The 144,179-nt window shown below is 37.1% G+C and overlaps 1 protein-coding gene across 1 annotated transcript; it reads left to right on the top strand.

Annotated features, from left to right (window-relative positions):
• Nucleotides 1–93,632: 93,632 nt before the first annotated feature.
• Nucleotides 93,633–143,698, top strand: RRP15 (ribosomal RNA processing 15 homolog). The gene is made up of 5 exons (XM_058533693.1): nucleotides 93,633–93,792; nucleotides 106,226–106,500; nucleotides 109,241–109,338; nucleotides 111,747–111,948; nucleotides 141,474–143,698. Exons 1-5 carry the CDS (start codon nucleotides 93,648–93,650, stop codon nucleotides 141,612–141,614), a joined length of 861 nt encoding a protein of 286 aa, XP_058389676.1. The 5' UTR covers nucleotides 93,633–93,647; the 3' UTR covers nucleotides 141,615–143,698.
• The last annotated feature ends 481 nt before the right edge of the window (nucleotides 143,699–144,179 follow it).

Raw genomic sequence — 144,179 nt, 5'->3', positions numbered from 1 at the left:
TTATGGACAAAGCCCTCAATATTGCCCACTTTTGTCTCTGTGTCACCTTGTAACCTACAGACAATGTAAATGAACACAAGCTATTGTTTGAAAAAATTGGTAGGTAATTCTACAACTATAAAAAAAGGATTGGAGCAGGGTGTTGCCTTTGGTTTTCCTGAGACCAATCCCTGAGACAAGGGCTTGGGTGCAGGTAGTTTATCTAGAAAGTGATCCTAGGAATCTTGAGTGAGTGGGCAAGGAGACCGAGTCAGGGAAAGTGGAAAAGCCACTCCAGAACACATTATTAACAATCACTGTGGGCAGTTGGGGCTCCATCCCACTGGGGACCCTCTGAAACACCATACAGAATGAACCTCAGAATTGTCCCCCCAAAATTGGAAAGCTGGGGAATTTATCCACAGACTCTCATCCAGCAAAAGTTGTGAATTTCCCTGGGGTTGATAACTCTTCTGCACTTCTAAGCTGTGTTTGCACATACTCTAAGCAGATTTTGAGGAAAGCTTTCAGGCAGAAAAGTGGAGAGAGCCTGCAGCAGAGACACTATCCCGGTACATGGAGCAGTCACCTGAGCAGCTGTGAAGTCAGAGGTGGGCTGAGTGATGTGCAGGCAGGCACAGGTGTGCTCTTTGAATTATTTTTCTAATCTATCCATAGCCTCACCTCTTCTTCCTGGGACTAGTGATCTTCATTTAAGAGAAGGTAGATTTGCCCAAAGACAAAGAGTAGAGAACCCTGAAGTCATCCGGGCTATGCGAGAGTTTAAACTAGAATTGTGACGTTATTGTTCCTGCTATCAAACCAACTGATGTAACTAATGTGTAACTATAGGGTTTTTTTTAACAGCTCTATTGGAGTACAATTGACATACAATAAATTGTGCATAAAGTACATAACTTGATATGTTTTTGCATATATATACACACCCTGAAATTATCACCATGATCAAGATAACGAACATATCCATCACTTATAGTTTGCTTATTCTTTCTAGATGTCATAAGGAATTACTTTCCATTATTTCTTTTATAATAACAATCACTATTATTGTTATTATTGTAAGGGGTGACTAGGAAGATGAAATGGCTGTTAACTTCCTTTGCCGGTAGCACTTGATTTCCGACTACTTATAAATGGAAAAGATCACGTGAACTTTGGCATTAGGTAGACCTGGTTCTGAACACCGGTTCTTTCTCCCAGTTACTAGTTGTGGAGCCTTGGGCCAGCCACTTCAACCTGTCTCCTTTCTACATCCGTAAAACCTGATGGTTGAGCCTGTCTCCCAGTGCTGTGAGGATTAGTTAGAGATGAATATCAAGCACCTAGAGCTGCATCGAGCACAGAGTAGATGCTCAATTAATGGTTCTATTTTTCTACCTAGCTGTTACCACAAGATTTGAATGGTTTGCTATTGGGAAGTTATTCAATTTAAAATCTAACTATGTAATGCTTTGAGCTCTTTAAGGAAAGAAAAATACTTTCAGATTCCAGTAACAGAATATTTAATCCCATGGTAATGCTCCCTTTTCCTCTCTTCTCTGTTAGCATGTGCCCAGCCAGTAACTTATTCCACCAAGTGGTAAACTGTTCTAACAATGCTATTGAGAGGGGCCAGGAACACTGATATACAGACCTTCCTTGTGAGAGTGAGAGGGTCCCAGCTTACACTAACATGAGCTCTGAGGACGTGATCTGACTGATTATAGTTATATTTGTCATTAGACAAGGTTCTTTACAGAGGCATTTTTGTACATAATACATAGCAATGGTTACCGAATTTGGCACCACATTCATCCGGGATGCTTTTTTTAAAAACATAGATTACTGGACTCCATTCCAGGCCAATTGAATAGAATCTCTCAAGTTGCGATCTCTCAACAGCACTCGAGGACATCACACTGGTTGTTTCACAACCACAGAGAAAGCTCATGGAATACTAGAAAGTGTACAAAGCCTGTCTTTTTTTTTTTTTTTTAAACTATGAATGAGTTACAAACCTTTCTTCAACATAGAAAATGGAGAAAGGATGTCTAACCAACCTGCTTGTGTAACCTCAGTAATCAGTCTCATCTGCCCTAATGCTAGCAGAGTCAACACCCACGGACTTGGGTGACATTACTGGGAAAGCACAAACTGTCAACAAAGAGTTCATTTCCTTTCTTGTATTTTGGACTCCTGTTCAGGCCAATATAATTGTGAGACCAAGCTTTGTTTAATGTTAGTGGACGAACTTTCTAAGGTTTTCGGTTTGATCTTAGTTTAAGTATTCAAGGATTTAGTGGTTATCTGTAGAATATTCAATCCATTTGCACACCCACCTAACCCACATCTTGTACAGTCTAATGGGATGTGTACAACATAACCTGATTGTTTCCACCATGAGCATGTATTGGGTAAAGATGGAAAAGAGCTGCTTGGCATTGAAATCCATTAAGCCCAGACACCTAGAGGAGAAGATATTGATGGGTAACTAACCCCTTCCAGATTGCAGAACTAAGTTCTTTCAGACTCAACTGTCTTGGATGAAGACATTTGTGTTAGCTAGATTTTTAGGTTAATTTGGTTAATAGAGAAGCCATTTGTCTTTCAAGTCAGCCTTTCCATGGAAACAAACAGAGAGATCTCAAGGGCTTATTCATCTTTGTAGCCCAAACACCTAGCATACTTGACACATACTATGTGCTCGTTAAGTATTTCTTGATTATATGTACTAATCAATCAATTCGTTATTGAACATTTAATGAAGCAAATCTTAATCTTACAAACAAACTCATATATGTACTACATACTTTCAAATAGGTCTCATAAATATGCAACGTTACCTTACCTCTGGTGATTGTCAGTTTTGGTCTCATCCCCTAGAAACAATCTTCGATATTTTCAGCAGAGTAATCTTTATAAAACTCAAACCTAATCAGTGATCCTGCTTAAACTTCTTCAAAACTATTGCTCCCAGGATAAAATAAAAAATAATAATAATTAAAAAACAAAACAAAACAAAAAACCTCCTTGGCCTGAAATACTAGGCCAACATCATTTGGCGCTTTGCCACATCTCCAATCACACGCTTCACCTCTAACTTCCTAGAGTCCTAGCTGGAGTGTTAGAGAGCTATTCACCTTCTCATGCTCTCCCAGGCCTCCTTGCCTTGCGCATTCTGCTTTCTCTCTTCCCAAATCACCTGTATATGCTTCCTGGTCCCTCGAGGCTCAGCACAGTTATCTCTGTTGCCCTGAGGACGTCCCCGACTGCCTTAGCCTGAGTCCAAGCCACCCAGTGTCCCCCCGGGGCACCCTGACCACAGTTATCTCACTGTGCAATCCGCTGTGCATGTCGGTTTCGTTACTCTCTCCAGCAGACAATGTGCTAGCGAAGGGCAGAAATGGTGTCATTTCTGTGTCTCCGGTGACTACTATAGAGTCGGGCACTGAGTAGAGGTTCACAAAACCCTTAATATTTATTGAGGGTTGACTACGTGGCAGGCAATGTGTCAAATGCTTCACCTGGATTATCTCATTTATTCCTTACAGCATCCCCAAGAATGGGTTTTATCATTATCCCCACTTTAGAGATGAGGAAACAAAGGCACAGATAGGCTAAGCAGTGTGCACAAAGACACCCAGCTAGTAATGGACAGAACATGATTTTTTTTCTCTAAAACATCACTGAAGTACAAGGGAGAAGCAAATCTAGAGCTTGGTAAGAAACGATAGGCATTTAAAAATAATTATGATTTCAAACGAAGACTTCAGTGAGACCACAAGGTATAGAATTGTGGCTCTGATTTGTACCAGCTAGTGGATTCTCCTCAAACCATTTAACCTCTCTTGGTCTCAGTTTCCTTGTATGTAAAGTGATGGGAAAAAGTACTAACAGTTCTTGAATGTCTGTCATGTGCCAGGCCACATACTGTGCTTGACACTTTGCATGAATTATAGCTTACTCCTCAGAAGAACTCAGTGACGGATAAGAGCATCCCCATTTTAGAGATGGAAAAACTAAGCCTCAGACACATGCAAGAGGAGATACATGTTTTCTAAGCACACTCTCATATTTTAAGATCCTGGAGTTAGGTCTGAAAAAAAATGTGATAATTGGAAAGCTTTTGCTGAATAAATCAAACTTGTCCAGGTGGTTAAAAAAAAGTAAGTCAGAAGTACCTCTGAATTTAACTTGTTGGAAAAATTGATAGAAAACACAGAATAATATTCATACTCAAATCAAGAGTTTATATAAAGGCACTGTCTTAGTTCAGGCTTCTATAAGGGAATTCCACAGACTGGGGGGCTTAAGCAACAAACATTTATTTCTCACAGTTCTGGAAGCTGGGAAGTACAAGGTGTGGTGTCTGGTTAGTGTCCTCTTCCTGGTTTGCAGGTAGCCATCTTCTCATTGTATCTGCACAAGGTAGAGAGGAGAGAGAGAGAGAAATAGAGAGAAACCTCTCTCCTGTCTCTTCTTATAAGGCACTAATCTCATTCATGAGGCCTCCACCCTCACGACCTCCCAAAGACCCCCCCCTCCTAATACCATCACATTAGGGATTAGAATTTCAACACATGAATTTTGGAGGGATGCAAACATTCAGTCCATATCAGACATCAAAAGAATATCATCTTAATAATAATTCCTGTTGTTCATTCTTTATTTGTCATATGCCTTTGTTCTGAGTTAAATTTCTGCTCTCCCTTTAACAGTCTAATGTTCAGGTTTGTGGATTTATCCATGCCTTTGTAAAAATATTACCAATTCCACATAGTAACCTATACATCATATGTAATTCCCTCCTGAGTATGACTAATAATTAACCTAACTTGTAGGTACCAGATAACATACTATAGTTGTTTACTTGCCTAAGACTATACCAGAACTTTAGTCAGTGATCAACATATATAAAATCTCTCAGTATAATTTCTAAATCTTTTTTTAAAATGTGCTTGTGTACAGCAGAAAGACAGCTTGGGAGTACAGATATCTGGGTATCTTGAATAGAGTGATCTATTCTCCACTTATTTCTTGAGACTGCTGGATTCAGTGGTATGCTGACTCACTGATGAATGGTTTGGACTGCTCTTACTACAGGATAGTGACGGTATTACCGTCATATCATTTACTTCCAGGCAACAGACATTTTTAACAAGGTCCATTTTGGGGGCCTCAGTAAAAGTTTGTGAATAAATGGGAAAATATTGTAGCTCGCACACCCTGCAGGTAACAGCATACCTAGTTGGAGGAGTGTACTCAAAGATCTGGCATCTCTCTTAGAACCTTGAAAAACTACAGGAGGTACAGACTATAGCAGGTTCTAGGTGTGCGTGTTCTTATACACTCCAAACCCTGCATTTCAGACCACTCCAACTTATTGTGGCTCACGAAGACAAAAGTGTAGACCTGAGAGCCTGGTAAGTCCTTTCCATGTTAGGAGGATGGATTGCTGGGACTGTGGAGCCAGCATCCTGGTTTGGGGCAGAGAAATGAACATTAATATTCAAGTCCCTTAATGTCTTTCCTAAATTTCCACGTCACAGCATCAGAATAACCAGTCACAGGCTTTGCATTTAAAACTTGAATACTAAGTGGTATCTTGCCTTTTCCTTAGTATTCCCTCCTCATTCGTTGCATTAGCAGCCCTTGGTAAGCAGCAGCTGGCCCATCACCCTCACCTCCCTCCTCCCCCCAAAATTCCTTTTCTGTGTTCAGCATTTGTGATTAGAGTCAAATCAAGTAACAGAAGCAAAGCATTCGCCCTAAAGGATGGAGTTACCCATTTGAATGATCTGTCTCCAGATAGAACAGGCAATGGAAAGAAAAAAACTCTCCATTTTGAGGGCAGTTTTAATAAATATTTTACATGCTTCTATTGACATATAGTGGTGTTTCACAGAGACATATACGCTCACGTTTATCCACTTTGTCTTGAAAAAGAAATTTTCATCTTTACACAAATTGAATCAGTAGACAGAAGAAAGTAGAAACGTAAGAGCAATCATTATAAATGTTTATAGACGTAAGTAAAGCTTTATCTAAAGTTCATCCTGTTTAAGGACATGTTTTATGTTGTACAATTCCTCTTAGAATATCAATCTAATAAGCACCAAATGAGGCTGAAGACAATGCTGTTATAAAAAATGGAGAAAAATGATTAAAATATGATAATTATACTGACAGCTTATATGCTCAATCTAATCAACCAAGCTTCCAATTTGTCATAATGTACACTCACTCATACATTATTACTTAATTACAGCAACACTTCTATTTGGAAAGGTTGTCAATCATGTGAATACCCATCATTTTTCTTTTTTTTTCCCTAAGAAGGGGTATATTTTAAGCAAGGATTTGAAGCCATTATGCTATTGATTTAACCCTTGGAATACTTTTTATGCTGAAACTATAGTTTCTATTGAACATTTTTTATACATGTATTAGTGTGAATTTATATTATGTAATATTATTCTTTTAACTCAGAATTGATATACCATATTCTAAAATTAAATTAAATATTGGTGGAATTTGGTGATTTTATAGTTAAGATACCTACATGCTTACACTAAAAGACAGATGATGTAGCTTTTATTTTAAGAAAGACAAAATTTAACCAGAGTGTTTCCCAATTTGCTATGACCTATATTGATCAAGAAATGGCAATGAATGTGAAATTTAGATGGCTCTTTAGAAAAGATTTGAGTGCTTATGGAAACAGACTTTACCCATAGCAAATCAAAGACTTCTCTTATCTTTTACTTCATCTCCTCTGACCTTATTAGTTTTTTTTGCAATTGGTAAAAATGTTTAACACGTTGCTAAAACAATCGTATAAAGTGCATCTGCCAGGGTTGCCTACCGAGAGTTTAGTAACTTGACAATATAACCAAGTGTACCCTAGCAAAATGAAGCAATAAATTTGAAACAACTATTCATATTATTGAAAAGACTGAAACTTTGTCACAGTCAATTATTTTGAATGTATTATTGACTTTATAAGATATATATATGTGTATATATGTATACAGATCTGATGGATAAAATCTAGTCTATGTACATGTATATACGACTTGTATATGTATAGTGTATTCTCAATTTTTTTGTTGTTGTTGAGGAAGATTGTCACTGAGCTAACATCTGTGTCAATCTTCTTCTATTTTGTGTGTGGGACACTACCACAGCGTGGCTTGATGAGCGGTGTGTAGGTCTGCACCTGGGATCTGAACCCGCAAACCCCAGGCTGCTGAAGCAGAGTACATGAACTTAACCACTAGGACACTGGGCCAGCCCCATCAGTTTTTTAATCTAGATTATTCAGTAGACCGTTTTGTCAAGATGGTCAGATTATTAGCTAAGAAATAAGAAAAATATTCCTACTGAGCGTGGGCATTTTAGGTCCTTAGGTATCTGGATAATTGTTTCTATGACTCCGTTCAACCACTATGGTAGACAAGCCCATGAGACCTACTTCTTGTAATTAGAAAGAGTGAGAGAAAGAAGAAAGACTTTATTTCTCCCTTGTTTCTCTAAAAAACTCTTTTGTAAGGGTAAAATGAAAAAGCAGATGTTTACATTTGCAAGCCTCCATTATTTCTTAAAAGCTAGTTTCGTGATGATCAGATATCCTGATATACACAGTCGCAAATGTGGAATTTGAGGCCATATGTCAGTAATTCCTCATTTCTATCACTTTCACGAATTACTAACTCTTAGACAATTGTGTCAAATGTTTTATTCTTTGAGGCCTTAGATATAATACAGGCTGCAACCAAGACAAGGACGTTTGGTGCACAAATTACTATTTTCAAGGAATTTATTTAAAATTTTGTTGCAAGTCATTAAAATATTAAAATATGAAAGCACAGTTAAAATTGAATACTAATAGTTTCATATCAGTTGGAACTATAATATTGTTTGCAATCTGCGACCAAGTTCTCTACACTGGGATGCAACAGAGGCTTGCACCATAGGTCAGGTTTTACATCCAGTTGGTTTCATTTCTTAATTTTTAAAAATTTTTTGCTATTTTCCTTTCTAAACTAGAAGTTCTTAACTAATAATTATAGATCATTGGAAATTGAAACAAGTGACCCAGCAGATAGATGTGGATTTTACCATTAAACTTGAACTAAAAAATTATGGAGTGAATTCTCAATGTAAACTACTTCTGATGCTCTGATATTAAGTGCACATGTATATTGTATTCAAAAACTAGAAGGGTAATGTTTCAACTTGAGATATATCAGCCAGTAAAATCTTAAGCCTCCTTTTGGTTGCATTCAGTTCTGGAAAGAATGTTTCCATAGTTTGTCCCAGCACCAAGATATGCTTTTAAAATAAGCCCAATATGGCGACACGTATGAATGTCTACAACTTTGAAATGCATTCAAAGAAGAGAATGAAAGTATAGTAAAATGTTAATTGTGGAATCTAGGTGATAGATATATGATTTTTTCACTACATAATTCTTTAAGCTTATCTGTATGTTTGAATACATACAGATTGTTTTTGTAATAAAATATTGAAAAATAAATTCAATAATATATCAATAATTTCTTTCTCTCCTAAATAACAAAAATCAATGTTGGAAAAGAGCTAAAATTTTGGCATTTGACCTGTTTTCATCATTGTTTGTGTTCCCTATAAAAACTATAATAATTCAGCCTGAAAGTATTAACTTCAGGCAATTCAAGATCCTGAATGTATCATGAGAATAGGCATTTGAAATCACAGGAAAGACTTTCATGATATCCGTGGTGTCATGAAGAAAATTTTTTCTATCATACTATATTTCAAAATCTCACGTAAGCACCTTTCCCTTCAGAGCCCACATATATTTGTATGGAAAAGGTGAGTTTTTTTTTTTCTTCTACTCATTTAATGACTACAGTCCAATTGTAGTCTCAGTTTTCACTATTTCTTTCATTTTTAAATCAAGTTCAGAGGGGGAATTGTTTATTTCTATCTGTTCTCTATAAATTAAGTAGTACGTGGATTTGCATGCAGTTACAACCTTTCTTATATTTTATGGCAACGTCCTTCCATGCTTACAGAAGTTATAAAAAATGGCCACAGATTCTTTCTCAGCTTTCTCATTGAGAGATGGCATCTAATTCCCCTCTCCTGGGATCTGGGCTGAATCTAGAACTTGCTTGTAACCAACGCAATGGGTGGATGTGAAACTGCCTGACTTCCGAGGCCAGATCAGAAAGACCATGCAGTTTCTCCTGGTTCTCTTGAGGCACTCGCTCTGAGAGAAGCCGGCAGCCTTGTCTAACTACCTGGAGATTGTCATGCTACAGAGGCCACCTGGGGTGCTGTGCTTGACAGTCCCAGCCATGCCCGGTCTCCCAGCCACCCCGCCAAGTCTCCAGACATGTGAATAAAGCTGTTGGGCACCGTCCAGGTGAGCCTATCCACCAGTTCTACTAAATGACCTTCATCAATGAGATGTGGACCAGAAGAATTGCCCACCTGAGACCTGCATGAATTCCTGACCTATGAAATCCATGCAGTATAATTAAATGGCTATTGTTTTAAGCCACTAAGTTTGGGGATAGTTTATTATACAGCAATAGAAACTGAAACACTACAGAGTGGATGTTGTGTCAGTTCTGATGCCAACTCATCTTTTCTAGAAAACATCATGGCTCACAAAATAACTAAAAACAAAAATCTCCAACATGAGTTTTCACTGATAATCAGAGAAAAAAAATCATCTCTTTTCAGTCATTCTGAACATTATGTGTGCCCATAGCTGACTCACATTCTGCTCAAGAATAGTTTTATTCAACCAGAAACTGAAATATCTGATAGCATAAATAAATAATAGCAAAGTATGGCATTGAGATTACGTGATGTTCAACAGTTGCATTTGATGAAGGAATTTTCACCCAAAGCTTTCGTTCAGCTTTCTCCCTGAATGTATTTATCACTAATACTGTGACTGGTTTTACAGAATTATTGGCTACAATGTAACATGTGCTGATTTTGTTGCAAGGATGGATGCCTTTGTAGTTTGGTCTTCTTATCCAATTTTTGCTGCAAATTTCAAGAATTTTGTGCTGGAGAACATTACTTTGAAGTTGGTCTGGAGAAGCTCAATTTGTTTACCAGAGACCACTGGGCTTTTTCAGTGAGGGGAGGCATGGGAGAGAAGAAGAAAACTGTGACAGTTTCATGCTGTTATTGGCCAACATTTAAATATATTTTCCATTGATCATTCCTGCAATAAAATCTAATTTTATAAAACTCATCACTATACATTTTTGTCAGGGAAACTACTTGAGTGAAATCACTATGATCATAGGTTCCCTTGATCCAGCAAATAAATATCCAGAGTCAATATCCATACTGGTGTCTGATAACTATGCTTTACAATATTATTCTTAGTTTTAGTGTTTATGTAGTATTTTTTTTACTACCCCTTAGCATCCAAAAATCTCTTTTAAGTCATTCATCTATTTTTGTAAACTGTGGATAAAAGACATCACCATCCTTATAACTACCATTATCATTAGTTAACATTTATTGAGAGAATAATATGTGCCAGGAACTATTCTTAGTTCTTTGTATGTATTACTTCATTTATTCTTCATAACAACTCTGTGATTGGTATTATTACTATTATTTGTTATTTTTAATTGAGGAAATAGAGGCATTGAAAAAGGAAGTAGCTTGCCAGAAGTATTTATTAAATATTAGAAAATATTAGAATTGGAATTCACACCTGAGTTTTCTGACTGCACCAACAATAATAACAATGAGAAATTTAGGGGGAAAGTCAAGGCCTATGCTCCTTGCCTTGACAGCAGCCTTGCCACCTCTGCTGCTTTTTTCATCAGTGTGGTGTGGCCTGCTCTGCAGTCTCCCTTTCTCCTGGATCTGAGGAAGTGCTTCACTGGGCTTAGTTCCCCCACTTCCTGATGACTCTGTCTTGGTACTTGGCTGACTGCTCCAGGGGAAGGTTCCAGGTCCATCCCAGAACACTAGCTTGAACTCTGCATCTCCATCATTAATCTGGTTGCTTTCTGCTGATATCATATGTTCATGCAAAAACTGGATCCAAATATCTTAAGGAGAATTTGTAAATTGTATAAATATCTCAACCAAGTAACATACCTGAACTTGTAAGGAGGGAAGATGAGTTTGGGGTGCGGAAACTATCCAAAGAATTGTTTTAAGTTTTCATTTCGTTCATATAACAACACAGCTGAAAGCGATCTTTGTTTACCATGAAAGAAGGCAGGAAAGATTCAGGAGAGTCCTACACTATTAAATTCGCAGGAGTATAAGAATGAAGGGTGACTAAATTCTACAGAGTTAGGTTGGCAGCTCTTGGCCAAACCACTCGGGATCCATTGAGCCTTGTTCCTGGGCTTGTGCTCAACAGAGACCAGAAAAAACAAGGATCTTTTGATATTCGAGAAGAACATCACAAAGAATTTAGGTTAGCTGTAAGGAAGAACAACCTGACATGAAGAGTATTTCAACATGACACCAAAATCTCTAACAAATTCAGATCAAATTTTAGCCAATTGCATTAAGAAGAAAAAATTCAATCAGGCCGTATATGTGGCAATATTAGATCTATAAAGCCTATTAATGATTTACTGAATTCTTTATTGACTTGATTAAATTTACCACACAGTTTGCTATCAATATGAGTGTCAGTAGGTACTAAAGATAATCTGTAATCTCATTCCATGAAGATGTTGAAAAACATAACAACTGCCTTCTTGTCTCAAAGAAAGAGCTAACTCTAAAGAGAAAAGAATAAATAACTTCATTCATTCAAATTTTCTTCAAGTTCTTCTAATCAGTGACCAAATATATATACGTAAAAATCATAACCATATAATGTATATGTATATTTCAGGTCAAGAGAAGCAGATATATTGAACTTTTTTTTCTCCTTAACTAGTATAAGAATGAAAAAATTCAACACACATTTATTGCAAGCCTGCTACGTGCCCGGTATTGTAAATAGGGACTTCCATGTCCTCTATCTTATTTAACATTGTTATTAAATAGTCATTTTCATTTTCCTTGTAAAAAATAAAATCTAATCCCTCTGTAGCCTGAGGGAAACCACTTAACCTTTATTCTTCAGTTTTATATAAAATTGAGGCGATAATATTTACCTCTCAAGGTACTATGAATACTAATTAATTAATGTTGGTAAAAGATCTTGAAGACTGAAAAATATGGAAGGTCTAAACCTGATATTATGATGTTTTTATTCTTCACAGTACCCTCAATATTATTTTCCTTTTACATTCCATTCCCTATCGGTGAATTAACATTTAACTTGAAACAATTCAACATTGGCTATACCTACCAGCTGTTATCAAGATCTCTTGGCTAGAGATGGTATTTATGCTAATGTTTGTATACACATGCCAAAATATATGTACTTGTTCACTAAATATAGGCAAATTTAAGGGAAAATAATATGACGAAATTCTTTTAATATTGGCATGAGATTTCAAACAGATATGAATACATAGGATAGAAACTGATGCTCTGTTTTTTATATTAGTGGTGATATGAGATATGTTGAGATAGCTTCCATGTTAAGTAAACAAATGAAAAGGACAGTCACGTGTCCTTCCACTTTTCTAGTGGGGATCAGTTTCATTTGGGGCGGGGCCCCGTATCATTGACTATGTTTTGGAAATACTCAGATAGTATTCTTGTTACTCTTCTGAAGCTTACTTTCCAATAATTAAGCAACAATTTCATATTCTTAACCCAAGAGCAAAGCTCTTTAAAAACTACAGTTGAATTGTGTTCTTATTAAACTTCTCTGAAAATAAAATTAAAGTCTCCAAATATGGCACATTTTATATGGAATTCATTTCAGGCACACTACTGTTTGATTCCTGATACCTGTAGCAATGAAAGGAACTCAGAAGTCCTGAAATAAAAAGGAAGGAGTTTGCAAGAAAAGAGAATGGGCATATCCAGGAACATTTAGTGTGCTTTTCTTTAGGCACTGCTATATGTTATATTTTAACAGAAAGAAAAGAAAAAACTCTCTTTCTCTTAATTTCAATGTCAGTGTCAGTCTCTCCTCTTCCCTTTCTTTTCCATTTCCAGCCCAAATATCTAAGAATTGTGATGTGATTCTGAAAAAGCATTATCTTCCAATCTAAGGCAACATATGTGCCTTAATTTCTTCCATATTCTGCAATTTAAAGAATTAATTTGGAAAACATTTCATAATCAGTAAGTGATTAAGTGCCTGCCTCATCAAACTCAAAGCAATTCTGTCACCAGTGTTAATATAACACAATATTTTATGTATAAATCCTTATAACTGTCCAAGATACAATATAAAACTAACACAGTAGACAAAATCTGTGAGGAGCTTGCAATCTATATTAAAGTTATATAGAAAATAAAATACTATTAGAATCAAAATAGGTTGATGTATTGTAGCATAAGATCAAAATTAGGGCAAAAGAGGGAAGTTTATACAACCTTGGACAATTGATTAAGCCATCTTAAATTGAGGCAATATTAGTACATTAGGAATAAAAAATGATGATGAAAACAACATGAAACACTAGAAATGAAATTGTTTTAAATTTCTATACAAATGGCAGATATTGTAACTATATAGATCGACACGAACACAGGGAAAAACACATACGTTAAACTACCTCATGTTTCAAAAGAATGGGATGTAAAGAAACGACACAACTTCATTCCAGATGGAAAAGTGTTCATAGAGTGACATAGTGCTTGAGACCCAGCAAACTGTATCCTTAATGTGCATGCTTAGGAATATTTCATGCTTTCAGGGCAAAGTCTTCTGAATGGGAATAGAAGGACCGACCCTGGAGGAGGCTCTGGGGATCTTGGGACCGAGGGAAGCCACGTTTATGAATGAGAGGTGGTGGTTCATAACCCAAGTGTTTGCTGCCTTATTCCTCCAGTTTCTGGGGTCACGCTTGCCTATGACTTTAAAACAAACAAACAAAAACTTGGGCGGTGATATTTAGTCAATTAATAAATGTGGAATCTAAAACAATCAAACTCACAGAAGCAGAGAGTAAAATGGTGGTTGCCAAAGTATAAGGGGAGAGAGAAATAGGGAGGTGATGGTTGAAGGGTACAAAGTTTCAATTATGCAAGAAAAATAAGTTCTAGAGATCTATATACAGCGTATTGCCTATAGCTAACAATACTGTATTGTATGTTTAAAATTTGCTAAAAGAGTAGATCTTATGTTAACTGATTTTTTAATCACACACACACGTAAATAATAATAATCAAGAGGGCAGGAGGAAACTTTGGGTGGTGATGGATAAGTCTATGGCCCTGATGGTGGTGATGGTTTCACAAGTATGATCATTGAGTTGTATACATTGAATATGCAGTTTTTTAAATGTCAGTCGTACTTCTATAAAGTGGTTTTAAAAAAATATGTACTTGTGTGGGGTTGTCTGGCATGATGATCGCTAAATATAACATGATTACTATATCTGAGTGGTGAGAAATTTTTTAGCAATAATTACTTTCATCTTTGTAACTGGATTTCTTATAACAGGTATGTATATTTTTATGAAAAATCATTATTCTGCAAGATAATTTGGGAAACTAAGCACATGGTAAAAGAAAGCTTCACTAGTAATAAAATGAGTGAAATTTTTTTTGTGTGTGAGGAAGATCAGCCCTGAGCTAACATCTGCCAACCGTCCTCTTTTTGCTGAGGAAGATTGGCCCAGGGCTAACATCTGTGCCCATCTTCCTCCACTTTATATGGGGCATCGCCACAGCATGGCCTGACAAGCATGTCGGTGCACGCCCGGGATCCGAACCTCGGCTGCCAGCAGCAGAGCATGCGTACTTAACCGCTAGGCCAAGGGGCAGGCCCCATGAAGTGAAAAATTTTAAAATGAGCTATCATTCTTCACTTCTATAATTAAAAATAGTAAAATCTGGTACTATGAGGGTTCAGAGACACAGGGGTCTTCATATACAGACAGGAAGAATGTTCTTTGATATGACTCATCTGGAAAATAGATGGGCAATATGAATTTCTAAAAGGGCGCACAGCCTTTGACCCAGTAATATGACTTTTGGAACCCTAGCCTAAAAAAGTAAATCAAAGATACATACAAAGATACATTACTTATAATAGCAAAATTTTGGAAACAGCCTAAAATTCAACAATTAAGAAATGATTAATGAATAATGGTATATCTATTAAGAACTCTCTTTTGGAAACTAATGACCTGAGAAAATGCTTATTACTCAATGTGAAATTTAAAAAAGCAGAACTTGAATCTCTATACACAATAAGGTTTCAATTTTATAAATCAGATATATTGTGTGTGTGTATGTGTAGAAAAAAATGGAATAAACATACAAAAATGCTATTAGTGATTATTTTTCCACTTTGTAGGGCTGTGTATAATTGTTATTTTTATCTTCATATCTTTCTGTATTTTCAAAGTTTCCTACAACAGGAATGGATTAAAAATCTCTTTCTTAAAAAGTAAGATTTTTTTTTTATCATTTAGGCAAGTAACACCCTTCCTCAAAATTTACTCCAAGAAATAATACTCAATTTGTGGGAAAAATTATGTACCAAGAAATTTATCTCAGAATTATCCATGATCTTAAAAACTGAAAAAAAAAAAACTGTAATGTCCAAAAATAGAAAGGATAATTAAGTCGTACAACATCTCTATGAGGGAATGTACCACATTAACTTACCCCAACAACTATGATGCTTATGTAAAAACACAGAACGCTTAAATGGAAAAATAAGGTCATCAAATGGCATGCAAAGTTTGATTAAAATTGTTAAATAAATACAAATGTATGTGCACATAAAATATTAGAAGAAAACTTGCAAACATTGATAGTTGTTATGTTTCTGTGTTCGATAATGAGTGAACTTTTTACTTAATTATCTTTTTTTTTAAACTTTTCTGTAATATGCCTACTTCCTCCTTTGTGATAAAACCTGTTTAGAAGACAAACCATAACATCTGAATCAGAGACGAAAACCTATCCCAATCATTCATTGCAATTCTATCTATGCTTATCTCTTAATTACTAACCATTTGTGTGAACTCACATCCTCAGCCTCATTTTAAGCATTAGTGTTTGTCAGTGACATGTTACAGCCTTCAATATTGAGTTTATAAGGTATTAAGTTAACGTGACTCATTTACTCACATTTCAGGATGTATGCATAAGTAGCATCCTTCCAACGTTCAATAAAGGACGCTGGGTCAAGGATGCTGATGTTGCAAACATCTGTGGAGCTTGCCTTTGGTAGGTACCCTCAGAGTCAGAGACCATTTTTAAGGATGACACACATTTGGTTATACAGGATCAAATAAACTTGCTTTAAAAATCTCAATCTTTTATAACAACACCTCATATATATTAACATGATGAGACAGAGATTCAATATTTTATGAGAGTTTTATTCTATGGATAGGTTCTCATTCAAGTTATCAAATGATCAGCCTTCACAATACAGGTATATGTATGCCCTAACCATCTTTCTGTGCTATAGAATTCAGGCTCTATGGAATAAGCAAAGCTACCACCTTTTTGAAAGGAAATTTTGTCTGATATAGTTTTATTTCTTCACTTAAGATAATAAAATTGTTTTGAAATGGTTTGTTCCATTGGTGGGGGTGAGGGTGGGGAGACAAAGAAAGTAACACATACCATGGGAGTTTTCCTCAATGAACTGAACAAGGGATCACAGGATGGGTCAGTGTCTCTAGGTTGGTCTTTGGACTGTGCCCTTTCTTTGCTAGTATCGATACCCATTCTCCATTTCACTTCACCCATTGCCCAAAACATGGGGGAAGGAAATAAGAGACCACAAAGAGTGACAAAGGGAATACGAAATACACACACATATATATATAATCTCATTGGATGAAATATATATCTAAATAGTTGGAAACGTCATTTTAATTACTACCTTGTGAATACAAAAGTATGTGACTCAACACTAATGATCTTGATACTGGCACTGAGCCATAACTAATGTCAAAAATTTGCAAAATTTCAAAGAAGAACATCACCTGTAATATCAATGTATCCTAACATCAAGGTCATTCTCTAATGACGAAGATTTTATCCACTTACATCATTTATGTATAAATGAAGAATGTGAAAGGTTTATGTTTCTGAAGGAAAAAGAATTCTACCAATTCCAAGTTCCTGATCCCAGCCAGTGCTCTTATTAATATAATTCCAAATGATATCACATTTCCAAAAGAACTTCTTGAGAGGGGACTGAGAGCTGCACCACTCTCTCTAAGAATTACCAATTACTGTCTTTCGTGCTTCCTCCTGAGCTGGATAAAAATTATCCATCTCCAATTTATCAGCAAATACATTATGGTTCTGGGGCCAAGAGTAAAAGAAGCTTTTCCTTAAACTGCCAGCTCTCGGGAGACTGGCCTCTTCTAAAGGTTAGAAGACCAAGTCTCCATTAGGGTGGCTTTTATCAGTTGGAAGACTTTATCTGAGGAAGCAGTCCATCTGCTGTCCTCTTCACCTTGGGTTACAGGGTCAGTTTTCTGTTTTTAATCCAGGGGAAATACGTATCTTTCAAACCAGCGTCAAGATGCTCAAACTGGATCATAGTCTTGAGAGAGTTAAGTGGAGTTGCCTAGATCGGTACTGCAGAGCTTCATACACCTTTTCGCTGAAGATGGCTGTGAACGTGAGACTAGACGTGTGAATCAAGCAAGCAAGCCTCCTCAGCAGTAGGAGTTCCACGTGCTGAGTGAGGTGCCTGCTGTATGGTAGATGCAACTGAAGCTCGGAGAGGCTGAATAACTTACCCCAGGTCACAAGACTTCTAAGTGGCAGAGACAGGATTAAAACTTTGGTTGGTTTGTTACCAGGATCCCTGCCTTTTTACCACCTACCTAAGAAAGAATGATATTCCAGCATGTGAAATTGTGTGTTTTCTCTGGGAGGTCAGAGAATCAAGAAATCATTGAACCCTTGAATTCAAAAGCTCAAATGGGGTCATTATTGTGAAGAACGGAGGAAGTTATATCCTGCAATGAATAGTTCTGTGCATTGTGGTTTTCTAATGGGAGGCACACAGGCAGAGCAGAGGTGAAATACAGGATGGGGAGTTGGGAATAAAGATCAGAATCCAAAAGAAGCAAAAGATGAGTAATACAGTGGAGGGAGAGCAGCTTAGAATGTACTAGAAACAGATAAATGCAGCCCAGCTCAGAATCATGTTTTCAGCCCTTGTTTAAAGCAGCTGGTTTCAGGCTGCAGGTAGTAATGGCCAAACTTTCACCTTCACATTTACAACCAGCTCTTCCCCCAGAAGATCATTCTTTGAGCCCCAAGAAATAGGAGTCAGGAGTTGTGCAGTGGTGCATGCCTGCTCAGCTTATTAAAACGTGGGAAGAAGGCAATATTTCACCCCCCAGAAATAAAAAAAGATAGACAAGTGAGAGCAGCTAATCCATCGGAAGAAATTAGCAGGCAGAATATGTAGCTGTTTGAAATGATGAACGAGGCTGAAATAGCTACACAGGCTAACATCCAGTGGGATAATTACTCCAAGCTCTCAGGCTAAAATCTGTCTTGGAGGAACTGGGAGGCTTTGATGACTCAATTTCAATGGGCATGCTTATGTAAAACCTATTAAAATTGAAATTGTTGGTAGGTATTCTGTGACTAGGCTGCTAACCCTGTCAGGTGGCTTTTAATAAGGTACACACTATTTTTATTCTAAAAAGTGGCGTGTACTTTAGCTGCCCACACACTCAATTTTAACCCTATAGTAACTTGCCCTATGATTTTTCCATATACGAGTGATGTGTGTACTTCTATTCTTCTTATATAAAATGATGAGTTTCCAAATGAATGTAGACATTGTAGGGTTTTGCTATAACAAAGCTGCTTCTTTTATTCTGTCAACCGGTTTTCCAGCTTCAGAGACAAGGATATGTTGACAAGACTGATCATACTTAACGTCCATGGAGCCAATGTTTCCATAATACATACTTGCTGAACAAAACAACTTTGTTCTCCCATTGGTGTTTATTGGGTTATGTCGTGATCATCATTAGCCTATTCATGTGGAATATATCCAAGTATAACCCAAAATAATCCCCATATTTTAAAATGAATTAAAATTAAGTAGATCCCACAATCTACAGGCCTGGGCATAAGAGTTTTAAGAAAATCCTCAAAAGTGAGAAAGAAGCTAGAGAATTACTAGTACTTTGAGTTCACACCACTCAAAGGGTGATCTTAGAGCAGCAACATAGGCATCTGGGAGCTTGTTAGGAATGCAGAATCTCAGGCTCCACCCTAGACCTACTGAAGGAGAATCTGTATTTTAACAAGATTCCCCAGGTAATATCTATGCACATTAAAGTTTGAGAAGCACTGTTCTCATGCACACCTGCTTTTAGATATCTATTATCATTCGTCATCTAAGTGACTTTGTACTCAGCCAGATCTTTCTCAAATAAAACATATATGGAGGTGAAACAACTACAAAGAATCAGAGGAAATGCACTCGAACTTCCTCTATTTATAAAACCATTTCTTCATTCAAAGATATTGAGAGTCAAAACAACTTGAAGATGTGAGGAAATCAAATAGCATAAATAGATGCTACAGAAAACACGTAGTTCAGGGAATAGAAGAGAAAACTTACAAATTTCCAATTATTATCTTCAGAGAGAGCTGAGACAATATATTCTGCAATTTATAAAAGAACATGCTTCTTTGAGAAAAGACCAATGAAAGAAAATGAATGAACTCTTGCAAATTAAAAAATGATTACTGAGGGGCTGGCCCGGTGGCGCAAGCGGTTAAGTGCGCGCGCTCCGCTGCGGCGGCCCGGGGTTCGCTGGTTCGGATCCCGGGCGCGTACCGAAGTACTGCTTGGTAAGCCATGCTGTGGCGGCGTCCCATATAAAGTGGAGGAAGATAGGCACCGATGTTAGCCCAGGGCCGTCTTCCTCAGCAAAAAAAAAAAAAGAGGAGAATTGGCGGATGTTAGCTCAGGGCTGATCTCCTCACAAAAAAAAAAAAAAAAAAAAAAAAAATGATTACTGAAATCAAAATACAATTAAGAAACTAAACTGGAAGTTGAGCCTAAAAGAATTCCAGAATGTAGAGCATAAAGACAAGAGATGAAAAATTCATTCATTCACTTATGCATTGAACAAGCATTTATTGCATACCTGCTCTGAGTCAGGCAAGGACCAGGAGTGTTGCAGTGAAAACAACATAGTATCTGTGCTTTTGGAGCTGATAAGGTGAAAATGATGTAAATAAAAATTAAGAGCTATGGAGAAGCAACTAAGGAATTCTGATGCTCATTCAAAAGAAGGCTCAAAAAAGAAAATAAAGAAAATAGAACATATAGAATAAACTAAATAACAAACAAATGAATAATTAAAATTTTTCAGGAGCTGAAGAAAAACATGATTTTCCCATGGAAAGAGCTCATCAGACGAACAGGAGATATATACATATAGTTACACACATATGAAATTTTGTACCTACCAAAAAGTGAATTATCTACAAAGAAACAAGAATTAAATTAGCAACAGTATTTTTATTCACAATATTGTATTTAGATAGAAAACACTGAAAAAATACTTCATATTCTAAGGGAAAGTGATTTTGAATCAAGAGTTCTATTCCCAGCCAAAGTTGATCAAAGGTAAGAACCACATGGGAGACCTAAAACAGATTTCCCAGTCACTCTTCTGTAAAATTAAACTTTGACAATATAAAAGTCAGGGTAGAGCTGAGAGAAGCTGGGAGGAGAGGATGGAAAAGTGAAGTGAAGCATAGTACAGGAGGAGGGTTTTCAGCACTGTCTATCACGGAAAGTCAAAAGATACTGTCTAAAGCTGACAGAATAAAAAATAGAAGTTTAAATATATTATTTAAAGTGGAAAGAATAACCAATAGAAGTATGAAAAAGAATAAGTCAGGGTCTGAAATCTGAAGAAGGGAGGAAATTTGAAAGTTATAAGGGAATTAAATTCCTTACGTCATGATGGGGCATCAGAAGATGCTGTTACCGGTTGCTAAATCAAGAATCAAGGCTCACACAGTGAAAAGTGGTTGCCTTTGAAGAATCAGGATGGGATAAGGCAAGGAAGACAATTTATATTCAAAAGATTCTTATAGAGTTACAACTGAAGATGACTGGAATCCTATCAAAGACAAATGTTCCAGCCATCTCCCAATACTCTCCTTCCTCCTCATACCCATTCACCGGCCCCATCCTCTTTCCAGAGTCCCTGCCTCCTTTCACTGTTCTCCAACAGTGACATTTCAGCCCCCATTTTAACAAGTTCTTATTTGCTCTTTTTTCTATTATCTAGCTTGTAGTTTATATTCTGAATGATAAGCTCACTGAGGACACTGACTTCTTCTTACTCATTGGTGTATCCAGAAAACGGGGTCGTCTTAGTCTACTTAAAAGTAAAGGCAAAGTCATTAGATTTAAAATCCTGAATTGTTGCTGTTGCTACCTAAGAAATGTCCATACATCTGAGTAGTGAGAGATGGACTCGCATCAGGTGACACACAACAGGAAGCTGCTTTATCTCAATTAAAAGAGAGTTATACTGAGGCCGGCCCAGTGGCACAAGTGGTTAAGTGCGCGCGCTCTGCTGCAGCGGCCCCGGGTTCGCTGGTTCGGATCCTGGGCACGCACTGATGCACCACTTGGCAGGCCATGCTGTGGCGGCGTCCCATATAAAGTAGAGGAAGATAGGCATGGATGTAAGCCCAGGGCCAGTCTTCCTCAGCAAAAAGAGGAGGATTGGCAGATGTTAGCTCAGGGTTGATCTTCCTCACAAAAAATAAAAAAAAGAGAGTTATACAGAGCCCTCCCCTGAAGTGCAGCTTGGGCCAGGATGTGAGTGTTCTAGGTCATTTTGGTTTGCACTGACCCTCATGAGAGGCTGAGGAAACTTAGGGGCCTTCCACCTGGAAAAATGAACATATATAACATTGCATGTAACTTCATGGATTCCCATAGCTCTTTTAGGAACCCCAGGTTAAGAAGCCCTAGAGTAGAGAGTAGAGAATTACAGAGAGAAGTATTCTACTGATAGAAATGCCAGTCCTGATCTAATAAAAAACTGCAGCCAGCATTTCGCAGAAGTCATCCCCTCATGCTCTGTGCCATTAAAAACCCAAGAGATAAATTATTGAAAAAGACTCTAGTCACAGTCTTTGTTCAAACAACGTTACACAAAGAGAACAAGAATTTCCTATACCATTAGTAAAATTCCTGATATAGGAAAACAGATGTCCCAATACTGGTTACAGAGGAGAAAAATCAATGGAAAATACAGAATCAAGATGGTAAGGGAAAAAAAGGATAATTGATATAAGATCAGACCAGACACATTTTCTCTCATCCACTTCTAGGTTGGGGTTACCCCAGTTTGGTAATGTGAAGGCAAAAGGAGTTATTAGTGGTGTTTGTAGATTTGGGGGGTGGAGTGGAGGAGATTTTCTATGTAGAGCACAGATCCAGTCATTCTTAGTGAATGTTTATTATTGTTTTTATGAAGCCCACAGTAATAGAGTCCCCTCAAGTATCCTTAAGGACATACGTCTGAGCACATTCTACTTTGAGCTTCTTCCGTCTTGTATACTCCACCAGTACTCATCATCCTTGCCTCAGCCTACCTCCAAGTCACTCCCCCTCATTCTACAGGCCGATTCATCCCCCACGACATCTAAATGTCAATGACCTTTACCTTACCTCGTCTTTAACTACACATTACTATGGCCACACCATGGAGTTGTTTTTTTTGTTTTGTTTTGTTTTTTCCACAATCCTGGAAGTCTTAAATCTCCTGACCATAACCACACAGCACTCCAGCCCTCTCTGTACTCTACTCTACCCTATAGAGACCTCCAATGCCGTGAATTCTTCCTGGTTTCTCTCTCTTCTGAACCCAACTTGGACTCAAGTATTTTTCTAGGCATTGAACATACAAAGATCATAAATATAGGCCAGTGAGTTAGAAATAGATAATTTCCATAAAATTAACTAGAGCTAACAAAGGGTTATAGGTTATGAAAGAAGAGGAGGGTCCATCAGCCAAGCAGGGATGTTCAGAAAAGTCTGTGTGGTGGAAAAGACCACTTAGCTAGAACTGGAAACTCTTCTTACTCAACCCAGTTCCCTTGATACAAGTAATTCATCTGTTACATTTGTTTATTCTTATATTCTAAGTGATAAGAATTACTCATGCATTTTTTTAAAGTTATAAATAATATTTTAAATTCTTTATTAATATGTTGAAACCAGACGAATCTGAAAGCTTTCATTACCACACAACTGCATGCATACCAATATCTTCACCAGTTTAATGGTCACTGACATTTGAGCCTACAATCATAATGAACATGGAAAATAACATAAATCTGATGGATGGTGCATAATGCAAATATTTTACACTTGTTAGCTGTGTATGTGTGTCAGATAATTGTACATTTACTACTCTTGGATCTCAATTAATTCATTCAGGGTGATTGGATATTAGTGAAAATATAAAAACGCAAACACCATAATAATGTTACCTGAAAGGGTATTTCATTACTTGTAGAATGTAGGAGACATTTCTCTCATTAGCGTCTTCTACTAAATTAGAGTTTTATGCTGTTGGAGTATTTGTGGCTTAGTCAAAGCTCATAAAATAGACAGTAGCCAATAATGGAGAGAAATGACTTATTGGCAAAGAGCCAAGTCTCTAAGTCTTGTTTTATAGTCATGTAGTAAGTAATTACTTAGACACATCTTTTCATATTTCCTTCAGGAAAATGGAGGGAATAGACTTTTTTTTAAAGTTACTGATTTAAAAAAAATAGATGGAAATTTAAAGACCTTCAGCCTTTTATACTGGCCACCAAAATTCCATTTGTACTGGTCAAAGTACCAACTGAAGATATATATGTAACAGGATCTTTTAAAAATCATATTTCATTTATTTCTTCTGTTATATTTGCCAATTCTACCATCAAGATAAGGAAATAGTGTAAGTTGGGCTGAATTATTGACTTGAGTGTGTCTTAGCAAGCAAGATCAGAACTGGGAGTTAGCTTGAATAAATTATCCAAGATGTTGTGCTCTTATCCATCTACCATAGTGGGCAACAGTGGCAGCTGGGTCTGAGAATACTGAGCATTTCTAGAAGTTTCATTGACTTCCTCCAGCCCCATCAACCTCCAACACTGAATCTCTGCCCAAACAATACAGATATGTTGGCCAAATGGACAGAGTGACTCACCTAGAAATCAACATAATTTGATTTTGGAATATTGTAGATATAAAGGTTGAGGAGAAATGAGTGACCAAGAATGACTGCGAAAGCCTGGCAGATCATTTTAACTCAGTAAACATTTGTTTTACAACTTATACTATAGTTTCAAGGATTTGTCTAAAGACAAAATATTTAATGGATCTTAAAGTGACATAGCCCTTTTTCCTAGGGCTTTCTATATTCTTACAGACTAGTATATTTAAATTTCATTATAAAAAGATACTCATTTTAAATATAATGTAGAATATAATGAGGTGTAAAAGTATTATATTCTCATTCAAAAACACATTTTTAAAACACTTTTACACCTAGGAAGTAATATTACATAGTATCTGCCTTAGAAATAATAGCAGCTAGCATATGTATCATTTAGTAAAGAACCTCATAGAACACTATAACATTTATAACAATTTTTTTTTTTTTGGTGAGGAAGATTGGCCCTGAGGTAACATCCATGCCAATCTTCCTCTACTTTTTATATGTGGGTCACTGCCACAGCATGGCTGATGAGTGGTGTAGGTCTGCGCCTGGGATCCGAACTCGCTAACCCAAGCGCCTGAAGCAAAACGCACTGAACTCAACCACCACACCACTGGGCTGGCCCCTATGTGTTTCCTTAAAATTTAATTTCTTATGCAGTACATTATCAAATATATTTATAACCTAAAAATATCCATTCACTTCATATAAGAATGTTCTATGTTGATATTCTCTGATTATGATTTTGAAGGTTTAAGGAAATATAAAAACTGAGAAAGTACCTTTCTAAATAAAATTCAGTTACTACAGCTGATTTAAATCTGAAGTGTCTTATATGTTTTAGTGACAAAATGACTTTCTGATGGCATCAATATCAGAAATCCTTTCTGACACCTCCTTTGGCTTTTTCTATATATTCCTTTAGCCTGCCTTTCATTGCTTTACAGCAGCTTTGGCATTCAAAATCTTTTCTTTTTTCACATAATGAAAATTTACTCAGGTCTTTGGAATCTGCCAGCAGAAATAAAATAGCCCCTCTCCTTATATGTGTATAAATAAAATATTGCATGGCTCATCCACTTGTGTACACAATCCCAAATCTTAAAATTTTGAGACCTAGATATTCAGTGGACTTTCATAACTTTATAGTCAATGCCTATAAGAATAAACATTATTTGCATTTTCCTAATGTTCAGTCACAATTTAGCTTAATAAAATCCCAAAAGAGGGAACAGTTTTCCAAAGAGAACTATGTCAGAAAGTCCAATTTAATTTGCTAGCAAAGTAATGTTTAGATCAAATATATCAATAATATAGAAATATGATGTTCAACGTTTTCTCTTAGCTAATGAAAATGTTATATTTTCAGTTTAAATGAATTTTCCCCTCTCCCTATAGATTTTGTGTTGCAGACTGCTTCCTGCCATTAACCTGTTTCAAAAAAACAAAATTGTTTCCTAGGTCAATATTATTTCTTTGTACAAATAAGTAAGCGCCATTAAAAGAATTCTGTGTTCAGATTTCAAAGCAATCAAACTTGACCAGTACTACATTGCCGGTAGCTAACCCAATAGCAGTAGGTGTTAATGCACGCCATTTAATGGGCTTTTAATTTCCCTATAATTTAGGGAGTTATAAGGAGCAAAACATGGCAGATAAAAAATTATAGTATTCTAGAATTTAGAAAAAATGCATTGTTAAGTGTGAAACATTTAATTATAAGAAAGAGTAAAAGTACATTTTCTACTGAAAATATTAACTAAAAATAGTTTCATTTCAATACTTGAATATAACTTCCTGGAGCTTTTGTGGAGTAGACCATTCCTTTGTTTTTATTTTTTAAACCTATATACATTGAAGGAATTTAACTACATTTTTTAAGCAATAATCCATAAACATAATTTCAGTTCTTTCTTAAGAAGTTATAGTGCCAAGTCCAGTTAATAGATATGCTCCACTAAAAGACTGTTAGATATAACAAGGTAATTCAGAAAAGTGACTAGCTGCAAAATAAATAGTAATATTTCGGGGCCAGCCCGGTGGCGCAGCGATTAAGTGCACACGCTCCACTTTGGCAGCCTGGGTTTGGATCCCAGGCGTGGACCTATGCACCGCTTATCAAACCATGCTGTGGCCACGTCCCATATAAAGTAGAGGAAGATGGGCACAGGGCAGATCTTCCTCAGCAAAAAGAGGAGGATTGGCCTCGGATGTTAGCTCAGGGCTAATATTCTTCACACACACATACAAAAAATCAGTAATATTTCCCACTAATCAGAAAAATAATGGAAAAATTATTATTCCATTCACATTAACAACAAAGACGTATAAGAGAGTAAGAAATGAGTACAATAAGCAAGATACAGGCTTTTATGAAGAAAACCACAAAACTTTCTTATGTGATATGAAAGTAGACTTGAAAGCAATTGACTTATTTCTAGCTGGTAAGATCTAATAGTCAATTTCTCTTGGATTAGTTTGTGAGTTAATATTTTCTATTGAAATTCAATGGGATTTTATTTTGTGCCTTTACAAAATGATTCTAAATTCACCACAAAGAACAAGCTGGGAAAATCTGTGTGTGTGTGCACGTGTGTGTGTGTGTACAGAGAGAGAGAGAATGATGAGGGGAGAATTGAATTTTTATATATTTAAGGTTATGTTTTATAAAGCTAAAACAATTAACAAAATATCATTCTGAATCGATGATAGAACAATGAATACATTAGAAAGCCCCCAAATCCACCCACTTTATGGAAGATTTTAATATATGATAAAGGCAGTATTTTGAATCAGTGAGGAAATGACAAACTATTCATTAAATTGTACTGGCATAATTGAGGCAGGTCATCATTTTCCTCATTTGTAAACTGAAGCACAGAGAAGTTAGGTAACTTGCCCCCAGTCACACAGCTAGTATGCAATAGATCTAGGACTCAAACTCAGGCAGGCTTACTCCAGACTCTGAGCCTTTACCATTGCACCATCTCTTTCTAATACTTTATTTTTACAACTGTATTTTACAAATCAGAAACGGAACAACAGAAAAGTTAAATAACTCCCTAAGATCACATATCAAGTAATTCAGGCCATTTTGGTAGTTATTTGATTTTTCAAAATATTTTGTACTCATTAAATCTGAATTTATAAAAATCTAGATGTTTTAAAGTGGTCAGATTATTTTTCTAAAATCATCACATCAATTACTATAAGCTACCAAATATACTCTTGTGTCTAGTGTTTGGATAAGAAACTGTGAGAAAGAGGAGATGGCTGACAAAAGCAACTATGGCCTTCCCAACTTAATAAAGATATGGATCAAAAGTTATTTTCATATTGCATAAAATTCTCCAAAATAGGCCCAGTTCAGATTTTACCTCCTTTAAAAATTTGGAGGAGACTTTATTTCACTTTCATCCCCAAACTTATGACAAAATAAATTGTTCCCTCCTCACTGTGCTGTTTTCCTTTTTTTCTTCCCCTACCTCTAGTTGAGCAGACCCCACTGCATTACAGTTATCTGCAAAAATGTTTGTTGGGCCAAGATATGAAGGGCAAAGCAAGAATTATTGTATTCTCAGTGCACACTACAGTGCCTGGTATATAACAGAGGCTCAGTAAATATTCTGCGTTGTCCTGAATCTGTTCACCTGTATTTACGGAGCATCCTTCTCTACAGCACAAAACTGAAGACAATTTGGAAATGAACAACAACACTTGATCTATAATCGCCAGAAGCCATAAGGGAGCAAATAAAATACCAGAAATAAGAATTTAAAAATCTGGCTTCAAATTATAACTCTACAACTTTTTAGCTATTGACCACTGAGCTTCATTTATCTTTCTATAAAATGGAAATTATAATATTTACCTCCTGGGGTTTTTGTGACAATAAATGAAAAAAATTTAGCAGAAGGACCAATTATAATGTCTACTATGTACTACTGGTCAACAATATTTATCCTATTCACGTTAATATAGCCATTTTTAAGCTATTGCAAGAGGTCATTTCTTCCCCCAACCATTTTTTTCTAATCCTCATGACAATGCTTTAATTGAGCAATGGTATAATCACTTTACAGGAAGGAAACTGAGATGCAGAGAGGTTAAATGAGTGGCCCCATGGACACACAGCTACAAAGTGTCGACCGAGGAAAAATCCACTAAAATTCAAACAGCAGATATTTATTTGAGGAATTAGAATTGCAATTCAGGAGACACAGATTTAGATAGAAACCCCAATAGTGTCCCAATTACAGGAGAGGGGCTTAAGGTTATTATGGGAAAAAGGGAGGAAGATGAGGTAAGTTGTGCTAAGGAAGAGTTCATTGGTCCCAGATGAGGTAAGGCTAGACCTGAACTTCATTGATTGGTTAATGATTTGGTCATCAGCAATGTCCAGTTTCATCAGTTCGTACAGACAAGGTATTCTTGTCCTTACTGACTTCTTGGAATGTGGGTGGTTTGGTCCAGTTTGGAGGATAAAGAAAATAAGACGTGCAAGGCAATTCCTCTGAAATGGCTGCTCCGGCTCTATTCTAATATGGCTCCACTCATGTCATCTTTCACACAAGTAAGAAAGCTGGAATTCCAATTCAGAAGTGCCTATTACAATCCCTACTCTTAGCCACTACAATTTGTTTCTGTAAAGCAAAATCTAAAAAAATTACAAACTGCTATACTCTTAAGAAAGTTATATTCTAAAAAATAGGCACTAAATGGATATAGATTTGGGGGGCACAATAAAAAAATAAAGAATTCCTAGATGACTTGAGTTTCACAGAGCATTTTGGAGCTGAAAAAGAGCATGTTCTAGTGGAGTCAGGATTTAGAGAAGGCCAAGTGATTTCCGATTGCTCTGTTTACTCCAGATTTTGTTTCTAACCTACAAACTACTGATTCTTTTTATTTGAATGTCTCAGAGACTCCTTAAACTCAACAGATTCAGAATTAAATTAATCTATCTTTTTTTTTCCTACTACCACTTGTGCACTACCCTCCTTCCTACCAAAAAATTTCTTTTCCTGTGTTACTAACACCTGTAGACTACAACTCCATCCCCTCCTAATTGCCAACTCAGAAATCTGGAAGTCCTGCTTGAACGTTTTAGAACTTTTTTCTCAAATCCCTCCACTCTCCTCTTTCTCACCTTTATTACCATATAATGGACATATCTGTGTCCAGGTATCTGTTCTCCACACTGCAGCCAAGGGATCTTTCCAAAATGCTCTTCAGATCAAGCTGCTCCTTCAGGCAAATTTTTGAGAAGTTCCTCTTTGCCTTGAGGCGGGGAATTGGGGGAGCAAATCTTTTAGCAGGTTTTATAGTCCTCACCAAAGCTTTCTCCTCCCCACCCTACCTGAAACTGGCTGACAGAGCCACTGTCTTCCAGCCACAATGAACGTCTAATGATTTGGGTTTTTTGTCTTCGCAATTCTTTCTGATGGATTGTGCCACCATCCCTTCCCCCTCACTCCTCCCTCATCTTCTCGATCTGAATTAAAATATGTTAACTGTCTGTTTCCAGACTAAGAAGATTGTGAATGCTCTGATGGCAGAAAATTTGTCTTCTTCAAATTCTATGCTACGCTTAGCAGTACCCAGCCTAGCACTTGGCTTCTAGTAAAAAATATAATTTCTATCTGTCTATCTATGTATGCATGTATGTATCTACCCACCTACCTATCTACGTAGATTGTGTACAAAACTAACATCTAACCAATTTAAAGAGAGTTAATTCTTTGACTATGGGTCAAGTGTTCTGTGTTTCATTCTCTAATTTTAGTTAATATATAGCTTACCTCAAAGAAATATCCCAAACCTCCTGCCTAACTACTGCTTAATTTTTATACTAAATAACATTTTAAATATAAATATCATGTTTGGCAAAACATGTTCCTCTCATTTCAGTCCCTTCTTAATTTAAAAGTAATATTTACTCAAGGCTGGTCCAGTGGTATAGTGGTTAAGTTCACACGCTCCGCTTCAGCGCCCTGGGGTCCACGGGTTCGGATTCCAGCATGGGCCTACTCACCACTCATCAAGCCATGCTGTGGCGGCATCCCACATGCAAAATAGAGGAAGATTGGCACAGATATTAGCTGAGGAACAATTTTCCTCACCAAAACAAGAAAAAAGTAACACTTACTTGAAAAACACTGTAGAATTTTGGCGCGACCACATAGAAAAAAAATTCCGTAGTTTATCCCTTTGTTTTTGCCATCCCCAAAGGATTAAATATCGTGAATTCAAATTCTCAGCTCAGAAGTTAATTTTTTTAAAAGCTAACTACATATTTTTATATTTATCTATCAGAAAGATTTTGAGGACCTGTTATATGCCCGACACTTTGATAGGTCCTAAAGATAACCAAAGATTTATGAAACAAGATCCCTGATCTCTAGAAGCCCATGGCATATGAATGCTGATAATACTCATATTCAATGAGAAAACATGTGAGAGTGTCTAGTCAGTGTTTGCTACATAGGAGGCACTCAATTAATGCGTTAAAAGAAATAATGAGAATACGATATGGTAATTACTACCGTACTGGTTTATACAGAAACCACATTCAGCATCCTCTTTGCAGCTGAAATTATTTACAGAACACAAAATACCAAGAGATTAACTAAAGATGTTTTGATTTCAAAAAATGGTATTTCCATGTCTTCATGCATCTGAGACATTAATTTTAATAAACCATAATAGATTTGGGGGGAAAATAATTAATGCCATATTAAATAAAAGGCAATTGATGGATAGAAGGAAATTTACAACCTGAGTAACTGCAATTATTTTAGCTATTTCATTTTTATCCTATTGCTAATGTCACTAAATTGTTTTAAATGGCTTTAAAATAGCGAGATGATTGTTTTGCCACAGATTAGGGAAATCATGGTTTACTGGCCAAGCCACTGACCTTCCAAGATCCTGAGCTAAAATCCTCTTAGCACAAGTTGTTTTCATGTGAACTTGATACAGAAACTCAGAGCCTGAGAAAGGAGATCTGAAAGGCACCTTTCTAAAAAACAATTGATTTGCTTCATTTCATTGAAATGGCTAATGCTTTGATGGTTCATATTTACAATGGCTTGTCCCGCTCTTCAGTGGAGTTGATATGTTGGAGTCTTTAACACCATAAACTGATCAGAACTTCCTCAGTAATAAACAGACTGGAGTTGAGGGGTGTGCCCCTCCTCCTCAGGCCTCTGGAGCCCATTTGCTTACCAATTTGCAGCTAAAGACATAGAGAATGGTGTTCTTCATGCTCAACTGCTCCAGGTAGTTGAAAATAGTTCTGGAAGCTCAATATGCAAACTAGTTTGGGAGCCTGAAAGACTTCAAAGAGGAGAAAATTTGACCTTCCTTAGAAAAAGGCTGTTGCTCAGTGAAATTCACTTGTAATTATGGAATTTCCATAGCATTCATAAAACACATGAAGAATGTTTATTTTCCTTTAAGTGACTTCCTAAACAACTCAGAAAACCAACAACGTGGGATTCTAGTTTGTAAATTTTTTCAAAATGCCAAAGATGTTTCAAATTTCACATGTTGAATCCTACGGTTGAAACGTGTGCCTATTACAGAGCAAAGGACACACACCTCTCCTCCACATTAATGTGTTTAGCGCTGAGGCTGAATCTTAGCTGGGCCTGGGGCCCCAGGGTTGGTTGGTTGGTTTTTCCTTTTCAAATCCACTCTTTTGGAAGTGTTCTGGGTGAGTGTATTTTCTTTCTTTACTTTTCAACAGCAGATCCGATTTAATCGTGATCATGTTGAAATCAAGCCGTTAAATTAGTCCAAAATCTCGAATCATTCTGCCCCTCATCTTTTTCCTTTTTTTTACTATCGGAAGGTTTTCTTTAACCAGCTGTGTCCTATGACCAGCGGCAGAATCTCACCCAGGTTACTTTCCTATAAATTTGCAAAACAATTTTGCCATAGCTGCACTTGGATCTGTAATGGTGAGTTCAGGGTTAACCTAACAGTCACTAACAAAAATTCCTACCAAAACTCTAAAAGATAAAAAGTCCATTGGGGTCATACCTCGGTACCCAGAGAGAGAAAAATTATCCTGTGCAGGTCTGTAGAAAATCCTTGACAGCTAACCCCATCCCAACCCCTCCACACTCCTGCCTACGAAAAGAATTACCTGAATTCTTGACGGAAAATCTCAGGCCAAAAATTAAAGGACATTTTTCTACCTTATAGCGGACTCCTACTCAACTTCTCGCCTAGATTTCAACAAAATCCCTCCAGGATTCCCAGCCCTGTTTTTAATGTACGTCTCCTGCATTTAGCCTATTTCTTTTCATGATGAAAAATAACTGACATAGGTTCTTCATAAAAATGACAGCAATCATGGTAACAGCATGCTTGGTAGTAAAAGTCCTTTGTGCAGGAGACGAAAGACCAGATGAAATAATTTTGTTTGATTTCTTAACTATTTTTAATGTGAATAAAAATCAGCGGCTCGGGAATTGTTTAAATCATCTTTGAAAACAAACCCAAACCTGTAAGCTGGATCAGAAAGCTTTTGTGTGAAGCTGTTCATTACCAAGGTGACATCACCAAAGGAGGAGTGTACCTATGAAAAAGCAAAATCACACTTTAAAGCAAAGTAAACCGTAAAATTGTAAATTTGTTTTACTGTTTTTACTATGTATTATGTGTGCATACGTGTGTGGATGTACATATGAGAATAGCGTATGTTGCTTTCCTATGTTTCAGCTACCCAAAGTGTCCAGAAATTATTAAAAGCAAAAAGTTAAAAATCTCCTTATTTCTAGATATTTTAATATTTGTTGTTATAAGAACAAAATGTGCAAAGAATTTTTCCTTCAATTTTCTTCCTTGGGGGTTTAACTGCCAATTAAATAAGAGAATGTCTACCTAACAGAAAATTAAGAGGATAATTAATGAAAGCTAAAGTATCTATATTGATTTCATAATCCGAGTATTTCAGATTATGTAGATACAAACAAGTAATATCAATAAAGATGAAAATTTATCTATCTCCAAATGTTTATTTATGTGTATATATGTATACATGTTTTTATCTACTTGTATAATCTCTCAACTCAATAAAAATGATCTGGCAGAAAAATCATGGGAATTCTTTTTCATTTCAACAATGATTCCCAATCTCAGCAAAAATACTCAAGAAAATTCTAAATCCACTCCCGTCATGCTGGATTGCTAGGTCACACTTCAGAAGTCACTTATCTTTCTTGTGTCTGTCTCAACTAGAAAATTGGACTAAAATCCTTTTTTCTCCATAGATAATTTATATAAAACTCTCAAATTAAAAATCATACAAGTACAAAATAACATCAATCCTCATATTCCTTTGAAGAAGAATTAATGTGAATCACAACATGCAGTTACAAACAAAAGGTGGAAATTTAAAGAGACTAATAATTGATAGCTGTGAAATCCCAAAAGCTATGAAATCCAATCAGACAAGGGAAGAGTTAAAATATAAGAACTCCCAAAAGCTTAGATGACTTTGGAAACACAGATCAAAAACAAAGAGACAGAAAGTATAATTAACTCCATTACTGCTCAGTCAAATGAAAACAGCCATGACATCCTTTCTTATTTATGACACCGGCAAATAGCTCAATTCCACTCCTGGATATTGCTGTAGGACAGCTCTGGTTCCCCAGCAGGTGCAACAGAAACAAGCTGCTAAAATTTATGTCACTAGATCAGGTTATAGATATGAGATTTATGCAGAAGTCCCATAAAAAATAAGTAGCTTTGATATCTTCTTATAACAATTCTTGTTCTCTGGCAAACAAAAATCCATACGTAGAAAGCTGGAATTTTCTAAAGTGCATTCAGAATAGTGAAAAGTATATTTACTTAAATATATATTTTGTCTCAGATACTGGAATTGACAAATAACAATAAAAAAATCTTTGAGTAGTCAAGCCATTTATTAACATTTATGAAATATTTTCATTTTTGAGTTGTCCTCCTTAGTAATTGGAAAATTCATCAATGTGGTATATATTCACCATTGGACAGAAGGTACAAAAGGAGAAATAGCAAAGGGAATATTTAGGACACTCACAGCATTTCTTCCTGGGATGTCCTCCAATTACTCTCTACCTCTGTTCTTACCTTTCTGGTCAAATCTTGCCTTCTTTATCACTTTGGTATTCCTACTGCCTAGGACAGTACATGACATATAGCAGTTATATAAATGTATTTGTCTGTAAAGAATTTCACTGTGCATATATATTTTATTGCCCCAACTCAGATGGCAAGGGCTCCCTTATATTTCTTTGTACCTATCATCAATGCCTAGGACAGGCACCTTATTTACAAAAGATGCCCAACAAATATTAGTTGGTTGCCTGATTTCCTGAGTTAAATAAATAGATTTACAATGATATAAAATCTTTTATTCATTGATGGTGGGAGTAGAAATTGGTACAACCATTTGAATGACAATCTATGTTTTACACTTATGGTCGAGACTGTTCAGGGGCCGTCCCAGTGGCGTAGTGGTTAAGTTTGTGCACTCTGCTTCAGCTGCCCCGGGCTCACAGGTTCGGATCCCAGGCGTGGATCTACATACCACTCATCAAGCCATGCTGCGGCAGCATCCCATATACAAAGTAGAGGAATACTGGCACAGATGTTAGCTCAGGGACCATCTTTTTCACCAAAAAACATGACGTTAAAGAAAAATCGTACAAAAAAAAAAAAGAATGTTCAATGACAAATTGCAGAGCACAGTTTGTAAGAACAAAAAAGAGTAGAATGGATAAATAGTGGTGTATTCATACAAGGCAATGTCATAGAATAGTGAAGAAGTATCAAGTATCCCTACCCAGGTCATCATGGAGGACTCTCCCAAATAGGATGTTGAGAAAAAAAAATCAAATTGCACATAATTTATACAAAGTCTTAAAGCATGAAAACAATACTATCTTATTGTATTATATACTACATATATTAATTATTTTTTTTAAATGCATGGAAATGAACAGCACTACATTCAGCAGAGTGGCTGCCTTGGGGTAAGGAAAGGAAATCGCAGTCATTGAGAGTATATAGGAAGCTAGAACACTGGGTACCCAATGTATTGGTTATGTTTTACTTTTGCAGCTAGAGGATGAGAACATGAGAGCTGACCATCTCAAAATTGTTAGGTAAAATATCGCCTTGAATAGAATGGTGTCCTGGTATGTGGGGTACCCTTTAGATCAAGCATGATGAAGGGACATGAACCCCAGATATGGGAGCCTGCAAGAAGAGATATGAAACCTTAAAAAACAAAGGAAACATACTCTCTCTAGTTGTTCAGGAAAATATGAATAGTGACATAGAGACATAATGGCCAAGAGGCCACCAGATGTCTCCTCTGCCAGTAACCTCAATCTTGAGAAAGGCCCCTCTCTGTTAACATTCTTTCTATAAATTAGGTGAACACATAAGTCATCATCCAAATAACATAATTCTGAAAGCAAACAGGGGTGTTATAAAAACTAAATTGGGATAAAAAAACATAAACCAGGACTGTCCCAGTAAACTAGTCTGAAGGGGCCCACTGTGACCATAGACTGCAATTGCTAGATGGCCCATTGCAGTAACAGGTTTATCTAAGTTCATGGATTTTATGGAGGTAAATATGAAAAGGGAAGTATAAATGTTGATAGACTAGGTTTCTAACGACATAGACACTACAAATCTTATTTGTAGATAAACATGAAAATAAACTGACAGAGACCAGGTAGACATAGAGAGGAGGAGAGTGAAATTCCTCTTCTTTCATAGTGGTCTATCTAGAGATTTTGTCTAAAATTGACATTTGTGAATGGCAGGTGTAGGCATTTAATTTAGAGGTATAGTGGCAATTTAAAAAGTTTTGTTCTTTTTTTTTCTTCATTTTTTCCCCGAAAGCCCCAGTAGATAGTTGTATGTCATAGTTGCACATCCTTCTAGTTGCTTAAAAGTTTTGTTCTTAATATTTTTTTTTTCCTGAGGAAGATTAGCCCTGAGCTAACATCCGCTGCCAATCTTCAATTTTTTGCTCTTTGTGTGTGTGTGTGTGTGAGCTGCCTCCATAGCATGACCACTGACACACGAGTGGTGTAGGTCTTTGCCCGGGAACTGAACGTGGGCCACTGAAGCGGACTGCGCCAAACTTAACCACTAGGCCACAGGGGCCAGCCCCAAAAAGCTTTAAGTGCTTCTCTCTGGGGAACGGAATAGCAGATGAAGAAGGAGTAATTATGTCAATATCCTTCATCGCAGTTGGAGATATTCTTTACCATAAGCACACATTATTTTTATAATTAAAATATGGTAAAAATTTAAAAGAATGATAATATCCAGTATTCACAAGTGTATGGGGTAAATAATAGTAATACTTAATATTTATTGAGCATTTAATATATGCCATATACTTTGTTAAACGCTCATTGTGGGTCATCTCATTTAATCTTCACAACAATCTCATAAATTATTATGCCCATATTCCTAGATGAGGAAACTGAGACATTGGGATGTAACACAACCTGTCCAAAGTCACACAGGAGTGCTGAACTTGAGACTTGTACCCAAGCAACCTAACTCCGATGCCTGCCCTGTGGAATCATTCTTTCATTCTGCCTCCCACTTAAACTTGATGTTGCACAGAGTATCAACTGGTACAAGTTTTCATATGGCATTTTGACAACATGTATTTAAACTTTTAGTGTGTATACTCTTTGATTCAGAAATTCCATTTCTATATCTCTATGCTAAGAAATAATGTTAAATACTCCCTGAAGGATATTTCGAAGGAAGTCCATCTCCGCAATGTATATGAAAGCAAAAAAAAAAAAAAAAAACAATAGCCAGCAATACAGGATTGATTTTTTTAAATCATGATATAATCATACAACATAATACTCTCAATCTATACTCATTTACATGGAAGATTAACATTAACATTGCTATATTGAAAAGATAAGTTGCAAAACAATATGCATATTTGATACTGTTTTTGTAAAAAAATAAGAATTTATAAACATATACATAGAAAACAGCTTGGAAGGGTCTCCCCTACAATGTCACTTCCTGGGAAAGACCATCCCTACCAGCTTGACGTTAAGTAGTACCTCGCCTGTTGATATGCCATGGTGATTCTCTGCTCTCAGCCTTCATAACAATGTAATAGATATTCATTTGTTTGCTTTCTTGTTTCTTATTTGTGTCTTTCACCAATTTTTTGCTAACTAAAGGCAGGAACTATATCTGTATTATTTACCACTCTTTACGGAGGCCCAAGTGATACAAAATAAATGCCCCAGAAACACTTGCTGAACTAATGTCCAACAAATTCATTGCCAGGTGATTTTCACTTTCCACCTTATGCCTTCATCTATTATGTCAGCTTTTACAAGGATAATGGTGGGTATTGCTTTTATAATTAGGAGAAAAAAAAACAGTAAAGCTATTTGTATTGTGGTAAAACCAATCAATCAATTAATCAATCTAGCAATGCAGAGGCAGTGCTGATGAAGTTAAAAACCCCACTAGATTTGCATCCACGGGACTTGAGCCTGCAGCCTGCCTTCCAGCTGAGGCACTTTCTGGCTAGCGGCATCATTCCCTTAAATCTCACTCACGTGCTCTTTTCTCTTTTCATTTTTAAGTTTTAAAATATAGATCTGTTACTCTCATTGGGAAATTTATTTCAATATTCATTTGCAGAGCAAAGAACTGGGTTCCCTGCCTCCAGGAGGCTAGAGAATCTTCCAGTCCTCACAGCTCTAGGTAGACCAGGAAGAGCCAAGCTGCAGAGGCTACAGAGGCAGGGTGCTGAGTATATGTTTTGGGGGTTTTTTGTTTGTTTTGTTTTTGGAATGCCATCAGGACATGGATGCCATCACGCAAAGGACTGCAAAGCCTGCTTTTCCTCTCATTCTTCTCAAAGAGAATAGGCTGACCTAGCCCCAGCCTCCCACTGTCAAAGCAATAGTCGTTCCATAAATATTTGTTGCAAAGAAGAATGAATAAGTGAACATGTAAAACATTCTTTTCATTGGTCTTGCTATGGCAGTTAAAGCCATAAAAACCATAACTGAAAAATGTAAGATTTGATAAATATTGAGTTTAGGGACAAAAAAAAATGTATTTGTAAAGTTAATTTGTTTTCAGTATAAGACCTTGTATGTAAGGTTCCAACACAGTGAATTTTTACAGTGAAGCTATAAACTCTAAAATGGGGATTATGAACGTGGACAATATAATTTATAATACTTGCATAGCTTTCAATTATTCAGGTGCTCAAAACCCAACAAATTGAATAATGAACAGGGGTAATGAATTGAACACTGAGAAGATGATAACAGAAAACACCGGGCAGTCACCACCGAGGAATTCACATACAGAAGTAGCCCTGAACGAAATAAACTTGTTTGAAGGACACATTTTCTCTTTCAAGCCAAAACATTTACGGAACAGTAATGCAAGTAGGAATTGCTTTTAAGAAATACCTGTGAAAGGCATAAAGCTGCTAAAATAGTATATTTCAGATGACCAAACAGAGAATTAGAATCATAAATTGGCCTGTTACATTCTCGGAGAGTGTGGGTTCTCTATTTCATTATTTTTAACAACATGGAGGGGGGGAAATCTGGTCATATAAATTATTAAGCACCATCGCTTTAGATTTAGACTTGGAAATGTGTTGATATTCCACAGATGCTAAAGCACAGAGTTCTTAACAGTATTTCATACAACCCTGCGGATCAGAAATTTAAATAATGAAATGGCTTCTGAACCCGCTGTTCAGACCTGGATTGAGTGATACATGGTTGTGTCTGCAAGTGAAGTTTCTGAAGGAAGAGTGCAGACCAAGCCTTTCACCCTCAGCTCTACTTCCAGAGATCCTGCAAACCAGCATAATGTGAACTTGCCAAAAATCACAGCAAGACTCAAATTAAATACAATTAGCTGAAGTCAATAAAAATGAATGATTCCCCTCACGCCAAACATCCACCATCATCACACACAATACACAGTCTGTATTCTCAGCCTCCTCTTCCATAAAGTATATTTATCAAAGCAACTTAAAAATAATCTGCCTTCCAGAAGATTGCAGGCTGGAAGGCAATACTGTATAGTGATTAGTGTATTGTCCATGAGGTCAAACTAACTGGTTTCAAATCTCAGCTTTATTGTTTTCTAGATGTGTGTTAGGCTAACTATTTAACTTGCTCATCTTCAGTTTCTTTATCTGAATAATGGGGATAATAATAGTAGCTGCCTCATAATATTATTGGGAGTATTAAATGAGATAATAAATGCAAAACATTTAGCACAGTTCCTGGTCCGCAGTTAGCACTCAGCAAGTATTAGCTATTATTACTGGCTATAGCTGCGCTTGCAAAAGTTGTTTAAATGTAGCTGAGATGTTTAATATCTGGCACCTGTAAATACATTCACAAGAACTATTTAAATGGCTGTTGTTGGCTTGGGGCTTTCAGTGGTGGCTAGTGCCACTGTGCCCTTAGAAACAATTTTGTAGCAGCAAACATGTAAATGTTCACACGGACAATGCAAGCTTACTTACCTCCGACAATTATTTTGATGGGTAGACAAAAGGGGCTCGTCAGTTTGGTGAAAATTATCAGATCTGTGTCACATCGGTTGAACTGCTGTGCCTGTATACCTGGAGTTTGATTGTTCTGATCCTAAAATATTGTTCTACGCAGTGAAATTCATGATAATTAACCCAAATCTGTCCTGGAAATACAAGGTCAACAGTACACCACTCTGAAACCAGTTATTCTGGTGGGAGAATTTCGGATAAAATTCTCAGTGGTATTTCACCACTCAAGAAATAATTTAAAACTCTTGATGTGCATCAGAACTTTTCTCAGACCCAAATGGAAATCTACCAGAACATCTGGAGTGTTCTGCATTTCGTTTTTGGTCACTCATTGATCAAGGAAACGTCGAAGGTGAACATTTGTAGAGACTTTCAAGATCATCTATCTGACCACTTTATATCAGAGATGAGGAAACCAGGATCAAGGGAGGAAGCTGGGCTTCAAAGAGCCAAGATTTGGAGCCAGCCAGGTGGCATAGCAGTTAAGTGTGTGCGCTCTGCTTCGGCGGCTGAAGCCTGGGGTTCGCGGGTTCGGATCCCAGGTGCAGACCAACGCACAACTTGTTGAGCCATGCTATGGCGGAGTCCCATATAAAGTAGAGGAAGATGGGCATGGATGTTAGCCCAGGTCCAGTCTTCCTCAGCAAAAAGAGGAGGATTGGCAGATGTTAGCTCAGGGTTAATCTTCCTCACCAAAATAAAAAAAGAGCCAAGATTCAAATGGATTTTTTCATAGTAATAAGCATGATGTGATGTGGATGGCTGCTGAAATGCCCAGTAAACTGGTGGCATATGAGGAGGGTATAGATCACAAGGCATAAAGTCTATTTAGCACTTTACTTTACAATTCCTAATAAATTAATGGCCCTCCATATATTAACACAAATCTATGGCCATCAGTTTCTTTAAGATAAAGCTTAAGACACCTGCTCAATAGAATAATTTTTACACACATACATCAAGCATTTCATTTTTCCTCTTGCTATTTATATTTCTTAAATCTCAAATTAAATTGTAAGATATTAAGCATGAGATAATTAAATTGTAAGACATCTAAAGGGAAGCATTCCAAACTATTATAGCTGATGGACTATGAACTCTGAATTCTTAGAAACTGTGAAAAAAAATTTTTGTTTAAGTATGACCTGAACAACAAAGGACAATAATTCACAACATGACCTTGGTTAAGTCAATTAACCTCTTTGCACCTGGGTTTATTCACCTGTAAAGTGACAGGGCTGGCCAGGATGACATCTAAGGAAACTTCCAGGTCTAGCATTCTACGATTCTGTGTTACTTCATTCCCATGGTTTCTCTGTACAGTGTTAGGTTATACCCGTCACCCCTTCTAATAGCCATTCAATCTTACTTCTAAAAGCCAGATCCTGCAGGTGGCCGAGGGTGTGCTGCTAGTTTCTAATGCATGGTGGTGAATTCAGTGGTGGGGAACAGATGAGGATCGATGCCCTGTTATGGTCACAGCTGGGAAGCAATTTCAGCCCTTGTGCAGAGGGGCACTTTGCTTCAGGGCTAGAAGTATTTGAGACTACTAGAAGGAAGATGACTACTGGTAATACAATCCCAATATGAGAGCTGTGTGTATTAGGATGTATTTTGCCAGGATGTCACTCTCCTCTAGTGAGTATTTGGTCTGGAAAAAAAAATGTGTATCTGTTGATCTGCTAGCATTTGGGGGCTTTCTTCCTGTCCAGCAAAGTACAGAAATGGGTCTTGTGAAATCACAGAGAAGTAGAAAACCTCCCCTTTGTTCTCCATCCTGAGCTCATCACTCAAACTGAGACATATGGCCAACACCAAGAGTCTTTGTTCTACCCTCTGGAGACCCTCAGAGTGTACAGAGGTTTAAAAAGAACCAAAGCTCCTCCCCCAAATCACAAAACTGACGTGAAGAGAATACCTCTACAGCAGGGAAGCAAAAAGGAGGAAAGAGAGTTGGTTTAGGTAAGAGTGGTGTAAATATTCTACCCAAATAAATCGTATTAGGTAAGGATATAGCAAAAGAAACAACCAGAGGCAAGAAAAATAGGGTGACTCTAAAGCAATATTAAAGAAGTAAAATGCTGCACACTTTTTCACTTGAATATAAATTTGCAGGTTTTAATACAACAGGTTTCATAGACAAAGTAGGGTTGAAATAGATTAGAAATCTCATTGTTAATGCCCTAAACATTTTCTATTCCATTATCTTTATTATTCATTCATTCGTTGATTCATTTACTCTCTCATTGTTTCAAAAAACCTTGAGGAGATAATAATGATAATTAATGTAGGATTTCTATCTTGAAACTAGATTCTCAAGTCTATATCTGACTCAGACAGCAGAAGGCTGGAATACTGGCTCTTTTTATAAGCAGACTATCCGCAAGTAACTTAAACTCTCAAAGTCTCAGTTTCCTCATCTGTAAAATTAAAATAATAGCATATTTCTAATAGAATTGTGGGACTGAAGTCAGAAAATATACACAAATAACTGGAACAGTGCTTGGAATATAGTGGGATCTCAGTAAATGATAATGAGAATTATTATTATCGTTACCATCATTGTTTCCTTGGCATATCCCCGTACACTGTTAGCTACCTTCCAATCGTGTACAGAGAGTTCTACTTTGATGCAGTTTTCAAGCACAAGGGAATATATTATGTTACCTCAATAACAAATGATCTTTTTCTAAAATCAATTTCAAAACTGCAAAATCATAGGAACAGGGACTGTCATCCTTAGCCATGACTATGGCCCATCACCATTCAAGTAGTCTGTCACCAACATGGACACTGAAGACTAACTTGTCAGTAACAATTATAATCATTACCATTTATTGAGCTCTTACTGTATACAAGGCCCGAGCTAAGGAATTTATTAGGATTGTTACATTTAATCCTTACCAAACTCCTATGAAGTCGGTATTTTTATCCCTATTTTCCAGATGAGGGATGGGAATGAAGCGGTGAGTTGCTTGGGAAGAATGCACTACTTTGCCCAAAGTTTACACAGCTAGTAGGCAAATAAACCAAGATGTGAATCCAGGTCCCTCTTATGACAAAGGTTTATGTTTTTAAACAGGACCAAGGATCTAGTTTTCCTCTGAAAAATTATAGCATTTTAGAAATTTAGAGGAGGAGGGGATTTGGGAGTTTTTAGTACAGGACCATCTTTTGGGAAAATTGGGACCTGAAGTATTCTCTTTCCTTAAACAGAACAATCCCTGGGCATGTAGCCAAGACATAGCATACGCTTCAGAGTTCCACAAAGTGATGTTGATGATTTTTTGGAAACCACTGCGTATCCTAAATCCCATTTATAGTTCTAACAGACATAAATTTGTTTGTATTCTTTCTTGATTAATTTTTATTTCATGCCAGTGCTTCCTCGTAGAATACTGAATCCCCCCAATTTTTATTATTAGATGATTGAAGTTGTAAATCCTAATTTTTAAAAATTTTCTTGAAATTTATTTAGATTTAATTTCAAATAGTGGCTTCTTTTTACAGGATTTCTGGCTTTTGTAAAAATTCTGAGATTTATTTATTCATATTACAGTCATGTCCCACATAATGACATTTCGGTCAATGATGGACTGCATATATGATGCTGTCCCATGAGATTGGTACCATAGAGCCTAGGTGTGTAGTAGGCTACACCATCTAGCTTTGTGTAAGTATCTGTGATGTTCGCACAATGATGAAATCACCTAATGATGCATTTCTTGGAACATATCCTTGTTAAGTGATGCATGACGGTATTGTCTTCATGTTCCGTTTCAGAGGTGAAATTTTGACAATCTTTTTATAACAAATAATTTTCCCCCCTCTCATTTCCTCAACCATTTTAGTTGCTTTTCTCTGAAACTTCTTTAGTTCTGCAGGCTGTAATTAATGGCCCCCCCAGGAATCACACCTCCCCAAATCCAGACCCATGTGTAGCCCCCTCCTATGCTGCCTGTGGGCTTGGCCATGGCTTACTTTGACCAATAGGACATCAGCAGAGGTGAAGACAGAGGAGTGTAGTAGAGAAAGCTTGGGTTTTGGAGTCAGCGAGGCCCAGGTTCAAATCAGAGACCGGCAATGGGTTAGCTGAGACGGGGAAAAATGATTTGATTCTTCTGGTCTTCATTATGAGAGGCAGGTTGCACTGGTAGCGTGAGACTCGGTTTGAATCCTTGCTCTGTTATTTACCAGCTACATGGACTTGTGCAAGTTATTTAATTTCTCTGAGTTCAGGCTCCTCATCAATAAAACGGATATCATAATATTTACACTAAAAATGTTAATATTATACAATTACCTCACAAGTAGTAGGCACTCAAGAAATTGCAATACTTGTTGAGTAATTAATTCATACTATTTTTTTGTTCTACTTTTTAAATAGAATGAAATGTTCACAAATAGATATATCAACTAAGTATTGATAAATATATCAACTAAAATTGTCAGGGGCTAGCTACAGTATTTGTTGTATTTGTGTATTACAATGTGATTCAATATGTCTTTTATAAATTATATGTTTTCATTGCATAAAAATGAGAACATGTTAAAAAAAAACAAAAATAAAAATTTCCCATTTCCTACTACCTTAAATTAATACTCATTAATATTTTTGTGCCTGGAGATTTAGATATTTTTCTGAAACCCTGGAACCATACTGTAAACACTGTTTTGTAATTTGCCTTTTTTTCACTTAAGAACATACTGTGAACATCTTTACATGTCTATAAATATATTCCCAAGACTGCTTTATTAATGACAGTAGCATACTCCATTGTATGGATGTACTATAATTTATTTAACCAATCGTGATGTTCACATTAAGTAGTAGCTTCAATTTTGTTTATTTGGAACTCTAAACCATATACAAATCAAATCGATCACCAGACTTGAGTAGAAAAAGATTTCATATTAAATTTAATAAACATCTTCAATTTATAGATGTCACACTGGAAACTAAAAATATGGACCTAGTCATTAAATATACATTTGGTTTGTATCTTACTGGTACCCTAGTCCCTGGCTGGGAATGTTTGTTGACTAGAGAAATATATTAATACAATTGCACTAATGGCACTCTTGTTGCTCCAGAAAACAAATCAACTCAGCTTTGTCCCAGAGAGAGGCACTGCAGGTGCCATGAGGAAACAAGTCTATTTTTTTCCTTCCTGTGGACTTTCAGAAAAATATGTTTTCCAAAACTGATTTATAGCTTGCAGGCAAGTAGAGTTGGAGATGTTGAACTGAAGGTGAGAGATGTTGGGATACGGAAGCAACTTGATCCAAGCCAAAAAAAGTTGGAGAACATGATGCTTGAGCTTCTGGACAATACCTGTACTGAGAAAGAAATAAGTGACCTACAGAGCCAGCCTGATAATGAGCATCTGTTTTTTATAATAAACCTCATCTTCAAGCTTAACTAAATCATGAGGGCTCCCTAACAATTCTCCAGAGAGAAAACCACCGATAAAAGGCCAATACAGCTCAACAGAAAGCTTTCAGGAGGTTACAGAAATGAGATGTAGAGCAGCAGAAGTAACAGCACACCAGACACTTACCGAGGACTTGCCATGGACCGTGCACTATATTTACTGATTTACACTCATCTAACTCATTTAGTTCTCACAACCACTTCAGGAGGGAGGGATTAATATTATCCCCATTTTTCAGAGAAAGAAACTGAAGCTCAAAAAGATTAGGTGACTTACCTCAGGTCTCATATGGGTAAGAGGTACCTGGGAGTCTGGTGCCAGAACTGATGTGCATAGCCCCTACCATCCCAACTGTCAAGAGCATAAGTGATTCTTCTCCAAGATAAAGCTCCCATATCACTGCATCTTGGCCCCTGGATTGCATTACTATGTATTTCAACCTCACCCTTTCCTGGAGACATGGTAACAGTTGTTCAAAATTGCCTACATGTGTTGAAACAACACTTTAGGCATATTTTTTCCATCATATCCCAGTATAAGATAATAATAGTATATACCCAATGGAATTTTGAGGATTAAATAGCTAATATATGTAGAGTGTTTAGAACAGCATCTGGTACATACTAAATGCTCAACAAATGTTAGCTATTGTCTTAGTTTGGGCTGCTATAACAAAATATCATAGACTGGGAGGCTTAAACAACAAACATTGTTTTCTTACAGTTCTGGAGGCTGGGGAGTGCAATGTCTAGGTGCTGGCAGATTTGGTGTCTGGTGAGTGCTCTCTTCCTGGGTTGCAGATGGCTGCCTTCTTGCTGTATCCTCACAAGGTGGAGACAGGACTCTGTCCTCTTCTTCTTCTTATAAGGGCACTAATCCTATCATGAGGTTTCCACCCACATGACTTCATTTAAACCTAATTACCTCCCAAGGGTCCCATCTCCAAACACCATCACATTGCTGATTAGGGCTTCAACATATGAATTTTGAGAGACAGAAACATTCAGTCCATAGTAACTATGAATATGATGATGATTATTTATTGAGTATCTCAACTCTGTGCCACAAATTGTGCTATAAGCTTAGGTTGCAGAAACGGACACAAGTGGATGGCTAACTTGCACAATTCTTTACAAAGTGATCCCATGTAAAGAAAAATGTGTAGTTGTAAGGTAGAACAGGGTCCTTTGACTCTAGGTCTCTGTTTCAAAATCATTTCCCACCAAGAAGAGCTAGAATTCATCTTGAGCAGTTTCTGGAAAAATTGTAGGAAAGTAGCTCTTTTTTTTCTCCAACTGTTGCAAGTATATCCTCCACAAATCCATTTTTAGAGGTTGCCAATGAGGCACATGCCTCAAATACTCTCAAAGTAGATGGTAATTTTCCTAGAAGTCAGAGAACGTTCCTTGCCCTTCTCACAAAACATACATTATATTTCCACTATCCCATACAGTCGGCCTTTTGGCAGTGTCTACACCCACACGGGGAAATTATATGAATGCCTCAAACCAAATGCCTAATTTGGATCATTCATTCAATTGTTTGTCTATAAATTTTGTTTGTTTGCTCTTTTTTGGGAAGGATAAATGCCTTAATGCTCCACTGTATTCTAAAGCTAGAGACAGTACAGGAACAAAAATTCACAGGGAGGTCTACCTTCAAATTTTAAGACTCTGGTTGACTCAGGGTAGGTTAGTTCTTCACTTGAGTTCATCCTTGTCTTTTGTGTTGAGATTACATGAGGATCAATGCAAATTATGCATACATGAAATGACGATCATCAAGATTTGAAATGAGAAAAGAGAATCTAGAATGGAATGCCACTCACTTTATCCAATCCTCAATTCATCCTCGTGAAAACTGGTATAACCAAGCTTTTCAACAATTCAGAACATCAGCATGAAGAGGGTCTATAATGCTGCTGAGAAGAATTGGTCTTTTGCCATCTATAGAGCTCAGGTGCTTTAAGCAAGCTTAAGATTTCTCCTCTAAGTCAGTCATCCTCTCCCTCATCAGAGGTCGATTTCAGGGGACCATTGTGGATCAGTTAGCTATTGGAACTACTTTCAGTTCATAACTATGAAAACATATCATTATACTTGCTTCATATTTTCTATAGCAGGGGTATAGACATCTAGATGAACTCTCTCCAATAGAAATAAAATGGGAGCCACATAAGTAATTTAAAATTTTCCAATAGCTATGTTGAAAAGAAGTAAAAAGAAAGAGGCAGGATTCATTTTAATATTATATGTTATTTAGTCCCCTGTATCCCAAATATTATTATTTCAATATGTAATGAATATAAAAATTATTAATGGGGTATTTTACATTTTTTTATACTAAGTCTTTTTTGTACCAAGAACCAAGACTAGCCACATTTCAAGAGATCATTAGCCACATGTGACCAGTGGCTACCTTGTTGGGCAGCATTAGACCATCAAATCGTTAAGAGAGGAATTAAAATAAAGTGGCTCCAAAGGACAGACCAATTTTATTTGACTCAAAATTGTTTAGTATCTACTGAGAGACCTTAACTATAGACTTACCCTAGAGATAAAAGTTCTATGTAAACAGGAATCTACTCTCAGCTGATGGAGACAAATTATAATGAATTTCTTTTCACGAGGTCAAAAGTCAAGGATATTCCTATCAATCACAAATGTTCTCCAGATTTGTGTACTACAATTAACAAAATGCTCCATAAAAAGTTAAAAATGAGTAACAAAGATTAATAGTAGAATAGCTATATTCATTTCTGCTTGCTCCTCATATAAATATAATTTGCCAAGCAAAAATTTTTATTATGGACATCTATTAATTGTACAATTCTGTTTATAGAAAGTTATCCTAAGAAAAAAATTAAAACGTGTAAAATTATTTGTCTACAAGGAAGTTTATTTCATCGCTGTATATGAAAATAAAATTGTAAACAGTATAAATGTTCCAACTATATGAGATTGGTTACATAAACTATGATACAATAGAGTATTATTCAAATATTCAAAATTATTTTGCAGGTAATATGTATTGACTATAAAGATATTTTTATACTTTGCTTAGTGAATAAAATAAGTTGCTGTTTTTAAAAAGTATATATATGTGTAAAAACTGAAAGAATATTCACTATGACATTAACAATGGCTGTGTGGTAAAATTATAGCTACTTTTTCTTTTTTGCATATTTGCATTTCCAGATTTTTCTCCAATAAATACCAATTCTTTGATAAAATAAAATCAGTAATTTTTATTTTTGGTGAGGATGATTGCCCCTGAGATAACACTTGTTGCCAATCTTCCTCTTTTTGCTTGAGGAAGAGTGGCCCTGAGCTAGCATCTGTGCCCATCTTCGTCTATTTTGTATGTGGGTCGCCACCACAGCATGGCTTGATGAGTGGTGTTTAGGTCCACGCCCGGGATCCAAACCTGTGAACCCAGGCCACTGAAGCACAGAGTGCTGAACTTCACTATGCCATAGGGCCAGCCCCCAAATCAGTAATTTTTAATATAAACATGTACATTAACCTATTGATTATCTTTTCAAAAACTCTATCTTTCTTGGCCTGAGAAACCCAAATGTGCAATTTATCAAGGAGGAAACTAGCACAAAATTTAGATGGAATGACTAAAATGCTAATAAGTTGATTGTTTGGGGAACGTACTCTCTCTAGACTCAAGGATGTCAGGAATCCAAGCCCACAAGTCAGGGGAGGTTTACAATAACAAGTCTAGTAGGGAAAAAATCTTCTCCTGGGACCTCAATTAATTTCAATCAACTGCACTGAAGAAGTTCAAGAGAGATCTGTGATTGTCAGAATTTGGGCCAGCTATGTTGGATTCTAAAGCAGAGAGAAGATTGTCTTATGTTGTTTGGTAACTTGTTGTTGACTATAGATCCTAATGACCAAAGTTACTGCCATCTGCAAAATTTGATTACATATAAGTTTCCTTAATGTACAATGGGTATACATTTTATAAACTAACAGGTGGCCTCTTGTATGATATTCATCTTAATTTGATTAACAATTTGTGTGCTTAAGGTTTTTTCCTGTACTTTCTCTAACAACCCAAATCCCAAAGAACAAGATCTGCATTTACCTAAACCTGAAATAAAAGCAGTATTCTGTTGATGTGGAATGAGGGGGGGACCTCTCTGTCAAATCACCAAAGAGAAAATTTCTACATATACAGACAGAAGAAAATCACCATTAGAATTCTAAACACACTTACACCATTCGTTGCATTGAATATTATTCATTGAATCCTTTTATTTTTCCAAGCTAAGAGGGGTAGATGTAGGCTCATTGAGAACTACATCAAAAGTGAATATATTGTCAGTTTCTCCTCAAGTTAAACATACAGGTATTATAATGACCCAGTGATGCCACTCTTAGATATCTACTCAATAGTAATGAAAACATATATTCAAAAAATTATAAAAGAATGTTCATAGCTTTATTAATAATAGTAAACAACCAGAAACAACCCAAATATCCATCAACAGGTGAATGGACAAGGAATTGTGATGTATTCACACAATGGAATACTGCACAGCAATAAAAAGAAACAAACTACTGATATACACAAAAACTTGAATAAATCTCAAAAATAATGTGTTAAGCAAAAGAAGTATGCCCACTATATGATTACATCTACATGATGTTCTAAAGCAAGCAAAACTAAGTTATGATGACAGAATTCAAAATGGTTGGGCAGCAGTGGGAAGTGCTCATTGGAAAGGGGCATGAGGAAATTTTAGGGATAATGAATTGTTCCATAGCTTGATTGTGGTGGTGGTTATATGGGTGTATAGTTTTGTCAAATTTCATTGAACTGAGCACTTAAAATCTGTGCTTATATAAAAAATGAAATAAATTCAAAATTAAATAAAAGCTTTTTAAAAGAGTTTGTAAAAGTAAAATGGTCACTTTTATTCAGACTATAGTTACTCCATGGTCTTGTATGACAGCATTCTGTCTCTTCAACCTATTTTACAGATATTTTAGCTCCCCCCTCTGTCCCCAATTCATGCTAAGGATGAACAGTGAATGGTCTCTTGATGACCATTTTCACTGAACAGCTAATATTAACTGAAAATATGCATGGAGATCTGCAGTCCACTCACACTTCTCCATCATTCCTACAATAGTTTTATTATTTTTTTGCAGGTCTTCAATGGTGACAAATGATTTTTCAAAGCGTAAACAATTAGTATATAAGATTCAGCACATTAAGCAGACTTCACCCTCTCTTTATTAATCTTGAAGTTGATAATTCCTGGAAATTTTGAATCAATGGGTTTCTGGTTACTTTCCAATGACATTTAACACTTAGACTTAAAAATACAGAAGAAAGCATTATAAGTTTTATCCAAAATGATTATGGCCATCATTTGAATAAAATACAGATTTTGCAAGCTGTAAAGCATATCATTACTACATACTGGCCTAAGTAAGGTTTGGTTCACAAACTACAGAGCTCTAACCAAGTCATTAAATCTACCTACAAGGGCCTCATTTGAGAAGCAATAAAATTTTTAATCATTTTATTATTAAAAGAGTGTTTAATATGTAGCTAATTAAATGCCAAAGGCAGGTTATCTGAGTTTAACCTTCAAAAAGAAAATGATGTATCAAAGTCTGCCTCTGGCATCATGGGATAGAAATGTCATCCTCATAATCATTGCGTGACAACTAGCTGGTGGCCTTTTCTAGAGCTATAGTTAAATTACCTGATTAAATTAATAGCCATTTAGATGTTTTAGGAACTGCACAGACCTATACTAAATGAAAATTAGGTCCATTACATTTTCTGAGTGGGCTAGATAGACCCTAAAATAAAACACGTATGCCATTGCCCACATTACTTAGATTAAGCAATTAAAAGCTCTTTCTAAAAAGCGACTAATTCCCCATAATGTACGGACAACTGGATTTACACTAATGACCAGAAATAAGTTTTTTTCCTGACCAGAAATAAGTTTTTTTCCTGCTTATTTTGCCCTGTCCTCAGATAAATTTCTGTGTGTTTATTTTAAAATAAAAGATTAAAACTTGAATATATCACCTAAATATATAGCCAGATAAACTATTTGTTATTATACTTCTATAAGACAATCAACAGTGATTATATGTAAATAAAACAGTAAATCAGAAAGTAGAGCACAAAATCATCCTAGATGGGGATTCACCAAACCATCATTGAAACACTTTAGGAAACAGCTTTCAAACTCTTCAGTCTCGACTATTTGGAAAGAATATAAAAAGAACTCATGCATTCTTTCCTTACTAAGTTAATTCTTTCATATGAAATCCAGATCATCAAATAATTAAATATATCAGAAAAGTGCCAACAGTATATATCTTATTTAGGAAGCAAACTGCTATTGCTTCTGCATTCCTCCTGTTGCAAATGAATATATTGAATGTAAGTTTTATGGACAGGAGGTTTGGTCACTGCTATATCCCAAGTACCTAGAATGGTGTCTAACACACAGTAGGTATTCAATAAATATTTGTTGGGTTGAAGGCAAGCCTAAAATTTTTCTCACTTTTAATGAATAACATCTATTTAAAAGTTATATTAAAATATCAAAATCTCTTATTTTGACAGCATATTATAAAATTAAATATTTGGCAAGGAATTTTTAGGCCATGCCATTTGGTATGCAACTATGTAATAAATGAACTGCATCAGTGTGGAGGTTTCCTTTATTATAATTAAGATTTTGCTTAACTTCATTTCATACTTATCAAGGATACAACGTTGTATCCTATTCATGGACTTTAAGGGGTTCAAGATAGTTACAAACTCTTAATAATATTTATTTTCAGAATCATTTCTGTGGCTACAAAACTTAGATCTGAAACAAGAGTTGGTGCTATTTATAGATAAATTCCACCTGTGACATGTTCATGAAGTTTCTAACATTGAACAGAAAGAACCAGGGCAACATTGACAAGAATGTGTAAACAAACTACTCTTTTGGGAGTCAATAATTACATCATAACTTGGTTGACTGTGTCAGTATTCATTGAATCAACATTTATTGGGGGCTTACAGTGTGTCTGTGTTGTTCTAGGCTCTTTGTGGAAATACAAAGATTAATAAAATAACCACTGTCTTAACTCTAGTGTAAATAAATAACCAACATTGAGTATGAAAGAATAACAAGAAAAGAATGTACATGAGCTAATATATATATTTGTGTGTATGTGTGAGGAAGATCAGCCCTGAGCTAACATCCATGCCAATCCTCCTCTTTTTGCTGAGGAAGACCGGCCCTGAGCTAACATCTATTGCCAATCTTCCTCCTTTTTTTCCCTTTTTCTCCCCAAAGCCCCAGTAGATAGTTGTATGTCATAGTTGCACATCATTCTAGTTGCTGTATGTGGGACGCCACTTCAGCATGGCCGGACAAGCCGTTCGTCCGAACCGGGCCGCCAGTAGCGGAGCGCGCACTCAATCACTAAGCCATGGGGCCGGCCCCACATGAGCTGTATTAGAAATGTGTACAAAGTATAATAGCTATAGTGAGGCAGAAATGATGAACTGTCTTGTGGATGGTTGAGGCAAGTTGGGAAAGGAGTTATAAAGAGAAGATGTCCAAAATTGTGATACGATGAAATGAAGAAGGAAACTTGTATGTGAGGATGTCAAATCTAAATAAAACCATAAAAATGACGTGTGAGAAACTAAATCTAATTTAATACAGATCCTTCTTAGAAAATGTCAGAATCTAATTTAATGGATTGAGTTTTCAAAAAAGTTGTTTTATTGATATGTCAAAAAATATTCCATTTATAATGCATTCTAAATATTCTGTGATATTTTTCGGTTACTATGGAAAAAAATCCTACAGGGGAATATCATGGGACAATTCCATAATAGAGAAGACAGAGCAATGTCGTTACGTTTATAGGAAAGCACAGAAATAAAAATGTAAGACTTTCATGAGTCTGTGGGCTTCAGAATGTGTTTTATAGATAGTGTGCAATGTCTCACTGACCCCAAAGCCTAGTTGTCCTAGGAAGGGAGCTGTGAAGGAGAAGGCCCAAAGCTTGTGTGGATTTCAGTTCATGGTAATGTTGTGAGGAACGAGGAGGAAGAAATAACCAGGTAATCATAGTAGAGATGCAAGACAGAACATACTGGAACATCAACCATAACAAACTATTTTAAAGTTTATTTTCAGTCTATGTCTTAAGTTTTAGTCGTCTTGCATATCAAGAGGTTTGCTATTTGACATACGATAATATTGACAGAAAAATTCCTTCATACATTCATAGAAGTCTGTCTTAGCCTAGATTCATTTTGAATGTTACTGGAACTATTGAGAATAGTAGTCAAGCTGTGTAATTGATTATGTACATGTCCAAAGAAATCTTGGAGTTCATTCATTATAAGGGCTAGAGAAGTATTTAGTCTATTCACCCCACACACATAATATTTCTGTTTTACGTAAGATCTAGTATTGAAATATTGTAGGTAATAGTAATAATCATGATTTCCTCCCCACCTGCTATGTATCCTGTACATCCTATGGTTTCTCAACCTCCACACTATTGACACTTGGGCCAGGTAATTCTTTGTTGTAGAGCCTGTCTTGTGCATTATAGTGGGTTCAGCAGCATCCTTGGCCTCTATAACACTTCTTCTCTAGTTGTGATAACCAAAAATGTCACCAGACTTGGCCAAATGTCCCCTGGGAGAGGGGGCAGAAAGGGGACACAAAAGCATCTTCAGTAGAGAACTACTGCTATATACGACAATTTACTTGGTTACCTATTTATTTTCATAACAATCTTGCAGGGTAGGAATTATTATGTTTATTTTAAAAAAGAGAAAACTAAGGTTTATAGAAGGACTTAAACCTGGGTCTTTTAACCACAATCTTTATTCTGATCACTATACTATATTATCTCCGCCTTTAAAGATTTTGTACTCCGAATTTTCTAAAAGATTTAACACTAATTCCAGAAGCATCCTTATGACACAAGTCGAGAATTGCGGTAAACCATACAACCACATTGAGTATGTGGAGGACAGTGGGTTCTCCTTTGGGGTTGGTTGTTCTGCCCCATGAGGCTGCTCCTAACCTACTGTTCTGTCCTGTTACAGCCTCATGATCATTTTCGGATGGCAAGCAAAGAAATCAAAACCTGTGGGTGACTTTGACTATTTGTTGATTTTCAGGGGTGTTTTGTGTGTGTTATACGGAGGAAAGAGGAGAAACTCTTAAATTAATGTCTGCATTTCCCGAAAGCATTGTTTTATGTTCAGATTGAACAGTAAAACTTTCATTAATGTTATAATTGTGAATCAGTTTGCATATTTGTAAATCTATCAAAAGATTTAGGGATTCCTAATGATTTTATGAATTGAATTGACAAGGGAAATGATGAAGGAATTGTGTTATCTCCTTTCCCTTTTGTGGCCTACTTCCATAATTACTTCATATCTTGCTCTAAGTTGCCTTTGAGACATTCTGGCTGCTTGCCTGATATAAGAGTTTCTTCACCAAAGGCAACTGTAGTGTTATGTCATAATTTTTTTTACCTGAATTGCCTACCACAGAAGTCGAGGCTCAAAAATGTCTGTTGAATGAATAAGCAAACGAAATAATGTTAGATGACTAAATAACTGGCATATGCTTGAATTCTGGCTACAAATAAAAGCTGTTTGATTGATATTAGTTGCAATGACTCATCTATAGAAGTGGAAGAGAATATTAAAGAGGGTCATTACTTTAATTTCTAAAACATACTACCTTCCTCCCCACCACCAATTCATGTGTTGGGGGGCAAGGGAAAAGGCAGTATTGATTCTTTTTAAAGGGACAATTAGGTGCTTAGGAAGTTTGGGCTTTCACACTTAAAACATTCATTAATCTGAAGAAAAAAAAGCATAGAGTATAAAGAAAGAAGAAACTGTTTCTTTGTACCTGATCTTCTAAAATAAAAATAGTCTGAAGCTGTCTTTTGAATGTTATAGTATGGCTCTTTAGACTGTAGAAATCACCCAATTCTATAATAATTTAATTTTTAAAAAGAGTTGTATATACAGATTATCAGAATGAATAGTAAATTAAATAGAAAAAATCCATTATTTGGTATGATTTGGCAAAATAGAACAAAGCAAGCAAAAACTTCACTTTACAACTGATTGTGTTGACCAAGAATTTTGAATCTTTTCATAATCATAAAATGTTATCAATAGTGTCAGTATTTAATTTACTGCCATTCCCATCTTTCCTTATACAAGTATATTAATATTTTTAAAAATTATAGAAGCCATATTTTTGAGCTAAAAGTAACCTAATATTATCTATTCCAAACCACATCCCCCTCTGTTTAAAAAAACAGTTGAAGAAAAAAATAATAACAATGAAACCAAGTCAGGCAGTTAGCTTATATCTGACCCTGCCTTCCTTTTAAATCAATTAAGTAAAAATGTAATTGAAATGTTGAAGTTTTAATCTGAGATTGTGAAATGGGTCTTTATTTTGACCCTTTGGCTGCAGGGAGCATTCTCAGCACTGTTAGAACTTCTAGTAAAGATTCTTCTCTAAACTGGTCATTCAGGTCACATGGGTTGAAGTTTCTGCCAATATAAGCAGGAGACTGTGCATTAATTTCTTAACCTTTTTTTGCTCAGTTTCCTCTTGTAGCAAATAAATGCTTCAACAATGATCCCTGAGGTTCCTTCTAGCATTTCTTCCCTGATTGCAGCTTCTATTGTATTTTCCTTCTACAACAAGGAGTCTTCTTTTCTTAGCGTCGAGATAGGTGAGGGTTAAAATCTATTTTAAGTATTTATTGTGGAAGTTTTCCATCCACTGAGCTGCCATTTGATTATCTGACAGTTTCTAGGAATACCTCACTTTAAAATAACGTTTGAAATGGAGAGTTAGAATCCATAATGAACACCAGGAATGAAAGAGTTTCCCAACCTAAAAGGATCAGGTCATGACCATCATAACAAACATACTAGTAATAAATTTCCCAGTAAAAACACCACAAACAGCAAATATTTATTGGGTACCCACTCTATGCTCAGTTCTCATTTCCTTTTGCTTTGATCTCTTTAGTGATCTCATCAACATCTGGACTTGAAACTACCACATGTATTCTTATTTCATCACACAAAATCTCCCTTTGGAGCCCTAAAACTCTATGGATAATTGCATGTTGAAAACAATTTCCACGTTTGTCCCACTGGCACCTCAAATACAGTAAGTCCCCAACTATCCTTTCTACCTACCTTCTAATCATAGGCTCTTCTGATATTTCCTACCTATGTGAAGAATGCTACTTCTCCCTCAGTCTTCTAATGCAATAAGCCTGAAAGAATCTAAGGGCAGATAAGAACAATGAGATTAGAAAAGAAGTGGTGAGCACTGAAGATGGAGAAACAGATGGTGGGAAAACAGGCAAAAGATTGTTATACATAATTGACCAGGCATAACAGGATAATAGTTTGGAATGGGGAATAGGTATGACCACTTTACAAGTGAATGAATGAATAGATGAATGGTTGTGTGCATGTAATTTTTGTGGGTAGTTTATTAAGAAAAATAGTAGGCCAAAGAAAGGACATTGAAGGGAACACCATTGATGCATTAACTCATTTTTTTTTATTGTGGTAACACTGGTTTATAAAATTGTATAAATTTCAAGTGTACATCATTATACTTCTATTTCTGCATAGATTACATCATGTTCACCACCCAAATACTAATTACAGTCCATCACCACACACTTGTGCCTGATCATCCCTTTCACCCTCCTCCCTCCTCCCTTCCCCTTTGATAACCAGCAATCCAATCTCTGTTGATGCACTAACTCTTAAGTCACCTAAAACACATAGTATCATTGGTTCTTATTTTTTGTTAACAAGTTTCTAGAAAGGGCATGCTCACTTTTATTAAAAAGGTGGAGGCAATGCAATATCTGAAAATTGTGACCATTTTCAGACTAAATTGCGGCTTGGCTCAATGTGGTTTGAAACAAGGAGTGACAATGAAACATTCACTCTCAGTGTGGACTCTTCACTTTTGAGGCATTTTTTGGAAAAGGTTGGCAACTGATTGTTCACTTGTAGAGTTTGTGATAACTTAATCAAAATGCTTGGCATATCATATCCAGTTTTTTTTTCTGTATCAAAACACGTGGTGTGGGCCAGCCCCGTAGCTTAGCGGTTAAGTGCGCGCGCTCCGCTGCTGGCGACCCGGGTTCGGATCCCAGGCGCGCATCGACGCACCGCTTCTCCGGCCATGCTGAGGCCGCGTCCCATGTACAGCAACTGGAAGGATGTGCAGCTATGACATACAACTATCTACTGGGGCTTTGGGGGAAAATAAATAAATAAATAAAATCTTTAAAAAAAAAAAAACCACGTGGTGACATGTCCAAGAAGGTGACGTCAACACGTTGATAATTTTCTAGAGAATCAAACACATTTTTGTGCTAGTTCATCAGTAGACATAAATTTTACATTGCATTTTGTACTTAGTTACGAAAAATTACTGCTCATGATTCTTAATTTACAAAGATATAGTAAAGCTTGTCAGGCAAAAATGAGAAGCTCACTGGCGTCTGTGTGGGTATTGCCAGTTATGGATGGAGAGAAGCAAGGCATCAAAGTTGTGTCTGCCAACTCACACACTCATGACACTCAGAAGGATGGATAGCATGGATCCTATCTCTTTGATATAGTGAGAGTTGCTAGTTTTATGTTTCTTACTTGATTATAACTTCCAGGAAGCAAAGACCACACCTCACTCATCATCTATGCACTAAAGATAGAGAAAAACAAGTACAGTTCCTGCTCCAAGAAGCTCATCATAAAACACATGGAGAAACATATGTATAAATGAACCATAACGCAAGGTATAATGTCAGTGGGTCTCAGACTTGGGCATGCACCAGAATCACCTGGAAGGTGTGTTAATCCGCAGATTACTGGGCCCCATCATCAGAGTTTCTGATACTTGCCCTGGTGTGGGGTGAGTCTAAGCCTTTGCATTTTTAACAAGTGATGCTGATGCTGCTGGTCTGGGGACCACATTTTGAGAAGATTGTAATATGGTATTGATGGTGGGTAGGTGAGCTTATATTTACCTCCATATAATCATAAGAGGGTGGAGCTGACTTACAATCTTGGAATGGAGAGGAAATTCTGAGATCTTCTAATCTAATCTTTCAAATATTCTGTCACCCAGCAAGTCAACAGTGGTGGGACTGGAACTCAGTACTTCTGACCCAACTCTCCCTACCATCTTTTCTGCTTCCTGAATAAGATTTCCCAGACCTAGTAAAATCCCCTAAAGCTGTCTCCCATATAAAATAGCTATTAAAATCAGTGAGAGTTCTGCGTCTACAGCAATATCAGGGGTGGCTTATAGCTTTATTCCTTCAATAGAAACAACAGAAGAAATATACATGAATTAGTCTGCTTTTGTGTCCTTTGCTCTACTTTTAGAGGAAAAAAGAAGTATGAAAATATGTGTTCTTTCTACAATTTTTCTCCCAGGCATTTCTCTTTTTATGTCTCAAAGTTGGCTGCCCTCTGAATGGGAATAGAAGGCTCCATGGCCTTTGTCATCCACCCGTTATGTGGAGTCAGTTTTCCACCATTTAGAATTTAGTGCTTCTTTGCTGAAGCCTGACAGGTACACGGAGGGTTGGTGGAGGGAGGTTGGAGGAAGGTAAGAAGGCTAAGACAGCAGCCATATAATTTACAATCCTCACGCCCATAAAAGCACAGCAAGCAGGTAAGGTTGAGTGCGCTGTCAAGGGGGCACTAGCCAGGCCTCCACAAGCTACAGGACCTTATTTCATTATCCCCTGACCTGCATCGCAGGGCACAAACGTCCCACTCTAGGACCATCGCTAATCTACTATGACGGAAGAGGAAAACAACCACAGAACTCTGCAGCTTCACTTCCCAATAACAGGAGGCCAAAGGCAAACAGCAGAACTAACATTGCCTGCTGGTCAGCACTGTTTTGGAGAACCACAGGGACAAGTTAGAATATCTAGAATTGATGATCAGGCTTTGACTCTGACTTCATAGCTGTTGCTACAATCCTGCATAGCTGTTAAGTGCATGGGTTCAAATTCTGATTCTGCCATTTGTGAGCTAGATAATCTTAACTTCTACTTCTCCAAGTTGCAGCTTCCTTAACTGGTGATCAGAATAGAGCCAAACACTTAGGGTTGTTAAGAAAAATAAGAAAACGAATCCATGTGAAATGCATAGTACAGGGCATGACCCGTAGGAAGCACACACTGAATATTAGCGTTTATGATTATGTTAGATCCTTCCTAGTGTATCTGTGATATGTCAGGATAATTTCTTTAGGTCTGCCTCTATATTTTTTGGCCCTTTGTCTTTTAGCTACTAAAGAGATTTCTCAATTACTATAGCTTAGGCTGATCAACTTAGCAAGTCACAACAATTAACAGCTCACCCCTTCACTATATCTTTGCAATTATCTGAATAACTGAGAAAATAGTTACAAATGTGTTCTACAAAAGAGAGAGTAACAAAATGTTCCTACTGTGCACCACACAACTTGCATTCGTTTCTCATAATCAGTTCTTATCCTTCCCTTGACACAGCTCACCTCAGAATAGTGTAAAAATCACAACGAGATCCAACTACAGAAAAATAATTGATCTTATGTGCTATTTTGCCATTTATAAAGCATGTTACCACTTACAGCAGTTCACTAACAATATCTTACAATAAAGAGTTCCACTAACATTAGAGAAATGCTGCTCATAGATTCTGAGAACTGAACTCCTTATTCAGAATGGCCTTTGTATCAGTGATTCCTTTTGTTAGTGGACAGAGAAATAAAGGAGATAGCTGTCAGCATTCACTCTTTACATTTTAGATTTGAAAAGAAAATGATCTATAGGGATGTTTTTGATCTACGGGGAAACATAATATTCTGTTCAGGAGTTGACATAAGTATCACTATATTGAGGGGGGACAGGTGGGGACAGAGGGGACCCTGCATATTTTTTGCTTGTTTCCTTTCTCATCAACTGGAAATGTGACAGTGTTAGTAGTGAACCTTCTATACAGTGTATAAAAACCGAGCACTTAGGCATTTTTGAGTGATAATTCAATAGGATTAAATTACACTCATGTGACAGCTCAACCTCACTAATGAGGTACATTTCAGTAAACTGTTGACAGAACTGTCTGGAAGGCTTCTTTAATTTACCAACATGTAACAACATGGGAAAAGCATTAGTCAACTAGATGAAGATGAATACGCAGTGAGGTCTAGGGGTATTTTACATCAATACCTGACAACCTGAAAGGGTTTTTGTCACCTGCTCTATTTAGCCCAAGGCAGGCACAGAATAACTGGTACCTGTTAGCGTGATTGACTTTCCAAAGCAATGAAAGGAATTATCTTGAAGAGGGCTGAGTGGAAAATATGTCAGAGAAATTTCTTTTCCTTCCTTAACAGGAAGCATGCATGGTCCTTAAAAAGTGGGTGATGGTTGCAATAAAGTTGAAAGGATGTTTCAAATCTTTTCAGATGGCTACACCGACACTTTCATTTTTCAAATTCTTTGAGTGTGTCCTTATAGATGAAAAAAATCTGTCTGTATATATTTCTAGCCAGGTGTTGATTGGGAATAATGTAAGGTTATCCTTGCCCAACTAAATAATTTATTCCAACGCAAGAAAAGAAAGAAAATATAGGGAACATGGAGGAGCAGTAAATAAGAGACAAGGGGATCTGCTTAAAAAGGTATCAGATGCTTGTTGAAAAGCAGCTCTACTAAGATTATACTCTCCAGTAAGAGGAGGGCTGGAAAATCATTTGCATCCTTTGAAAAACATCCTGAAACTAACGTTCCTCTAGTGACTGGCAAGCAATACGGCTAAAGAGAAAAAGCATCTATCTAAATAGATGAACAGCCAGCCCTGCTGGTCTAGTGGTTAAGATTTGGCGCTCTCACTGCTGCTGCCCGGGTTCATTTCCTGGTCAGGGAACCACACCACCTGGCTGTCAGTTGTCCTACTGTGGTGGCTGCATGCTGCTGTGATGCTGAAAGCTGTGCCACCAGTATTTCAAATACCAGCAGGGTCACCCATGATGGACAAGTTCTAGACAAAGAAGGACTTGGCCACCCATTTCTGAAAAACTGGCTGTGAAAACCCTATGAATAGCAGTAGAGCATTGTCTGATACAGTGCATGAGAAGATGGCGTCAAAAGACCAGGCAGGGTTCCACTCTGTTGTACATAGGGTCACTAAGAGTTGGCCACTCGATGGCACTAACAACAGCAAATAGATGAACATGGTAACTGTTGGGGGTGCTACAGATGCCGAAATATATATTTGGGTACCAAGATCTACCTGTTTCAATAGTTATTCTCCATACCTAATCTTTCCAAAAATTTTAATTTACAGATGCATTCTCAAGAGAACATGTTCCACAAAGGAAAGGTGGGAGCAAGGATGAAAATACTATCTTACCAAATCTGTTGGCCAGAAATTACCCTAAGCAACTAAGCATTTTATAAGAATTAGGAGAAAAAAGAATCAAGCCAGTAGTGACACCTTTAACTCTTGAGTCTCAAACATACAGAGGAGATGGTCAGTTTAGCTAATGCATAAATCTCATCTATTTAGCTTTGAAAGCAGAATAAATTTTAGAGAGTTTCTTTGCAGCAAGTTACCTTTCTCGTTTCACCTTGATAGGGCTGTTGTTCTAGTGGTTTTGCATTTCTGAATACATAGTGATTTGTTGAAGACCTTTAGGAGATAGGATCAGAGGTAGATAAAGGGAAGAGTTAAAGAGATAGAAAATGGACTTTTACTGTTTCAGCTGAAGCAACACCTAACAAGGGTGAGAAAATCATTCAGCCATACTATCAATTCATATATCTGTAAAGTTTCATGCTGGACCCTGGAGTAAGAGAGAAGTTCTGCCAGTAGAAATGCTCTAGGAGGTCTGAAAACACTGACAATGTGTTTGCCTAACAGAACGGCAAGTATCACAAAAGGACCAGCTAATTCTGGAGATGAAAGATGCTCCTATGCCAGCAAGGTAAGACTTCTTTTGCTGGTCTCAGATACTGTCTCTGACTCTCTTAATGGTAATTCCAGTTGCGATAATAATCATAATGACAATAGTCACTAAAATTTGCCCCATGCTCTATTATTCACAAAAAACTCTCATCACCTCATTTGCTCCTGTGAGGTAAGTAGGGCTGGTATTTTTTTTTCTGAGGAAGATTTGCCCTGAGCTAACATCTGTTGCAAACTCTTTTTGGTTAAGGAAGATTCGCCTTGAGCTAACATCTATGCCAATCTTCCTCTATTTTGTATATAGGAGGCCACCACAGCATGGCCACCAACGAGTGGTGTGGGTCCGCGCCCAGGAACCAAACCCGGGGCCGCTGAAGCAGAGTGCGCCAAACTTAACCACTAGGCCACGGGGCTGGCCCTTTTATAACACTTGACAGATGAAGAAGCTGACCTCAGCAACCGCCCACTCAGGGTACGAAAACCAACAGAAGAAGATACAAACTCAGGTCCTGGGACTCTAGACCCAAGTATCTTTTTCACTGTGCTAAACAATCCCAAAATGTCAATTGCTGGAATATCTAGAGGAAAAGTCACAGAGTCTGAGGAGGGCTAGTACAATCCAAGTGAGAATCAAATATTCTAGAGAGCATTTAATCTGAGTGGCCCTGCTAGAGAATTCTAGAGGAAGGATTCCAGCTTTCCACAGTCAGGCTAGGCATCAGGAAGACAAGCAACTGGATTCTATTTTTCCTTTACTTTTCCCCAACTATGTAAAAAATGGGGACAGAGGGAGTTTCCAAAGTAGTGAAAGCCAAACATCCTTTTTGCATTATTTCACATTACAGAACAGCACAAAATTAATAATAAAAGCAAACTAGCAACAAAGGAAAAAAACAAGAATTCACACATATAAAATAGTTTACTATAAGGTCACAGTTGAAATTACTCACTTGAACAATAATATTTTTCTCGCCCAATAATGTGTAGATAGGCCTTGCTAAACCTTGGGCTGTATCTACTTAAAAGATGGTTCTCAACAGTGGTAAGTCAGAAGGATTTTCTGGCTGTTACTCTGACCAATTAACACTCAATTGTCAAGTGATAGCTTGATGTAAATAGTTTTAAAAGTATAAATAACCAACCAAATTTTGTCTAAGATTGACTCAGCTATCTAATCAATTATTTTGGGAGTTTCAATAATATTAACAGGTGATAATAGCTAAGATTTTTCGACTGCTTACCGTGAGCCGGAAACTGTGCATTTACAAGCATTATGTAATTGCATCCCTCCCCAATTCTGTGGATGCCAGTGCTGTTATTAACCATATAGAGAAGATGCAAAAAGCAGACTGAGATCCTAGGTAAATTGCCCACATTGCACAGCTAGTAATCAGTAGAGCCACCACTTAAATCTAGGTCTGTATTATTCCAGAATTCAGACTCTTCTCCAAGCTGACTTGACTGTCCCTTGGCTAGATCCTATTTCTCAATTAACCTCCTAATGTTCTTCTATAATTCTAATCCTGGTTATCTAACCCAAGGATAGCTTAGTTTGAAAAGATGGAATACAGTTGAATCAACTGGGAGAAAAATGGAATATATATTAATAAGAAAGTCTATTTTCTTATCAATGGGGAAGGCTAGCACCAAGCCAAGTCACCAGTGCATGGCAAGGAATAATACTAGAAGTGGTTTTTTTCAAATAAGAAATTAATCTTCGAGATATACTTGAATTCATATACAATGATGTATTACAAAGATTTTAATATTTTTTAATAGGAAAAGAAAAAAATTTAGATAGAACCAAAGGAATAAATTATGACAAATACATACAATAGAGTATGGTGCAACCATTAAATGAAATTAAATAGATTAATATGTGCTAAGATGAATCAATCACCAAGACATATTATTAAGTAAAAAATCAAGGTGCTAACTAGTATGTCTGGTATGTTACCATACATTTTTTAAAAGCTAGACACACAAACTTAGATAAGATAGAATATCACTGGAAAACCGGTTGTGAAATACAAGATCTGGGTATTGTCTCTAAAGACGGTAACTGTAATTCAGAGAAAAATTTCTTTTTACTGTATAATTATTTGTATTGCTCTAATTATTTTTTATCGTGTGTCATTAAAAAAAGAGACAACAGTCTCAAAATAGAGTCAACTGTGCTAAGCCAATGTCTTAAAACTAAGACTTAATACCCAACTTAATTGCAGTTTCAACCTCTCCCAGGAATGTAAAATCATAACCAGTCAGTCTGGAGTTCCCTGGTCAGCACTAGTGAGGTAATCTGCCTGATAGTCCCCTGCCATCCCCAAAGGAAGGTGACCTTGCCACCAACAATCCACTCTCTGTTAATAACTTTCTTGTCCCACTTTTTCTGCCTTTAAAAACCTTTGCTTTTCTACAGCTCTTCAGAGCTCCTTTCTATCTACTAGCTGGGATGCTGCTCAATTCATGAATCATCGAATAAAACCAATAAGATCTTTCAAATTTACTCAGTCGAATTTTGTTTTTTAACAGTATGAATTTCTTTAAAGTATTTTAACATTAATAAAATATAATAGGTGCTCAATCAACGTTTCTTGACCTGAACAATGACTAGAACATATGGGCCATGTTAATCCAGAAACACTGGACTTGGAAACAAACGTGAATTTTACATTTGGCTCTGCCACAAACTAGCAGGGCAGGGTTTTTTTTGTATAAGGTACTTAATCTTTTAGTCACAATTTCATTCATGAGAAATTGGTATAACAGTATTTACTGTACGTCTCACAGGTTCACGAGGATCAGATGTGATAATATACAGTAGAGCATTCTTTAAAGTGTAAAAATGTAAGGAATTATTATTATCGTTGCTGTTGTTGTTATTTATTGGTGAGGCAAGTTCTGGTTCAGATTAGGAAGGCACGTGGTCAGAAAGGGAAGACTTAACATGTCTAGTTTGACTTGTTACCTCAAGCAGATCAACCAGATATTTGCCAAATGTCCACTTTGCTTAGTACCATTTTCCTGTTGCTTTGCAAGTAGATGTGAAAATATTTATGATTTTCCTTTTAGAAAGGGGAGAATATTTATTTGGATGCATACTTGGGTGATTCTTTGGAGTAGAAGGTAAACCTAAGAGGGACCTCAGTGAGATAAAAACAGTCTTGTTCCTCGAGAAAAGCGAAGAGGAGAGAGGAAAGGATGAAGATAGAGATCAGCAAGAGCTCAGGCGCTCAGCGTGGGACCCCACCTCACCACTAGTCATTGAAACCAGAAAATGGCAGGCAGAAGTGAGCAGAGTTCAGAGGAAGCTAGTAAAAGGACTAAAGACAACATTCAGAGGGTCTCTCAGGACAAAAGAGACAGGGAGAATGAGAGTGAGATTGAGAGAGAGAAGCACAAGGAGGTAAAAACCTAGGACCTCTCAGAAATAAAATGAAGAGTTTTGGACGGTCATGGGCATGGATTGAAATCCGGACCAGATCTACCTTAGAAGTCTAAGAGGCCGGGGTCCCAGCTGACTTTAGGGTGACAACCTATTTCCCCAAATAGGTCCTTGGCCGTTCAAGTTCAAGACAACTTAATGTTAGACTGAGCTTGCAGACTGCAACTCCAGATCCTCAGCCCAGAGGATTGATTATCCACAATCAGCAGGGACATTCCTGGGTGAAGTGCAAATTGTTTTCCCTGACGCTTGACCCTTCCAAACCATAATGATAATTGCTGCTGTGCTGCTAGCCGGGCTTATGAACACCTCAGGGGTTAGTGCCCTCCTCTCAGGAAGGCTACCAAGTAGTGGGGACTGCACACATCTGATTGTGACAAATTACCAGTTTACCTGCTAATCAGCACACAGTTGTAGGTATTTCGTAATATCACCAAAGTCGACAACACCACACCTCTAGCCTCAAAAAATAGAATAAAAGAAAACCTACTGCTTCTATATATTTCCAGTAAGAAATGAAATAAGTTCAATTTTAATCAGATGAGCAGTAAATCAAATATCAAATTTAAAACAATGAACTACAAAGAGCCTCCTCGAAGTCACTTAGCATTGATAAATTAGTAATGTATTATTAAATTATTCATATCTTTTTTTTCTTCAGACTATAATGATATACTGTACACAGCACTGATAATTTACTTAGGCTGAGTCCATTCATTTAATTATGCTGCTAAACTTGGTAGGCCAATTGGTCATCATGCGAGTTTCCAGGCAAGCTAATCACAAATATATAGAACATGTTCCTTATTGTCCCCAGCGGCTAAGTGCTAAAATGCTATTTAGTGCTCGGAAGGTTAATGTCCTGCTTATGTAAATTGTCCAATTTAACATTCAGGAGCAGTATCATAAATTCTAGCTCCAGGATTTCATTAAACGTATGTTCAAACTAGTTGACCTTAAAGGTTAACAAGCACAAGTTAAACAGGACAATTATTTAACTCACTTCTTATCAAGAGACCGAAGCGTACTTGCCATTTAATAGCTCGGCATACTTCACAATTAGAATTCTTATAAGGTCTCTGATAAAACTGCAGGTCATGAATTTTCATAAGGGTGGCAGATAATAACTATTTATCTGCACTTGTTTTTCTTTCTTATAAACTTAAACTTTGATCTTAACATTCAATTAGAAATGATTCCGCAGAGAAGAACTAGGTGACTCAAGGAGCTAGTGTTCGCTTTCATTGGGGTCTACACGAGGATTTAAAACATTGTATCTGCATTGCCATTAATGGAAATTAATGTAAAAATCAGAGACTCGCTATTAATTGTGTAGAGCTCAAATGAGGCATTGGCCCAACAATGAGTTACAATATTGCTTACTGTTTTGGACATTAAACTAAACATTTGCTTCTTTTCTTAAAAGACCCCCCAAATGCCTATTAATTTACTGGAGGAAATGCATTCTCCTTTGCATTTATATTATTATGGGTTTTAATAGGATATAAAAGGAAGTTAGATTATTCGAACCATCCTTTTCCTCGCTGGTCTTGTTTGCTCTCCTCCGGCATCGTCAAATAGGACCAAAGCTTTGGGAGTGATTGCCAAAGCCGGGATGATACAGGGAGAGAAGTCTGTGGGCTGCCATTTCCATGCGCTTCTCACTGTAGCGGGATCAGGCAATGGCTTGGGGGGTACATTAAATTGGTAACCGCACACTAGCAATCTCAACAGCTGACAGCCACTGTACACTGGGAAAGGCACAGGAAACATTCTCTCCTTGCAGGTTCAACTGTTCATAATGCACGCTATTTGGAAGATAAAGCAGCAAATAAGATCACACAGGATTTTATTAATAAATCATGAGCTGAATTTCTGTTGGGAGCTGAAATGGAGCAAAATATGTCAAAATCGCCTATAGGTACATTTATTGGGAGCATAATAAGTAATTTTAAAAATTTGGTAATGTTCGTAAAAAATAATTAAATGTAATGATAGAAGAGGAATATATAGGTGGGTAGGTAGGTGATTAGATAGATAGATAAGAATTAATAGCTATCCTTGGCCCCAGTTCCTCATTCTGCACTCCTTATTCCCCCAGAGATTACTTATTGTTAGGAGCTGTTTAAAGAAATAATACAAGGAAGAAATATTTTCTAGCATGAAAAAATGTGACAGTGTTTTATACCCTCTTGTGTTGCTCTTCATCCAAACTTCATCTTTTGAATATTGGCTTCAAATCCTGCCTGAAAGGGAACATAAATAAAGTGAAATGGCTAATGGACTAAAAACACTTATGATCAGGTTTTCATAACTAACATTATTGATAGCTTCCCTCGCATATGCGCTTGTACATAGTGCAATATCCATTTCTAAAGTAAGATTTAGAGCCCTATTTGCAATAAAAAGGCTAGCACATGCAAATAAAGAATGCCAACTCGAGGCCAGTGGACGGCATTTCCCTAGAGAGAGAAAAAAGACCTCCTTCCAAAGCAGAGCTGACCACAGCGGGGACACAGAATACTTTTTCAGATTTCAGACATGGCTGTGCTTTGCACTGTGTCCTGGAATGGTCGTAAGGGACCGAGCTGTTAAGTCCTTCATTTGGAAACAACCACTCCTTTCTACTTAAGGGCATTAGTATTTGAACTTGCTCATGTAAATAGATTTGTATATCTGTTCATTAAAACAATAACAAGATTGTCATGCAGGAAACGTAACACAATACACATAAGGAGGCTGGCAAGGAGGGAATATTTTCATGAGATCTGTGCTTTCCATGTCAATTTTAACGTGGTTTTCCCGGGTTTTTTTCCTCCTTAAGATTTCTATTTTAGCACACAGTTGAAGCAAGTCTTTTCCAATGCCTATAAATTTATTTGTGTCAAAAGAATTTCTTATAAATAACTCTCTCTTTAAAAATATTTTAGCTATAGTAACAATGAGAAGATGCTAACAAAGCAGAAAGCATTTTATCTGCTTCTTGCTATTTAGATATAGTTTTAGGGGCATAATTTTCTTCTATTTAGTTGCTATTATTCCCATGTCAGCAGAAAAAATCTTTTTCTTCAAAATCTGGACTTTCTTCATTATTCTATTCAAAATTAAGTTCAAATTACATAGTAAACCGTAAATTATGGCTTTATTAAATTAAGTTAATCCAAAAGAACATAGGATTTGTGGGATTGGTATAGTTACTCATGTTTACAGCTTCTATTACAGTAAAATCCCCTCTTTCAATTATATTGAAAATATGAAAACACTGGAATCTCAGTATACTGCCCCCCTTGGAACTTTGCATTAATATTAGAGATTGTCACCTCTGTATTCTAAAGAATAGTGATAGGTTCAAAGTTATATAGCAATCAATAGAAAAACCTTTCTCCCTTCTTTCAGAAAGTCGTGGTCCTGAAAAGCATCACTGAGAGAGAAAATATTTAATACAAGGAATCACAGCAGGGACTTCAAACATGATAGTATTGGTATTTAGTTGCAAGTACTTATTTTTGTCATTTTTTTTGGTCTGAATTTGAGTGTGATAGAGAACAAAGAAAGATGTGAAAAGAGGGATGCAAAACGACTGCAAATTTTTTCATGAACGGCATAGCTATTGCTCAGAGATATGCCGAGGCCTCACAGCTGCCAATAGACACAAGCATGGATGCAATCAATAATATCTGAGAGGGAGCTGGGGATGATTAGACTAGAGTGGCACTGCTCCCCGCACTCCCTCACCCCACCCACTCCCATCTCCTGAGCAGAGAAAGGGCCAGCAGTCCAAATCAATCATAAACCTGCTGCAGGCTAGCACCGATCTAGACAGTGTCCAATATGGGAGAGATAGCTCAAATGGATATTCAAGTCATGCAAAATCCAGGTGAATCCTGGTTGACATCAGGAATGGCTGGCCAGGTGGGTGAAGAAAGGTGGAAGACACACTGGCTCAAGACAGGGAAGGGAGTTGTTGTGAGTTGACTTGTCTCCCCCAGAAAGATAAGTTGAAGTCTTAATCTCTGGCACCTATGAATGCAATATCTTCCTTGGAAATACAGTCTTTGCAGATGTAATCAAGTTAAAATGAGGGTATACTGGATCACAGTGGGCCCTAAATCCAGTAACTGGTGTCCTTATAGAGAGAGAGATTCAGAGACACAGAGAGAATGCCATGTGACAATGGAGGTAGAGACTGGAGTGATGTGTCTACAAGCCAAGGAACACCAAGGATTGCTGGCAACCACCAGAAACCAGGAGAAAGGCATGGAACAGATGTCTCCCTCAGAGCATACAGAAGGAACCAATCCTACTGAGGCCTTCATTTCAAACTTCAAGTCTCCAGTGCAGTGAAATAATAAATTTCTGTTATTTTAAGCCACTCAGTATGTGGTACTTTGTGGCAGCCCTAGAAAACTAATGCAGAGGTGAACAGAAACTCAACCTGCTTTCCTCTTCCCAGTTCCTATCAGCAGGAGGGGGTATAAGCTAGTAGAACCCGCCAGATTCATTTTCCTTCCACCAAAGGGATTCTAATCTGGTGTCTTTAATACTCTCCTGAACAGATCTCTCAGACCAACTGGCACTTATTACACAAAATGCAGAGAACGACCATGCAGAAGTCTTGATGTCTTTTCTCAAATAAGATATGCCTCTTGGTCAATGATCTCAGTAACACTCGATTTTGCCTTAGTTCCTTAGAATTGGTTTTGAACTTCTATGAACTCCTCCTTACATCCCCAAATTTGAAATGAAAAAGGTCCATGGCTCTTCTCCCACATCTTTCTCCGAAGACAGTCTTGGCTTGTGTTCAGCTCTCTCTCATCTTCTAAAAGTCTACCAAGTACCACACTACTATGGTCATGCTCTTTATGACAGGCAGGAACAGCCAAATATAACTGCTCAATTACCTTTAGAATTTTCTTTTTTAAGTTTTAGGTTTGGAGCTTAAACTCCTTTGGGGTTGAGGGAAAATGAATCTGGCAGGTCCTATTAGCCTATACCCAGACACTATGTCAACGTCTTCCTACAAGGTTGAAGCCTATGAGCTTTTCAGACAGGACTGCCCGGTAGTAGTTATCGGGTTGAGGTTAAAGAATCATAACCACGTCAATTTTGGCACAATGTACAATCCCCACCATCTGTAACATCCACAACTCACAACAGTGACTCAAAAGAACAAGAGTTTTGAATTATGAATGTCAGAGCACTTTGTATCAGGTTTCCAATGCTCATGACTTGTCCAGGGTTGGATCGATAGGATGCAAATACTAGGACTAATTTTCACTCCCAGTATACATCTATTAAAAATGAATTATTAATGACACAGCATATATGTGTGTGTATGTGTATATATTTTCTTGAAATTATTACAATTATTCACATGTTCTGTACATAACTCCCATAATGTCCCTCCCCAACAGAACTCTTACTCAACCATTTTAAGGAAAAAACCCTCTCTGAATAATTTCCACCTTGCTAACTTTCCTAACCCTGCTTTGAAAATTCGACTACAGTTAACAGCAAAGGCATATCATGGGATTTATAAAACCACCAAAAGCTTCACATAGGTTTTGTGACGCTATAGCAGGAGAGATCTCACTTAAATTTATGTCTATGGTTGTGAAAATGAAACATAGCTTTAAAGGACTCTCCTTCTGCTGTGGAAGTTTTCCTCTGTTGTAAGATGACTTCTGTGTAAAACTGAATACTCTTTGCCATTAATAGAATGGCCAAAAGGATTCATTAAAGAACCAGCCTGATATTCCAGGGGCTTCCATTAGCTGAAGGAAGAGAGAGGAATTATGAATCATGAGCATTCCTTTTGCTTGCCGACATGCCTCTTTTTCCCCTTTCTTCTTATTTGCCTCCTTCCTATATCTCACGGATTAACTACATAGTAGACAGACAGACATTAAGTAAAGGCAGGAATGGAGCCATTTCAAGGATGTGGCTTTATGATTGCCAGAAGGACCGGGATGTGGAAGAATGAGTACAGAGCTTGAAGGCAGGGAATCTTAACTCATCACTTTATAGACTATGACCTTTGGCAACGAAGATTACTCATTCATTCAACAAATATATATTGACCACCCACTATGTGCTGGGCGCTGAAGTTACAATAATGAAATAGGTCAGACATGAGACATTGACTCAAGAAATTTCATTCTATTTAACTAACTTCTCCAAAGCTAAGTTTCCTCCTCTGTTAATTTGAGGCTAATTATAACACTTAATTCATGGGGAAAGTATGAGGAATGGATGAGATAAAATACATGGGAAGGAATTGTAAAACCCAGTAAGATTAGCTATTATTTCCACCGGATTGGAAATTCCTTAAGAGTAAAAACAAATTGCTTTTTACCTTTGTATTCCCTGCACTTTGCATATTTAGTAGATACTTAATAAGTATTTATTTTATGATTATGAACACCAATACAGATCCCATTAGTCACTTCCTCCTCTGCTCTTCTTCATTCAATTGGTATAGCACTTTGAACATTATACCACACAATGTGAGTGTATCATGCTCATCTTTGTATTCTTCTCCCCCTTTCCTGACACAATTACTGGAACATAGAGGGTGCTTGGTATTTATTTGAGTAAAAAGTCTGTCAGTTAATAATCATTTCAAAAAGAAAACTTAAGGTAGGAAGGATTAGCCTTAGCACATCTGCTTCGACTCCTCCAGAACTGGTGTCCATCACAGCTCTCTCCCATGGGCCAGCTGCCAGTACTGACGATTTTAAATCTGTAGACTCAGCCCTACCCAGGTTTGGAAACAATCCTAACCATCCTTCTTAGTGTATAAGAGGCTGGGTGGACATTGGGCAAGGCTTCCCTGTAGAAGGGATTTTTAAAGTGATGTTTAGATGGTGAGTAGGAGGAGTTGTAGGGGAGGCAACATAGCCTTTAGAGAAAATAACATTACAAAGGACTAGAAATGGCAAATAAGATGGTAAATTTGTGAAACTAAAAGAAATCCAGCATTTGTGAAGCATAATAAGTCAGGGAGAGAGTGGTCCAAGATAAGGGTGAGGGGTAAGCTGGGGCTAGGATCGGGTTTCTCAACCTCAGCGCTACTGACATTTGGGGCCAGATCATTCTTTATCGTTGGGATCCATCCCGTGCCTTGTAGGGTGTTTAGCAGCATAATTGCTAGATTCCTATAGTATGCCCCACTTGATGACCAAAAATGTCTCCTCAGACTGACAAAAGGGACTTTTGGGGACAAATTCACTGGGATTGAGAACCACTGGGCCACTAGGCCATTGCAGGGCCTTGCAGGCCACGTAAGGAATTATAGAAGATCACTATGATCTGACTCGGAGTTTGAAAAAACCACTCTATCTGCTGAGTACATGGAGGGAGACTAACTGGGAGGCCATTGAAAGAAGTCCACTGGAGGGATAATGGAGGTTTTGAGCAAGATAGTGGCAGTAGGCTGGCAAGAAGCTGATAGATCCAAGAGGTATTAGGAAGAAGAATGCAAGCAGTATTAATAATCTTGCCATGCACCTTTTTAATGACCTTTTTCACTGTTTTATCTGACCCTGCTCAAGGCCTGGGGAAGAGCCAGCAGAGCAGGTCTTCCTGTTATTAGCCATCTGATTTCAATTGGTTACATCCTTTTTCAGATTCAGGAGGCTTCATTACTTATTACTTATTGCTTATCACTGTAATTTCTAACTCTGCACTTTTTATTAAGGTTGACCTTGGAACTGTCTGTGATCTGAAGGACATGGTTTGCATTTCCTCTTGAAGTGAAACTCAGGCCACACACGCCGCTTTTGATTATCTACCTGTTTTTCCTGGAGCAAGATTACCAGAAGCTTGTCAAAGCAGTTCCCATCCTTCCGTTGATCTCCATTAAATAAGGAAAACTCAGGGAGGAATCCCAAGTTTAAAGGGAAAAATATTGACGGGTCTACCACAGTCTGAGCATTTGCTGAAGTCAACAGAATGGTGTTCTGGTTATTTCACAGAAAAACCAACAGTAGTCAGAATATATTTATTACCCTATTTAGTGGATCTCAGTAACAATCTCATTATGACCACTCTCACACAGTACAAGGCCTTCTCCATTAATAAAAGAAGGAACAAAAGGTCACAGCTTCCCTGCAACTTCTATCCACTAATTAGAGATACTCTTTACTAGGTGAGGCTGAACATAATTAGGCCATTACTGAATCCCACTACAAAATAAAAAATATACAATTTCATTCTTGCTAGTTTTCCTGTGAGTGAGACACAGCTCATCAGTGGATGTTCAAAGAGTAGAAAGAATGTTACTGACAGATTTTCTAAATGTGAGATTCCAGCTCCAGAGATTCTTTAATATGAGGAATATTAAGATTGGACAGGTGGCCATTTGGGACCTGCTTCTGATCCAAAAAAAAAAAAAGCCATTCTAAATACCTAGTTTTACAGTTGTGAACCATATTTAGTGGCAAGCTCAGGAAATACTATTGACACTGACAGGAAAATTCTTTTCTGCAGTAAAGACACCAAGGTTTCCTTAAAGCCAACAATGTTGGAGAAACAATTTAATAAGGCTCCTTCAAAAAAGATCTGTAGGTAAATATACATGGTAACAAAACCAGTGATACCATTTCAACCTGCAGCTATACGTACACATCTGGATTAAGATATCCTAGTCCAGCCTCAAGTCATTGAGAGAACTGCTTGCTTTATGGAGATACGTGCTTCTTTGGAGGCAATGCTAGCTACTAAATTCTATTGCAAAGCCCAACATTCTCCACCCATTTCTCGTCTGCGATGACAAGGCCCTAGTGGAATGAATTTGATGAAGTCAAAGCCCAATGTTGTCTAGTTTCCTTCATAAGAAAATTAAATTTCATGTTTTCTACTTTCATATGAATGAGGCCATTTGAAATGACAAAATGAACAAAGCTTGAAAGAAAATCAGAAAAGCAAGTAGGCAATATGCTGTAGCTTACTTTGAAAGCATTTGTCATAATAATGGCCATTTTTCATTTGTTGTGATAATGACCAAAATTAGGCTTGATCAAACACATGACTATCCCCATTTTTTAAAAAGGAAAGTTCTCTCTTTCAATACCGCAACAACTTCCCACAATAGGGAGTCCAAGAAACTGGACATTCAATATTTCCATAGAGCCTGAAAAGGTCAGCTTTGTTAGCCATGGAGAGGCAACATGGTGCAGAAGAAAGAACAGAGCTGGAAGTCAGGCACATGAGTGCTGGACAGCTCCTCCTCCTGTGCGGCCTTGGGCATATCTGTCTCAACCCACCTGAGTCTCATATATCTAAGGCTTTCTCAGGTGTTAAAATTCTATGATTAAGAGAAATAAAATCCACAAGATTGCATGTCTTCTTTTAATCCTCCATGACTTCATTTGGCCATGAGAGGCACAGAAAAATAAATTCCCTTGCTAAGAAAGAAGAGGTTGTCTTTTGGTGATTAGTTCCCTAATCTGTTTCTCAACTTGGGATCTCCCTCACCAGACTCACTGCATGTTATGATCCCTTTCTGTCCCAGTCCAGGATCATTCTGAAAATAGAAATGTTTTTCTCACACCACTAGGCAGCAAGCATTCAGACTGGAAGGCTAGACAAATCTCTCCATTGTCTAAACTTCAAGCTTCCTGTTATTACCCATCTGTGAATCAGAGATTCAGAAAACAGAATCCCTATTTTCTTAGACAAAAGAGCCTGAGAGCTGAGGGGTGCATTGTGCCATATGCTTAGTCCACATTTTGATCCCAGCAAGCGTAACTCATACCCGTAAATTCAATAAGAAATAAACACTGAAAAATTTCTAGGGTAACAGCTTTAGTCCTTTGTGCTTAGCATCCCTTCCAGATACTGAAGGGAAAAAATACTTCAGTGCTGGCAATAGTGTAGTGAAAGGGCAGAAAATCTCATGACAAAATCCTCATGTCATAGTATTCAGTAGAAAAGTAGTATATACAACTATGATCCAAATTATATTTAAATATAAATAAACATAAATTTTAGTATGCATCTTTTTCAAAATTCTTACAGTAAAAATTTATTAATTTTGTGGTAAAAATGCAACAAATTCTATTTTTAAAACATAGAAATATTTAGCAAATCTATGTAAGTTGAGAAGTTACTCTAGTTTTAACATGTATTTTTTTCAAAATTGTATCCATATATTGATGACTTTGGCTTGATGTGCCAAAAATTTACATGCTTTTGCCAAAGCACAGGAGAGATGAATATTATATTATAGCATTCAAATGCTCTCTTATTCTTTATTGTTATTATTATTGCTATTTTTGGTGGGGAGAGGATTTTGTGACATAATAGGGCTAATTAGAGTAAGAACCACAATATCCCTGCCATCAATCTCATAGCATTTGGCATTATATGAGCATTTTCCTACAGTGCTTTATTGTGCAATTAACAAAAGTGGGAGTATTTGGGGGGGCTTTAAAATAACTAGTTTACAAATATTATATCTTTGAAGATAAAGCTGAATGTCGTTATCTTTCCTGAATCAATGGGATGGTGCTAATGAAATTACAACTACAGAGTCAATGAAAATAGACAGAACATAAATATAAAAGACTATGTACTGTACAATTCTATTTATATTACATTCTAGAAAAGACAGAACTATAGTGTCAGAAAGCAGATCAACTGTTGTTCAGGGTTGGTTATGGGTTGAGGGGATCTAATATAAAGGGACATGAGGAAACTTTAGGGTGAAGAGACTATTCTATATCTTGATTATTGTGATGGTAACATGATTCTATACAATTATAAGCATTCAACAAAATGTACATTTAAAATTGGTCAATTTTAGTGCATGTAAATAATACCTTAATAAACATAAAAGAAGGGAGAAATGGTCAAGACTTGCCCAGGCCTATTCATTGGAGATAAGATCTAAAGTTCTAGAGAGGCGGCAAATGGCAACATTTACCATACACGGTAAGAGTTCCATGAGAGGATGCATAAGAGGATTACCTGACATTTTTCTTCCTTATTTCTTGAGTGGTTGATGGGATTTTTGCCCACCCACTCCCACAAGAATGTAATCTCCATAAGACAAATGTCTTAGTCTGTCTTGTTCTTAGCTGTATCTTAAGCACCTAAAATAGTGTCTGGCATATAAAAGGTACCCCAAAATATTTTTTGACTGAATAAAATAAACACATACATAAGATAACTTTAGATTCCAATAAGTGCTATGGAGATTCCTTATAACAAGGAAGATTTTCAATTAATATTTGCCTGAACTAAATATTTCCTGTATGGTGACTCTGAATAATAATTTTGAGACATTAGTTTATGGTTTGCTCTGTAAAGCCCTCCCTCCTTTCCAGTTGTAAGCAGATAAATAGGCCTTTGTATTTCATCGAACCTGGGACTTTTACAGGGTGATGAGCAAGCTGTTTGAAATCTGTTGCTCTTCAAGTCTTTGTAAAATCATGAATTCATTCTAAGATATTATATATCCCAGGGGTGTTTGGAAGAGAGAGGAATACCTTTAAGAGTAACACAGGAAACAAGAGAAATTTCCTATGGACTAGGAATAGGGAGAGATGGGTTACTCCAAAGTGTCAACACAGGAACGCCATGACTGGGTGGAAAAGGGACACCCTCAAGCCATCAGACCACGTTTCCCAGGTGAGATCACCCCTCCCCTAGACTTCCACAGGATTTCATAGTTGCTTAGTGAGCACATATCTACCAAAGAAAAACTCTGGGCTATATCTGAATTTTGCTCACCTTCCACTAACTGCTGATCAGAGGAACTCTATCATTATTGCATCTCCCTGTTTCCTTCAATCACCACCTAAAGCCTCTAGATATCCATTTTCACCCAGACACTTGTCCCATGCTGCTTGGAAAACCTCTAATCTGATATAACCCCTCTACTCCTTGTCCTCTCAAGCCCTTCTCCTGTGCCCTAGATCAACCAAAATCTGTCATTAGCAAATTCTCTACATCTTCAAACTTCTTTCAGGATTCCTTTTACATCCTTGTTCAACTAAAACTTGACTGACCTTCAAGGTCTCTCATAGGAAGGCCGGTTTTTCTTTTTCTGCCACACCTGAAGTAGCCCAAGTGTTCTTCCTGTTCTTTTCCAACCTTGCTTCTCCTCTTTTAAAACCACATCTTCCTGAAATGTCTGCTTCCCATTCATTTTATTGTATCATCCTCCCATCTCAGCACCTTATTCAGTACCGATATTAGCAAATGTTATCATCCTTGGTGACTTCAGCCTCCATATAGACTCATGGCTCTCACCCTCACTGTGTGTCAGAATGAATTGGAATGTTTTTTTAAAAATACCACTGCCAATGCCCTATCCCCAGAGATTTGGATTTAGTTATTCTGAAATAGGACTTAACTCTCAGTAGGAAGTGGATCTTCTACTTCAATCCACTCTCATCTGCACCACACAAGAATGCAGTAGTTCTCCAATTCCCCTGCCCAGTGGTGTCCAGGGAAGAACAGGGAACTGATTTTCCATCCACTATCTGGTGGAAGTAGGCAGTGTTTTGATTCCTGCCAAGTGGTGTCGAAGGCTGAGTGGGGAGCTGTCTCCCATCTCCCTTTCTACAAAATGATGTTTTAATTTCCTCACCAGGATAGTGCCAGCAGAGTCCAGCAGACAACTGTACCTCCACCCCTATCTGGTAGCAAGGAGGCAGAACAAGGCATAATGAAATGCAGCCTAGTGTCAGCAGGGCCCCGCAACAACAAAGCTTATGTCAGAACTCCACTTCTCCCCTCCCTGGTGTCAGCAGGGTCCAACAGGGAGCTGAGCTGTCACATCCATTTGGAAACATCTAGGTAGTATGAGTCAGTGTTCTACTTTTGCTGGGGTAGTATCAGCAGATCCAGCAGAAAACAACAGACACATCTACTTGGTCCCTGTGTTACACCTTAACAGACAGTCTGTTAAATAAAGAAGATTAAACAGGATCCAGTCTCATAATATAGTATCCAAAATATTCAATAGGATCTGGAGTCTCATAATATTGTATCCTAACTGTACAAAATACAATTTTAAAAAAATCACTCATTATAGAAAAAAACGGGAAAATTTACACCTTTAATGAGAAAAGACAATCAATAGACTCCAATATCAAGATGAAGCAGATGTTAGAACTACCTGACAAAGATTTTAAGAACAATCATCATAAAATGCTTCAACAGTAATTATGAATTATCTGGAAACAAATGAAAAAATAGAAAATCTCAGGAAAGAACTCTGTTATTTTAAAAGAAGAACAGGGGCCAGCCCCACGGCCTAGTGGTTAAGTTCGATGTGCTCTGCTTTGGAGGCCCAGGTTCAGTTCCTGGGCATGGACCTACACCACTTGTTGGTGGCCATGTTTTGTTGGCAACCCACATACAAAATAGAGGAAGATTGGCACAGACATTAGCTCAAGGTGAATCTTCTTCAGCAAAAAAAAAAAAAAATTTTTTAATTAAAACAAAACAAAATGGAAATTATAAAACTGAAAAGTATAATAGCCAAAATAAAAAACTGGCTGGATGGATTCAATAGTAGAGTGGATATGACAGAAGAAGAATCAGTGAACTTGATGACAGATCAATAGAATTTACTATACCTGAACAATGGAGAGAAAACAGACTAAAAAAAAAAAATGAACAGAGTCTCAGGGACCTCAGAGAAAATAACAAAAGAGCTAACATTCATATCATCTGAGTCTTAGAAGGGAAGGAGATACAAAGAGTGGGACTGAAAAGGTATTCAAGGAAATAATGGTTGAAAACTTCCCAAATGTGGTGAAGGACATAAATCTATAGATTCAAGAAGCTGAGTAAATTTCAATTAGGATAAATCCATGGAATCCACTCCAAGAGACATCATAATTGAATTCTGAAAACTAAAGACAAAAAACTCCTGAAAGCAGCCAGGGATAAATGACTCCTCTCTTATCCAGAAACATCAATTTGGATAACAGCAAGTTTCTCGTCTGAAATCATTCAGGCCAAAAGGTAGCGGCATAACATTTTTTAAGAACCAAAAGAAAATAACTTGTCAACTGCAAATTCTATATCTGGTGAAAATGTCCTTTAGGAATGAAGGGGAAATAAAGACATTCTCAGAAGAAGAAAACCTGAAAGAAGTTGTTACTAGTAAGGCTTCCCTTAAAGAATGGCTAAAGGAAATTCTCTAAACAGAAAGGAAATAATAACAGAAGGAAGCTTGAAATTTCAGAAAGGAAAGTACATTGAAATGTGTAAAAGTAGGGATAATTATAATAAACTACCCTTCTCATGAGTTTCTTAAATCATATTTGATGGTTGAAGCAAAATTATGAGACCATCCAATGTGGTGCTCATGAAAGCAAAGGAAATTAAAAGACAATTATATTTAAAATGTAGGCTGGGAAAAGGGACCTAAATAAGGTTTCCACACTTCACTCAAAGTTGTACAACATCAATACTCATAGACTGGAATGAGTGTTGTATGTCTATTGTTATTTCTCGAACAACCACTAAGAAAACTATACAATGTGATATACTTACTATAAACAAATCAAGATGGAATCCTAAAAAATGTTCAAGTAACCCACAGGAAGGTGAGAAAAGAGAATCAGAGAAACAAGAAACAGAGGTAACAAACAGTAAATAAATAATAAAATGACAAACTTAAGCCATTACATATCAATAGTTACTTTAAATATAAATGGTCAAAATAAACCTATTGAAAGAGAGATTGGTAGAGTGGATTAAAAAAATATAATCCAACATATGCTGTCTACAAGAAAAAATACAACATAAATAGGTTGAAAATTAATAGATGGAAAAATATATACCATACAAAGACTCTAAAAAAACCAGGAGAGGCTACATTAATATCAGAGTAGACTTCAGAGCAAAGAAAATCACTAGAGATTAAAAAAAGAAAAAAAGACATTACATAATACTAAAAGAATTAATCCACCAGGAAGGTATAACAATCCTAAATGTGTACATAACAAGTAAGAGAGACTGAAAATGCATAAAGCAAAAACTGATCGAGCTTAATTATTGATTCTGGGCATCTCACTTATTCTTTCTGAGCCACAATGGCCTCATCTGTAAAATGAGGATATTAAGACACTTATTACATTGCCTGGCACATAGTAAGTACTCAGTAAATGGAGCACTGGAAATCTTAGTTTCCAATAGCCATGTGAGAAGCCTAACCAAATGGCCCAGGCCACCTGATCTACTTAACTCAAGTGAAATCTCTCCTCTTACCATTGAAGCAGCTCAAGATTCAGATTGGAGCCCGCTAGAGAACTCAGGGCTTCTCTAGGGACTCTACAAAGTTGGCTTTCAGGTTCCTGGCATGGACAAGCAAAGGGAGGGCTCTATAACTCTAAAGGAGATATAGGTGCCCAGCAGGCTGCTGGCTTGGGTGCATAGCCTCGGGTCATGAGACTGTAAACTTCAAAGACCATCATGTCTGCCAAATAGAGCCAGATCAGTAGAGGAGCCTCAGTCTGCAAACAGGAAAGAGGACAGATAACTAGTGATGGTCAGACTCAGGACAGGATGCTGGTACATCTTTCTCCACCTAGTACCCTCCAGGAGTGAGCAGGTCTTAGTAAGTGCTGGGGAATCCCAGAGAAGAGACAATGGGGTGGGGTGAGGACTGTGGTCTGTATATGGCTGAGCCTCCCTGAATCTCAGCATTGGCTCTCCTCTGTGGAAGGGCCACCATCCCTCCCTTTCAGACTGAATGAGAAAATAATAATGTTCCCCTGTGCTGTGTGCCCACCATGTAGCACTCATAACCTTCTGAGATAGAGGAGATCAAAGTGTAAATTTCCACTTTGTTGGAAAACATCTAATGGATACATCCTTGTCCTCACTTAGTTTGACCTCACAATAGTATTTAACAAAGATGATGCTTGCTTCCTCTTTGAAACACTTTCTTCTCTTGTTTCCTAATTTCCTAATTCTTTCTACTGTCTGGATATACATTTTCATGCATTGTCTCCTAACCTCTAAATACGGGAGTTCCTGCCAACTGGGTTGTGGCCTCCTTTTTCTCTTCTTCCCGGAAAACCCTCATCCATTCCTGGGTGTTAAAAACGTCCAATATGATGTCATATGCTGTCAAATTTTATACCTCATATCACGAGCCCTGGCCTCTTCCTTGAGATCCAACTACTTACTCAACATTTTTACTTAGAAGGCAAGATCTGAAACCTTACAAGTCCAAATAGAAACGATTTACTTTCCCACAAAGCTGTTCTTCCCCAGCCTTCCCCATATCAGCAAACGGCACCATCATCCACCTAGCTGTTAAGTAAAAAATCTAGGTATATTTTTAATTCCTTTCCCTTCACTTCCTATATCCAATCCATCAACAATTGTTTGTTTCCACATCTAAAATGTATCTGTACTATGTCCATTTTTATTCCTCTTCATCCTTGTCTGAGCCACCATGGTCTCTCACATAGAATTTTACAATAGTCTCCTAACTGGTCTGTGCATTTACACTCTGACCCCCACATTCTCCAACAGAACTAAAAAGGTCTTCGAGAAATGAGTTCTGATCTTGTTATTACTCTGTTTAAAATGGTGCCATGGTTCCCCATTTCTCTTGGGATAAAGTTGAATATCCCTGTCATTGCCTACAAGGACATACTTGATCTGGCCCCTTCTTATTCCTCTTATCTCAGCATGTGCTACACCTCCCCTGCTCACTATGCTTTACTCATGCTGGCTTTTCTTCCTCAAAGGAGCTTGCTGTCTTCTGAAAAATTTTTCCCCAGATTGTCAATGGCCATCTCAATCACACCATTCATATCCCAGCTCAGATGTCATCTCTTAGAGTTTCTCTGGCCCCTAACTAAAATATCCCACTTCAGTCATTGCCCTACTCCAAACCATCCTCTATTACACCACTCTGTTTTATTATCTTCCTGACACTTACCACTATCAGCAGCTATTTATTTTATTTACTTACTTATTGTTGTCTTGCTCACATAGACTGTAGCATCATAAAAACAAGAACCTTGTCTTGTTAGGAATCCTTAGTGGCTAAAACAGAACCTGGCATATAGTAAGAGCCCATTAAATATCTGATGAGTGAATAAATGAAGGAGTGAATGAATGAATGGTATGTCGGAAGGCTGCACCCTGGGACCTCATCACTGGACAAATAATCACATGTCTTGGATGATGCAGCCATTCAACTTGAGAAGGATGAAATAAAAAGGCCGAGCTCTTAAGCCCACAGAGTCTCTGGTCTGTTGGGGACACACAGATTGGGTTCAACTGTCACAATGGGAAGGAAGTGGCAGTTCCTTGTATAAAATTCAGGTTGTACTTTCTACTAGCAGAAATGAGAATCTGAAAGTCTGGATGAATCAAGGTAGCCCACTTTTTTGTTTACTTGATCATTCAGAAATGCTGGGCAAATCTTGTCATTGCTGATGAATACTGCCTAAGAGAATGTTAACTCCCATAGCGAGGTGAGTTTTTAATGGTAATATTTTATGCAAGGTGGAATATGTCTCCATGCATGATAGTACCCATCTCATTAATGCAGGCTCTGAGACCAGAAGTCCAAAAGTCATTTGTTCAAATGAAATAAAAGCCTATTAGTCTCGCCAGTATTCACCTGCTCTGTTGTTTAACACCAACCACATGATGTAATCTGTCCCTTTCTTGTTTACAGGGATGTTTCTAAAGAGGCAAATCAAACATTGCCTCAGTCTGGTTAGGAATAATGAGGCCACTGCCTGGGTCTTAATTATGTCACAAGCAGAAGTTCAGTGCTAGAGGAGAGGAAAGAGAGAGAGGAGAGCTATCCTCCTTTTAAGGATGTTCCAAACGATTCAGAAACATGTGTCCTTAAAATAAAGATTATAAGATTCAGAAACAGCCATATGAACAGAAGGAGTCTAGAATGCTTGGATGTTGGAGGTAGTTCCACTTTGCCCTTAGAGAGCAAAATTCCCTGGTCTGTGGGAAAATTGAGCTCTAGTTCCTTGTTCCTTAATGGGTTTCAAAAGCCTTAAGGTGACACACATGAAAGATTATTACTAGAAATTTCTTCTGTCCTAAGGGTCAACATTCAAAGGAGACACAGAAGCCTTACACTCACAGGCATCTAACTTCTGTGAGTCCTCATTTCCCACAGGAAAAGTTATACACTTCGCTGTGTTCAGGAGCCTTGCTACACAGGAGAATTGATGTTCATCTTTATATTCTCTCCACCATGTTACTACTCCCCAAAACTGCAGAGTTCAGAACAAACCAAGCACACTATTATTATTATTAATTTTAGATTACTGCTATAAATATCGTTTCAGAAGTTTGTATTTCAGTCTCGAATCATGGATTCGGGATGAAGGGGGAATGGTTTGGGAAAACAAAGTCTACTTGGAAATCTATTCCATGATAGCATAGAAATGTAAGCTGAAAAGATTTTTAGAGTTTATTTAGTCCAGCTCCCTCATTTTTAAATATAAGGAAACTGACACCCTTTTACCTTTTTCAAGGTAAAGCAACTTGATCAAGGTCACATAGTGTATCCAGTGCAATGATTTTTGGATGCAAAGAACAGAAAACCTAACTTATTGCAAACTGACCTAAACAATGATCTCATTTATCTTACTAACAGGAAGGACAGATATAGGGTGGGAGTATTAGTTTTCTAGGGCTGCCATAACAAAATACTATAGGTTGGGTGGCTTAACCAACATAAACTTATTTTCTCACAGTTCTGGATGCTACAACGTGCCAGCAGGGTTGGTTGCTCCTGAGTCATGGTGTCTCTTCTTCTTCTTCTTTTTTTTTTTTTCCTTTTGCTGAGGAAGATTCACCCTGAGCTAACATCCACTGCCAATCTTCCTCTTTTTTTTTTTTGTATGTGAGCCACCACCACAGCATGGCTACTGACAGACAAATGGTGTAGGTCTGCACCTGGGAACCAAACCCGGTCCACTGAAGTGGAGCACACTGAACTTAACTACTAGGCAATGGGGGCTGGCCCCTCTTCCTCTTCTTTTAAGGACACCAGTCCTATTGGATTGAGGCCCATCCATACAACCTCGTCTAACCCAATTATCTCTTTAAAGGCTCTATCTCCAAATATAGTCACTTGGCATTTAAGGTTTCAACATATGAACTTTGGGGAACCAATTCAGTCCACAACATTGGGTTTTAGCCTCTGCTGATTTAGCAGCTCAATGATACTATTAAAGCCCCAAGTTCTTTCCATGCTGCAGTGCACTCTCGGAGTTGGTTTCGACCCCAGGCGACAGGAAGATGACTGCAGCAATTTCCAGTTTCATGTTCAGACGTTGACTTTGTCCAGGGGAAGAGGAGAGATTATTTTTACTTGTGGTTCTATCCTTGGAGCCAGAGAACTGCCTGCTTGATTTCCTCTCATGTCCTATTGGGTCACATTTCTAGTCCTGAGATAGCCACTAGCAAAGTTCCTGGGTTGACCCTTAAACTAATCAGGTCAGCCCTGGATGTTGGCATGTGGGGTGGGATTAGCATCTTGTAAGGCACAGAGCTGTGAAGGGGAGGAGTTAATAATAGCAAAAAGTAGGGTTCTACTAAGGTGAATGGAGGAATGGATGCTGGGAGGCCCCATAGTGTCCACTATTCATATCTAGCTAGAATGCACATAGAACTAGAAAGCAGATTTCCTCATATTCATTCCAATCTTCTTTTCCTCTCAAACTACTTTCCTTATAGTATGAGACTGGTGGTCCATTTCTTCTGGGGACTTCCTCCTTCTCATCTGATAAAAGAATGTTGTCTTAAGTGTTGCTGATTAAGCATTTAAGACATGCTTTGAGGCTTTCTGGTAAATATCACTACATGAAGTTGAAATGTTATTGAAAATTTTAAAACCTCCATAAATCATAAAGCTGGAGATAGTTGGACTTTTGAAAAGAGTTTCTTTTTTCTTTCCATGGTTAACCTTTTTATCCCCCCTTAAACTGCTGTAACTTCTCTCATACTCTGTTAGTCCTCCAGACTGCCTTATTTCAGTAGATCAAGTCTTATTTGTTTAAAAGTGAGCCATTTTTTGAAAAAATATTCTTTACTATTTTCTGATTGTAAAAGTATGGCATATCTTCATTTCTAAACTTTTTTAAAAAATTGTATTCATGTTTGTGAAATCATGTTGGCATTTTTAACTCATAGGTACATTTAATGAGATTTTTTTTTTACCATTCCCAAGGTCATTTAGGTTTTCTCCTGTGTTATCTTCTAGGAGTTTTATAATTTTGCATTTTACATTTAGGTCTGTGATCCATTTTGAGTTAATTTTTGTGAAGAGAATAAGGTCTGTGTCTAGATTCAATTTTTTTTTTTGCACGTGAATGTCCAGTTGTTCCAGCATCATTTGTTGAAAAGACAATCTTTGCTCCATTGTATTATCTTTGCTCTTTTGTCAAAGATTACTTGAATATGTTTAGGGGGTCTATTTCTGGGCTCTCTATTCTTTTCTATTGATCTATTTGTTTAGTTTTTCACCAAACTGCTGTTTTGATTACTGTAGCTTTATAGATAGCCTTGAAGTCAGGTAGTATCAGTCCTCTAACTTTCCTCTCCTTCAATATTGTGTTGGGATTTTGATTGGGATTGCATTGAATCTACAGATCAAGTTGGGAAGAACTGTCATCATGACAATATGTAGTCTTCCTATCCATAAATATGGAAGATATTTCCACTTATTTACTTCTTCTTTGATTTCATTCATCAGAGTTTTGTGGTTTTCCTCATACAGATCTTAAATAAATTTTGTTAGATTTATACTTAAGTATTTCATATTTTTGAGTGCTAATGTAAGTGGTATTGTGTTTTTAATTTCAAATTGCATTAATTCATTGTTGGTATACATGAAAGTGATTGACTTTTGTATATTAACTTTGTATCCTGCAACCTTGCTATAATGGCTTATTAATTCCAGGAGTTTCTCCGTTGATTGTTTTAGATTTTCTATGTAGACAATCATCTCATCCGCAAACAAAGACAGTTGGATTCCTTTCTTCCCAATCTGCATACCTTTTTACCCCTTTTCTTGTCTTATTGCATTAGCTAAAACTCCCACTACAATATTGAAAAGGAGTGGTGAGAGGGAAATTCCTTGCCTTGTAACTGACCTTAGTCGGAAAGGTTTAAGATTCTCACCACTACGTATAATGTTAGTTGTAAATTTTTTGTAGATATTCTTTGTCAAGTTGAAGAAGATCCCCTCTATTCTTAGCTTACTGAGAGTTTTTACCATGAATGTGTTCGATTTTCTCAAATGCTTTTTCTGCATCTCTTGATATGATCATGTGATTTTTCTTTTTTAGTCAGTTGATGTGATGGATTACATTAATTGATATTTGAATGTTGAATCAGCTTTGCATACCTGGGATAAATCCCACTTGGTCATGTGTGTAATTCTTTTTACACATTGTTATATTTGATTTACTAAAAGTTTGTTGAGAATTTTTGTATCAATGTTCATGAGAGATATTGTTCTGTAGTTTTCTTGTAATGTCTTTGGTTTTGGCATTAGGATAATGCTGGTCTCATAGAATGAGTTAGGAAGAATTTTCTCTGCTTCTATCTTCTAAAAGAGATTATAGAGAATTGGTATAATTTCTTCCTTAAATGTTTGCCAGAATTTACCAGTGAACCCAGTTAAGCCTGGAGTTTTCTATTTTGTAAGGTTATTAATTATTGATTCCATTTCTTTAATACTTATAGGCCTGTTCAGATTATTTCTTCTTGTGTGAGTTTTGGAAAAATGTGTCTTTTAAGAAATTGGTCCATTTCATCTAGGTTATCAAATTTGTGGGCACAGAGTTGTTCATAGCATTCCTTTATTACCCTTTTTATGTATAGAGGATCTGCAATGACGTCATCTCTTTCATTTCTGATATTAGTAAATTTTTAACTTTTGAACTTCTTTTTTTCTTAGCCTGGCTAGAGGCATATCCATTTTATTGATCTTTTCAAAGAAGTAGCTTTTGGTTTCATTGCTTTTTTTCTATTGAGATCCTCCTTTCAATTTTATTGATTTCTGCTCCAATTCTTATTATTTCTTTTCTTCTGCTTACTTTCATTTAATTTACTCTTCTTTTTCTAGTTTCCAAAGGTGGAAACCTAGATTATTGATTTTAGATCTTTCTTCTTTTATGTGCATATAAATATATGCATTCAATGCTATAAATTTCTCCCTAAGCACTGCTTTCACTGCATCCCACAAATTTTGATAAATTGTTTGTCATTTAATTCAAAATATTTTTTAATCTCTTGAGATTTCTTCTTTGACCCATGTGTTATTTAGAAGTATGTTGTTTAATCTTCATGTATTTTGGGATTTTCCTGTTATCTTTCTGCTATTCGTTTCTAGTTTAGTTCCATAGTGGTTCGAGAACAGATTTTGTATGATTTCTATAATAAGTCTTGAAATCACATAGTGCTAGCCTTTGGACTTTGTTCTTCTTTCTCGAAGTTTTTTTTTTTCCCCCTATTCTAGGTCCTTTGAATTTCCATATAAATTTTAGGGTCTGCTTGTCAATTTCTACAAAAAATCTGCTGGAATTTTTATTGGGATTTCATTGAATTTGTAGACCAATTTGGGGAGAATTGATAACAATGTTGTATCTTCTGACCTGTAAACATTATATGTCTATTTATTTGTGTCTTTTAAAATTTTTGCTCAGCAATGCTTTGTAGTCTTCAGCATACAAGTGTTTCACATCTTTTACCCCTAAGTATTTCTTATTTTCTGATGCTTTGTAATTCCTCTTACAAGTTCCTCTCATATAAGACAACCACTGACTGTGCAAGTATTATGTATCCCTCTTTGAGGCAACCTGTGGGAATTGAAGCTCAGAGAATTGACCAAAAAATTGCTGATACTCTTGCTACTATTATTTCTTTGAATAATAAATAAATTGTCCTTCCTTTCTTACCCAGGAGTCTTGTGTCTTCTACCAGCATTCATGAAATTTTGGCAAGCCACTTGTTAGCTTGCAAACAAGATAAAATCTCACACCCTCCACAGTTTTTGATAGGTACTCTAATACCCTGTGAATCATGAGGTTTTTCCAGTCTGGCTGGTGGGAACAGGCACTATTCCCAGCCCTATGTGTGCATAGGTAACTGTTGCCTCCAGTTCTTTTGGCTGGTTCTTTCCCTGGTCTTAGGTAGTTTCTCACATGCACGCACTAAGCAGTAGTCACCTAAATTCTTGAGGGAGCCTCTTTGCAGATCTCCTGAGTTCTCTCTCTTCTTTCAGTACTCTGCCCTGCCATTTCTAGTTGCCTCAGTCGCCCCTAACTCTTAGCTATATCATTTCAACTTGGAAATTCTTCCAGGCTTAGCTTAGATCCCCCCTCCCTGTGCCCTGGTCTGGAAACTTTTCAAAGCAGTATGCTGGGGTAATCATGGGGATCCCCTAGTTTGTTTCTCATCTCTCAGTGATCACTATTCTTCATTATCTAATATCTCATTCTTGAAAATTGTTGCTCTATTTATTTTGCCTATTTTTTTGGTTGCTCCAGGTGGGAGGATAAATTTGCTCCCCGTTACTCCATCTTGACCAGATGTGGAAGCCATACAAATTCTTTATGCAGTCATCTTAAACTTGATGTCCAATCTTATTCACATTCTATTTACCTCTACGTTTTTATCATTTTCTTAGATATATGGTTTTGGGGTTTTATATAATTAGATCCGTTGTTTTCTTTTTTAGAAATTACTCCTATTGATTTGAAACTTAGAAAGTTGTTTCTACAATCCCAATAAATCAGACATTCACTTCTTTCTTTTTTTCTTACATTTTGTTTCATATTTAATTCTGGAATTAATTTTAGGGTAAGATATGAGCCTCTAATTTTATTTTTCTCCATAAACTGTTAATGTTACTAAAATAAGTTTTGCATAACATATCCCTTCTCTTTTTTATTTATGATACTTCCTGTATAATATTTTAAGTTTTCATATATTCTAGAGTTTTGTTTCATCTTCACTTATTTTTTCTTTTGATTTGTACATTTTAATTATTGTAGCTTTATTGTATATTCTGACATTTGAACAGGCAAGCTTTGCCTCAAGACTCCTCTTTTAAAAAATATTATTCTTATTTAATTATTTTGAACATTAGAATTATTTTATCAAGACCTCACTCTCTGCCTCTCTCCTCCCCAAATTAATTCCAGTGGGGTTTTGGTTGGAATAGATGAATATCTTTAGAAAATTTGATCTCTCTTTCAGGAATAAGGTACATTATTTTACATTTTTTAAGCTTTCCTTTACATGTCTTATTAAAGTGACAAATCAATTAAATGTTTGTGATTTCTTTTCCTCTTAAACTCTTAAACAGTAGAGTTTAACATTTATGACAATCTCTTCTTTTGGGGGAATTTATCCCACTAGGGACTTAGCACTGCTCTTCTTGTAACTCTCTATCCTGATCCCTCTTTCTAGTGCCTTCTCACATAGCAACCCTGATATTCTCTATGATCCTGAGATATCTTCTTTCTCTTTACACTCTCCCTTCATATATTCCTCTCTATGTAGAGAACCCAAGAACTATCATTTAACCAGAATCTCTTTCCAGAGCTCCTGCCCGATCATTTTTGCAACCAGACCTTACCAGACCCCTTGCTTTGGATACACTGTGCAATTACCATCCCTCTTATCTATTCCATGCCCATGGAGCTCTCCAATGCACTCAGATCAGCCAAGCTGCAAAAAATCATCCAGAAGAAATTATTTTATCTGTTATCCTCCTATGAATATTGGTGTTTTAACAAGGAATTCTTCTCTTAATGCTGCCCGTTCTTCCAAAACTGAGTGACCCTCTATGGAACTTCCACAGAGTGCTGTAGGCAGACAGGGATAGTATGTGGGTAGTGATAATATTTTCATCACAACACCCATTCTAGCTTTTTATTAGTCAGGGCCAATCAGGAGATGGAAATCACTTAATAATTTGAATAGGAAAGTTTATATATACAGAATTGTTAACTGTAACCGAGTATTAGAGTAATAAGGTATCGGCTAGTAAGAAGTGAGGAGAACTCTAAACAATATAGTAATAGCAGATAAAAGAAGCAGAGACCATCACCAGAGTTGAGATACAGCATCCAAGGAAGAAGTGTCCCCCATCCCCGACACACACACACAACTGAAGTCCAGACCTTGTTGGAGAGGGCATGGCTGTGGCTCACTGGCGCTGTGCAAGCAGGACTTGCTGGATATCCACCCTCCAGAACTTTTCGGAAATTGATGTCCTTTAAGGTTCCAGAGAAAGTTGTTCGTGGGCAGGCATCCCATTGGAGGCACTCTGCTATGAGGCTGCATAAGGGGGTTGCTGGGACAGGCTGCTGGCCACTGTGCATTGCAGGAGCCAGATGCTGGAGAAGCCACCTGTGCTACGAGTCTGAGGCTGGAGAAGCTACAGCAGGAGTCTGCAGAGAGAAGCACACTGGAACCAGGAAGAAGGTTCCTTCCTCAATGTCACTCTAGTGCCCTCTACTGATGAAGCTAAACGTCCCGCCAGTAAGCAAAGGAAAATATTGAAGGGACCCAGCTGCCTTTTCACAGAGCAGCCCAAAAGGGTGAATGTGGAGCTGAGAGGCAATAAACTGATAACTATCACACGTATGTTTTTAAAAATTCTCATACAAGTATATAGGTGACTTCAGTTATTTCCATCATACAATGGACATTCTATTTGCATCTTGTCAATTATTTTAGCTCATTTTAAAGACAGAGATTTTTTCCCCCTAATTTATAGATTCCAGTGTGTGAAATTTCCAGAAATTTCTAATGTCTATTCTCAGTACATACTTGTTAAATGCTAAAGTGCAACAATCTGAGTAGGCAATGTAGCTCAGTGGTTGAATAGACCCCGGAGGAGACTACTGAGATTTGAATGTGATTCTGCCACTTACTGGCTGTATGACCTTGAGCAATTATTAAATATTTTCTGTACCTCAGTTTCCTCATCTATATAATGGGAACAATAGTACCTAACTCATTGGCTTATTGTGAAGATTAAATAAGTTAATACAGGAATCTCCCACTTAATAGTAGTAATCTCTTTCTGAAAATCAGTTTTCTGCAGGAAAAATGGAGCCTATTTTATGTTATTTTAAAAATGAAAAATGTGAATATATAACAAATCAACCAATCCTTTCCTCCAAGCAATTTCTTAAATTGTAACTAAACGTAGTAAATCCCCATACATAAATAAACCATCCTATTAAGACGCAAAATGCTCAAAACATCCCTCCTGCTCACCAAATAATATGAACAGTTGGTGCCTCCTTTGCCAGACATCTTCCTTTCCATGGCAATCATTTTTCTCCCTCACTTTTGCTTCCTTCTTTACAGATTTCTTCTTTGCTTTCCCAACTTTGTTGTGAACTCATTGTATAACACTAGGCAAAAACAAGGGCTAAATATGAAAATTAGCAGGACGCAGGTTCTAGATCAACACCCAGTGGCAGCGAAAGGCTTACACCGAACAGGATGCTGAGAATTTCCCGGCACCAGCAACATCCTATGAGACCCGTGAGATACACCTCTCTTGTTGACAATAATTGGACTTTTCAAAAGGTTTATGCTGGAATTTGATCTTTTACCAATTGTATTTGGAATGTAACTTTTCCTGCACTGTTTTGTTTTAAAATGTATTGAGTTTCGGGGATGTAAATATAATTTTTTCCCTATATGAACATCAACTAGAATATGTTGAATTGAATGGTTGGAACTCCTTTAGAAATTTTGGGTATTAAAAACCAAGAAGTGCTCTTTAGGGAGAACGCTAAGCTTAGGAACTAAAGCCTTTAGAACATTCCTAGCCTATAGAACATGATGTCAGGGGTTGTTACATTAACTGACTAATTAACCTTGTGAACAGTGTCGTTCATTCATTCATTCAACCCTTCCAAAAGTATTTTTCGAGCTCCAGGCCCTGTTGCTAGCCTTGGAGGTAGAATTGTGAATGAAATATGCTCCCTACTGTCAAGTTGTGGGGCGGCGGATAGGAGCAGATTGAGGGAACGCTTCTAGGGAATGCAGTGCTGTGAGAGCAGGTGACAGAGGCTGACCTCAGGGAGAAGCTGGCCCCGGGAGGGAGGCAGGCGCATCTCACGGAGACCAGAGCCTTTGCACACTCGGTCTGCACCGAGCGGGTGGGAGGGAGGGAGTGGGGCTGGATCCTGTAACACCTGGGATCGGCGTGGAGAAAGCGAGATGCTATTCGGTTTGCAATTGGAAACCACTCAAAAGATTAGCCAGAGGGAGACTATCTGATCACGTTTTAAGGAAGTTCTCGACGTTGGGCTGTGAATCTGTGCTGGTGGTGATGGGGGAGAGAGGATGATATTCTCATATTCTAATTATCGACCCCGAATGCATTTTCCTCGCTTCTTATCTTCTAGCGCATTCAGTAGGCACTTAAGGGACATTTGTGGAACACCCTAAAGCAACATTAAATAAGGCAGCAGATAAGGGGAGGGGCCGCGGGGAGGAAATGAAAGTGGACCAGGCCAGGTTGGGGCCAGAGCGGGGCGCGGACCAGGGCAAAGGCGAGCTTGCAGAGGAGTCCGCTGGGAACGTACATTCACTAATTGTTTTTACCGGAGACGACTCCACTGGCCATTCAGACCTCTCGCGATCCACATTCTGAAGCGCCAGCCCCGGAACTCCGGGCTAGAAGGCCCCGCCCCGGACCCTTGTGTTCCCGGAACTAGATGCCCAAGTTCCTTTGGTTTCCGCCGGACGCAACGCTCAGGGGACGCTTCCGACGAGGAAACATGGCGGCGGCCGTTCAGGACTCACGTGTGAGCGCGGGGAAAAAGCTGAAAAATTCCCTAAAGAAGAAGAAGAAGATGAAAATGATAGCCAAGGCCGCAGCATCGGAGCTGGAAGAGGAGGACAAAGGCGCTGCCGAGCGTGGAGGTGACGTACCGGGGCTGAGCTTTGCCTGCGCAAAGGAGAGGCCGGGTTGAGTTTGCGGGAAGCAGGAGCTGCAAGTTGGTTTGCTGTCAGCCGCCCGAGTTTTATCTCCATTTGTGGCCGAAGGGGCGACTCTGGCCCCGTGGGAGGGCTTGGGGAAGTGGTATTCAGGGAAAGGACGCTGTCAGCTGTTCGAGCTTGCACATTCCTTTACTAGACATTTACAGCTTCACAGTTAATTAGTTAAAACGGACGAAACTGCCTCTGCTTACAGCAGCAAAAAGAAAAGTAGCAAAGGGGAAAAGGAAGAGGAGTATCTGAAATTGCAAAAATGGGATAGATTTCATGGGGAGCGAGGAGCAAAAGGCCAAACGAGGTAAGAGGAAGATGGATGTTGGTGCGTGCCTGTGGTTGGGAGTTAGAGACCGGATGGTAATAAAAGAAGAGTAGGTGGTTAAAGCAGAATAAATTAAAAGTAGCGGTGGATAACTCTCTCTCTCAGAGACGCTTGATGTTGAAAGGAAAGAAATATACTTTGAGGCCTTCAACCATAAGGTGTCCATGCTACTCCTCTTTACCATCATTCTTAGTGTTAGCTTCTTAGGTTACAAGGAATTGCAGACGAACCTGATCGCCTTCTGCCCAGTTACTGCTCCTTTGTACTAATTAGAGCTTTGTAACAGCCAGAGGTGTTCTTTTATAATGTGTCTCAGATCGTGTCAGTTATTTGCTCAGGATGATCCAGTGCCTTCTCATCTCAGAATAACATCCACAATCCTTAGCCTGATCTAGCTCAGGTCATCTCGCTCATCCTTTTCCACTCTGCCCCTTACTAACTACCAACAGTAATTTAGCCACATTGATATCCTTGTGGTTTGTTTCACACATCAAACATGCTCCCACACCAGGGTTTCTGCACTTGCTGGCTTCACTGCCTAGAATGCTTTTCAGATGTTTGCATGGCTCTCTCTCCCCCACTTCCTTCAATCTCTGATCCAATGTCTTATCAGGGAGTCCCTCACCACCCTGTCTAATGTACCACCAATACTTTTCTCCTTGCCTTCCTGCCTTCACTTTTTGACTTATTACCCTGCTTTATTTTTCTCATTATTTCCCAAACCATCTGACATGTTATATGCTTGCTGTATGTCTCTCAAGCTGGAATGTAAGTTCCATAAGAGAAGAGACTGCTGTATCCCCAGTGCCTAAAACAGTGTCTGTTACAGTGGATCCTTCGCAGATATTTAAGTAAATGAGTGACTAAACCTGGACTTCCAGGACCAAGAGGAGGAAACTATCATGTTACTGCAGTCTTTAGGTAATTACAGTCCTTATCCCCTGGCAAAGGAGGTAAGGAAAACAAACTGTTTGTTGAGCAGGAATTAGAGCTTCTGCTTCTGGTATTTGTTGAACTCAATAGACTAGTTCATGTGAGGTTGTCAGAGAGAGAAACACTACTCCATTTGGAGCAAAATAGCAACACTGCTCTCAGAGTTAGAAAATTAGATTTCTCTATTGAAGTACTGAATAATTCCAAGTTAGAGCTGTTCTGACTTCTCAATGCCTTGTTGTAAATACTGATTAGGTTCTAAGGTTCTATTGCTACTATAGTTCAGTTACATTATGGGTTAAGAAGGCTTTTGGTTAATATGGAAACCTAACTATCCAGTTCAGTTCAGTGAACAATTGTTGTTTTTTCTTATATTCTGGTCACCCCCAAGGTGTTGATACAAAGGGTGAATAAATCCCTGCCCTAGAATTACAGTCTTAGGGGAGATAGATATTAAACACAGGACTGTAGTACAACGTATTGAGTATTATTAAGAGGTAGTTATAAAGGTAGTTACCAAGATCATGGTCCGATTAAAAATGGTAAGGATGGAGACAGAGAAATCCATATCTGTAGAACCCAGCCTCGGGACTGCTTCCTTCTATCTTATACATGTTGCTCATAGTGTACCATGTTGTTATTTTATTTTAACATGTCTCTGTCCTTATAGGTATAAGTTCCCCAAATGCTAGAATTATTTCTTATCTTTATTTTCATAGGGCCTTCCTTGCACATTTTGGTATTACGTAAGTTTCCTTGTTGAATAAATGAAGAAGGTGGCATTTCATCTAGGCCTTAGAAAGACGAATAGTTTTCTAAGCCTAGGGGTGGCGAGGACAGTTTTCTCAGACATAGGGAAAAGCACATACAGTCTCTTAAAATGCATGGGCGTTTAGGAAAAAATGAATTGTCTGCTATGGCTCTAGCTATTCAGAGAAGTTACTACATGTGAAACTGGGAGCGGAGGGTAAAGCCAGATTGTAAAGGGCCTTATATGCCATTTGAAGGAGATTGGATTCTCTATTTGTAGGCAGTAGGGAGCTGTTGAGAACTTTTAAGCAGGAGAGTGACACATGTTTATAAAGATCACTGCTGGCTGCATGGTGACTGCCGTGGAGTGGTAGAACAATTACTGGCAATTGCAAAACTCTGTTAGGGCTTGCACTAGGACAGGACAGTGAAGACAGAGACGGACCCCACTTGAAATGCTTTCCAGAAGAAAAGCATTCAGTGTTCCAAACAACCAACTTTGAAATAAATGCATAGCACCATAAATTTTGGGCGTATTATACTGTTAGAGGAATTAGATGATAATAAGAATAGCTATATTTTTTGAGCTTTACTAGATACTGTTCTAAGCTGCTTATACATATCACTTCAATTAATTCTGACAACCATCATATGAGATAGATACTATTATTATCCCCATTTTACTTATAGGAAACTGAGGCACAGAGAGGTTATAACTTGCTCACCCCAATACATAAGCTGATAATCAAGTTGATAAATGACACACTCATTACTGAAGTTTGACTTTAGAGTCTGTACTCTTGACCTCTACCTTGGTGTGGTTGAGGAACCAGGAGGACATAGATGATCAAAACAATCTATCCAGAAAGTAGAGGGGCAGGGCCTTAGAATCTGAAGAAAGGATTGGGAATGAGGAGACCTTGGTATTGAAACAAATTTTTCTCCCACTCTGAAAGGTTCCATCACTAAGGGGTATTTTTGTAATCAGATTTCTATAGCACGCCTTCCAATGTTTATAACTGGAATCTTCCTTTCTTCCTTCCTGTCTTCTCTCATGCATCCTTCCTTCCTTTCTTTTTTTCTCCTAAAGTCTATATATTATCTCTAGAAACAAATTCCTACTTCTATTCAGTTGTATAAGAGGGACCTGTGTTTGTACTGCCTTTCAGAGTGACTTTGGGCTGGTCATTTACTATTACGTGCCTCAGTTTCCTCATCTGTAAAATGGAGGTGATAATAGTGTCTACCTCAGGACTGTCGTGAAGATGAAATGAGTTCATGTGTGTAAAGCATGTAATGTTTGGCACATGGTACCTACTCATAAATATTAGCGTTAATGATCATGACATCTTTTCTGATCTAACAAAACTGCTAGGCCCATCTCTTTGCTCCCAAACAAGCCTGCCAGCCTTTGATGACAATGATGTTTGTGAGCTGGGGCTTTTTCCGGAGAAGAGGTGAGAATTTCCTCTGGTAACCCTGCAGGGTACCCGGTGGTGTTTCTGTTGCACAGGTGAGGAAGCAGAGGCTTGGCGATACTATTTCCATTACACCATAATGCCTCCCAGTGGGAAACTGTTAAATCCGTAGATGCAGGGTGTTGTCTCTTATTGTGCCCTTCTTACTCCATAATCTAACCATTTAATCACGGGTTTATGATAAAATTCAGAATGAATAATAATGATTTTGACAACTATTGATTGTCTATGCTTAGTTGTTCCATAGACACCTTAACATGTGCAAAACTGAATTCATAATTTCATTTCCTAAATACAGAATCCGTGAAAGCAAGGATGGATTGTGTCATTGTGAACTGATAACAGTTTGCATACCCAACCTACGTGATCTGACCGCTGCTTACTCCTCGACTCTCACATCTTGTCATCCCTCCGCTTACTAGTGCCAGAGCATCCTGCGTTCCTCACTTCTTGAACACCATATGTGCTCTCTGCTCCTAGCTGTGCTTGTGCTGTTCTACTAGTGTACTCCTTTTTTCTTCACTTTCTCTTAACCAATGTTTCTGTATCTTTTAGATCTCCACTTAGTTGTCTCCATCCACTTTGTAGGGATTTACACTGTATCTCTGCCATAGAGATAAATAATAAAAGGCCTTGTATTTAATAAGTTCAGTAATGTAGGTCTTTTGGTTATAAGATGCCACATTCTTCTTTGGTTTAACTCAGGATTTGCTACTTGATGTAAGAAATTGCTGTTTTCTCTCATGAAATCAGATCTTTATAGCAAGGTGACCCATGGAAACAGTTTTCTAGTCCAGGTATCTGTGTACATGTGGCCTTGGCAGAACTATTAAGTTGTCAAAAATTTTCAGATAATGTATACTGAGAAAGTATAAAGGGCAGAAGATTGAATTTGGCTTCAGACACATGAGGAATCAGTGTGCAAACTATAGGCTTATTATTAAAGTGTACCAGCTCATTTTATCAGGAAATTGAATCAGAGACTTATCTTTGAATTTTAATTGGATCATAAAAATTGATACGGATATGCCTTATCATATCAACATTTGAAAGCAACTTCCTTTATCAAGATGCTACTTAAATTTCATAGAAAATACACAAGTATATAACCCGTGTGTTGTTTGAACTCTATTTTTCATCTTATGGCTTTAATTTCTTTTGACACATTGTGTAAGAAAGTTTGAAAATTATGCTTTTATAAGTGTAAAACTCTTAAGTATCATTTGTCAGACTGCAGAAGTGTCCTCATTCTGCAAGGAGAGACCTTGTAAGCTTGGTAACAGCTATATCTCAGAATTTGGCATAGAGCCTGATACATGGTATAGTATTCAATATCCATTTATTCATTGAATAAATTGGAAACTTCTCTTACTGTGATTTTTTTTTTTTCTGAGGAAGATCAGCCCTGAGCTAACATCCATGCCAATCCTCCTCTTTTTGCTTGAGGAAGACTGGCCCCGGGCTAACATCCGTGCCCATCTTCCTCCACTTTATATGGGACACCGCCACAGCATGGCCTGACAAGCGGTGCGTTGGTGCGTGCCCGGGATCCGAACCCGGGCCGCCATCAGCGGAGCGCGTGCACTTAACCACTACGCCGTGGGCCCGGTCCCCTCTTAATGTGGTTTTTACACTCTTCTCATGTACCAGATATCGTTGAGGGTAAAATTAACAGAAGTTGTATATAATGTAAACTTGAATGATAGCAAAATGATTCAGAATGAATTTTTGGTAAATTATAATACTCTTCAGTAGGGTTTGAAATTTGGTCATAGTTAGTGAAACGCAGGTGGTCACAAATCAGAGATATGTGGAAGGTAAGATCCTACAGTCAACATGTTAAGTAATAGATAAGTGTCACGCATTATAAAGGGGAGGATGACACCCCTAGCTGAGTTTGCCTTGAACTGCTCAGATTTATTGAATTGAGACTTTGTTGAAGATTTAGATGCAATGTATACTTGGCTCTTAAGTTTGTAGTCTTAAAAAAACCATAGACACACACAGCATGCCTAGTCAGTAAATCAACGCAGGTGGAAAAATAAAACCAGTGGTTGATGATATCAAATATTGTAAAGAGGAGAGTGATAACCTCTACCTCTGAGTTATCATTGAACTACTCAGATTTAGTGAGTTGAGGCATTGTTGGAGGTTTAGACACAATGCTGACTTGATTCTTAAGCTTGTGGTCTTAAAAAGAAAAAAGAAAGCTTCCGTAGTCAGTAAATCACCCCAAGTGAAAAGAGCTGTGGTCGTTATGCAGTGCCATGATGTGACTGACCCCTCCCTCATAGGATGTGCTCGTATGCCTATAAACTAGTTGAGAGGAATGTTAATTTCATGTTTTCTGAATTGTTTTGGTCACATATATGAAAAATGGCCATATACTTCTAACACAAGGCTCGATAACAATCCAGTTTAGAAGGCCCTAGGAGCTGTCCCTTCATTTTTGATAAACTATGAAGCCGTATTTAAGATATAATAACCTAGCAGATAAATGTGCTTTTCATCAATCTGTAGCTTATAGCCTCTTTCATCATTTAAGTTACTTAAAATAGCAAAGGAACGTGCCTAAGAAATGAAGTATATCATAGTTGTGCTTGAGTGGTTTAGCAATTTATAGCACAGACTCAGGAAACAGACTACTTCCAGGTGCTATGTGCGTTGGCTTGTCCAGATAGCACATGTAATCACATCTGACAGTTTGTCCCATGGTAGCACTTTCATTTTATTTTTGGTTATTTTTCTAGAAACCTAGTATGGCTTCATTTTTTTTCAAAGGTAAATGCTTTTTTAAAAAGTCTTAAAGCATCAATTTTGAGTATTCTAAGTTTAGCAGTAATTGGCGGGAAAGATCATGTGGCATGAGCAGAATAGATGATTTACCCCTGGAATGGGGAGAGTGGGTTCACAGAGCTCTGAATAACTAGGGGATATGTATTCGTAGGCAAAATGAGGTTGGGGATGAGAAATGGCTGTTCTGGTTAACGGAGGTGAGAGAATTCCTTTTTAATTCAAGCTTTATTAAACTATTTAATGAATATTTTCTGCCTTAGTTCAGTACACATTAGTCTGAGTTGAATCTTTGATTCAAAGCTGTGTAGTGCCTTAGAAATCAAACAGTCCTGCCCCGTACCCCTTAACTTTGTGACTCTGGGCATGTTTTTAACTTTTCTAAGCTTCAGAATCATTCCCTGTGTCAACAGAATAATAAAAGCCACTCATAGAGTGTTGTAAGGTTTAAATGATAATGCATAAAAAGTGTTTTAAATAGTACCTAGCTCTAAATATATGTTAGCTAGTTATTATTGTGATTATTTTAGAGTACTTTGAAAAGTTGTAGGACAGAGACATTGACCACTTCTGAAATAAAGTCAAAGGTCGCTTGCCCGTGATGAATGGATTATAGATTAGAACCAAGACCGTAACTAGAATTATAGTGGAAGTAGAATTCATTTTGCCCCTCTGTTTTTTGGCATCCTTTTTTAAGCTTTTGGGATCCCCTCCTGCTCTGTTTTCCAGGTGCTCGGTGTCCTTGTCTGTCCCCTGGTTACTGACTGTCATTTATTTTGTGACTACTATGCACCAGGTCTGTGCTAAGTGCTTTTCATGTGTTATCTCATTTAATCATCATAACAACCCAGTGAGGTAGGTACTATTTTTATCCCTGTTTTACTAAAAAGATACTGAGACACAGAGGGGTTAGGTAGCTTGCCTACGATTACCTGTTAGAAAGTGGTGGAATCAGGACATAATGTGCCAAGTCTGTCTGATTGGGTAATCTGAGCTCTTAACCTCTGTGCTGTAACCGTCTGGTCATCTGAAGCTTCCCCTTCCACACCTCACATGCCTTGCAGATTCCAGCCACCAGAGGTATTCCTTCCTTTTTCCTTTCCCCTCCTCCACAACCACATTTAAATTCTCATTGTGTGTGTCTACATGCGTGTGCACACGTATGCTTGTGTGTATGCGTGTGTGGTGTGTAATCGACACTTAAATGTTTACTATGGGCTAGACACTCTTTTAAGAACTTTGTATGTATTATCTTATTTAATTATCACCAAACCGTAATAAAGTAGATACTATTTTATCGCCATTTTTGCAGATGAGGAAACTAAGAGAACCTAGAAACCTTCAGAAAAGTCACAAAGCTTTGTGTCTGGAATTGAGACTGAATCCAGGCAGGCTGACTTTGTGTCCTTACTCTTAACCACTACTTGCTGCTCTCAGTCAAGTTTTATGAGGAATTCTGTTTGATTTAGAGTGAATTCTAAAAATCTGAAGTAAAGGTTAACCAAAAGCCTTACCACTCGCAGATGGTATTTGTATTTTAAAAGAACAGCCTTCTTAATCCAGTGGAGAAACTGTTGAGCAGTGAGGACCTAAGGTGAGCACTACAAGAAAGAAGCACGAGCAGTTTGGCCTCTTCCTGGGAGCACCCACCTACAGTGCAGAACTTTTTAAACTACTTAGCTTTAATTTGGGGGTTAGTGTATATTTTATTTCTTGGATCATAAATCAGACCACCTTTTTCGTACTCAGTTTTTACTTACCATCCAGTCCCCAAATCTCCGCTTTCAGCCAGTCTGAACTTCTTGTCATTTTATAAATATCTCACCTTCTTTATAACATTGCTGTGCTTTTCGACATGCTGGTTTCTTCTGCCTGGAATGCCGATAATAATGGTGATTACAATAATTTTAATTTTCGTACAGAGCATTGACTCAAGTCTCGGGTGTTTTGGTTCTAGATTCTGTGATCTTGCCCCTTCCTCTTTACATTGGCCTGAGTTGTGGAATCTTGCTTCTTTGGCCTCCTCCCTTCTCTTGTCATTCAATCTCTTGCCTTCCCCTTTAAGAAACAATCTGAATATCATCTTTGTAAAAGATACCCCCATAACAGTCACCCTTCTTTCATTGCTCTTCTTTTAGAAGAACACTTGCAAACTTTACCAATTGCAAAACCAAGTTTTTCATTTGGTTAACTGACTTATTTACCCTATTAAACATTTGACTTTTTCAAGAAGAGAAACCTAGATTTACAGTTTTCATTTTCCCCTTCCTTCCTCGTCATTCATGAGTACTCAGTAAATATTGAAGGACTATGAGTCGTCTTAAAACTTTATCCCAGCTCCAAAGGCTAAGGAAAATGGCTTTCCTACCAGCAGCTAACCATATGTGGGGTGAGGAACAGATGCCAAGTTTGAAAGAGAGCTTGGAGCTTGGGGAAAAGGTAGCAGGAGATGGGAAATGCCTCTGTCTCACTGAGTACCTCAGAAGTCACACACTGCCCTGTCTAGGATGGTAGCCCCTAACCACATGTGGCTTTTTAAATTCAAAGTAATTAAAATCAAATCAAATTAAAAATTCACTTCTTCAATTGTAGTAGCCACATTCGAAGCACTCAGTAGGGTCTTGTGGCTGGCGGTTCATGGGCAGTTCTGATAATAGAACATTTCCATGAATGTAGAAAGTTCTATTGTAACCTTTAGTTATTACTTCAAATATGCATTCTTTATAGCCCTTCCTTAATTTCCAGATTTTTAAAATAGAATGCAAAATTAGAGTTAATGTTTAAGATAACACACAGGACTTGAGAGGAATTTTTCAACTTGTCTAGTGCCCTTAGACCCCTGATGTATCCACTTAGCTTCTGCTGTTAAAGATCAGTTAGTGGAATGTTCGAAAAAAATCTCATCTTCATAGGATACAGTAAATTTTTAAGAACCAGTTCTACCTTCTGATTTGCATAGTGATTATCTTTGGCATCCTAGAAGTAAATCCTGTTTTTCAGTATGCTGGCAGACCTCATCACATTGGCATTTTTAATTTATTTATATAAAACATCATCATTTCCATTGACAGTGAATGCCTGACTAAAAACTTCAATGCTAGGATTTATTGTGTGTCCATAATATGTGTGTTGTGGTAGTCAAGCTGGGTAAGAACACACCAAAGAAAAATAGCCAAGCATTAGATGTGGAGAATTGGAGTAGCTTATACAATCGTAAAGCCTTTTGGCTCCTTTACAGTGGAGCTGAAAAATGTGAAATTTGCTGCAATTGGTGTATAAATTCATCAGGACAAACCCTAGATGTCAGTGTTGTAGTTTTGACGTTTAACTGGGAGCTGGTAAAGACTTCTGCTTTTAATCACCCGGATATTCTTCACTGACAAAACTTTTAAGCCATTGTGCCTCTTTGCATTTAGGTAAATGCTTACTAGAAGAGGCACTTTTCAAAGAATCATTTTGTTGATTAGTACCTGTGCAGTGCTACTGACTCTGAGTAATAAAACACAGGTAATATTAATATATTTATTTTTCAGCTAACTACATTCTCCAAACTCTGTTTCTCAACATACTTTTCAGGGAACACTTGTCTTAGAAGATGCTTCTGGGGGAAAAATTGTGTGACTCTGGAATCTGGTACATGGTAGATGCATAAATTCACTGAATTGAATTATAGTGCTATCAGCTTTTGTTTGGTAAAATTTAGATACATTTTTTTATATTGTGGACAATAATATAGTTCTTATAGCACATATATTTGCACATTGAAGCCTAAAGTCATATGTCCTCAGATTTCTTAAATTTACTTAGCATATATGATACAGAGAAGGCTTCAAATTAAATATGTGGCAAATGAATTTCTATTTTAAAAAATTCTTGCTCTTTATTAAGAAATATGCAGCGCATTAGGGCAATACAATAATTAGTGATTTCTTGCTTTTATCATTTCCTTTGATATTATTTGATACCATTGACATACTTTATACTTTAAGATTGTGCTGTTTAAAAATGTAAAGTATTATTTTGTTTTCTCTCTTTAACTCTGACTTTATGTAATGTTCTGTTAATTTTTTGAGGATACTTCATTTTTACTCATGTGCTTGAGGTTCATTTTTATATATGTATAAAATGTTTTATATGTTTTTATTTGCTGTTTTCTAATGTGTTATAAATTTTTGTTTGAAATATATTAAATATTTAGTTTTACAGCCTTTTTATTTCATAAATTCTCACCACTTAAAAAATAAAGGTAGTATGCAAAAGTAATACCAAAATTGGCAGGTATTATAATGACCAGCTAAAGGTCACGTCTTTCCAGCAGTTCTCTCATAATTCATGGCTTAAAGTCAGGAGATTAGAGAGGATCACTCAGAAGTTAACAGCTGACTATACATTCATTTCCTTTCACTTTAGTCGTGGCAATAAGCTGAGATTTAAAAAAAGGCTGAAAGGATATTTAAAAGCAAAATATACACGTTCTGTTGAAATAATTTAAAGAAGAAACGGCGGCTCGGAGTTGAAGTAACAAGAAACAGTCAGTAGACTTCTGGAAGGTGGAAGCGGAGGTTCTGGTTGTGGTGCATCCGTAGCTTGGGTGAGAGTAAGGGGACCCGGAGCAGATGCCCTGAAGAGCAGCGCTGTGGGGCTGTGGGTGCTTTTCAGACCTTCAGCTTTAAGTGAAGTTTCTGATCTGGGTGGGAGGACATCAGAATTGAATTAAGTAGGAAGCAGCAGGAAACGTGTTTATGCCTAAGCCTTTTTTATTCTTTGTCAAGAAAGTCAGTATTTAAAATTTTATTTTAATTACTAGTATTGTTATTTAGTAGAGATATTTTGAGAGAAAAAGTTGGAAGTAATGGCATTTTCTGTATTAATCTTTGAGACTCAGCTAGTTCTGGAGTTGACCAAAGAAAGTACATTTGCTTATCTGAAGACGTGACTACTAAGTGGCAGTTGTTGGTATATCACTGAGTTTTCCTCTTATATGGTAGCTTTTTCTCAGCCTTCTTTGTTAGCTCTTCTTCTGCTTATTCAGAAATATTCCAAGTTACTAAGCCGTTGAATGATTTTCTCCTTTGAAGTATTTCCTAAGTTCCATAGGTTTCTGAAGAGCAAAACAGAAGCTCTCCAGAAGGCTCTAGATCGTGTAGATGCACACACTATGCTGGCTGCTTGTGCTCTTGTTGCTAAAGTACACTTACCTTCAGAAGTTGAAAAAGGCTGCCAAACTTAATGTACCCAGAACTTCTCAACAAGCTGATTTTCAAGCAAGGCCGTTGACTCGACTCCTGTTTCTGCCAATCTTCTGACCCCAGCTATTTGAATGTTATATGATGAACTAGCTGGCTGGTAGCCTGCGTATGCTTTTTTTGGTGGTTTTGAATGATAAAATTTAACAGATACTTTTGTATCTTCAACTCAGAACTTAGTATTTTTATTCAGTCACTCAGGAGTGCAATTAAATCTTCAGTATCTTGGGCACAATAATACTTCATTAGATTATTTTGCAAAAATGTTAGAACACCCAATTTTATAATGTTATATGCAAATTCTATAAAAGGAAGCTGGTTTTTAGATTTTTCTGCGCACAAATTCAGAATTTTAAATATCTGGGCCACATCCCTCAGAGAAATTATTCTGATTTCTCTGTACCATGGAAACACTGTACCATTTTCTTGACAGATTAAAGCTTTTTATTTGTTTAAAATAATCTTCATTAGTCTCTTCAAGTAGTTTAATGACACAATTCAGGCCCATGGACTTGAACACACCCTGCACTGGCCCAATGTCAGCGCCTTGACATGGGTGGTATGTGGGAGGGGCTGTTAGATTTGTTTCTGCTGCCTGGGTCCTGGGTGCTGAAGCCCCTGTGGTCTCCCCTGTCAACATGGCTAGTGGTGGCAGTAGGAGAGAGGTCCTCCTGCTCTCCTCCACTATTACTTTAGCTCTGGGACTTGAAAAAGTTCCATCTTTGAAGAATCAAGACAAATGGAGAACTGTTAGCTTTATGAAGGATGCTGGGGGTCTGGCCATGGCCTTAGCAACCTCTACCTCCGGTATTATAGTTTAATTTGTTTTCTACTCTTAGGTTCTGTAGGAAGCTGTAGATTGGAAAAGGATCGCTTTTCTTCTGACGATGAAGCAATAGAAGCTGACAATGAAGATGAAACTGAACCCTGTGGCAGTGAAAATGAAAATGCTGCAGAAGCTAGTGCTGGAACTAATATGGGCTGGGCAGATGCCATGGCTAAAATCCTTAACAAAAAAACTCCTAGAACTAAGCCCACCATTCTGGTCAAAAACAAAGAGCTGGAAAAGGAAAAAGAGAAGTTAAAGCAAGAGAGACTAGAGAGAAGAAAGCAGGTGTGTCCTACCAGTTGTTTTGTAGAGTAGATTGTTTGTCTGGTCTAGTTCTTATCTGTACCTCATTGTTCCTTGCAGTATTTGTCCAATTAACATTCCAGTTTTTACCTTGCTTTTTATGTGGGGGTGGATAACCAAGGTTATATTGAGAAACTTAGTCTCAATTACTCCATTGAGCATGTTCACTTCTTAATCATCCAAGCAAAGCAATAGAAATGTGAACTCCAAGGAAATTTATCCTTTTAAAATCCAGTCATTATACATGTGGCAGTGACTCCTAGATCTGAATTTTTAATTCAATTTAGCTGTCCCTATGCTAACTTTATTAGGTTCTGAACTAATAGAATCATGTTAGTTACTTTTTCTAAAAACCTGTTTTATTATATAAATCTGTGAAGATGTCATTGTCAGGGGTTAGTTGTAGTTCTGAGAACAGGCTATTTCACTGCTAGATTAACTTGAATTCATTATACCTTTTGTTAAACCACTGATGATAGAAGTTAGACTAGTACATTCTGATAATTAAAGGCCAAAAGTTGGGCTTAAATTTGCTGCTGAGCATTATAAAGATAAAGAAATAGTAATAAGGTTTTTATATCCCTTGTGCTGGATGAAGTATTTCTGTTTCTAAAATATTTGGTTACTGAAGTAAGCGTTGTTTTTCAATGAAAGAAAAATAACTTTCTACAGTCATACTGACAATATACAAATACTGATTTCCAAGAGGTACTTTATGGGTAAAAATGAAAAAAATAGTTTTGAATTGGCATATATTTCCTTTTACGTTTGTCATTCCCTTATCTTGTTTCAAGATGAATGTTTTCTTTGTTCTAATGCTGGTTGCTCTGTGTGAAAGGCTATATAGAGATGGAACTTTTCAAGTGTTGCTCTTGGAAACAGAACATGCTCTATTATTAATTCAGTATTCTCATTGCACTTTATTTAAGATAAATGTCTCTAAATCTTACTGATATCTGTTCAATTGACAATTTGAATCTTTATTATCTGGCAAAAGCTAGAAGAGTCTTTAAAAATATCAGAATCCTTAATTACCTCTAGTCCCAATGTTCCAGTGAGAGTAAGAAGAACATTTTGAAGCCAAGAGAAATGAGTATCTAACTCTGCTCTAGGCCAAGGCTTTGAGTGCCAGAGGTGATACTGTCCACATAATGCATGAAAGGACACGTGTCAATACCAGATACTTGACACAGTAGCTCCAAGTGCTCTTAGTATATATTTCTGAGTAAAGTCTGTGTAAATTATCATTGTTTCTTAATGTCAAATATTATCAGTTTCCAGAATACTGAGTACTTATTTCTAATCAAAGGTATAAAAATACATTACAGAGTTAAAAAATATTTTGGGATTATGCATGGCTATTATCCTTTGAGTACTATAGATAATTAAGAATCAACTGTTTTAAACCTAAAAGTAAGATTTTTTATTTCTGGCATAATCTAGTAGTGAATTTCATGACAGTTAAAATACTTTATCTGGGGGCCGGCCCCGTGGCGTAGTGGTTAAGTGTGCACGCTCCGCTGCTGGTGGCCCGGGATTGGATCTCAGGCACGCACCGCCGCACTGTTTGTCAGGCCATGCTGTGGCGGCATCCCACATAAAGTGGAGGAAGATCGGCACGGATGTTAGCTCAGGGCCAGTCTTCCTCAGCAAAAAGAGGAGGATTGGCATGGGTGTTAGCTCAGGGCTGATTTTTCTCACACACGCACACAAAAAATACGTTATCTGATTTGGGAAGAATCTATTCCTTTTGAAAGGAAAGGAATCAGGCTAATCTTTATAGGGAGAGCAGGAATTTGGTTTTACTGTGATTAGACATTCTCATTAATACAAAATGAGAGATTAGATGAATGGAGAAAAGGAAGAGACGAAAGGAGACTTTTTTCCACTGGTTCTTATTACTGATTTTGATGCTCTCCAGCTTCGTGGTGATTAGTTCATCATATTCAGTATATTTGATATTTGGTGATAGGTGGGCCTGAGACGGGGACGTGGAGAAGCAATATATCAAATCAGGCGCCTAGAACCAGGATAGTAAGCGAAGACAATTTTGAATTAGATTATGTTGTCTATGGGATTTTCTTATTTCCTGGCTCCCCTTCTACTTTGCGTTATAGGAAAGAATCAGTTTGCTGTAGTTTGTGACTGAAATGCTGTGTATGGCAAGGATATTGGTCAGATGTGCCGTAAGAGGAGAAGTGGATTTAAATGATTTTCTGTAAAGAAAAATAGTCACTATATAAATAGGATATATCTGGATATGATGCTATTCTTTTAAAAGCTGATACAACTTCTTAATAATTCTGACTGCGGAGGAAGTCAGTTTCTGAAAATAAAGAGAATCAGTGTTTAAACTTGTGGTTAGCAAAGAGGGTAGTTTGGAGTCTTCCTCGTGCTTGCTTCTGATGATCTGATGATGGCAGATCAGGCATCTCACACCCTACCTTGTCCTGCCCAGCTCAGTATGCTGGCAGCTCTCCAGGCCCCTGCTGTCAGAGAGCCTGATGGAAACCCACTTTGTGCCTCTCACATGACACGCTGAGTGCTAACCACAGGCTCCCTGAGCTGAACCCCTAAAAATGTGGGTGTTTTTTAAAATCTCTATGACAAACTAAGCCAGAATGATTTATTACCTTTGTCCTTTCACAGAATGTCATGTCAAAGTATGCTGCAATTTCAAAAATGCCTAATATTCTTTCACATAACAATATTTATAACACAGCTTGATAAGAAGCGGGAATGGGAAATGATGTGCAGAGTAAAGCCAGATGTTGTCAAAGACAAAGAAACAGAGAGAAATCTTCAGAGAATTGCAACGAGGTAAGACAGTGTTTTTGCCCTTTAAAAAATAAGTATACTAAAGCTTTGATAGTGATCCATTTCTGACTGGGTTTGATTCTTAAGCTCTGCCTCTTCGGAGCCAAGTGATTTATATCTAAGCCTGCTTGGTTAATACTAAATTCAACCAAAGATTTTGCAGGTCTCATGAGGCAAGAATATAAGGTGCTAAGTATATATTTGGTATGAACCTGTTTCAGATCATCTTGTCGTTATAGTCACAAGATCAGTGGAATCAGACCTCTTAACTGCATTTCCCTTATAGTGGTTGTCTAAATTTATAGCACTAGATGATTATTTTTGTTATCTTGCATTTTATTTATGGCATAACAAATTACACATTATTGGAGCTTCATGCTGTCCTTTCACTCTGCATTTTTTATCATTGGCACCAAACAAGTATTTGATGTCCTCTGTGTCCAAAGATAAATAGAATCTGGTGGCTGCTGGGTAGTCCTTGCCCACTCATCTGTGGGAATTATAGTCTCTTTGAGAATAGAGGTATATCCTGTGTGTTGGGAACATACAGCAGGAGATTGTCTAGGGGAGTTGGGGAAGGCTTCACAGAGGAGATAACATTTGGGTTGCTGCTTAAAGAATATAGCAATTATCTAGTGGAATTACTTTTAATTTTCCAGTTACCTGCATTATTTTGGTCATTTTCTAGTCCATCTGGGTGTTGTCCTGAGATGATAGTGAAGTATGATGATTAAGAGAGTGAGTAGTAGAGCCGGACTGCTAGGTTTCAATCCCAGCACATAACTTCTCTCTGTCTCAGTTTATTTATCTGTAGAAACAGGAGAATATTACACCTACCCTATAGGGTTTCTCCAAGAATTAAATGAATTAATGTGTAAAAAGAACTTAGAATAAGTGCACAGTTGGCACGTGAGAGTAAGTGCCTCCTTAAATTTCATACCCTAGGCACTTCACTCACCTCACCTTCGTCCCCACCCTGCTGTGAAGGGTATGGAATTTTACCCTCCTTAAAAGCTAATAAGCTAGCCTATTAAAGTTTCTTGGATGCTGGCAGAAGACAAGAGACTTCTGGGTCAGAGACAAGCGACATTATTACTCATGGCAAAAGCAGTAGCCAGAGCTTCACGTTCCCACTGATTCCCTTTGTCCCTCGGGGCATCACAGGTGCCCTAGATGGATGCCTACGTGTGCACTGGGTTGTGTTACAGGAGGGGACGCTGTATTTGGGAATCTGTTGCTTTTATGGTGAATGGTAACAAGCCTGCTCTTTGTCTGGGGGGAGACGTTACCTCATCCCTCAGGGTTGCGTGCTGCAGACACAACCCTGAGAAATGGCCTGGGTAAAGAGCAGTCAGTGCTTTGCATTCTTGAAAAACCCAGCAAGAACGTGCAGGTATGCTCAGGGCCCATGGCAGATTGCCTCTCCCAATGATTATTATAATAGGAAAATTAATAGATTATAGAATTTTAGAGCTGGAAGGGATGTTAATTGTCTGAATCAGTGTCGTCCAGTAGAAATATAATGTGAGCTACATATATAATTTAAAATTTTCTTGTAACCACGTTGAAAAAACTAAAAAGAAAAGTGGTGAAATTAATTTTGATAATATATTTTATTTAAGCCAGTGTATTCACATTACTTCAACATGTAATCATTATAAAACAATTATTAATGAGATTTTAAAATTCTCTTTTTCATACTGAGTCTTCAAAATTGAGTGAGTTATTTTAACTTGGAGCACATTGTAGTTTGGACTAGCCATATTTCATGTGCTCAGTAGCTACATGTGGCTCGTGGCTACTGTAATGGACACTGCAGATTTTAATCTTCAGAATTCATCTTTGAATGAACTTAACTACAGAACAAAGTATTTTGAATATTTTTTAAGATAGGATTTTAAAATTAGTTTTATATCATAAAAGTTGCAGATAATATAGCTGAATACTTTTTAAGCTACTTGAGTATTATTTTTCCCATTTACAGACGAAATTGACATCCAGAACATCTTTCCTAGAGTCGTATGGTTAGCTAACTGTAAAGGCTGTGCTCTTTCCATTACAGTGTAATACTTTCAACCATTATATAGTTATATTTTGAGAAATAGATGTTTATGTTAAAAGTAATTCTTAGTTCTAATTGCACAGAGGTTGATTTGGAAAGTCCGAGGCAGAAAAAAAATCACTTGTCATTTCACACGTATTTATTCTCTATTCAGAAATTTATATTTATTCATTGAAATGTATGTTCGTTTTTCAGATGTATCTGTTCATTCAGCTCGTTTCATTTGAGTGCCTATTAAATGCTTGCCTCTTTCCTAAGCAGTGAAAATACATCGTTCCTATCCTGTGAGTTTGTATTCTAGTGTAATTGTTATTTAACTACATTCTTCCGGTCATTTTATATTCTATAGGGGTGTGGTGCAATTATTTAATGCTGTTCAGAAGCATCAAAAGAACGTTGACGAAAAGGTTAAAGAAGCTGGAAGCTCTATTAGAAAGCGTGCTAAGTTGATATCAACTGTTTCCAAGAAGGATTTCATCAGCGTTCTGAGAGGGATGGATGGAAGTACAAATGAGAAAAGTTTGACTGGAAAGAACTCAAAAGCCAAACAGGTAAGACTCTTCTATAGGATTCAGTGCATCAGACTTTTAGTTCTTTAGCTAAAGTTTTGGGGTGAAAAAGCACACTATAAAATTATAGTTTTTTCAGATTTTTAAAAAATTTCTACATGCCCACAGCCTAATTGGAAAGTTTGGATTCTTAAGTTTCATGATGATTTATTCAGTATGGAAGTTGCCAGTTATGGATGTCATCCCCCTGCTGTTAGAACTCAGGAACTGATAGATTCAGGTAAATTCTTTAGAGAGAGAGCCATGTCTCTTCTATCTGAAATTCTGCCATTTCTGCATTTTGGAGAATAGAAGTTTGTGTGAGGGATACAGCTTTAATTTGAGACTTTTACCCACAGAGGTAATTGTGATGGTGTGTAACTTCTAAAATATGAAGAACTGGAGTTTTTGGGAAATATGGTGGAAAGTCATCCTTGCACTGAGGCAGCTTGGTGACGTTTCGCTGGTTGGGAGGTGATGAACTTAAATGCTTTCCATGATCTTTGGCATGATAACTTTGCTTCCCCAGCCCTTTTGACCTGTGAACGCCAATAGTTTCCTTTTTAATGTACCAGGTGAAAGGTTCTGAAATGTGCTCTAATCTCCAGTTTGTTTCTTTAAAAAAAAATTAAAGTGAAGTGCATAGTTTTTTATGATGGCTTGATTTTTGCCAACAAAAAGTCCTTTAATCAGGAAACGAGAGTTTCTGTCATAAGTTTTTTGTTTGTGTTTTGGGAAAACAATTGAAACCCTGGCAAAAAGAGCATTTAGGCAATTTCATGCCAGCCTAGGGTTGAAGTATTTTTCAAGTTCCTTGATTAAGTTGCCATTTTCCCTAATTTTGACAGAAGTTTTCTAAGCTTTTTAACTTTGTCATGTCTTCAATATCAAAGGACCCAAATTGTATGTTTATATAATAATGGTGCTCACTGGTGCTGCTATGTTAAAGTGTTTGTCAGAAATAATTATAAACACATGAATACTGTGTTTGGGGATTTATACTTTTTAGTTAAAAAGTCTGACAGGCTGTGTTCTCACTAGTGACACTTGACTGTAAGAATTGGAGAAAGATCCAGCAGCGTTGGATGAGAAAGAGCTAGAGGGAAGATGGAAAAGGAAAGACTTTTTTTTTTTTCTTTTTCCTGTTGGTTTAAAAATAACTTTTAGGGGCTGGCCCCGTGGCTTAGTGGTTAAGTGTGCGCGCTCCGCTTCTGGCGGCCCGGGTTCGGATCCCGGGCGCGCACCGACGCACCGCTTCTCCGGCCATGCTGAGGCTGCGTCCCACATACAGCAACTAGAAGGATGTGCAACTGTGACATACAACTGCCTACTGGGGCTTTGGGGGAAAAAAAGGGAGGAGGATTGGCAACAGATGTTAGCTCAAAAGCCGGTCTTCCTCAGCAAAAAGAGGAGGATTAGCATGGATGTTAGCTCAGGGCTGATCTTCCTCACACACACAAAAAAATAAAAATAAAAATAAATAAAAAATAAAAATAACTTTTAGTAGAAGCATTTGTTTTTGCTTTAGGATTATTGTCTTCATGAGTTATGAAAGCACGTACAGGGTTCTTCCATGGCACCAGTGCATTTTCTTTCTTACCATTTGCACTTTGCCCTTGTCTTTCTTTTTTTCTACTTCAGTGATCACAGGCATAGTATTAATCTGGGACAAGGTCAAAAATTGCTTGAGATTCAAAACAAAGTGGCTTTGCTCTAAACGTAATTTGTTTCTAGAACCACCTACCCCACACCAACACCATCCTGGCACATTTCTTTCTTTTAAAAACATTTGTTTTTCATATTTACAGAAAAACAGCCAGACTCATTTCTTTTTATTATACTTGATTTTGCATCTGAATAATTTTAAAAGTTCTATGATATTTGTGATTGGATCAGTTATTAATACCAAAAATATTTATTAAGTACCTATTTGTGCCTGGTGCTCTCCTTGTATCTTTTAAAGTCTTACAATTCAGATAGACAAATGACTTCAAATAAGTAAACAAGATTAACATGACAACATACAAATTCTAAATTAGTGTGTGTAGACCACATGTTCTCATCAGTTACACTAGGTACAGTAAAATGTTAATTAAGTGGCTATCCCTGTTTGTGGGGGGACTTTCGAAGTAACTGATAATATTCATTTATGACATAGATCAGTAAATCTCTGTAGGTTACTTGAAATAGGTGGACTACGGCAGTTGAAGAAAAGGAGGGAAGGCAAAGGTAGGAATAGATTTGGTGTGCCAAAACGCTCTTCAGAAATGAGTCATAGATTGAACTGGGTAAAGGAGGATATTGATTAAGTAGAGAATAAGATTTTCCTGTTTCTCATGTTTTACCTTGTCCTAGCACCACTGCTGTTGCACCTTTTTGTAATAGATGGTCCTTTCCTCCTCACACAGTCTGTCAGAAGAGCTTTTATGAAAGTTGCTCATTGTCCCTTTTCTGAGTGTAATGGTATTCAGAACACAGGCTAATTAGAGTCCACCCACATCTATACTGGATTCCCTGGCAGCTGTCTATCAGGATACCAATCTGGAAATACCTTTATTATGTCTTTAACTCCTTTACCCAGTTATACTTCTTATTCATAGTGGTGACATTAAAGTCTTAGGTTCCAAAAAAAAGAGCCAGTAGGTTTATATTAAGCAAAAAGCTGGATAGAATTAGGTTAGATCCATTATAGCCAACATACATTAGGAGTGCTTTTGGTGGTGAGTGTGTTTTGTTTTTGTTGTTTGTTTTTTTGACTCCCTGGGGACACTTATGACTTGGAAATTTATTTTTAAGAACTCTTTTTCAAGAATTTCCATACTCCTGCAAGATAAAAGAAGCTTTGAGACACTGTGACAAATGTTTCTTAACTGTATTATGGCCCTAAACCAGTCACTTTTCTCAGAACCTTTTCTTTTTTTCTACATTAAAATTTTTAAATTTTATTTTCAAAACAATAGGAGGACACTTTCAAAAGTGAACTTATGACTAAATAAAATAATCAGTGTCCTTTGTCATTCCTCTCTACTACTCCTTTTGTCCTCTCACCCCTAAGGTAACCATTTTCAATTCTCAGATCCTTCTTCTAGTATTTACTTCTATGTCTCAAATAATATTTACACTATTTCTTTATCAATATTAGATATTATCTTTTATGAAATATAAAGAATTAGTAACTTCCCTTCACTCTCATACGTCCCACACTCTGACTTGCCAATATAGTATATTGTTTTTGACTAAATCAGTATTCAGTGTAAACATTGTGTGCTGCTGAGCAAAGTAATGTACAGTAATATTTTCTTTCTTACAGTTTTTCTTTTCCTGGAGTTAACAGTTGCCTCTTTTTTTAATTTGCTTAGTTTTCTATGCACCAAAGCCTTCCTACATTCTTCAAAACAACTGTTAAACACTTCTCAATACTATTTTCTTCATGGTCATCCTACTACAACCTAGTCTGGTTGTTCTTTACTTTGTATGCACTTTTTGCAACTTTGCTTTATCACCATCCTGGGAATTCCCTTTGCGTCTTTCTTTTGCAGTAGCCTCTGTTTCTTGGACTGAATGTCTTATTTTCTCTTGGCTTTCCCTCATTTTGACAAGGTCACATTTACCAGTAGCTTTCTGGGAAAGAGTGTAGGTATCCTCATCTTTTATTGATGTGTTAGCTGGATAGATGTAGTAGGTTGAATGGTGGCTCCCAAAATGCTAAGTTCATGTCCTAATTCCCAGAACCTGTGAATGTACCTTATTTGGAAAAAGGGTCTTTGCAGATGTAATTAAGTTAAGGATCTTGAGATGAGAAGATCATCCCGAACTATCTGGGTGGCCCCTAAATCCAATGACAAGTATCCTTGTAAGAGACGCACAGGGGAGATTTGACAGACAGAAGTGGAGGAGGCAGTGACCACAGAGGCAGAGCTTGGAGTGATGCGGCCACAAGTCAAAGAATGATGACAGCTGCCAGAAGCTGAAGGAGAGAACGGATTCCCCCTAGAGCCCCAGAGGAAGCGAGGCTTTGCCAGATTATAAACTGTGAGAGAATAAATTGCTGCTGTTTTAAGCCCTCCAGTTTGTAGTAATTCGTTATGGCAGCCACAGGAAAGTAATACAGTATAGATGTCTGTGTTAGAAATTATTTTCCCTCAGAAATTTGAAGTTATTGCTCCATTTTCTTATAACTTCCCTTTTTTTGGCCAGTAAGAGATCCAGTGCTATTTTGATTTGAGATTCTTTACTCTTTGGAAGCTTTTAGGATCTTCTTTATCCCTGCTGTTCTAAAATTGTTCAGTGGAATCCCCTGGATGGCTTTTTCTCCTTCCTTTTGCTGGACACTTGGAAGGCTCTGTCAGTCCAGTAAGAAATTCATGTTCCTCATCTCTAGACAGGTTGTTTTGTGGTTGGATTTAATATCTTTGGTTACTTTTGTCTCTTTTTTTGTTTTGTTTGTTTTCTCTTTCAGGAATTTCTGTTAATTGGTTGTTGGGTCTTCTGGATTGATCCTCTGATTTTCATAACTTTTTTCCTCTAGATTTTTGTCTCTGATGGCTTTCTGGGAAGGTCCTTTAATTTCTAACTGTTATGTTTAATTGAAAAAAATATGGTTTCATAGTTTTAAATTTTGAAAAACTTTTTTTTTGTTCTTTTGTTCCTTTGTGATCCTATTTTTACTTCATGAATACAGTATCTGTTATTTTTTGAGGAATTAATTATAGGCGTTTTACATTTTCTTTTGCTCTGCATCGTCTTAGTCTCTTCTGAGCTCATTTTTGCTGTTTTTTTGGCCTCAGTCTTTCCACTTGGAGGCTTTCCTCATGTGCGTGGTGATCCTCACTGCCCATCCATAATTAAAAGTACTGGAGAGTTGATTGAACGTTTCAGTGTGACCCCAGAGTTTTCTAGTTGGTGAGTTCAGCTATAGAATAATTGAGTAGAGTTGGTTCTTTCACTGGGGAATACCCAAATGTCAGTTTTTATAGATCTTTCTTCTGGAACCCTCTATCTTTTCTGGAGAAGAATCCTAAAATCTGCTGCCTGTGTGTGGAGTAAGAACTTGCTGCTGATGTTCTTGGAGCAGAATGTAGGGATAGTCTTTGGAGCTCCAGCATTCAGTGTGTCGACTTACTCAATATAAGCTCTTCATGTTAACCAGTGTTCTAGAGTCCAAGACCTCTCTGGTTTGATATCTTCAGGGACTAAACTGCCTGTCTGTGTTAGGGTCAGTCACCTGCCTTTGTAAGCTGGGGACGGGGCCTAGAAGCCTAACAGCTTCTTATTGACTGTTAGCCAATCCTCTGTTTTTATCATACCCATCACCCCACCTCCCCCGACTGCCTGCAGTTCCTGAGTGTGGGCCCGTTTCTCCCTTAAGCATCAGCCTCTTCTTCTCTCCAATTGGTCACCATTAGTCTATTCAGTTTTCATTCCCTCAAAATGTCTTGGCATATTGTATCTACTATTATTTTCTCTTCTGTATTGTTTCCTTGTTTGTTTCTACTTTTTATACCTTTATTTTAATTTCGTTGGGTTTTCCATAAGAATTGGAGATAAATGCATGTCTGATGTTTAATTGGAAGACCTTTTTATTTTAAAAGCAAAAAGGTTAATCTTACTGTAGCTTCTTAATGCTTTAATGGAATTATTGATAGTCTTAAATTCATTATAAAGTATTTTACAAACATTAAGCCTTTAAATATTTGATAATGTAAATTTTTAATGTATTTAAGTGAATTATTTAAAGAAATACTTGTTTATAAACATACTTTCTAAAATTATAGAGGAGAATGTTATGTTCACATAAAGGAAATACATGCACCTCCTCTCTTTCTCTGGGCTTGCATCTTCTTTGGAAACACCCGTGTGATTATCTCGAGTCCTTTGAGGATCTTGAGATGCTTAGGTGCATGCTCTGGCATGTGTGTGCTTAGCATTATTTCCTAGAAAACAAAGAAGAAAGAGAGTTATGCTTTTTAAAAATTTTGTGTAGTATATTGACGTTTTTTGTTGTTGTTGCTGAGGAAGATAGGCCCTGAGCTAACATCTGTTGCCAGTCTTCCTCTATTTTGTGTGTGGGATGCTGCCACAGCATGGCTCGATGAGCGGTGCATAGGTCCACACCTGGGATCCAAACCCACGAATCCCTGGCCGCCGCTGGAGTGGAGTGGGCAAACTTAACCACTGTGCCACCGGGCCGGCCCCGACTCTTGCTTTTCAATCTGATAACCAGCATTACTAATTTATTTCTTTACAAGTCTTCATAAATCTGTTTTAAGGGTGATACATATTTGTGTACTACACATCAACATTTGATTTATTTCATTTAATATTTTTATATTTATTTTTGTGCGCTCCAGCTTCAACTGTTAAAAGTCTGCTTGTTCCATTTAAAACCATGATCTTCTTCAAGGCTTTTAGTGCCTAGATTGGAGTAATTTTGTGTGTGTGTGTTCCAAAGACTGCCTTTCATATTATTAGCTTTTTATCAAGATTGCTTTTAATCCTCTGATCCTGCCTACTTGGATAATATTGTTGCCCTTAGAATTTTTTATCTTTTTCTTTCCTAATTTTATTGTATTTAGTCGTGATTTCTGGAATAAAGTACTTGGGAACTCATATGTTACAAAGCCTTCCTTGCAGGCAAAAAAGGTATAATTGCTTTTTAAAGATCATTTTTAGGGAAAGAGATTTTGAAAAGACTTTATAAGTATTTTAAAAGATGTCAACTGATATATTAAATTACATTTTGAGACACTAATTAGTATACTTTATTCCTTAGAGCTGAGCTTGGGGACTGCAAAATAACAGAAAGGTACTTGGTGGACTCATTTCAGAAGAGAGAACAGCTAATATTTGTAAATCAAAAAGCCTTCACTAGAGCTTAGGGCAGTTATTAGTCTAAGTATTTTTCATCTATAAAAAATGAGTTGTTTCTTCATTACTTATAAGTAAAGTTTAACTTTAATAACAATTGTACATCTCTTTCATCGTGTTAAGCCAGGTTATTTGTATAGAGGATGTACGTCACTTTATAAATGTAAACACATTACACCTTTGGCATTCACAAATTTAGCAATCTATTTTTTTCTTTTCTTTTTTTAAATTCTTCATATTGCAAAGCTTATGTGCAGAAGTCAGTCACTTATTGGTGGGTTCTCTGCCCAATATTCACTTCTCAATAATGCCTGTTTGCTCTGTTAACAATCATATCATGTCACATAAATCTTGTTAAACTAATATTAGAGATTTAGTTTATTTTTATTTTTTGTTTTATTTATATTTTTGTGAAATAGGGCCATGAAAAGGAACACTGTTAGTGGAAGTGAGAAAGCCTAAGAAAAGAATGATTTTTAGCCAAAAAATAGAAATTTGGGGTAAAGTATTGAATGTCAAGTTCTGAGGAGGTTTGGTTCTTTGGAATGGATCAGTCCACCAAATATTTCATATGGAAACAAGGAGAGAAATGTTTGTGAAATTGTTTGAGTAAGTGTTCCAGGTAGTACAGATGTTGCTCATGAAATTAGAAAGTCTTAAAGTTGGAAAAACTATGATGTGAGGATGTTCATAGAAAATGTGACTCTCAAGAGGAATGTGCTTCAGAAGAATCTAAGAAACTTAGCTTTGATTTTAAAATGTCATGAAACACATGTAGTGAAGGCACTAGTTCACCCCGTAGACTAACCTAGTCTGAAGGTAAAGGTGCTTTGAGTCTCTGAAGAAGCATTTTTCATTCTATGATGTGAATTCAGATGACAAAAGGAGAGGAAGCACTAGTGAGGGATATTTCTGTGGAACGTTTGCCTTCAAGCTAAAGAATCTCATAAAGAAAGTCATAAATTAGAGTAAGTGTTCAATGCTGTTGAAACTAACATATTGAAACAAGGTCTGAAAGCATTTAAAAGAAATGAAATAAGCATCAGAGAATGAAACCATAATGAATAGATGTTTTCACTAGTAATAACTCAAGGGAAAGGAGCCTGTGCATCTCATTTTTACTTCTTTGAAGGCACACTTAAGCACTTGAAAAGGAGAAAAACAACTGCCAATTGTTGTGCTACTATAAGGGAAAAAAACTATTGGTTAAAACTATTGGTTCTCTAATTTTTCACGTTCTTGATGTATTTTTTTCTTTTCTATTTTCTTCTTCCATGGAAGTTGGAATATTAGGATGTTTGCTGATGGGTGGGAAGCTGGAAAAAGGGGTTCTGAGGAAGTAGATTGGGATCAGCTTTTAAGTCTTGTATCTTCTGTTAAGGAATTTGGACTTGATTCCTTACGCATTTGGAGGCCAGTTGTAATTTTTCATCAGGTAAGTGATCTGATCAGATTTGATTATTCTTAAGGAAAAGAAAGCTGAGGCATGGAAAGACTGTCAGAAGACCAACCAGTAGGAGGCTATTGCCATAATCAAAGCAAGAGGGGAGAGCCTGAACTAAGGTGGTATAGGGATAGAGTGGGGATGGGGGTGAATTGAAGAGAGGAACTAGATTTGAGAGGCAGTTTTGAGATATAGATTGACTTGATTTGGGACTAACATGATTCAGTGGGATAAGGGAGAGGGAGGAATTGTGGATGACTATGAGGTGTACAGCTTGGAAGATTCAGAAATGGTGGCAGCTTTCACAAAATTGAGACTATAAAGGTGGAACATGTTTGAGAGGTCCAGTCTGCTCCAGGTTGTCATCAGAAATGAGAAGGATGACAGTAAAGCTCAGGTTAACAACAGCGCTGTGGGGAGAGGTGCTTGGTCCCTGCAGGACACATGAGCACAAAGGAGCAGGCAGCCAGAAGAGCAGTGAGTGTTGAGGCACTTGTTGCAGGAGGTGGTGTATCCTGTATGTCTCTGTAGAGTCTCTGAAACCTGAGGAACAGTTTACTTGTTTACCCAGTCAGTGAAGGTGGATAATGTATCTTAGAGAGTTTTTCACATGATTAAATTTAAACGTTTCTAGAGTTAAAGAACGAATTGTCGGTTTTTTGGAGGGAATTGTCTAATCCAGAACCTGTAAATCCCTCCCTTGGACCAGATACCAACTGCATATCATCATGTGGCAAAGCACGTTGACTGATTCCTTGATGTTTCCTGATCCTGAGTGATTTTTTTTTAAAAGATTAAATTGTATTTAGGACCCTTTTTTAAGGAAGCAACAAAACTTATATTTCGTATAAGAAAGGTTTTCAGAAAAAATTTAAGTTTTAATCCTTAAAGCAATAGTACCTTCCTTCCTCCATTTGGAACATGTACCTATCTAGAGTGGTTTGTTTTCCCAATATATTGAATAATCCAGATGTTTTTTTTTTTTTCTTTTTTTGGTGAGGGAGGTTTGCCCTAAGCTAACATCTGTTGCCAATCCTCCTCTTTTTGCTTGAGGAGGATTGTACCCGAGCTAACATCTGTACCAGTCTTCCTCTATTTTGTATGTGGGATGCCGCCACAGCATGGCTTGATGAGTGGTGTAGGTCCGCGACTGGGATCCAAGCTCGTGAACACGGGCTGCCGAAGCAGAGCACGCGGAACTTAACCACTGCGCCACTGGGTGGGCCCAATAATCAAGATTTTAGTAATGTAGAGCCATTAGTTTTTTTTCCTAACCCTTCAAAGTTATGATTATTCCTTTTGCTGTTTTCTTGAAAAGCTGACTAAAATCCAGTCAAATTTCTTGGGATCTAAGTGTCTGTTTCCTTAAAGGTGAGACTGAAGCAAATGTGATGCACTTTAAATCCGTGAGCCTCAAAGAAGAATATACTGGCTGCTCTTAGGAAGCATTGACTATATGTTACTGATACTCTTGAATTACAGATTTTCTGCAGGGTTTTCCTTTATTTGAAATGACCAGTATGTCAATTCAGCTTTTGTTTTGTTATAATGAAACCACAATAATAATTTTGTAGTCAGAGAAAATGCTAACTAGTTTTTGTTAGAAAATAATTTCCTTAGTGATTGCAGGGCAACAAATTTTCATAAAAATCCCTCGGAAAAAAAAGTGAAAGAGACAAGATATTTATTTTTTCTGATTTTTGTGATGTGAGCACTTGAAGCTAAATGTCAAACGTAGAGATAAGTTAGGGGGCTCTCTTTCTCATACGTTTTTTGTAAATGGCAACCACGTAATTTCTTCAGAGCTAGGCATTTAGTGGTAGGAATGCTTTTGAAATACCTGGCTTCTTTGGTATCTTAGTAACTTAGACCTAGACTGCAAATACATTTTTTAAATTATATTTTATTTTATTCATTTTATTATTTTTTATATGTTTCAGGTGTACAACATTATAACTTCTGTATACACTACAAAGTGATCACCCCTAAAAGTCTAGTTACCATCCATCACCCTGCAGTTGACCCCCTTCACCCTTTCACTCACCCCCCATCTTGCTTCCCCTCTGGTAACCACCGATCTATTTTCTATATCTGTGAGTTTGTTTTTGTTCTGTTTGTTCATTTTTTATTTTTATTTTTTTAGATTCCATGAGTGAAATCATACAGGTGTTTGTCTTTCTCCTTCAAGGCCTATCCATGTTGTCACAAATGGCAAGGTGCATTTGGGGCCGGTCCGGTGGCACAGTGGTTAAGTGCGCGCATTCCGCTTCGGCAGCCCAGGGTTCACAGGTTCGGATCCTGGGCGCGCACTGACGCACCACTTGTCAGGCCAGGCTGTGGCGGCATCCCATATAAAGTGGAGGAAGATGGGCACGGATGTTAGCCCAGGGCCAGTCTTCCTCAGCAGAAAGAGGAGGATTGGCATTGGATGTTAGCTCAGGGCTGATCTTCCTCTCACACACACAAAAAAGGCAAGATTTCATTCTTTTTCATGACTAAGTAGTAGTCCTGTGTGTGTGTGTGTGTACATACCATATCTTCTTTATCCATTCATCTATTGAGGCACACTTAGATTGTTTCCATATCTTGGCTATTGTGAAGAATGCTGTGGTGAACACAGGTGCATATATCTTTCCAAATTACTGTTTTCATATTCTTCAGATAAATAGTAGTAGAACAGCTGAATCATATGGTAGTTCTATTCTTAATTTTTTGAGGAATCTACATACTGTTTTTCATAGTGGCTGCACCAATTTACAGTCCCACCAACAGTGTACAAGAGTTCCCTTTTCTTTACATCCTCTCCAGTACTTATTTCTTGCCTTTTTGATAATAGCCATTCTAACAGCTATGATGTGATATTTCATGTGGTTTTGATTTGCTTTTCCCTAACAATTGTTGTTCCATGTTGGCCATCTGTATGTCTTTGGCAAAATGTCTATTCAGATCCTCTGCCCATTTATTAATCAGTTTTTTTGTTATTGTTGAGTTGTATGATTTTTTTGTATATTTTGGATCTTAACCCCTTATCAGATGATGATTTGCAAATATCTTTTCCCATTCAGTAAATTGCATTTTCTTTTTGATGATAGTTTCTTTTGCTTTGCAGAAGCTATTTGGTTTGATGTAGTCCCATCTGTTTATTTTTCCTCTTGTTTCCCTTGCGTTTGAAGTCAGATGCACAAAAACATTGCTAAGACTGATGTCAAGGAGTTTACCACCTGTTTCTTCTAGCAATATTATAGTTTCAGGTCTTACATTCAAGTCCTTAATCCATTTTGAGTTAATTTTTGTGTATGGTGTAAGATAGTGGTCTAGTGTTATTCTTTTGCGTGTGGCTGTTCAGTTTTCCTAACATCATTTATTGTAGAGACTGTCCTTTCTCAATTGTATGTTCTTAGCTCCTTTGCCATAAATTAATTGTCGTATATGTGTTGGTTTATTTCTGGATTCTCAATTCTGTTCCATTGATCTATGTGTTTGTTTTTTTGTGCCGGTACCATACTGTTTTGATTACTATAGCTTTGTAGTATAGTTTGAAATCAGGGAGTGTGATACCTCCAGCTTTGTTCTTTCTCAAGATTGTTTTGGCTATTTGGGATTTTTTTGTGATTCCATACAAATTTTAGAATTCTTTGTTCTAGTTCTGTGAAATATGCCGTTGGAATTTTGATAGGGATTGCATTGAATCTGTAGATTGCTTTGGGTAGTATGGACATTTTAACAATATTAATTCTTCCAAATCATGAGCATGGAATGTCTTTCCATTTATTTGTGTTTTCATTTTCTTTCATAGTGTCTTATAGTTTTTAGTGTACACTCACTTCCTTGGTTTTATTTTTTCTAGATATTTTATTCTTCTTGACACAGTTGTAAATGGTATTGTCTTAATTTCTCTTTCTGATAGTTTGTTATGTGTATAGAAATGCCACATATTTCTAATAATTCATTTTGTATCCTGTGACGTTACTGAAATCATTTGTTAGTTCTAACAGTTTTTTGATGGAGCCTTTAGGGTTTTCTGTTTTCCTATCATTTCATCTGCAAATAGTGACAGTTTTACTTCTTTCTTTCTGATTTGGATGCCTTTTATTTCTTTTTCTTGCCTGAGTGCTGTGGCTAGGACTTTCAATACTATGTTGAATAAAAGGGGCAAGAGTGGGCATCCTTGTCTTGTTCCTGATCGTAGCTGAAAACTTTTCCTCATTGAGTATGATGTTAGCTGTGGGCTTGTCATATATGGCTTTTATTATGTTGTTCCGTCTATACCACTTCATTGAGAATTTTTATCATAAATGGATGTTGAATTTTATCGAGTGCTTTTTCTGCATCTATTGAGATATGATTTTTATTTTTCATTTTGTTAATGTGATGTATCAGATTGATTGATTTGCTCATGTTGAACCATCCTGCATCCCTGGAGTAAATCCTACCTACAATTGTGGTGTATGATCCTTTTAATGTATCGTTGGATTTGGTTTGCTGATATTTTGTTGAGGATTTTTGCATGTATGTTTGTCAAGGATATTGGCCTGTAATTGTCTTTTTTTGTAGTGTCCTTGTCTGGTTTTGGTATCAAGGTAATGCTGGCCTTGTAAAATGTGTTTTAAAGTGTTCCCTTCTCTTCAGTTTTTTGGAAGAGTTTGAGAAGGCTGGGTATTAAATCTTCTCTGAATGTTTGGAAGAATTCACCAGTGAAGCCATCTGGTCCTGGACTTTTGTTTGTTGGGAGGTTTTTGATTACTGATTGAATCTCCTTACTAGTAATCAGTCTATTCAGGTTTTCTGTTTCTTCGTGATTCAGTCTTGGAAGATTGTATTTTTCTAGGAATTTATCCATTTCTTCTAGGTTGTCCAGTTTGTTGGCATATAATTGTTCATAGTAGTCTTTTATGATCCTTTGTATTTCTGTGGTATCCTTTGTAAATTCTCCACTTTCATTTCTGATTTTTTTTTAATTTGAGCCCTCTCTCTTTTTTTAGTTAGTCTAGCTGAAAGTTTGTCAATTTTGTTTATCTTTTCAGAGAACCAGGTCTTAGTTTCATTGATCTTTTCTATTGTCTTTTTAGTCTCTATTTCATTTATTTCTGCTCTGATCTGTGTTATTTCCTTCCCTCTACTAATTTGGGCTTTGTTTGTTCTTGTTTTTCAGGTTCCTTTGGGTGTAGTTAGATTGTTTATTTGAGATTTTTCTTGTTTCTTGAGGTAGTACTGTATTACTATGAACTTTGCTCTTAGAACCACTTTTGCTGCATCCCATAGATTTTGGTATGTCATGTTTCAGTTTTCATTTGTCTCTAGGTATTTTTTGATTTCTCCTTTGATTTCCTTGGTGACCCATTGGTTGTTCAATAGCATATTTAATCTGCATGTCTTTGAGGTTTTTCTAGAAAGTGTTCTTAATGTAATTGATTTCTAGTTTCATACCATTGTGGTCCATGCTTGGTATGATTTCAGTCTTTTTGGATTTATTGAGACGTGTTTTGTGGTCTAGCATGTGATCTGTCTTGGAGATTGTTCCATGTGCATTTGAGAAGAATGTCTATTCTGCTGCTTTTGGATGGAACGTTCAGTATATAGTTATTAAGTCCATCTGGTCTAATGTGTCATTTAAGGCCAATATTTCCTTATTGATTTTCTGTCTGGATGATCTGTCCATTGATGTAAGTTAATGTTCAAGTCCTCTACTATTATTGTATTGCTTTCAGTTTCTCACTTTAGATTCATTAATATTTGCTTTATATGTTTTGGTACTGCTATGTTGGGTACATGTATATTTATAAATATTATATTTTCTTGCTGGAATCACCCCTTTATCATTATGTAGTGCCCTTCTTTGTCTTTTACTAGAGTCTTTAAAGTCTATTTTGTCTATGAGTATAGCTACACTAGCTTTCTTTTTTTCCCCTTTGCGTGGATTATCTTTTTCCATCCCTTCACGTTCAGTCTGTGTGTCCTTACTTCTGAAGTGAGTTTTTTGTAGGCAGTGTGAAGATGGGTCTTGTTTTTTTTATCCATTCAGCCACCCTATGTCTTTTGATTGGCAAATTTAGTCCATTTACATTTGATTATGGATAGGTATGTACTTACTGCCATTTTGTTAGTTGTTTTCTGGCTGTTTTGGTAGTTCCTCTTCGCTTGTGGTTTGATGGCTTTCCTTAGTGTTACGTTTAGATTCTTTTCTCATTTTCTTTGTGTATTTACTATAAGTTTTCTCTTTGTGGTTATCATGACGTTCCTATATAACATCTTATGTATATAACAATCTCTTTTAAATTGTAGCAACTTAAATTTAAACATATTCCAAAACTTTACATTTTTTTCTTCCGCACATTTTATATTATTGATGACACATTTTAAATCTTTTTATTTTATGTATCCCTTAACTAATTGTTGTAATTTTAGGTAATTTTACTATTTTGTCTTTTGACCTTCATACTTACTTTATCAGTAATTGATCCACTGTCTTTACTATATATTTACCTTTTCTTTCTGCTTTCATATGTGCATTCATTTCCAGTGTTTTCCTATGTTTTCTTTTTATTAATTAGTTTCCTTTTTTTTTCAGCTTAGAGAAGTTCTTTTTAACATTTCTTGTATAACATTTTGTGGTGATGAATTCCTTTAGCTCTTGTTTATCTGGGAAACTCTTAATCTCTCCTTCAATGCCGAATGATAACCTTGGTGGGTAGAGAATTCTTGGAAATTTTTTCTTTCAGCACTTTGAATACATCATGCAACTGCCTTCTTGCCTGTAAAGTTTCTGCTGAAAAATCTGCTGATAGCCTTATGGGATGTCCCTTGTACGTAATAAGTTGTTTTTCTCTAGCTGCTTTTAAGAGTCTTTCTTTATCCTTAACTTTACCATTCTAATTATATTGTGCCATTATATTGTGTCTTGGTGTGATTCTCTTTGGGTTCATCTTATTTGGAACTCTCTGGGCTTCCTGGACCTGTATGTCTGTTTCCTTCCCCAGATTGGGGGAGTTTTCAGCTGTTATTTTTTCCAATAATTTTTCTGGCCCTTTCTCTCTCTCTTCTCCTTCTGAGACCCCTATAATGCAAATGTTATTCCTCTCGATGTTGTCCCAGAGGCCCCTTAAGGTACCCTCACTTTTCAAAGTTCTTTTGCCATTTTGCTGCTCTATCTGGGTGAGATCCATTGATTTGTCTTCCATTTCGCTGATTCGAGCTTCTGCTTCATCCAATCTGCTGTATATTATATTTTTCAGTTCAGTTATAACTTTTGTTTCGTACTTTTTAATATTTTCTATTTCTCTGTTGAAGTTCTCACTGTATTCATCCTTTTTTTATTAAATTTTATTAATATTTATTTTAAATAAAAATTAGCAAAATTAATTTTACTTGATTTTAACAGAATAAAATAATTGAAATAATTGAAACTGGAGACATTTGAGAAACTGAGGTGAATTTTTTTATCATAAAATATTAATTTCTAAGAGATACCTCTATGTTTTTTTTTTTTAATTGAGGTAACATTGGTTTATAACATAAATTTCAGGTGTACATCATTATATTTCGATTTCTGAGTCGATTACATCATGGTCACCACCCAAGACTAATTATCATCCATCACTGTACACATTTGTGAATCACCCCTTTCCCCCTCTTCCTATCCCCTTACCTTCTGGTAAACACCCATATAATCTCTGTATTTATGTGTGTGTGTGTTGTTGCTTATCCATTCTTCTGCCAAGGCCAGTGAGCATTTTTATGACCATTACTTTGAACTCTTTATCAGATATATATCTTCAACAGATATCTCTGTTTTATTAAGGTTCTTTTTTGGGGATTTGTCTTATTCCTTGATTTGGAAGATATTGCTCTGTTCCTCATTTTGTCTGACTCTCTGTGTTTTTCTGTATATATTAGGTGAAACAGCTACCTCTCCCAGTCTTGAAGGAGTGGTCTCGTGTAGGAGGTGATCTCTGGGGCCCCGAAGCTCAGTCTCCCCTGGTCTCCAGAGCTAGGCACTCAAAGGACATCCCTTGTGTGGGCTGCGAGTGCTCACCAGCTCTGGCAGGGCTGCAGCTATGGTGCAGGGTGGGCAGGGCATGGGGTGCTTGCCTGGACTGGTTGTGACGTGGCAGCTGCGCAGGGTGGGTGGGGCATGCAGCACACCCACCAGTGTTAGCAGGCTAGAGGGAGGGCACCAAAGATGGCACCTGCCACCTCCATCACCAGCATGTTAGAGCAAGATTGCAAAAATGGTGCTCACCAGCACTTCTGTCCCTGCCGCAAGTCACTGCAGGTTCATGCCTCTCTGGTAGCTGCTTTAGGATTAATAAGTGGGTTTTCCTCATTTATGGTTTAGGTGCTTTTCAAACTGTGGCTATTGTGCTGAATCTCAGGGCCAGTAGGTCTGCACATGAGCCCTTTAAGAGTAGTTTCTTCCATTCTCTACAGTTCTCTAGTTCCTCTGGACTTAATCACTGTTGATTTTCAAAACCAGGTGTTTTGGGGGCTTTTCTTTCCAGTGCCGGACTCAGCGCTCAAGGTGCCTGATGTGGAGCACAGTTCCTTTACTTCTCAAGGGAAAGTTGCATATTTTTGGGATCTTTCCTGATTGTGTGTTACTCTGCCAAGGTTGGAGTCCCAAAGGAGACATGTTTCTGCCTCTCCTACCCATCTCAAGGCATCTCTTTTATCTTTTGTCATGCAGGTGCTGTTCATCTAGTTCTCAAGTCCTTTACAGAGGAATAGTATTCCATATGTAGCTGTAAGTTTGTTGTGTCTGTGGGAGAATGTGAACTTGGGGTCTTCCTACACCAGCATCTTGAACACCCCTCACCCCCCGCTGTTGCTATATATTTTTAAAACTGTACATTCCTTATGGGTCATAGACCTGAATTCTTGCTGCCAAAAGAGGAAGCCTAGTAATAGAGGGACTCCTCATACATGTCTCTAGGTGGTCTCCCAGCAGTTTTCAGGACTTAGTTTTTAAATGGAGTTGAGATATGGAAGCAGGCAAGGGCGTGGAAAGCTTCTGTCCTTAAATTGCCCCTGCATTGCATGGCAACAGCGTTTTACTCTCACATAAAAGCTACTCTGAGAGGAATGTGTGGAATCCTAACTTTGTAAATAATTCAGCTTAATGTTTGTTTACTGAAAATGCCTAAATAGATTAGAGTTTAGACAAAGGAGAGACTCCAAGTTTGAAATGAGAAGGAGCACGATTGTACACATTGCCGTTGATGGGAACAGTTTAAAGCGGGTTTCTCATTGTGTTCACTTCTTTTAAAATATGCTGTTTGGTTTTAATGTAGAGTGGTTTCTGACTTGAACAGCAGTTGCAATCAAAGTGAAGTTATGTTTGGCAGTGTGGTACATGCAGCATTTTGACTTGCAGGAAATACAGGTATAAGTAAAGAATAAGAACTAATTACGGAGCTGCTGTAGAAATCTTTAGTTATGGTTAAAATAAAAGTTAATAATGATGCCATTCATCTTCTGGCCCTATTTGAAGAAATGTTCTCTCTATTTGAAGTTGCTGAAGTGGCTGTCTGTACAGGATTTTCGTCAGTGAGATTGGAGCTTTTTGTTTTTCTTTTTTTTTTTAATTTAATTGTCCTGCACCAAATGAGTCTTGGACCACGTGTTTGCACTTCTGGTGCACTTTTAAAAATCAAAAGAAGATTTTGTTTCTTGCTAAAAGTCATCATTTTGGGGTTATAGGCAGTTGAGAATGTTTCTGGCGATGTATGCTGCATTATACATAGTGGCAAAGGCTACAGACTCCAGAACCAGACTACCTGGGTTCAAAACACCTGCTCTCCCATTTACCGCATATGAGTTGCTTACTCACACCATGCATGCCTCATGTTTATTATCCATTTAGGGTAGTCATTCTAGTAGTAGTAACCATCTCTTAGTTATACGGTGAGAGTCAAATGAGTTAGTATATGTAAAGTGCTTAGAACAACGCTTGGTGCATAGTAAGCACTATATAAATGTTTGCAGTTATTTTTATTTTGTGTTGCATGTCAGTATTAGAATGAGTTCCTTATATTTAGTTCTTATTTTTTCCTAACACGTAGTTTATCCAAAAATCTAATAAAAATTTTGTTTAGATTTGGAGAGTTCGCTCTCATTTTAGGTGTGTCTAGCCTAGTAAAGCATAATTCTTACAAAATAATAAAACTAAATTTTGAGGACCTAGAAATTTGTTTACTTCTCTTATTGCCCTTTTCAAGCTATGGTTGAACTAACTATATTACTGAATAAGATTTTACTTACCAAGGAAAGTTTGGTTTCTAGGGTGCTGTCATACTGTTTGAATGTTCTCATCCTTGTGAGTAGTGTACAGAACGTCGTTAGAAGATTACAGATGTCCCAGGCTGGGGATTCCATGGACACATGATGACTCAGGGCATTAGTAAGTGGGGACTTTGGTAGGGGGACTATGAGGTGGCTTATTATTGTTCGCTTTGTACCAGATACTATGGAAGGTGTTTTTACATAATTTTCATTTTAAGAAGTATTAGAATTTTAGAGTTGAGAAACTCAAAGTTAGAAAGATGAAGTGACTTGCCCCAGGTCACATTGATAGTAATTGGTAGAATCTGGATTAAAACCCAATCTGTGTTGCTCCAAAACGCTGTTCCAGCCATTAGTGCCTGCTGCTTAAAAAGATCTAAGGTACTTCATTAGAATCAGAACAGAAAGCTGTCTCCCTTCTCTCACCTGGATGAGGCAGAAGAAGGGGGCTGGCTAGTGAGCCACAGTGTCACCCCCCAGACTAGAGAGAGAATGACGAGTGAGGCAGCTTGCAGTCTGAGTTTTCCTAGATCTCGATCCCCTTCATTGGATGTGTAGCAGCACATGGAGACTGATACATTTTAAAATCTCATTTCTCAAATCTGTAAAGGAAGAGATATTACCATAGTAAAACATTTCAGAATTATGAAACTCATTAAACTCATGTAGAAAATTCTTTAAAAGTTGACGGTTCGAATTGACATTCTATTCATTTATCAAGGAATTAAAATTTACTGGATATCAAATGCATCTTGTATTTAATCATTGTTTGCCTAACAGAAATTTTAGAATCTTTTTTTTTTCTCACTTATTTTATGAGCATTTTCAAACAGGAAGAAAGTATGAAAGACCAGAAATACTGGTCTTTCATAGACCTGTGTATCTATCACCTAGGTTCTGAGATTCTTAACACTTGTCCTTGTGTTTGTTTTATATAGCTGTCTGCCTCTCTTTCTCTCCATCTAGTTTTTGTTTCTTTGGGGTGGTTATTTGAAGGTAATACTCACACGGTCCCAGACATTCTTTTTTTTTTTTTTTGTGAGGAGATCAGCCCTGTGCTAACATCTGCCAATCCTCCTCTTTTTTTGCTGAGGAAGACTGGCCCTGGGCTAACATCCGTGCCCGTCTTCCTCCACTCCACATGGGAGGCCGCCACAGCATGGCCTGCCAAGCAGTGCGTCAGTGCGCGCCTGGGACCTGAACCAGCGAACCCTACGCCGCCACAGCGGAGCGCACGCACCCAACCGCTTGCGCCACCGTGCCGGCCCCCCAGACATTCTTTTTAAACAGCGTTATTGATGTATAATTCATCTAGCATACAATTCAAACGATTCTTTTATAACTTTGAGAACCAGAATCCAATAAAAGTTCACACCTTACCTTTAGTTGTATCTTGGTTTCTTTTATTCCAGACCAGTCCCTTGCCCTTTTTTTTTTTTTAAAGAAGACTATGTAAAGAGATAAACCAGTTAGTCTAGAAGAATGAATCCGGACTCTGAATTTGTCTGATTGTTCCATCATGATGTCTTTTAACTTGTTCCTCTATGCCCTTTTCCTGTAAGCTGAAAGTTAGGACTGAAGGTTAGGACTTAGGTTAAATTTTTTAAGTGTAACTATTTCACTGGTGTGATACTTAGATGCTGTGTCTTTACTATTGCATCACGTCAGGAGACACATTTTTAGAATGCCCCATATTAGTGATGGTAGTTTTTCATTTGGTTAAAGTGGTAATGAACGTTTCCTTATTAAAGGTGCATTTTCCCCCCTTCAGTTAGAAAATAGTTTCTGGGATGAATACCTTGGAAGGAGCAAATAGACCTTTACATCTGTCTTTTGCCTTTTAGCATCAATTGATGATCCTTGCCTAAAACAGTTATGTGATTGGAGTTTACAGAATGGTAATTTTCTCATTTATTTTCTATTTATTTTTCTAGGGATTAGTGGGGGTTAATGTTCCTTTCCCTTAATTACTGCTTTCCAGAGTAAGGAGTTGGTTTAACAGGCATCTCCAGTATTGGCAAGTGAGCCTTCTTTCCCTCTCCTTTTGTCTTTGTCTTTTTTTAGTATCACAGACATGGGAACTTTTATTTGTTCATTATTTTACAATCTTTATGTTTTTTGATGCTTAAATTCACAAGTGGCAGTGGGAACCACTGCAGACTGGTCTTGTGTCCTTTTGACATGACCTCATTTTTCTTTGAGTACTTTCTTGCTTCCTGGGACAACAAGATGTCCCAGACCAAACCTCGTACTTTCTGTGTCCCAGACCTGGAGTCACCCTTTTCTCAAAGGAGCTGTGAGGGCAGTCCATTTATTTTTAAATCTTCTATTGATTTCAGTAGATTGATAATATGCATGTTCTTTAGCTAGACAGAATTAGGTTTTCTTAGAGAACTCTATACAGTTAACATATGCTTGGGCTATCATTAAAGGTGTCATAATTTCAGTGTCTTGATCTTTTTTCTAGAATATCCTACTAAATGCTTTAGTTTGTTTGGATCTTATAAATTGTCCATCTGAATTTGTAAACTATACAAGAATCTGGAAACTACACAAATAGTTAACAAAAATGAAGCTCAGTGGGCTTGTTGCCTGGAATACCTTCCTAGTAGAACAGCTAAAATGAACTACAACAAGTTTGTGAAGGAATGGAGAAGGAAAAAATTGATCAAGACCATCAGGAGTTGCTTATTAAGAATTCTTTGAGAATCAGAGAAAAGTTGAGTCTGAATTGATATGGCATCTTCCATATAATCTCAAATCTGTAGGTTCTTCATTGGAACTCTCATACATTCGGAATTGAAAATTTTTAATCTTATGTGACTAAATTTTCCACCCTTTATGATTAGTGGGATGTTAACAGTGTCTTGCGTGATTAGAAAATCATTCATGTTCTTATTCAGATTCTAAAGATTTGGGGCTATGTGTCACTTCTGTTGATTTCTACCAAAATACATTTTTTAAAAAAATAAAGGGATTTTCCATATATAGTCATGCATCACTTAAGAGGAATACATTCTGAGAAATGGTTGTTAGGCAATTTTGTTGTTGCGTAAACATCATAGAGTGTACTTACACAAACCTAGGTGGTATAACCTACTACACACCTAGGCTATATGGTACCAATCTTATGGGACCACCATTGTGTACGTGGTTTGACATTGACTGAAGCATCGTTATGTGGCATGTGACTGTGTCCTTCGTTTCACGGGCAGAACTTTTGGATAGGCTTTCCTCAGTTGTGGGGAAGATTACTAACTACAGTAATCTACTACTAAAAATTTGCAACAACAAAGGTATTAAGATGAATTAAGCCAGTGTTAAGAACCTTTTTTAATTTAAGGGAAACTAAATTAAAATGAAAACTGAATGTTCTTCTTAGGGAAAGCAATGAAATCAGCTATTGCTGATTGCTAAATATAGATGTGATTATACTGTTTATTTTTTTAGAATTAGACTTCAATTTCCCCCCTTCAAAATTGAAATGAGGTTAAACTCTTAATTATTTGGTTTAGATTAATGAATAATTCCACACTTCTGTTTTCAGTTTTCTTTTCAATAGCTGCCAATGTATGTTTGAACCTTGAAATGGGGGCTGATTAACATTTTTAAGGGTTGTCTTCATCTTCAAAATCAGCACAGACTGCTTCTGTATGATCTTGATTAAATATTTGTATAAAACCAGGCCAGTGAGGGTAGAGACTGTTTTGTTTCCTTGCATCATGTGGTTTTCATTAAGCTTTTGCATTTAATCAGTTTTACTTTTCAGTTGATGTAAGCACAAAGAGTTATCTTGTAGGTTCTTTTAGGTCATTGAATCAGTGCTGCCTTGCAGCAACCCTGACAGACTTCATAAGCTGCTAAATTTTGATCATTCCAGTCTATACTTAGATGTTAACACGTCTTCCGTCTGATGCTAGTAAATATCTGTGCCTAACTTGTATTGTATGTTTAACTGTATGTTACATTATATTTATAAGAAGTTGAGAAGTACCTTTAATTTCCTTCAAGTCTTGGACCTCTAAACTTCCTGATTTGCAGTGTTGCAGTCAATGGTTAACTATGATTCAAATTCAGAACTCTCTTGGTTTTCATTCCTATTGTAAAATTAATACATGAAATTGCTACTACTTCTATTTTACAAACAAAACAAAAAACCCTCAATTCTCGTGATATCTTAACATTTAATGAAATCAATTTAGAGATTACCTGAGGCAACTTTTTCCCAGTGAATGACATGTTTGGAATTTGTCTCAGGCTTTTTCTTTCTTTTTGTTATATTAATCTCTGATGCACCTTTTCTTTGTGAGTGCTCCAAGTATTTAGGAAGTTTTTATACTTACCGGTAAATGATCTTTATGGAAAAGATATGGTAAGTTGAAATTATGTAAATCTGTTGTGTAATGTAATTTGCCCACATTCTGACTTTTATAGGAATTATCTTAAACATATCCAGTCGTTTTCAGTGTATTTTAGCACTCATTCTACTGTGTGATTGATAGGTTATAACAGGTAATGCGGTAATACATTGTGTTCCTATTGATTACGTTTTCGAGCAGTGTTGTATTGTGGAAAGAACTTGGGCTTTGGAATTAGATGGATCTGGGTTTGAGTATTGACTTAGCCGTTTATTAACTCTGAACTTGAGTAAGTTGCTTCACTTCTTTGAGCCTTAGTTTCCTTATGTAAGATAAGAAAGACAGTTGCTGTCTGGTTAGGAATCTTAAGAGATTTAGAAGTAACGCAGTATTATGTAAAGTGTCTGGCACATAGTGGCTTCATAGGAGAATTCATGTTTTTGACCTTTTTTTCATTGGATACATTAGAAAGGAAAGCAGAATCATTATGGTTAATACAATCAGAAGGGCTTCTTTGGGGGAGATTTTTTGGGAAGATCTTCGAAGAGGCTTGCAAAACTTAGGATTTGTGGAAATGATTAAGGAATAGTTTTTTTTCTCCCTTCTTGCTTTCCTGTTTTTTCCTTTTTAAATTAATTTTTACTTATGCATGTAGTTTAAAAGGCCACATTTTGCCAAAAAGTTTATTATAAAATAAATCGGTTTACTGCCCCATTCTGCCCACTCTCCATGGCTCCTACTCCAGGGCAACCACTTTTTATTCCTTTAGCTAGTTCTTTTGGCATTTATACGTCTCTGTATTCCTGACTAGTATGCACATAGTCATATCTTTTGATTCGTCAATTTGAGGCATGATCTATTGGCGTTCTATTATGGTAGGCAAAGATTTCATTCTTACACAGTCTGTTTCCTCTCCCCTGTTCTCTCAGTGTAGTTTGTAATTTTTTATTAAATCTGTATTCAACATTTATTATTATGCCTGTACAGGTGTTCTTTCCAACTGAAAGTCATAATATTCCTTACTTATGTTTCCTTTCTATTTGTTTTTCCTGAAGTTAATAATTGTCTTGATTTGCATATTTAACTTTCTTAGTTTATTTAGTTTTTCAAAATCAAATTACCTCTGATAATATATCTATTATAATTATTTTCTTTGAGACATTGTCTCCTAGAATCCTGTGTTCTCCTTTTTCTGGGCTGATTCTCTCTTGGACTGCTTCACGTTTGTCATCCTGGGACTTAAATTTCTTGTGATCCTTGACATTTCTCCTGGATTGAATTCCCTATTTCCTAGATCTTGTATCTTCTTTCTTAGTTTACTCCCCCTGTTTTGGTAAAGCGTATCCTTCAGTGGTTTTATCAAGTTAAAATGATGGTACTGTGGCAGGTGGCATGGTGATGATAGCTTTTAGAATGCCTTCCCTTGAAGTCAGACTGCTCCAGGTTGTCCTATACGCTGATGCATAGTTTTCATTCTGGAGTTTCCATTCACTCTCGTCCTGAGGATGCCCTTCTCTTTCCTGTGTTGAATCTCTGATTTTTTCTATCTTGTATTTTTCTCTTTTTGGTTTACTCTACCTTTTTGTGGAGGACATTCTCAGTTGTTTCCTTAAAAAGGCTTTATTGGAGGTAAACTTTTGTATACCTCATATGTCTGAAAGGGCCTCTATTCTAAATCCTCACACTTGTATGACAATGTGTCTGGGTATTGAATTTTAAATTGGAAATTCTTTTCCTTTGCATTTTGAAAGCATTTGTCTATTGCTTTCTTGCTTCCAGGGTTGCTATAGGAAAATCTGGATCTATTCTGATTCCTGATCATCTGTATGTATGTAACTTATTTGTTTTCTTTCTGGAAGCTTATAGGATATTCTTTTAGTTCGCATTGTTCTGTAATTTTACACGATGTCCTTGATGTGGCTTTATTTTTCTTTTATATTTTGGACATTGAAGAGGGCTCTTTTCAATCTGGAAGTGTGTGTCCTTCACTTTCGGGAAATTTTCTTGCAGTATTTCATTGATTCTCCTCCCCTCCATTTTTGCACTTCTCTGTAGAACTGTTATTTGTATATAGAACCTTCTGGACTGGTCTTCCAGTTATCTTACTTTTTCTTCTGTTTCCCATTACTTTTTTCTTTTTATTCTATTTTCTGGGAGATTTCCTCAGCTTTATCTTCTCACACTTGTATTGATTTTTTATTTCTGCCATCATGTTTTTAATTTTGAGCTCTTTGTCATTCTCTTAATGTTTCTTTTCAAATGGAAACTGTTCTCGTTTTGTGGAGAGTATAATCTCCTAACTCTTCAAGGATATTAATGGTATTTTCCACTAAATTTTCTTCTCTTTGAATAATTTCTTTTTCCTATAAGTTGCTTTTTTTTTTTTTTTTTTAGATGAGGAAGATTATCCCTGAGCTAACATCTGTTGCCAGTCTTCTTTTTGCTTGAGGAAGATTGTTCCTGAGCTAACATCTGTGCAAGTCTTCCTCTATTTTGTATATGAGACACCGCCACAGCATGGCTTGATGAGTGGTGTGTGTAGGTCCGTGCCCTAGACCCAACCTATGAACCCTGGGCTGCCAAAGTGGAGCACGCAAACTTAACCACTATGCCACCAGGCCGGTCCCGACGTTGCTTTTTAAGTTTTTGTGTTTGTGTTATTCTCTGTCATCTTTCTGATAGCCCTTAGTTGTCTGTTCCTTAGAATGAATAATCCTAAATAGGTATTTGGAAGCTCTGAGTATATGGATGTCGTCCACATGACATATGAGCTTTATTGTAGCATTCTCTCAGTGGGTTATTTATTAGCGACTGGTCAGATTTTCTATAGAGTAGTCCTAATCTCGTGCCTGGAAGAAAAAGGTCTGCCTACCAGCATTTGAGAGCCCGATGTGAGAAAAGGGCTAGGACTCATTATTGGAGGGGAGGGAGTGTAACATAATCCTCTGTTTTTGGTATCATACCTATGCCTTCATCTGTGTTAGCCCATTCCCTCTCCAGAGGTTAAATCTCCAGCCTTCTGCGAAGGTTGTGTGGAATGGGGAGAGGGTCTAGAGATATAATTGTTTCTCAACGTTAACTGTCACCCAATTCTCTTTATTTTGGTCCCTCTATTCCCACCCTCACTTCTAGAAGTACCTCGTCTTGCCAGTTCCTAGTTTTTTAGTTTGTGTGTGTTTTGTTTTGCTTTTGAAGATTCTGCAGTGTAAATTGGGTTGGTTGTCAGCTTAACAATTGCAGTCTTAGGATTCAACTTTCTTGGGTTTGCCCAAGAAAGTTTCCTCTAGTCCATCTGCTTCTACCTTCTAAAATTATGTTGCCGTTGTCTCTTTGGAGCATGTCCTTGTGGATTATATCTTGAAAACAACACATCACTTTTCTCTTGTTTTGTTGAGTTTTGCAGTTGAGCAAGACTAGTTGTTTACATTCAAACTGCCACCTTAACATGGACCCTCTCCCTTTTTTTCTTGCTACATATTTCTTCAGTAGGTGTAGGCGTTAGAAATTAAAGGGTCATTCTGTTGCCTTTAAAACAAAGTTTTCTTTCTTGAGCTGCCATCTTGACAGATGTTATAGAAAATACCTGTTTTTAAAATATGTTAACTCATACTTGTTGTATTAAATTTTCTCTTGTCTGTCTTTTCTTCATATTGTTGCTTCACAGTCTAAAAATGCCACTGTAATGTTAGCTTGAATGTTCGCAGCCTATAAGGCATCCAGTGCTGTGGCTAACATTGGATTTCCAGAGTCTGAAATCCTTTCTTTCTCCGCCATAAAGTGTACTTGGTCTTAAAGCAGTGAATGAAAACTGTCAGTAAAAAATATTTGTCCTTTAGTGGGTCTCAGGCTTTAGCAAGCATAGAAGCACTGGATGGCTTATTAAAACAGATTTCTGGGGGGGCCAGCCCAGTGGCGTAGTGGTTAAGTGCCCGTGCTCTGCATCAGTGGCCCGGGGTTTGCAGGTTTGGATCCCGGCTGCGGACCTATGCACCGCTCATCAAGCCATGCTGCAGCGGCCTCCTATAGACAAAATAGAGGAAGATGGGCACAGATGTTAGCTCAGGGACAGTCTTCCTCAAGCAAAAAGAGGAAGATTGGCAACAGATGTTAGCTCAGGGCTGATCTTCCTCACCAAAACAAAACAAAACAAAACAAAAACAGATTTCTGGGCTCTACCCCCAGAGTTTCTGATTCAGTAGGTCTGGAATGGGGCCCAAGATTTTGAATTTCCAACAGATGATGCTGATGCTAATGCTGCTAGTCTGGGGGCCACACTTTGAGAATCACTGACATAGGCTATATTGATTGCTTAAAAAACAAAAACCCCACCATCAACATCCCCCAATAAAGCTTTACTTCATTGTTATTCTTCAAATTGGACAATCAAGAAGAGCTTTGAATTTATTCTGTTATTGCTCTTTTTGCCTAAAATGTATGTTTACATAATTGTCTTTGAAGACAAGCATGCAAGACAATTAGTCTCAACATTTTAATCCTTTCCTTTGGTCCACTATTGTTCTTTTCTTCCTTTCTGAACTACCTGTTTAAGGTTTTGTCCCTATTCTTCGCTCCCTCCTTTCTTCTGGTTCCTACAGCTTTACTGGCGCTACCTAGTAGAGGAGTAACTCAGAGTCCAGCGGAAGTTGGGTGTCAGGGTGAGCTCTCATGTAGAAACACTCCCCTGAGCTCAGTCGTGTGGGATCTTCCTGCTCTGAATTGGTAACGTGTTGTGACAGCATGTTGGGTGTAGTTATCTAAACATGGAGGCTTACCATTGAGACTGTGCGTTTTCTTATGTAAGCACAAACATTAATGTCAGGGCAAGTCTTTACTAGCCAGTAATTTGCATATAGCTATACCAGGAAGCATACACTTTTTACAATTTAATTGAAAGCTTTGAATGATTAATTTGGCAGGAGAGGTGTTATAATTGTTGGTTCTAAGTGGGTCTCCGTTCACTGGGGACAGCTCTTTTTCTTATTTAAGGTCAAGAGATTGGCAAAAGAAAACTTGGGTTGAATCAGGCAAAATGGCCTCTTATCCAGGTAACTTTTAGGTAACTTAATCTAATAGAAGCAGAAATAGTTTTAGGAATGTAGGTTTGATATTGTAGAAATGAGGGTTGGAGACGTGTTAGCATATTCCATGAGGAGAATTACAAATTACCTTCCTACTTGATTGCTCTCCTGTCAGTGTGGCATGAGAAGCACTGGAACTGTTTTACTGTTGGTTTTTAACTAGCACAGATGTTTTTTATTTGTTTCTTTATATTGGTTAATTGTAGTACAAAGTGTGCTGTTTGACTTACTAAGTCAATTCTGAAATCTTTGCTCACATTTATATGCTGTCCAGTCTTTGAGTTATATTTAGGCACAAGCCCTGCTTCATTCTTTGATCCTAGGAAGACAGGAGTAAGCCAGTATAGGACATTTTTCCTGTTCATAATAGTGTCCTATTTTTTTTTAATGGAATGACTCTTTCAGGGCTATATTTTTTTAAATAAAAGATAGCTTCACCAGAATTAAATAAGTAATCTCTTGTAACCCAGCAAATGTCTTTAATATCTTACTCTTAAAAATTGCTTTTTATATGGTTAATACCCCCCATAAAGATAACACTAATTTCTAATTCAAACGTCATGGGTTCTTGCGTACTTAGATTTTTTCCCACGTTGTGTATTTCTGTGAATGGAATAAATAGAAAAGCATAGGCTGTTAGGTCCACAACGACAGGGACTTTGTTTTGTTCGTCACTGTATTTCCAAAATTAAGAACAATACTTAGTTTTTATTCTCGGTAAATATTTGTGGCATGAAGGAAAGAAATCTCAGAGCTTTGAGTTGTTCGGCATGTATTGCATTACTTAATTAATACCACAAGGTGGTACTCTTGTGCCATGAAATAAGACGTGCTAATTCTTAGGCTCTCATATAGTTTTATATAAATCTTATGAATAAACAAAATGACTTGACTACCTATTATGTTTATTGCCTGTTTCAGTTATTTATAGTTTTAGCATGTGGTTAGTCTTTTAATTACATGATTTGGTCAGGCAGTGAGATCATAACCTAAGTAAAGAACAGGTGGTGCAAATTTTTATCAAATGTTAAATGAGATAGCATCTGTAAAAACCTAGCATAGTACCAGGTTAGTTTTCTTTTCTCTCCTTTAATTTATTTTGGGTTAAAAGCCTTTGTTACATTTCCGTGTTAAAATAATTTGCCAAAAGTTTTGTAATACATTATCACCGCACATTAAATAATATTCTGTCTGTTTTGATTGTCTGAAGAATTTTAAAATTGATACCAAAGCTAGATTTTACTGTATTTTTTCCCCCACTGCAAAAAAAAAATAATGTTGTTTTGCTTCCATGATTCTTTTATGGGGTTAAAATATTTATTAATGTACTATTGTGTATTTATGCATGTATGATAGTGTATAAATAAAGTCAATCTATAATTTGTCTTAGTTTCACTCCTATGCAAAGCTAAGTGTTGACCAGTTTGTTTTGTAGAGAGGACTTTTTTATTTCCTTATGATTAAATTGACTTTTGACTATTTTGGTTCTGTCCTTTTCCTCAGACTGAAAAAGCAGAAGAGGGCCCAGGCTGGACGATCCTACGTGATGATTTCATGATGGGAGCATCCATGAAAGACTGGGACAGAGAAAGTGATGGACCAGATAACAGCAGACCAGGATCTGGAAGTGACTCTGACATATAAAGCTATATAGGAAACACAATTTACAGTCATTTTATTTTTCTTAGAAAAATGCATCATGCTCTGAAAGTTGGGGAATTATAAGGATACCGTTTGTGAGAAAACCAAAAGACTTTTACTATTACCAACTTTGGTATTTCCCTTTTTCATGTAAACTTTGTTAAAATTATATTTCAAATATAATTTTAAGCGTTGTTCCTCAAAACATTTGTAAAAAGAAATATTTCTGCTTGGCCATCAAGATATGCGTTTTGCCAGGTTCATTATAGGTTTACATATTGGTCATGGATATTGGTATTTTGTTTCAGTATCACCATTGTTTCTAGAAATGCCATACCAGTACGGTTCGTAATTAAAATGAACTCCTTGAAGTTAACGTTTTTCAGCTTTCCAGCTTATAGACCTATGTATATGTATTTTTTGGGAGGAAGGGTTGTGTTTGTTTTGGTGAGCTACTGAGAAAAACTATGTAGTAAAATTTAAAATTTTAGCATTTCTGATTTCGGGTGATGATTTTACTTTCAGACATTCTGGCAAATATGATTTAAGAAACATACTAAATCTCTACTTTTATATTATTTCCTTTTATATGCTAAGTAATACATATAAATAATGACTTAGATTTTTTTTAAGTGTTGTTTTTGTGTGAGAGATTTACTGAGGTGGAAATTCTCATGTTTAACTTATGCAATGAGGCATAATTTCTTACGAAGCATATTTGACATTTTAATCCCTCTTTTTTTTCCCCTCAATCTTTAAGTTAGCTTAAATTCTCTTTTGTGGACTGACTGACCAGTGGAAAATGGTAGTGTTAGACAAGAGGGAGTCAGCGTCAGAATACCGCATCTGATTTGAGATTTGGCCCTTTCCTTGTTGCCTTAAAGATTATTGAATTGAGTGGCTCTTAGTATCTAGCAGTTAGACAAAAAGAGAAGAGAAAGTAAGACTGTTTAATATCATTCCAAAATTTCTGTGAAACTGTGCCTAAGATCTAAAGTTTGTAAGTTTCCCTCTTTCCATAATAAAAATAGTTCCCTCCTACCACCCACTTGCACATACTTGCATCTGTTATATATCGAAGGATAATCCTCCCCCCAAAATATGCTAGAGCAGAGGTGTTTATATTTGCAAACCCATTTGAGTGTTACAGGTATTACATAACTGAAGTTAAATTAGTCCATAGCCTGGTATTTGTTATCATAAAGGAAAGTATACACCTAAGATACCAGGTGATTAAACCAGCAAAGCTGAAAATGCATTTTTGTATTTGTCCCAACATTTGAACTTTAGTGTCTTCTTAAATTACAGAACTGCCATTTTGTCAGTGTAATATAAATAAACGTGAACAAATATTCCTTAAGAGTAACACAAGAGTGCTAAATATCCCAATATATCTTAACACAGATAAATATTTTAATATAACACAGATAATTTTGAAAAAGAGTTATTTGCAGCATCTAAAAACTTTTTCCTCCCCAGAATTAAAGATTATACTTTACTTTTTGCTGTTAATCTGTTTCTGGATCATACTAAAGCTTTGCAGAAGTTCTTCTGAATAGTACATCCAGGTGATAGAAATGGGTAAATAACTCCTCATATACTAAAAAGTTGTCTTGAAACATATGCTCATTGTGTGGTCCTTGGAAAAGGAAAGTTTAAAGGAAAATTTAGCAAGATTTTCAAACTGAAAGGAAGGAAGGGAATCTTGGCAGATTTTCTTTTTTCAGAAATTATTTTATTTCAAAATAAAATTGAGTTGCCACTATGAGAAAAAAAAATGTATCACTTATGTTAGAAGACTTTAAAGCATATATAAATTACATGAAATAATTTTTATCATAAAGATCGGATTTTTTTATGTGTTAGTATTTCTGCATCTTGGCTGTAAAATATTTAAGCAAAATACCACCATATATGAATATGAATCTAAAGGTGAGCATATTATTTTAGAAACTAAGGGTGTATCTTCAGATGAATGTTTTAAATAATCTAGCTCTGTCACTTCTACTCTAAGTATTTTACCTACAACATTTAAATTTTTCTGACATCAGTCAGATAAATAATTCTGTGTCTGTACCATCTTCCTACATTGTCTTTGAGTTCTTTAAGGAGGGAAAAGAGAACTGCATTTCTATACAGAAATTATTTAAAATTTATCTAAATATGACAATATTTGGATTTTATTTTTGGTAACTATTTAGAGTAATACAGTAATAAAAAGGTTAATTTTGTTTGTTTAAAAAGAACTGTGGAAAATAGTAACCAGGTAACTAGTAACTAGGTATTGTCTTATTCCCTTATCTGGGTATATTCAGATGGCTGGGGTGAATGTTCTCAGTGTTGAGCATAGTTTAATGTTGGTTATTAATTGTTTTTAAGCATTGAAATCTGAGAGTCAAAGATAATACCTGTTGTAGACTGAGAGTAACTTAGAATCATCTTGGTAGTTGAGCACATTAACTTGGAGTTGTGTACTGAATTCATTTTCAAGTTACCTAGAATTCTACATAGAAGAAATATTCTACTCATTGAAAAATATACCTTGGGAACCCTTTGGACTGAATAGTT

The sequence above is a fragment of the Diceros bicornis genome, chromosome 38, assembly GCF_020826845.1.
Source record: "Diceros bicornis minor isolate mBicDic1 chromosome 38, mDicBic1.mat.cur, whole genome shotgun sequence".
Taxonomy (NCBI): domain Eukaryota; kingdom Metazoa; phylum Chordata; class Mammalia; order Perissodactyla; family Rhinocerotidae; genus Diceros; species Diceros bicornis.
This window is presented reverse-complemented; position numbering and strand designations above follow the sequence as displayed.

Bases quoted from the DNA above. Each gene is read 5' to 3' on its own strand.
- RRP15 (XM_058533693.1), top strand. From the start codon at position 93,648: ATGGCGGCGGCCGTTCAGGACTCACGTGTGAGCGCGGGGAAAAAGCTG. The intron at 93,793-106,225 runs GTGACGTACCGG...TTCTACTCTTAG, and splicing joins AGGCGCTGCCGAGCGTGGAG to GTTCTGTAGGAAGCTGTAGA. The intron at 106,501-109,240 runs GTGTGTCCTACC...TTTATAACACAG, and splicing joins GACTAGAGAGAAGAAAGCAG to CTTGATAAGAAGCGGGAATG.